The sequence below is a fragment of the Pseudocercospora fijiensis genome (genome assembly GCF_000340215.1).
Source record: "Pseudocercospora fijiensis CIRAD86 unplaced genomic scaffold MYCFIscaffold_2, whole genome shotgun sequence".
Lineage (NCBI taxonomy): Eukaryota > Fungi > Ascomycota > Dothideomycetes > Mycosphaerellales > Mycosphaerellaceae > Pseudocercospora > Pseudocercospora fijiensis.
The window spans coordinates 2,509,118-2,640,681 of NW_006921533.1; the positions used below are offsets into that span (position 1 = coordinate 2,509,118).

Below are 131,564 nucleotides of genomic sequence, written 5' to 3' on the forward strand. Positions count from 1 at the left end.
AGACTACGGCAACCCTTTAAGGAGCAGCCTCGTTCTCTAAGAATTCTCGAGGTCCTACTAGTTAATACCGTCCGCTAACTTAACAAACTCGCGGACGTACTCCTTTAGGTCGTTATCTTCGGTACGCCTCTCTATATAGAGGTTCTTAAGCTACGTACGACTACCTTTAATGCGACGGCTATCGCGATCCCGATACTCCCTTATAAAGGCCTGTTTGAAGACCTCCTAGTCGGTATTAGACTTGTCGTCCTTTTCTAGGTAGCTAACTAGGGTTCTAAGGGTTCGGTAAAGCTTAGTAATAGTAGTCCTCGTAAGGGACCGGACCTTGTACTAGTCCGACTCCTCTTCGAGTCTATACTCGGTTAAGTTGTCCTTAAAGCGTTCTACGTGCGCCGTAGCGTTCTACCCTTCGAACAAAGGGTTTCTACTACTTCTCGGCTCTAGCGGGCGACGCCTGTTCTAACGGAGAAGGTTAGTTTGCCCTTAAATTATCTTTATAACGATATTATAGAGGGCCTCGGGCGTAGAAGGCTTAACAGCCCCTAGTTCGATAGCGCTTATAATAACTAGTCGTCGTCTGATTTCTTCGTTAATAGGGTCCGGTAGGTTATTAGATTCCGAAGATTCCGCTAATTCGTAATGCTCGCTTTCGCTAGAGCTTATTCGATTATTATAAAGTAGTTGAAATAAAATACTATAGGAAAGTGTTTTTAGTATATATTGTAGGTTTGGTTTGTTTCGATATTGCTATGCGAGAAAATAGTATACTAGGCTGTTTTCTTCTAATATTACCCCTAGGGTAGTATTAGAGTTTAGCCTCCTAGGGGTCGCCTATATACCCCTAGGAGCTAAGTTTAGTATTAGACGAAAGCCGCTCGGAGGGAGAGACTACAATCTCTATTTATACCTAGATCCTAGAAACTAGCTCGTATCTCCTTTAGCTAGGCGGGGGGGGGCGGGGACCTTCTTTTTCTAGTAGAAGGCTAAGCACTGTCCGAACGAGGTAGCGAATCCCGAAACAGTCTATCCGGTTAATAGGGGAACTGTCTAGGCATCCGACCTATAATCTAGAAATTGCTATCGTATAGATAGTCTTAGCAAACTAAGCAAGGCCGATAGGTAATTAGTCTATCTCCTTCTTAGGCGGGGCTTATCTCGAGTAAGCGGTACTAAATAGGTCTTCGACCCGGAGCCGAGTCCTTAGAAGCTAGCTATAGTTATAGACTAGGCCCTAAGCTGTAACAGTCCTAAGGGTTTGTAGCTTTTTAGAGTTAAAGCGATGCCCTCGTTAAGAGGTTTCTCTGCTTGTCGTAACGGCCCCTTAAGATACTTCGGTATCGTCCGTATCGTAGGCTCTTATCGTACTCTCGCTTCGGTTATAGCTATTCGTGCCTAGAGACTACTTTTAACATACCCGAACCTGTTAGATATAAAGAGATAGCCCTACCTTCGGCTCTAATAAAGGACGGAAACTAACACTACTACTACTACTCGTAGCAATAGTATAGGCTACCGAGGGTAACATAACCTATAGCAATATAGGCAGCTATGTTTAGTAAGATAGGATAACGAGACTGTCGCTTAGGCTAATAACTAGAGCCCTGCAACATAGGCATTATAGAAGTGTAACATAAACAATGTGCTATACGAGGTTAATAATCTGTCTACTCTATAGAAGGAGGCCTCTTATATAGGCTCAAAACTGGCCTATAGGTGTGGGGCCGGTTACTAGCTAATACTATTAATAACGCGCCGAGGACCTACGTAGAGGTCGTAAAGAAAGAGCTACGACAAATCTATATAATAGCACGACGACAAGAACCTATATATAGAACCCTTTACTAGAGATTCTGTTACGACGACTAATGCTAAATTTATTATTCTACTAAAGTAGAAGTAGGATTCTTCCCTTAGATTAGGCGACTCGTACGAGAAGATGCGAAATCCTAGTTAGAAGAAGAAACGATTAATAAATCTTGCTTAGATGCCGACGATAAAGAAAACCGAGATCCGGAAGCTTCATTCCCTCCTAGAGAGGAGTTAGGAGCTATCCTAGAAGTACCGGAGTCCTCTTAGCAAGAGGAGGAATAGTAAGAAGATTTAGAAGGAAGTCTAGATACCGAGGAAGAAACTACAAATAAAGAAAGTAAAGACGAATTCAGGATTAACGACGATACGATCCTTACGTTGCACCTATAGTAGCGCGAACAATCGCCTTACATCTAGTACGCAAATACGAGGAAATGTTTCTAAAGGTTAACGGATAACAGAAGGTCGATCCTATCTAATTTAATTATTTCTAGATAAGCCTACGGGCAAAATTCTAGAATTACCCCCGGATACCTATAGACTATACGTACTATAACTTTATTACGGAGCGAGTACCGATAGGAAGTATAATTACGCCCTACGGATACGTCCTACCTAACGAAAGGACGATTATTACTTAAGATATGCGTTAGACGGTCTAGCGATTAAATTAGCAATACCGAAAGGCTATAGTAGCGCAGGGACGGGATATATACAACGATACCCTCGAGGAAAAATTATATACCGAAGAAGCACGAACGGCAGGACTACGGATCCGTAACTAGTTAGAACAACGTTAGGCTACTAATTAGTCGGGAAACGGACTAACTCTCTAGATTAGAGCGTTCTAAGAGAGTTCCTTAATACCGAAAGCGCTTAAGCATTAATAGCAGTCTTCCGTATAAAAGTTATCGTTAACGGGCACCCGACGAGTGCATTAATAGATTCCGGAGCGAGCGGGAACTTTGCCTCCGAATTATTCGTTAAACGCCGAGGGATCGCAACCCGAAGTAGAAGAGAAGGAGCGTATAAACTTATAGCAGTAGATAGGTTACCGCTACCTAGTATAGAACGAGAAACGATACCGTTACTACTAGCTATCTAATAGCACTACGAGGAGATTGTCTTAGATATTACTAATATAGCTAGTTATAACATTATATTAGGTATACCTTAGTTGAGAAAGTATAACCTAGTCGTAGACTAGAGAAAAGGAGTACTTACATTTAAGGAATGCGACTGTATAATCGGCATTCAACCTGTATAGCGGCAGCGTTCGCAGGCAGATAAGATTAATAAACGCAGGGCGACTCGTAAGACGTTTGCGTCGACAGGAATTACGGAGAACCGTATTCAACCCGGATCGATACTACCGTTAGGTTAGGAGGGTTATAATAATAATTACGGAAAGGATAGAAGTTATACGCTATCGAAGAATAAAACTAGAATCTCGGACCTAGATATTCCTAAAGAGTATAGTAAGTAGAAGCGACTCTTTAAAGAGGAGAGAGGCAAGGCAGCCTTACCTAAATACTAACTATAGGATTATAAGATACACTTACAGCCTAGGAAAGAGCCTCTATAGGGACCCTTATACGCAATGTCTAAGAAAGAGCTTAAAACCCTAGACAAGTAGCTAAAAGAGAAATTAGAAAAAGGCTAGATACGGAAGTCGATATCCTCGGCAGCCTTACTAGTAATGTTCGTTCCGAAAGCCGGATTAGACGAAGAACGGCTAGTAGTCGATTTTAGACGACTTAACGACATTACAATTAAGAATCGGTACCTACTACCGAACATCGAAGAAATGCAAGACCGATTAACTAGATTAGACTAGTATACGAAGATTGACCTACGCGATGCGTTTTACGTAATACGTATAGTAGCTAGATACGAATAGATGACAGTATTCCGAACAAGATATAGGCTTTACGAATTCTTAGTTATACCTATAGGACTTACAAATGCCCTAGCGTTATGTTAAGACCTTATAAACGAAGTCCTCTAAGACCTTCTAGACGTATACGTTATCGCATATATAGACGATATCTTAGTCTATACTAAGGGAGCTCTCGCGGACTATATACAAATAGTATAGGACGTCTTTAAACGATTTACTTAAGTAGGATTTAAGACTGCACCTAAGAAATGCGAATTCTATAAGAAGGAAGTCAAATTCCTAGGATTTATTATTAGCACTATAGGAATCAGGATCGATCTAGAAAAAACCAAGTTAATATAGGAATAGCTAACGCCTACATGCGTTAAAGACGTACAATTATTCCTAGGATTAGCTAACTATAACAGAAAATTCATCGAGGGCTACTCTAAGATAGCGGTACCTCTTACAGAGCTTATAAAGAAAGACAAGAAATAGAACTAGAGCACGAAGGAAGACGAAGCGTTTAGGCAACTAAAGAAGCAATGCGTTTCTACGCTAACGCTACGATTATTCGATAGGAATAAGGCGGTCTAGATAGAAACAGACGCGTCGGATAGGGCTGTAGGAGCATGCCTTATATAGGAGCATAACGGGAAACGATACCCGGTAGCCTATTACTCGAGAAAGATATTACCTACGGAACAGAACTATAATATCTATAATAAGGAGCTACTTGCAATAGTTGCATTACTGCAATACTAGCGAGTATACGCGGAAGGAGTACTAAGTCTTACGATTCTTTCTAATTATAAGAATCTGACTTACTTTACTACGACTAAAGTACTAACCCGAAGACAGGCCCGCTAGTCGGAGCTACTAGGACAGTACAAGTTCGAAATCCGCTATACCCTAGGACGCGAGAACGGACGAGCCGACGTACTAAGCCGCCGTAGCGACTATATAGAGGGTTACGAACTAGTGCAGTAGCAGATATTAAAGGCAAACCAAGATAGAAGCCTTAGTGCTAATACAAAAGAATTTAACTATATTATACGAGTTCTTTAGGATACAGAAGAACAGTTTCCAATCGAATATAGGAAATACTAAGTACCTAAGGAACGAGTTACGGAGTGTATACGACAACACTACGACGGACTAGAAATTAGACACCCTAGAGTTTCAAAAACAATAGAACTAGTTAAGCGAAGCTTCGGATTCCTATATATACGATAACGAGTTCTAGAATATATTAAGAAATGTCTATAATGTTAGCGTAACAAGGCTAATAGGCACGCTAGATATAGATATATCTAATTTAGGACGCTACTAGATAAACTATAAGACGAAGTTATAATAGACTTTATTACGAAACTACCGAAGTCTAAGGATCCGGTTATAGGACATAGCTACGATATAATACTTGTTATAGTCGATAGGCTTACGAAATATATATACTTCATTCCTACTAACGAAGCAAGTACGGCAGAGCAACTCGGATACCTCGTACTAGATAGACTTATACGATACTACGGATTTCCAAAGACCTATATTACGGATAGAGACAAGCTCTTTATATCAAACTACTAGAAGACGCTTACAGCGACACTTAGAATTAAGCACAAGCTATTAACGGCATACTATCTATAGATAGACGGCTAAACGGAAGTTAAGAATTAGGCCTTAGAAGTATACTTACGGCACTACGTTAATTACGTACAAAACAATTAGGCATCGCTATTGCCTATAGTATAACTTGCACTAAACAACTAACAATCTAAGACTACGAAAGAGATACTATTCTTCGCTAATTTTAGGAAACATCCGTAGCTATTCGGGGAACAGTATTTATAGCATCTATACGCGGATAAAGCGATAGTCGCTTTAGAAGACTTAAAGCAGGTATATAAAGAATTGCAAAGGGCAATTGCCGAGTCTTAAGAAAAGATTACGGGACTATATAATGCTAAACGAAAAATGGCACCTTAGCTAAAAAAGGGGGATAAGGTCTACCTCCTAACAAAGAATCTAAAAACCCGGAGATCGACTAAGAAACTAGACTACGTTAAAGTCGGGCTATTTTTAATTAATAAGCCTAAAGGACTAGTTAATTACCGACTTAAACTACCGGACGACGCGAAAATCTACCTAGTATTCTATATCTCTATACTAGAACCTGCAGACGCCGAAATACCGTATTAAGAAACATTTCACTTCTAACCTAAGGAAGAAATAAGTTTAAAGTCGAGGAAATCCTAGATTAGTAAGGTTAGAAATACCTTATTAAATAGAAAGGATACCTATATTTAGAAAACACCTAGGAACTAAAAGAAAACCTGCAGAACTGTTAGCAGATAATCAAAAAATATCAAAACCGGACAAAAAAGAAATAACTAGTATAGGAATTAAACCTACGACCTCTTAGACCCTATCGATTATAGCGCCTTAGAGTTCTTAACGACCTAGGGTAGTGTAGCTCGAGGAGCGGGGACTCTAATAGCGTACCTAGCAACTATGTCTTTTGTAGCTAAGAATTATACTACTAGACTAACTAGCTAGAAGATAAAATAGATAGGAAACATTAAAAATACATACCTTTAGGACACTAGACTCTCGGCACTCCTACTAGAGATTTTAGAGACAGGCTAGGATGTCCTATCTAGACGACTCTAGTTATAAGGCGACATCTATAATCGGCTATCTAGGGGAAACGGCTCGTTAGTAGGTAACGAGAATATTATCGGCTCTATAGGCGAAGAGCCTAGCTCTCTTTCGAGCTCCTCCGCCTATTAAATAGAGGCTTCCTCTACCTTAAGAGCTTATACCTCCCGATCCTCCTTTATACGTAGCGACTTACGTAAGCGACGGACCTTTGCGCGATGCTCGAAAAGCTTCCGCGTAAGGAGGTCCTCCTCCTCTTCGGCCGCTTTAAGATCTTTAGCTATCTTTAGGCGCGCCTTCCGAATTTTTTTATACTCTATACGAGTAACTTGTATATTATAGGACTAGCCGTATAGGGCGCACTCGGAGCAGCGATCGGAACGAAGATCGACTTTATAGGGTTTACCGGCCTATTCGTAATAAAAGCAGCGGATCGGCATTTCGAGACAGTCGGCGAGGATATTATTTGCGATATTTTCCTTACGCTAGCGAGAAGACAAATCCTTAGATAACTTTAGTATAACAAAGAAGTTAGAATTAGAAAGTCCCGGAATAAGGGACTATTCCGCTTAAGGAGGGGGATAGTATTACGGATCTAATTAGTTAGAGTCCTTATATAATCTTAGAGCGACGCTAAGACTAGTAGGCTAAGCTATCGCTCTATCTTACTAGGAGCGATAGGAGCGGTTAAGAGCGACAGCGTCGCTTACGTCGCTTACGACTATAGACAAGATATCTCCTTTGTATTTAGGAACGCCGGAATGCCCTTATAGCTCGAGGCGTTTAACTTATATTACCTACTTACTAATTAGAATTACCTTTATACTAATTATTCTGTCTCTACCTCCCGCTTATATTAGCCTCTCTAAAGAAGCCTCGGCTTGTACGTAATAAGAAGTTACTTAACGATCTATCGCGAGTAACTGTAACAAAAAGCTCTTAAAGACTTAGATCCTTTCGAGAGAACTATTAATTACGAGCCCCCGCCTATCGCAGCTAAGGACAGTCTAGGTTCTAGCGACGAGGGCGATTCTTACGAAATCGAGCGCTTTCTCGGGCGACGGACCGTCGTCCGAAGAGGCTAGCCTGTTCTCTAATACCTAGTAAAGTAGAAGGGCTATAGGAGCGCCTATAATATATAGTATAATATCGACGACTTAATAGATATAGACAATCTACGCAAAATCTATAATAACATATACCCTCTAGAGGAGATACTACTATCCCGTACCCTCCGTAGAGTAGTAAAGTATAAGAAGGGTATATTAGCAGGTAGATAGGGTAGTAGTAGGAACGAGTAGTATTCGATAAGGATCTAGGAGGAGAGGGAGGAAGGCAGGAGAGTTGGCCTAACGCTAAGCGCTAAGCCCTACCTAAGGCACTAAGACCCTAGCTTTACTCGGCCTAATTACATGCCAATTACGTGTAGCCTCTTTGGCTCTAATATATGCTTCCCTTCTAAAGGCCGCGCCCTCGTAGCCTGTCTATATTCTACGACCCCTATTGCCGCTAACTTAGCAAGTCTAATAAGCTGCTTAGCCCGCGCTAAATTAAACACTTAACTACCTAATTATGTAACTATGTTAAACCTCACCTTCTAATACAATGTCTAACTTCTAACTACGCTATCCCTATATATAATAAACTATAAAGTGATATGTATCTGCAAGAATTAAGGGCCTTCGACTAATTACAATACGAGCGCGTCTTCCCTACTATAATAGGTAGACGTACGAGGTATTATAGCACTGCCTCCGTTCTAAGTGATGTCGTACGAGTTCTTTGCGTCTACTCTAACAGACCTAGAAATGTCCGCTCCGAGGGTTTGTCCGCTTCCGAGGGTTGTTCTTATTGCTACGAGGGCTATTATTTACTATCGTAGTTTCACTAGCCCCAATTAGTTAGGTTTAGCAGCCTTCGAGTGTTAACTAATTATATCTTTTCAAAAAACTTAGTTCTTCTAGTTTCTATAGGTAAAGGCTATTATAAGTGTAGTAGTAGAGGTTCGCCTCGCTTAAAGGGTTAGATAGATCGAGGAGTAACCTATTGTCCGCAAGATCGACCCCGGCTAGCTTAGCTCTATAGTTTTGCCCTTAGTTAGTTAGTCTATTAGTCGCTCAATCTTTTAAGCGGCTTAAAGTTTTAATTAAAGTTTTGATCAAAGTTTTAATTAAAGGTGCCTTAGGCTCGTAGTATAGGTAAGGTTGTATCCGTAGGTATAGTAATAGTAGCAAGTAATATTAATAATAGCGACGCTAGTCGTCTTAGCGCCAACTTTACCTTGCTTTTCGATTTCCTTCTTCGACTAATAATACACTCTGTAATACCGTTACTAATATAGCCGCGTTAGCCGCCGGCGCACTACTAGCTCGTAGCGCGACACTATTACCTTTATTACCGTTATTCGTACGCGCGCGTACGTCGCCCTTGTCGAACGCTTAGGTCTCGAGGCCTCGATAGAATAAAGAATAAAAGGGGGACCTATAGGGCGTATTAGTAAAGAGGTAGAATCCTCGAAAGAGCAGTTGATTGGTTAACAGTTATAGCGCGTTTGTTAACGCTTAGTGCGCATCCGTTATCGTAGTATAGTCTTATTATCCTCTACTAACAATTGCTTGCCTCTAATTAGTTAGCTTAATAGCACCCCGGGGGTAGCATTGTTCCTAGGCCTTAATAATAACATTATAAGCTTTTAGCCTTCTTCTTGTTCTTTACGCTAGTCTAATACTTATCTAACAACTCGGTTATGTCCTTAAAGGAACCTTTAGCTTCCTATAAGTCCTATTTAGGTAAATAGCCTTACTATCTTAATAGGTACTCCTTCTTACCTTTCCTAGTCCGGTGCTATAGGATACGTTCTATAGACTATAGCTCTTCCCTATCCGCTAGTATGTCTTCGTGTTTAGTAGGTGCTTTATCCCCCTCGCGTAGGTAATATAGCTTAAGGAGGGATATATAGAAGGTGTTATAGATAGTGTAATAGGGAGGAAGCTACAACTAATAGGCCTATACGGAGGAGCCCTTAACTTCTCGAATGCGGAATAGGCTAATGTATCTTAGTGCGAGCTTAGGCCTTGTTTTGCCGTTAGGTAATAGGTGTTTGCGGATGCGGAGGTTCTTTATACTAAGTATAACTATATCGCCTTGCTTAAAGGTTATTAGTATATAGCGCTTATCGTAGTAGGTCTTTTAGTACTCTTAAGCCTTTGTCAACTTCTCGGCTATCTTAGTATAGATTTCTCGCATCTTCTAGACACGTTCTATTGCCGCTAGCGTTTCTAGTACTTAACGCGCTTCCCTTTCCTTACGCTCGGCCTCGAGCGACAGTAGGTCTTGTAGCATAGCAGCGTTCTAGCCTATTATAGCTATATAGGGCGAGATCTTAGTTAATAAATGCACACTATTATTGTACACGAATTCTATAGGCTATAGGAGGTTAACCTAATCCTCGGGGTTCTTATTAATATAGCTGCGTAGGTACTGCTATAGGGTAGCATTCTGCCTCTCTGTCTAACCGTTAGTCTATAGATAGAAGGCTATTAATAGCCGATGCTTCAGTCTTAGCTATAAGCAAATCTCGCTCTAATAGTAAGATATAAATGTCGAGCCCCTATCGGAGACTATCCCCTTAGGGGTTCCCTAATAGGTGTAGAAGATGTTACTCTATAGCGCCTCTACTATATTAATAGCAGTCCAATCCTTGCGAGCAGGAATATAGCGAGCACCCTTAGTAAATCGGTCTACAATAACTAGTATAGCGTTAAAGACGTCTTTGCTTCCTCTTCGCTTAGCAGGGGGAAGACCTATAATAAAGTCTATTATAAGCTCTATAAAAGGCTTCTTTAGAATAGGGAGTAAAGACAACTCGCTAAATAGTAAGTGCTTTAGTGCTTTAACTCGCTAGCATACTATATAGGTCTGTATATACTCCTTTATATGCCGCTTACTATTTAGCTAGTAGTATATGCGCGATAGTAACTCGTGCGACCTCTCTATGCTATAGTAACTAGCGAGCTCACTATTATAGTGCCTCTTTAAAAGCTCTTGTCTAATCGATTGTTTAGTAGGGATATAGTATCTGCCCTTAAACTTTAAGTAACCTTTGTCGTCGATCGACTAGTTATTACTCTTACTAGATCGAGTCGCCCGTCTACTTATAAGCTTATTAATGCACTCGACAGCAAAGGCGTCCCTCTACTAAGTACGCAACAGCTTATCTATAAACGATTAACTATCCCTATTTGTAAGGTCGTTTAATAGCACCCGTACTGTCGAACGAGGTACGCATTATATATATCTAATAGCACTAGCAGCCGGAACTACTACAACCTCTTCTACAGTGCTGTCGCTATATAGGCTATTACTGTAGATAGCAATGTCTTTAATCGAGTTATTATAGCTCGAGCGATCTACGTCCTTTCTTTTAACGTATACTAGAAGAACGACAACTCCGCTATAGTATTTGTTGTCGCCGCGGGGTCCGGAAGTCCGCTTATCCTACGCTTACTTATTAATAACACGGGCTATAGCAATCTTATACTACAGGGTTAGAAACAAAGAATTAATGTATTAGGTCTCGCTGTCGTAATTAGGTCGCCTCGATAGGCTATCGGTAGGGTTACTTACGCCTAGCTAGTATAACACATTAAAATCAAACCCGGCGAGGTAGACGGCCTATCTTGCCTGTCGACCTATAACTCTAGTAACCTTCGTGATTCTACGGAGGTTGTTATAGTCCGTATAGACCTAAATGGTATGCTAGGCACTATCGAGATAGTAGCGCTAGTACTTAAAGGCTTTAATAATAGCTAAGAGCTCTTGCTCGTAGGTCTCGTAGCGACGCTTAGCATTAATTATCTTCCTCGAGAAGAAGGCAATCGGGTGCTAGTAGGTGTTATTAGCCTACTATAACATAATAGCTAATATAGCGAACTGTAAAGCGTTAGTCTCAATTCGGATCTGTTTGCTTAGTACGAAATAGTGCAACAAGGGGACATCGGTAAAGCGTTGCTTTAGGCCGTTAAAAGCGGCTTGTACTCTATTAGTCTATTTGAACTCTCTAGTTAGGTTAGCCTTAGTTTTAGTAAGCTTAGTTAGAGGCATTACATGCCGTAAATAGCCCTTAATAAAGCGACGATAGAAATTAGCGAAGCCGAGGAACGACTATAGTTCCTTAATAGACGTAGGACTAGGCTATTTAGTAATAGTTTTAATCCGATTAGGATTAGCCTTAACACCCTTAGTCGACACGAGGAAGCTAAGGAAGGCTACCTCCTTAGCAGCAAAGGTGCATTTAGAAGGTTTGCAATATAGTTTATAGGCTCGTAGGCGGTCGAGGACCTTGCGCACTACGGCCTAGTGTTCTGCAATATTAGGTAAATGTATGTAAACTAGGATGTTATCTAAGTAAACTACACAGAGATAGTCTAATAGGCCTAAAAGGGCTCGATTGATATAGGACTAGAATGTTGCAGAGGCATTAGCTAGGCTAAATAGTATAACTAAGTATTCGAAATAGCTATAGCGAGTACGGAAGGCTGTTTTCTATTCGTCCCCCTTACGAATGCGGATACGATAGTACGCATCCTTAATGTCTAGTATAGTGTAGTAGTAAGCCCTAGAAAGGCGATCGAGGGTCTTATTAATAAGGGGGAGTAGACAGCGGTCTTTAATAGTAACAGTATTAAGCCTACGATAGTCGACATATAGGCGTAGGCTACTATCCTTCTTTAGTACGAACAGGATAGGGGCACTAGCAGGGCTGTTACTATACCGAATGCGGCTATTAGCTAGGTTTTCCTCTAGGTACTTACGCAATATAGTAAGCTCTCGCTTACTAAGGTTGTAGAGGGGGCTAAAAGGAACCTCCTTGCCCTCTATAATGTTAATCTTATAATCCGTCTCCTTGAATATAGGCAGTGTCGATGCTAGGTGATGTTTGAATACATTAATATAGGTCTCTCGAATAGGCTCTAGTATACGAGCAAGCTAATTAGGATTATTAGGGGGCATAGGTTCATCGTTATTACTACCGAGCAAATCGGCAGTCGGATTAGCTAAGGCGGAGGCTAGTATTAGGTTGCTAATAAACAGGACCCTAATATTATTAGGACACTCGCTAACATTAATGTGTTTAATGTCCTCTTTCCTAGCGATTCTAAATCGCTACTTCTAAATCCCTAAGTCTATAGCTACAGCGTAGTACTTAAGAACAGGGTTGCTAATAACAATAGTAGCTCCCCTATACAGGTTGTCTATATCTACTACGTAGGCAGTGAAGTCTAGTAGGCGTTCATTTCCGAGGTCATCCTTTAGAGCTATAGGAACATAGTAGGCCCTATAGGTTAAGTGCCGAGCGTTATTAAACTAAGCAAGGGTTAGTAGGTTAGTCTTCGGCAGTTGTCGAAGGTCTAATTGCTTAGCTAGGCGATGGCTAATAAGGGCACTAACTGAATTTCCTAGATCTAGTATAACCTTAGTTTAGTAGGTAGTGCCCTTCGTATCCTATACAAGGTAGGAGCGTGTTATAGCTAGTACAATGTCGATAGTCTTACGCCGTACAAGGCTAACAGTTAGTGCGGCGCTTACTCTTTTTTCGAAGGTTAGCCTATAGGGGTAGCGTTAGCTACTAAGAGGTGCTTTCGGTGTTTAGCGGAAGTACGATTAATTCGGGCCTAGTCCTTAGGTTTGTCGCATTAGCCTAGTAGATAGCTAGTGCTATTACAATTGAAGCACTTCAATCCGGTTAGTAGACTGCCGTAGCTATTGTTGTTAGTTAAGCGGTTAGTACTATAGGGATACGAGCCCCTTCTACGGCCCCTATCGCGGCCTCCTCTATATAGCCGGCGGCTACGGCCTCTTCTACGGTTATTGTTACTATTCCTATTGTTAGCATTATTGTTATAGTAGGAACCCTAGTTTCCTCCGCGGCTACTACGATTGCCGCGGTTAGTACTAGCTAGTCGGATCCTCGATTCTAGTCGTTATTAGAGCTAAACAGCCCGTTCGGCTGTTTCTACTTCGACTATAAATTAAATGCGTGTTAGATTAGCTTGTTCGAATATACGGCGACGGTCCAATTCGAGGATAAGCTCCTATCTAAGTTTTAGGCGTATCTCGGAGATCTATATAGAATTAGTCTTAGGCGGAAGGTCGTCTTTAAGGGTTTTTAAATAGGCCTCGAATAAGCGGGCCGATTGATTAGTCTTTTATTTAGCTCGAAGATATAGGTCCTAAGTATATTATTGCCTTAGTATAGGGTTTCTAAGGGTGTCTAGTATAATAGTCTTATAGGTTTGCTACTAAACAGCGGTCTAATTAGTAAGGGAGTTAAAGTGGTTATCCTAGGTGCGTTTTAGGTCGCTATTAATGTATTGCATAGCGTAGACGACTAATAAGTAGTTATCTAGCAGCGCTCTTAGTGCATTGCGCTAGTTAAGCTCGCAGTTACGAATGTAATTATTGTATTGCTTCCGACTAGAGCTATTAAACACGGTACAGTCCTTGAGTTTAGCATCCTTCTTTTAGACTAAAACGGGTAGTAAAGAAGGTCCCGCTATTAGTTTAGTTGTCGGGGCTTCCTAAAGGCGACGGAGCTCGAGGAGATTATCCTTTAGCTGTTGTTCTTAACGTAGGGTAGTAAGCCTGTTTTAAGTGGCTTCTTAAAGTCTCCCTAATAGTTAAGGGCTAAAGGCTAGTTAGCTATATCGTCGATTAACAATGTTGTTAAGAATGTCGTTAATAGGCAACTCTAGGTCGTTACCTAGAATTACAGGTTCTTCTTTAGTAGGCTCTTTAGTAGGAGGCACTTTAGTAGGTGCTCTAGTAGGCACTTTAGTAGGCGCTTTAGCAGGCACTATGCTACTAGCATTGTCGTTGCTAGCGCTACTAGCGGTAGTACGGTTGTTGTTTCGTAATAAACCGGCTATTATAAGGGGCGACACTAATAATGTATTATTAGCCCCTAAGATGCGGATATAGCGGAATTAGTAGGTATCGGTCTAGTACGATTGACTTAGTATAATAGGTCGTATAGAAGGCCTTGCTTAATAATTAGTACGGTTGCTTCGATAGAATAGTACGTATAGGTCCCGTTCTTCGGGCGTAATATAGTTAGATTAGTCTTGTTCGTAGCTATACCGCTAAAAGCTTGAAATAAGGACTATCTAGCTACTGCCCTTAAAGGGTAGATCGAATACTATATAAGAAGGGTATATTAGCAGGTAGATAGGGTAGTAGTAGGAACGAGTAGTATTCGATAAGGATCTAAGAGGAGAGGGAGGAAGGTAGGAGAGTTAGCCTAACGCTAAGCGCTAAGCCCTGCCTAAGGCACTAAGACCCTAGCTTTACTTAGCCTAATTACATACTAATTACATATAGCCTCTTTAGCTCTAACATAAAGCGGACGAGAGCTCGCTAGCCTTTTTTAGAGGTTGCTAGCTCCGCCGATAAAGGCGAGGCCGGGCAATCCCTCGCAGTTCGTCGCAAATCGATACGACTCTACGGCGCGACTCCTCCTTCGGAGTCGTAATCCGCCTAGGCGTACCCTTATATCGTTATCGTAACTACGTTACTTAGGCAACCGTTATACGTAGACGCGGGCTATTCCTTATTTAGTATCGATCTTTCCGGTATCCTACGATAAGAGAGCTTTCTATTAATTACCGACGACGAATAGAAACGGCCCTTAAGCGCGATAACTGCGTCCGTCGTAGAGAACGTAAAGCAGTAGCTTTTTAGCAAAAATTTCTATAGCACCGATTATAATATAAGCGCCTAAACGTTATATTATTCGAGGCGGATTTATAACGCGCGTCTCGCCTATACTATAAGGCCGATACGTTCGACCTCCTCTAAGGAACAATAGCTAAGGAATATCGTAGAGGCGAGGATCGAGACCCTTAGGACACCGCGATAGGGAATAGTAAGATTAACGCTCCTCGCGAGGAATCGCTACTATTAGACGGTCTAGGATCGGCCGGATAGTCCTTATTTATTACCGGCTTAACGCCTATGCCTAAGCTAGAGAGTAAGGCAAGCAATAAGGGTATAGTATAGGGCACTACGGTCGGGAATTACACGGCCGCGCCTAAGCTAGAGGACCTAATAGATAAGGCGGATATAGTATTAGATACTACGGTCGAGAGTCGTACGGCCGCGCTAGAGCTAGAGAATATAACGGATAAGGAAGATGCAATATTAGACAAAACGGTCGAGAATCGTATAGCTACGCCGAAGCCTAAGGATGTAATAAGTAGGGAGGATATAGCCTCGGATACCCCGATCGAGATTCCTATAATCGCGGCTAGGGCTAAGGATATAATAAGTAGAGAGGAGGCAGACGTAGACCCTTCGATCGAGGTTCCTATACTCGCGGCTAAGCTTAAGAATATAGCGAATAGAAAGGATATAGCGCCTAGCGCTACGGTCGAGACACGTACGGCTACGCCTAAGCTAGAGGATATAGAAAACTCGACAAAGGATTCGGTAGGTAAAGAAGATATAATAGCGGATTAGATCGGCGAGCATCGTAGAGAGATAGATAACGCCGCGCTCGACCCGTAATAACCGCGGCTAGAGGAAAACGGTACTAACCTAACGTAGACGCTAGAAGGATTTATAATTCTCGCTATAGTAGAAGGCAATATCCGATAGATCTTTCGTAGGGCGCTATAGCTTATTTCTACCGACGGTAGCTTAAGTACTAGCGAGATTTAGATAGTATTAAGCTATACTGCCGAGAATAGGCACGTACGGCCTTTCCTAATATTTACCGAGGACGGATCCGATATAGAGCTATACTACGCATTAACGGACGCCGGCCGACGACTATTATAACGATACGCACCGTTATTCCTAGGTCGTAGTCGCATTAACGAAACGCTAATAGCAAGCTTAGTACCGTTACCCCCGGCTAATAAGGCAGACGAGTCCGATTAGGAATCGCTCGATATAATAGCTCGGCCGCAATCGTAGGGAACGCCGGATAGTAAGTTTAGTATAGCGTAGCGTTAGACTATCGCTAACCTGTCGATAGTGCTTCCGAATCTAGACTATCTACTCTCCGATATTAGACGGTTTTTATTTCTAAAATATTACGTACCGGCGGTTATCGCGGCGGTTAATCTAGACTACGTTTTCGATAGGAAGTCGTTTATATAGGCGGTTATAGCGCTTACTACGAAGAAGAAATAGTTAACGGAATTAGCGAAGGTATTATTAGGCGAGGGCCGATAGACAGGTCGAGTACTCTATAAGGCTATAGCCGACTATTTTATTAATAACGGCGACCCGCCGCCGCACTATTTAGGTAAATAGGAGTTTGTTTAGAAGGGCAAAGCGTTAGAGGTTAGGATTCCGGAGGCCGAGAAGCTATAGGACGCTATGCCTAGCTTCTTTGCCCTCTACCGTAACGCTACGGCCTACGCGTCTAGTAGCCCGGTTAACGGTGCAGAAAGCGGCCCGACTAATCCTATTAGCGCGTAGCCTCTTTATGCGCCTTCGGCTTTAGAATCGGTACTATCCTTAACAATACCCGCAAACCGACCGGCTTCGCTAAAATTACTATCTTTACTAGCGTATACCCTTCCTAATTTACCGCTATTATAGGTACTAGCCTCTCTAACGTAGGCGCCGAGTAACGGCTTGCTATAAGCGCCCGTACTAGCTCCCCCTAAGCTACTTACTACTCCGATCGAGTCGGTATACGAAGAATACCTAGACCCTTCCTCTAAAGAACTTAAGTTCGAGCGATAGCGGCTCTAAGAGTAGCGCTTGCGCTAGACTTTAATTAATAAGCATCTTCTTCGTACTAACGAGACACTCGAATAAGCGACAATCCGGTAGTACGTAGAATACGAGGACTATAATAAGAAAGTCGATATACTAATCGCCGCTAATCCTATAGAGCGTAATAAGGCTAAAGATACACGCTTTATCTAGGCCGCGAAACTCGTATATAACGTATACGCCGAGGACGTAGACGGTCGACTGCCTAACCTCTTTCGCCTACGCCTATATAAGTAACTCGTCGAATACTATCTAGTAAGGCTTTAGTATTACCTATACTATCTATACCTTACTACGGGCGATTAGCGCTTCTAGATTCTACGCGAATTGCATTAGTATATAGGCAAGCTAGTTACCGATTTTAAAAGCCTACTCTTTATATAACTATACTCCTTCCGAATCGTAAACAACGATTACGCCCGTAAATACTCTATCTTTAGGACCGACCTCTACTCGGACGGTTACGATACGTAGTAGGAGATTTACGCGATACGCTTTAGCGAGTACGTAGCGCTTATAACTACGAGCGAATTAAAGGAGCTTCCTAACCTAGCTAACCTCGATACGAATTTTCTACTAACTATTACTTTCTATTATACGAAGTTGTAGTACCGACTCCTAGCAAACATTACCCGCTTACGCGAGAACTTCCTTAGCTTAAGCACTTATACCGGCGACCTACGATTCTAGCTAGCACTGTCTCTAATCCGTAATAGAGCTATCGGTCTTATAGTACGCGCTATCTTATACTTCCTATAGACGGTCGACCTTGTATAAGAGTAGTTCTACCGCTTCGTCTCGAAGGAACATCGGGATAGTATTATAGTAGGCGGTTACCTAGTCCTATATAAGCGTAGCAAGAACGGTAAGGATGTATCCTACCGCGACTATAGTAAGGAATACTAGAAGACAAGTAAGCGACCTATTAGCGAACACGTCGGAGCGACAAAGTATTATAAGATCGACCTAACTACCTATAGCGAAGTCTAGTTCTTATAGATAGTAGCTACCGAACGACTCTCTATAGTGCGCCTACCTCTACTAGACTCCTAGCTTAAGGATTACACTATTTAGCTACTACTAATCGGTATAGAGCTTAGTGCCTAGTCGGCTATATAGCTCTATAAGTAGTACGAGTCCTCCCTTAACTCTAGTAGCCTACCCTACCTATACCGTCGCAACCTAGGTCGCCTAGCTATTACCTAGGACGTCGTCGCTTATACCTAGCGGTATATTACGGTCCGTAACGCCTATACGCTTCGCGGCGAGGGCTATATATCCGCCCTCTATACTAATAAGGCGCTTACGGATACGAAGGCTACTAATACGTCGCGTACGGAATAGTACGCTTAGCTTATAGATAGCGGTCGCTACTAGAACGGTACCTATACCGCTAATAAGGGCAAAGGCATGCCTTTACTACTTCTTAACCGTTAATACCTAGTAGACTTTAGCCTAGTCTACTAGCTAACTTAGATCGATCCGGTATACGCCTTATCTACCTTTACTGCCTATATCTAGACGCTTAAGGACGGTACTATCCCTAATAGATTAGAGCCCGCGCTAACGCTACAGTTCTATAATTTGCCGAAGACAGCCTCTACCGATCTAGTCTTCGATCCTTTAGGCGTCTAGGAGCGTATTATATAGGGTAATACTATTTTTAAGTACGATAAGATAGTAACGAATAAGAATTACTAGTAGTACAATATCGACTATACTTAGGATCCTATAGGTGCATTCCTAGTACTATTACCCGACTACTCGCTTACGCGACGCCCTTCGTAACTGTCGTAATAAGCAAGTATAAAACCGACGTAGTTATTACTAGAGAGATACGATTCTGTACCTAGCATTACTGTTCTAGTATACTGTTTAGGCTTAGCCTTTATACGACGCTATTACGCTCTTTTGCCTTAAACCTTCCTACGGTACGGCCTACTAAGGACCTTTGTTTTAGAATACTATAGACAGTGCCGACCTTTTTTATAGGGGGGGAGGCTATTACGATATAACACTATTGCATATACGATAGCAGGCAGCGGTTACTATCGACCGCTACGGTCGCTATTGCTACTAATAGTAGGACTATTATATAGATAGCTTGCCTCGCGGCACCTTAGAGAATGTATTAACTTTTGTACCGTATAACTGTTACGATACCTTCGTACTGTAACCGTGTGCCTAGCATCTTTAGGTATTATTATATAATAAATCTAACTACTACGTCGTATCTATATACCTATTTAATTACTCCTCTTATAAGTTAGCTAGTTCTATTTAAATTCTATTTAATTCCTATCCGAATCCTTTTTAAATTCTTTCTGAAGTCTTTCTAAATCCTTTCCGAATCCTTTCTAAATCCTATTTCTATTCCTTTTAAGAATCTTTATCCTATAGCAACACTATAAAAATAAAAAAATAAAAAACTACTTATCTCTTATAAAATTTTATTTGAATTCTATTAGAACTATAGTAGGCTTACTTGATAGTTTCGCATTCTAATTAGACCAAGCCTCGGCTAGCCCCTTGTGATTTAAGGTTCCTAACCACCGCGGTAGTCAGACCGGCGATTTCGGTGGTCAGACCGGCGCAGCGCTGCGGCCACGTCCACCAATTCCGTGGACTGGCTCACATACCCAACAAGATATGCCATCAATACGCCGCCTCTTATGATGTGTCCTTCCAGTGCTCGTCGTCCCAATGCTCTGCAGCTAGCTTCAGACACTTCTTGTTGAAACAACCTCGCTGATGTACGGCGTTCGGATCAAAGTCCATAGTCAGTCTTTGCTCATAAGTTGGTGCATCGCCTCCACCAAATACTGCATTCTGCATTTCTGGATTCCTCCAGTTCGCTCTTTGCCAATCGATATTCTCCTGCGCGCACGACTGACGCAACCTTGGCCAGCTCTGGCCTCGTGGAAGGGCCACCTGCTTCTCGGCCTCGGCCAGGATGCACCAACAGGCGGCGTTGATGAGGACGGCCTCAAGCGAGCCGAACGCTTTGAAGCGATGCCTCAATAGGGCTGTGATCCGATGAAGACCGCGATGTTCCATTTCTGAGGCGAATCGGAATTCCTCGTCATCAGCCGGACGACGAACATCAAGGCAGAACCTGGTAGCTGGTTCATATGTGCCCTGGGAACAGTTGGGAAGCTCTGCTTCGCGAACAGCCACAGCCCATTCGGTGTAAAGTGTTTCAATTGTCTCCCGGCTGCGCTTCTCGACTTCATGAAGGACTCGATAGTTTTGATGCACCGGCTGGACGACTTCCCAATCCCCATCCGAGATCAACGATCGATAGAGCCGGATTGTGATGTTGAGTGTTGAGTCTTCGCAGCATTGTGCTGGAAGGGCTGAGAGCTTTTCCTTGAGAGTGTGTTTACCTTGGTGCCGGTGGATTTAGTTATATAGCGCAATCCACCGGATTTTCTACCGGTTACAATCCACTACCTATTCTACCTCTTTGTTTACCTTGTTTTCCGGTAGATACTATCGGTGGATTGTAATTAATTACTATAGCGCCGTCCGAGTGCGGTATGCTATATTTAGTAGGTATATACGTCTACCGAAAACGCACTTTTAAACCGCGTTTTCGGTAGATTCGCGCTATACGCGTTCCTTGCCTAGAAACACTATCTCTTTGCCTATATTCTTATTATTACTATCTCTTACTATTACTATAGATTCTTCGAGAGCGCGTAATTAACGGATCGGTATATTGCTTTATATAATAGCTAGCTACTAGAATTCGATACTCGTTACCCTTCTATAGCGGAAATAGCGTAGGAAATAGTATAAACTAGCGGGCGTAGTGCAGACGCTTACGTAGGCGAAGAAAGGTCGATATAAGGTATTTCGAGTACTATATAGTCCGCCGAAGGAGAGTTATAATATAATAGGTTTAAGGCAGCCGGTACTAAAGAGTTTAATTAAAGAGTTAGACGAGAAGGCGCTTATTCGATATCGTAGAAGGAAGAACGATATAACGGTCGCTAAGAAGGTAATAATTTATATAGACTTCGTATACTATAACCGCTCGATATTAGACCTAAGAAGGCTCTATTAGCACTCGATACGGACGTTTAATCGGGTATTAAAAGAAGTTAGTATTACGCTCTATTACCTTGCCGACGAATATATACGACTACCGGACGACCTATCGCCTTATAAGAAGCTAATTAGTAGCCGCGATGCTAGCAAATTTAAGTACTTCGCGGACGTTATAGGAGCGATAGATAGCACCCTTATTCCGGTAAGTGTGCTATAGTCTTAGCAAGGCCCTTATCGCTATAGGAAGAACTATATCGCATAGAATATAATAGCGGCTTATAGCTTAGATATAGTAGTCTATTATACTCTTATCGGTTACGAGGGCGCTAGAAATAATAGTTAGGTATTAAAGAAGGCGTATTCGAAGGACTTTATCGTTCCTACTAGTAAGAAGTACTTAGTAGATAGCGGCTATTCCTTTAAGGATAAGAGGCTTCTCGTACTATATAAAAGGACTAGATACTACCTTCGAGAACAGGCCGCTACTAGCAGGCGTCTAGTTAATAAGGAAGAGCTATATAACCTCTGTTACGCTTAGCTAGACCCCGCAGTAGTCCGGGTTAGTTTGGTTTGGTTTGCTAAGCCGAAATTCTAGTTTAGTTTAGTTTAGTTTACTAAGAAACCGGTGCACGGACCGGTTTGCCGGCTACGTGCCGGCTACGGACAAAAACCTATCCTAAAACACGTCCAAATAGCCCGAAACATAGATGCAATCGTATAGCGTGTACAATATAGGGCCCCCGTCGCGTCCCGGACTCGTTCCGAGGTCGTCGTATGTCGTCGCAGTTTGCTTAGAAACTAGCTTAGACTAGCGGGGCAAAAAACCAAACCGGAACTAAACCGGAGGGATACCGCTAAGAAACTAAACTATATACATTTAGTAGTTCGGAAACCGAACTACTACGGGGTCTACGCTTAGCTTCGTAATATAGTTAAGCGATTGTTTAGTATAATATAGAAGCGCTTCTATATTATTAAACAAGGCCCTTACGAGCGGTATTCGATACGCTCGTAGTCTAGGTTTATTATATCCTACTTCGTGCTCTATAACTTTATCCTTCGCTATAGACAATAGCCTTTATCTAGTAAGCCTAAAGTTACTATAGTCTACCCTTCGGAGGTTAATAAGGACGACGAATTAGCAGGCGTTACCGCCGATAATAAGGATCTATATTAGCGCTATCGTAAAGCCTTTACGTAGAATATATAGGACGATTACAGGCAATACCTAGAAGACTATAGTTTAGACGAGAGGGAGGTTTAGGAGGCCGAGTTTTAGTTATAGAGAATCGCAGAAGTCGTAGAATAGTTTACTAATATAGTAGCGAATAGGCAGGAATCGGATTATATAAGGAACTTAGTAAGATTTGTTCGTATTCGTTGCTTTTCGGTTTAAACCGACATATTTAACTATTGCTAGCGATTTGCTTATTCTCCTTCGATATTCGAGTGCGTCTAGCTATCTAGATTCTTAGTATTATAAGGCTAGAATTGAAGTTCGAGTCGTTAGGATATCCTTTCGCTATAAATATAGACCTCGTACGTAACGACGATTTTGCTAGCAAAAAGTAATAATACCTTTATATAAATTAATAGTATAGACCCTAAGCTACATTTCCGACGAAAAAGCATCCTAACCTATAGAACTCTCTACCGAAAACCGGGCCTCGATAGGCTTAAAATATGTTTCTTCCGCGATTACAATCTATCCCTTCTATAATAATACTACTAGCTACTACCGACCGTATCTATACGGAATATAAAAGCTCGACGGCGACGGATACTTAGTATAATAGTAGTTATTTATACTAGGAATTAGCTACGGTCTAGGTTTAATATCCTATAGTACCTAGCGGAAATACTAATCTAAATGCTCCCTTTTCTTCTTATTACGTACCTACTTCCTTATAATAGCGATATGCCCTATATTAGGCTTACCTACTTCTATTGTAAGAAGAGCGCAGTCTGCCTTACTAACGCTCTATAGAATATCCTTATCTATAAGGCGATTAGCAACGTCTCTAGTATTAATATCGTACCTGTATTCGATACGCTTCTTCTTAGCCTCTACCTTCTTAGTAGTACGCTCTTCGCGCTCTCGCTCTTACTTAGTAATAGCGTCTTCTCGAGCTGCTTTAGCGTCGTTACGAGAAGCCTTTAGGAAGGTAGAGAAGGTCTATTATAGTAGAATCTAGCTTTTCTTAATAATAGTAAGTAGGGCGTCTTTATCCTTCTTACCCTTTCTAGCTATATCTAACTCCGCCTATTTCTTCGCCGCTGCCTTCTTCGTAATATTAGCCTTCGTATAGCGCGTAGTAACAAGTACCTAGACTTCTATTTCTAATATTATAGATAGGTCTAATTTACCGTTAATATCGGCTTTAAGGAGCGCTACTCGATCGGCCTCTATTATGCCTTCTAGTAGCGGCACTTCGTTACCTTTACCCTCTTCCGCTATCTTTACTTCCTTATCTTCGCTATCGTCGTCTGCCGCTATATCCTTATTACTATCTAACGCTAGGTTAGCGCCGACACCTGCCTCGTAGCCGCTCGCAATATTAAGCTTAATAATCTTAAAGAGCTCTTCCGTATACTCTAATGCCTCGTCGCGCTATTGCTTATACTTTAGATACTTCTAGAAGTGCTTATTTGTAACCTCTTTATTACTAGGCTTCGGTAGATGTCTATTCTAGCTGCTTATATGCTTTAAATAAGCAGTATACGGATAATACTTCTCTTTAAACGTCCGCTACCGAGCCTTCGAGCCTTCCTACTTAAAATAGAGCTTAAAGTTTATACTTATTTGCGCCGCAATTCTATAGTAGTATTTAAAATAGAAGCTATTGCTATAGTTTAATAGTTACTTATCCTTTAGCTTCTTTACCTCCTTTAAGAAATACACCTTATACTCCGGTTACTAGCGTACAATCTCTAGAAATTCGCTACCTATATCCTTATCCTTATTCGAGTCCTTTAGTACTAACTTTCTCTTCTTTATAGGCGTCTTAGTAACCGCCGCCTTCTGCTTAGAAGGCGTTGTTATTGTCTTCTTCGAAGCGGTTATTGTAGCCTTCTTCGGCGCTATTATTCTCGAGCAATTGCTATATAATAACGACCTTTATTTAGCGCCTAATTATAGTACGTCGAATACGAGATAGACACGTATTACTAAGGCGGCTACTTCCGATGCACGGTCTTTCTAATCTACCGGATTATTTACCTTAAAAAGAGGTGGATTGGAAAATAACGCACCGGTGGATTAATCTACGGTATCTACAATCCACCGATCTACCGACGCTAAAGTAAACACACTCTAAGCTCAGCTAGGCTGCTTGCATCGATAGCGTAGCTTGTTATGGTTCTAGCCTCTTAACCTGGACTGTATTTCAGTCGGATGTAGATAATGGACATAGCAGTTATTATGCCATGAGAGAGGTGGTAGTGTTCAAAGGAAGTGATTGCTGCCTAGTTCTATGTGAGTACTTGTGTCATGTACCCGACTCAATTGAGTACGCGGCAAACACGGCAAACACTAGCTATTCTAATGCAGGTGTGAAACTCTTCCTCTCTCAAGTACTCTCTTCCCCGACATCCACCTTGTGCTGTTTCAAACACCTTTGAACCAAATCGCCACCATGGCACAGGTACCTCTCAAGAAAGACTCAAAAATCGTGATAATCGGCGCTGGCGTATTTGGTCTCAGCACAACACTGCACCTCCTCAAACGAGGCTATACCAATATCCACATCTTCGACCGACAACCCTTCGACATCAACCAATATGACGAAACCCAAGGAGCAGATGGAGCATCCTGTGATCTCAATAAAATCGTCCGGGCGTCCTACGGCGGCGAACAACTCTATCAAAACCTAGCATTCAAAGCAATGCCCGAATGGGAACGGTGGAATAAAGACCTAGCAGCGACACCAAAATCGCAACTGCCAAAATCCCTCAATCCAAATATCCCACTCTGGCATAACTCGGGCTTCCTCCGTCTTAGCAAAAATGGTCTGGAAGCGAAAGAAATCGAAACACAATCCAACTTCCCATCTTCGATAAACCACACGCAATACCGCATCTCAGACCCCAAACGCAGAGCCGAAGCCATAGATCTCGGAATCCCATCAACAAAACTCGACCCTTTTAGCCGTCTCCCACGCAATCTCCCCGTAGACGGAATTCTAGACACAACAGCCGGTTACGTCCTCGCCTCACGAGCTTGCGCATGGGCACTCCATCTAATCCGAAAGTCTGGCTACGTAACAACACATTTCGGTCCCAATAACGCTCTTCAATCCCTCATGAAAACCAAGAACAAAATCACAGGAATCGTAACGACTGGGATAGAACGACATACCGCGGATTTCGTCCTCGTGGCTTGTGGCGGTTGGACACCGAGTTTAATTCCCGAAACAGAAGAGATTTTAGAAACGACCGCAGGATCAGTCTTGTCGATTCAAATTCCGAAGGAGAGGAAGGATTTGTGGGACAAATTCGACGAAAAGGTTTTCCCGGTGTGGAGTTGGGGCATGGGGTCTTATTCCGCTCACCCAAATGCCTCTGCTTCTGAGAATGAAAATATAGGAGGCCTCTACGGCCTTCCCCTCACACCCGAAGGAATTCTAAAAATCGCGTTCAGAGGTGCGAAATGGACATCTTATACCCGTCGTTCATCAGTCGGGAAACAACTCTCATACCCGCAGACACAAACCGACAAGATTCCTCTCGAAGCAATGCGCGTCATTCGCTCCTTCGTTTCGGAAAACCTCCCGGAACTTTTAGACCTCGATCTCACAAATCTTCGGTTGTGTTGGTATACTGACAGCGTGGACAACTCCTTTCTGATAGATTACGTGCCCGGCGTGGAAGGTCTTGTTGTCGCGAGTGGGGGAAGTGGACACGGATTCAAATTTTTGCCGGTTTTGGGGGAGCATGTTGTGGATGTCATCGAAGGGAAGGACACCGAATATACGAGGTTGTTTAAGTGGAAAGGTGTACCGCAAGGAAGAAAGAATGGATTGGAGGAAGGACCTAGTGGTTGGAGAACGTTGGACAAGCAGAGGATGGTTGGAAATAAGGAATGGAGGGAAGGATTCTCAGATGGTACTGCTGTCACAAGTAAGCTGTGAGAGATATTCATTCAGACGAGCTCTGAGCGAGGCCCTCGAGCTGTTCTTGCTTCGCTTCTTCCTTCTCATTCAAATACTTCTCCCAAGCCTGTTCAACGTTCCTCCTCGCCCATTTAGCCCTCTGCTCAAAGCCTTCGACTTTATTTCTTTCGTCTTCCGCGACTTGAAGGACATCCCAGCATCGATCGTCACCGGCGTTCGCTAAGGCAACGGCAAGATCCTCTAAAGTCCCGAATCTCGGCATCCATCCCAGGGGCTGCATATCCGTGAAGTGTCGGAAAGCCCATTCCAGCATTTGATGGCCTATATCGTACTGCTGTTTGGTGTAGGTAGGATCCGAGGATTCTTTTGCCTTCCGTAGAGCCGTCCTGCCTGCTTCCATAAAGACAAGGATCAGGCGATCATAGGTGATCGAGGTAGGAATGACTCGAAGTGCGAGGAGCTCTGAAACCAGGAATGACGCGCGTTGGGCATCTGCTGGAGTGGAGACTCGACAGCCCTTCAGGAGTAGATTGAAAGTCTCGACGTTGGCAAAAGACTTTTGGGCCCCTTGGGCCATCGGCGCGAAAGTGTGTATGAGCTTGTAGACTTTCATGGCTTCATCAAGATTCTTCTGCTCAACATAGCATTCGATGAGGAGGTTCAGAATTGCTATTGAGATCTTGCGACCTTGCTGGTGCAGCTCTCGCAATGTTAGTAGTGCGTCTTTTACTAGATCGGGCTTGTCTCGCAGATACAGGAACAAAGCTCGTGTCTGTGCAACGGTCGGCTCCAGCTTCTCCATGGGCATGATTGTGAGAATGCTCATAGCTCGGTTGGTATCGGGAGGTTTCGCAGAAAGGTATGCTTGTATGAGAAGCTCGAAATGAATCGGCTTGTATGCGGTCCCTCTCTTGCTGAGGTGCGCGAACACTTCCGTCCCCATCGCAGCGTCTCCCACTTGGGCTGCGGTTGCCAATACGTTCAAACAAACTCCAGAAGAGGGGTTGAGGTATTCCGTATTGACCTGGCTCGTCCAGACAAATGATGTCGCATCGTGATGTCGATATTCGCTGGCTTTATCAAGCAAGAAACTCCATACGTTCCTCCTCAAATTGCGCTCTCCGGTGTCGTAGCGCATGCGCATTATTCGGTATGCCTCCTCTACCTCACCTGCTTCGCACAGCATGAAGACAGCCATATCGTACAGCCACGGTTCCACGTGCAGCTCATCCTGTCTCATCTTGTCCAGTCTGAGGAGGCCTTGCTCAAACAGTGCTTCTCTGAATAGCCCAGCAACCACGTCGTGTGCGCCATCTTCGCTGAGCTGATACCACTTCTTTCCCATATATTCCAGAATATCTGACCTCAAAAGATGGTCCAGATGTATACTCAAGACCTTCAGTACAGCATGACAAGTACCCACATCCGGCTGCAAACCATCAGCTCTCATCTCCTCCAATAGCTCTGATACGCGCCACGCAGCGCCATCCTCGTGATGGACATTTGCCGCAATCAGCGCATTGTAGATTTGCACATTCGGCTTCTCACCGCGCTCTTTCACCAGGTATTCAGCGATGTATCGGCATTGCTTCGCATGCCCCTGTGCAGCTGCAGCTCGAAGTCGGCCGTATATAAAATCGGTTTCGTCTTGCTCCAGTTCTGGAGGCACCGGCCTATATCTTTTCCTAAAACCGCGAGCCCGTTTGTGTGTTCCTAGATGATCAAAGATATGTTTGCCAAGGTATTGAGCTGAGGCATCGTATCGTACTTCAGCGATGGCTTCGGATTGCCTTGTAGACGTGGAGAATCGCAAAAATTGCCGCTGTCGAATCGGGCGCTGCGTCCGTTGCAGGAACCGCGCAGCGGAAACAAGTGATGCTGGCGTCCATGAAGGACATAGACATTGCCAGAGCGGGTCAATGGCGACTTTGACGGCGGTCATGTCATGTTGGTGCTGCACTGCTGATGCGATATAGGTAGAAATGGAAAATTGACGATTCGGGGTTCACGTTTAATGTGGGTCAGTCACGTGAAAGCGGCCAATGCCTGAGCTTAAGTGGCATAGGCCGAAGATCGCTTTGCTTTTAAAACCTAGCATTGATCACTGCAGAGTGCAGACTAGTGGTTACGTATCTTCTCTACCACAGAAATACTTCTCTCGCCCTCATGACAGCAAGCAATTCTCGCAAAGCAGGAGCTCGGGAGTCTCCGAGTCCAATTTCCTGTCTCGCTCGCTTAAATACCCCCTCTAGATCTTCTATCATGCCACTATATGCCCCTTCCATCTCATGTTTCCAATGTCTATCGACCTTGAGCTTGAAGGTCCCTAGATCGAACTCACCCAGCCAGCGCCCAGAATGCAAGATGAATCCAAGCAGTACGACGATACGGATATTCTCGTGCAGAGCCTGGTATCCTTTTGTCCGAACGAGAAAGGTCTCAACTTCACAATCGCCGTCCTCGTTGAATCCTTGAAGATGGAAGCGACATCTTCGATAGAAGAGAGGTAGGATCTCTGCTCGAAGCTGGGCGTTCACGAGGGCGAGAGGCGGCTGCCAATAACTGCGACCAGAGTATATATTGTGATATTGTTCCAGCGTGACAAGTGTCGGAACTGTATCCAGATAGTGTTGTAGGACCAGTAAACGCAATTCTTTCGGTAGTTTGAGCAAGAGACATTCGCCCTTAGAATGCGAAACATCCGAGCTGGATGACGAGCCATCGTTGCTGGATGACTCACGTTCCAATTTCGAGACACCCGGACACTGCAGACCCGCAATCGATGCTCTCAATGCTGCCTTGAAGGTATATGCATCGGCCATATTTGCCTACTCCGGCTTGGTCACCCCAAGCACCTCTACAAGACGACGTAAGGTGTCGACTATGAGACGATCAGAACGCTCGGCTTGTCTGGCGTCGTCCACGATGTCCTCGATCTGCTTGATGTAGATCGGAGGGATACTGTTGTACCAAAGATGTGGCCCAAGAATGCTGAAAGACTTGAAGTCGAAATCAATAGTTCCTCGAAAGTCCAGAATGCCGAATCTATGCTTGATGGTAATCTTCCACAGATTACTTGCGATGTCTCTACTCTGCTCAGCAATATCCAAGAATTTTGAAACCTCAATCCGCGCTCTTCGATAATGCAGGGCGAGTAAGAAGCGATTTTGTCGATAAAACAATGCCAATGTCTCCTTCCGTAGCTGCCGAGAGACTTGTGTAATTGCTGGCTGTTGGGCCTGAGTGAGTTTCACATCACCACCAAAAATCGCTGGCGGGACAGAAAATTGCAGGAAAGAAGGGCTGTAGCAGCCACCAACAGTCGGTGATCCTTGGTTCTGGAAGAGATGCTCGAAGATCTCTAGCCTTAGCTCTGTTGGCAGCTCTAGCAAGCCTGAACGCGCCATGCAGCTCTCGACGGAGAGTGGACCATTGAGTCGATGTTAAATGACTGGGAGGAGCAGTAATGACTTCGATGGCGGCGCATGTGCCACGGAGAACAAAGGTGTGCTCACCGCACATCGGAGCAAAACGACGCTAGCACCGATCGGGAGTTGAGGTGGAGCCGTGACATTAATTACAGTCTCTAAGCATGCCGTGATGGCTGCGAGGTTTGGAAGGAACCAGATGTGTGAATGTGAGAGTTCATTATGATAGCATCATCCAGACAAGACAAGAAAGGGACCACGACAGCCAAACGCCATTCCGGACGCCGATAGCACCATGTCAATGTCGTTGCCATTCGGAGGTATGATACATGATTCGAAAGACTTCAAAGTAAAGCTGGGTATCTGTATACCCATGCAAGCGATCGTTCGCCATGCTCTCACAGCTCAGCATTCGAGATTCTCGTAGAGGGTAGATCATCTCGGTCAGTAAACGATTAATGCTGTCACCTAATCGGTTCACATCGTCGCGTTCCTCCAAAGCTGTGCATCCGAGGGCATCCTCGATCACCCGAAGTAGAGGCAGTGGCTTGTCGTTCACGGGATGAACGAACTCTTGCCTGTTCAGCACAACCCATTCATGACAGTCCACGAGAAGTGATGTCGATCGATGAGCAGTCTCCAAGTAGCGGATCGATATGGTCGTAATGTGTTTGTGGATGGAAGGATGGTGGGAGAGTTCGCGATTTCATTGCCGTATCTGGCTCCTACTTTCTCGATACCGCAGGAGTAGTATGATTGGCCTGTCTTGGTAAAGCTTCGATAGTGCCTCATGGCGTATGAGACTGCATACTTGTAGAAGACCCGGGTGATATGGCTCAGGTCGGCAGTTCCATGGCCACTTGGGTGGTTTGCCCACGAGTATGCACCCGCCTTGGTCCTTGAACTCGAGATCGAAGGCGTAGTCCCAGATCAGAAGCCGGAGTTCCTTGGGAAGATCAAATATGCTCGTAGGGCTCATAACGTTTTGCATTGAAAGCTCAAGCTATCATCAGCAAGCGATCTTGAGGTTGTACAACATCAGGAGGTCGCGAGGAGAGTCGTCGCCGAGAATCGGCTACTAATTATTGGGGGATACAAGATTCACCAGAGCCACAGCGACGATGCTGCTGATGAGCGTTGCCAGATTGTAGTTGAGAACGTGTTGTGATGCAAGAGATTAGGGAATCTCAACCTCAGGCATGCCGGGCCAGCCCGCTAGCGCTGCCAAGACCAGCGTGCGGGAGCTGCCACCCACTTGAAATTCCCTTTGGACATCACGACCACGATCACTGTCGCCGTTAAGCTATCGCCAGCGACATCTTCACCCAACGACCGCAAAGATGTCTCTCGTTTCCGGCGAGAAGTCGAACTTCCAGTTCATCCTGCGTCTCCTCAACACCAACGTGCGTACCCCCGAACACCACCATGCGAGAATGCGACGAACATTCGGTCACGAGAGGCGCGGAAAAGAGACAGGTTGCGACAGAGACTGACGGGAAGCATACAGGTCGATGGCAAGCAAAAGGTCATGTACGCTATGACCAAGATTAAGGGTGTCGGTCGCCGATACTCTAACTTGGTCTGCAAGAAGGCCGATGTTGATCTCAACAAGCGGTACGCCTCCACGAAAACCTGAATCCGAAACCCCACACGACAGGATTCCATTAATGCGTAATGGCCTCGTACTAACACTGCATCCAAAGCGCCGGCGAGCTTACCTCCGAAGAACTTGAGCGTATCGTCACCATTCTCCAGAACCCAACCCAATACAAGATCCCAACATGGTTCCTCAACAGACAGCGCGACATCGTGGACGGCAAGGACGGCCAGGTGCTCGCCAACGGCGTGGACAGCAAGCTCCGTGATGACTTGGAGCGCCTGAAGAAGATCCGCGCCCACCGTGGTCTCCGTCACTACTGGGGTCTCCGTGTCCGTGGTCAGCACTCCAAGACCACCGGTCGTCGTGGTAGGACCGTCGGTGTCAGCAAGAAGAAGGGATAGTGGTCTGCGAGATGTTTTCTGTGCTATGATGGTGTGGTGGGAATGGCGTCTATACTCGGCACATTGCTTTGGGCGTGCTATTATGCATTGATGGATGCACGGGTGGTCTGTGACAGCGGCAGAGACGCAAAAGTAGCATGACCAGAATCCAATCATCAAGTTCAGCGCTCGAATGTACGATGTTCATGATCTGCATACTTGTCAAGTGGAAGGCCACAATAGGTCTGATGGGTAGAACAAGCCGCGCGATGAGAAATCGGGATGTCCCGTTCGTGATGTGCGAAGACTTCGATTTTCGGAACAACGCCGATCCCTTTGCTTTGCCATCGACAGATGCTACGTAGGTCATGTATTCTTTGGACGGATATGAGCAGCGACTATGTCTTGGATGATTGGTATGCTAATCATGGAACCAGAACGGACAACAGGTTACAGCACTTCTTCAACTCACTCTCAGAAGCCTCATCGATTTTCTGAGTTCTCTCCTCGACTTCGCCATACTCCATCTCACCCTTCTGCTCCTCTGGCACCCTAGCTTTATGAAGCCTCACAAACTCCCGCAGTTCATCGACACTCATCCAACCTTTTCCACAACGAAGAATCTCACGGAACTTCTCGTCGACTCATTCCCGATCTTTATCCGCCTTTCCCTCGTCTTCGATCCTCTTCTCCTGCTCTTGGCGGACCTCTTCAGCCTGCTCTGGACCTAGACTTGATTTCACCTTGTCATACTTGGTTTGACTACCTTCTTGCCGGGTAACAGCATCAAGCATGGGATACCAGAGGAGACAGGGGGTCAGAAGAGATGAAATTGAGAAAACTGTGAGGAACTCTAGTACTGCCACGAGATAGCAGCCAAGTCTGCAATACATTGGACTCTTTCCAATAATTGACACGCTATCATACTAAGCTGCAGAAATCTAGGATCACGAGTGGTGCACAGAAGTGATCGGAGCACCTAGCGTCGGGAGCTTTCAGGCACACAATGTTTCTCATGGAACGAGGCAAAGAACCATATTACAAGCATTCGAGGCTCTGCTAAGGGGATGTTCAGGTAATGTATTTACATGCACGCAGTCCATCAGCAACGCGATTCGGAACAGTTGGCATTCGCCACAAACTCGACTCGACCTTCCGAATACCGTAGCCCTCGCAACAATCTGTTCCACGATTTGTAATAGATCAAATCCTTCTGCAGCTGTCGACTATGGCACGAGATTCCACAGCATAGGAACACACTCCCGCAACTCGTCCTCGCTGAGATCCTCCTCCTTCATCAAATCTTCATCCCTGGCCCGTTCCTTTCGCCTGGGCTTGTTGAACTCCACCCTTTCTGCAGGCTTCAGGATCATCCGCTGATACAACTTGTCCAGCTCTTTCCAATTGCCATAGTCCTGATTCTTCCGATCGTCCGGCACCCGAGCGACTTGATCCTTGATGAATCCTTGCATCTCCTTTACCTGCTCCTCACCCCGTGGAAATCCGTGGCCCATTCTGCCCTCAATGTCACGGAATCTCTGATCATTACGATCAAGATCAGGTTGCGATCCCGTCTTGGCCTGGGCTTCTTGCCGTCGCTCTTTCAGCATTCTGTCGGCGGCTGGTCCCATCTGTTTGTATTGCTCCCGCTCATACATAGCCCGCTCCGCAGCACCATATTGCATTGCCTGCTGGAGTGCGGGAGCCTGATGCAAACGTCAGTGAATTCTTGCAACCATAGATTGTGAGAGACATACGTTGGCCTGGGACCATGCCTTGAAGGGCTCTGTGGTCATCCCTGTCGACAATTGATCCTTCCAATCCCTCCTCGCTCTTTCTAATTCACGAGCTTCCATTGTTAGAATTTCTGAACTCATACGAGAGTGAGGGTCGCTTTTATAGCCATCTCGCAAACTCGGCTTCGTATCCATATGGTCAGACACCGCCCATATCGGGTAGATCAGGCCATACCTCGATCTCTGACCTCGGTGCCATTCTATCAGGCCCCAAAGAGCTTCCAGACTGTGCCACATGCAAGCCATAAGCCACGAAGAGGAGATGGGTTGAAAATTGTGCAAATCTCAGCTGACAGGTTCTGCAAAGTATCTGCTTGACACGAGATATGACAGAGTCGATCTCTTTTGAGGGGACCAATGAACAGCGGAAGTTGGGAGTGCGGTCAAGAAGATCCGAATTCCAAACAAGCCCAGTAAGTGTTGTACATCAAGGTAGTTGCGTGTGAGAAAAGACTCGAGTGTCATAATCGCCTATCGATAGGGTTCTTGCTTCGCGACGCTACACTACTTAGTTGTTCCTTCACGACCTCAGTCGTACCATGCACCCGAATATCTTTTCTTGGCTTGGCTCCCATTTCATGTCACGGCTCGGTGGTATTGGAAAAGAACTTGAACTTCAAATGCAATTCATGGTATCGAGCTCACCGTCAGTCCAAAACATCCTTCACTCTCCAAATCCGGAACGCCTTGCCATTCATCAACATTATATCTTGTACACCATTCCTCCGCTCAGCATGATCTTATTGCGATCATTCAGCTCCTGAAGTGCTTTCTGGGCTTCCTCATCCTCAAATCGAGTCTCGCCACCTCGTAGTCTGCCGTTGACAGCTGCGATTAGTGGCTCGACATCTGCAACATCATGAATAAACAGTGGACCGTCAATCAGCTGGCCAAGTGCGGTCTGGAACGTTTGGAGACGAGCCGCTGATATCGGTTCAGGTTCATCGTGCGCCTCTTCTTGTGGTTCATTCTCCTGCGATTCGTCCTGCAGGAGTTGAGAAGCTGGAAGAGAGGACGCCATGCTTGCTTGCGAGCCGTTAACGCCATTCGTCTGAGTCGTGCGCTGCGTGCGTTGCGTTCGTGCTGGGGTCGAGTTGTAAAGATCCTCCTCATTCTGGTCATCATCTTCAGCGCCTGCTCCAGCATTGTTTGAGGAAGCATGGCTGTTGGCACCATTCGTTCTGTTCGTGGCCCTCGTACTTCGACCAGGGGTGCGAGTCGCTCGCCTACCATTCGCTCCTCGATAAGCAACATCCCCACCGTCATCATCATCGCTGCTATCAGATTCGGAATCTGTGTCCATTGCTTCAGGAGAGTGCCTCGCTCTCTTTCGTCTTCTCTTCTCATCTTCAACGACCTCTTTGAAGAGAGCAAACCGAAGTATGCCTTCTGCAATTTCAGCGTCCTTCTCATCAACGCGATTTGACAATCGCGACTTTGCGTGGGCAGTGGCAAGACGAATGAGAGTCTCGAGCGTACGGGCAGTCATAGGTGAAGTCTTTCGCTGATTGCCTTCCATCTCGTCGTTCCTCAGTGCACTGTACGCAGCCACAATATGGTCTGCAGCACCCTTTGTCAAGATGGGCTTTATCCGTGACTTCACGTACTGAATGTACTTTTTGATGAAAGGTATGCTGAGAACTTCTCGGCGCTGGTTCGCTCCTCGACCTCTGGTGATTGTCACGCCCGTGTGCAGCATGGCATCGTACTTTTCGTATGGCTCGGTGGTCTTGTTGGAGTTGTCTCCTTCCTCTTCCAGACCCACGCCGAGAGTCTGGTTGGCCTGCTCGCGAACGGGAGCTCCTTCTTCGGTTCCTGGCTGGCGGTAACGGTGCATTCGAAGAACATGCTCCGAGACTTGTCGATCTCTCATATCTTCGATATCGTCTGTGACAACGAAGAGCAGATCGAAACGTGACAGCAGCGAGTCGGGAAGTGCGATGTTCTTGTGCGGATCTTTGTGGGTGTCGTATTGGCCGTAGATAGGGTTGGCCGCAGCAATGACTGAGCATCGTGCGTTCAGAGAAGTGTGAATTCCGGCCTTGGCGATGGTGACGGTCTGCTGCTCCATGACTTCGTGAATGGCCACTCTGTCCACATCAGACATCTTGTCGAACTCATCGATACAGACGACACCTCGATCACCAAGAACCATAGCTCCGGCTTCCAGACGCCTCTCGCCAGTCTCTTTGTCAGATGTGACAGCTGCTGTGAGACCAACACCGGAAGATCCACGACCAGTCGTGGCAATCGCCAAAGGCGCCGTATTGAGGACAAATCGCAACAATTGTGACTTTGCAGTGGATGGATCACCAACCATGAGAATGTTGATGTCACCACGAAGATGCGTGCCGTTGTCAAGATTCTTCTCCATTCCACCTAGTAGCATGAGCAATATGGCCTTCTTGATGTAGTCGTGTCCATAAATGCTGGGCGCAAGTGATTGGGAGAGCAGATCAAAGACTTTTCGTTGCTTTGAAATTTTGTTGATGTTTCTGATGTCGCCATCGGTGATGACTTGCTGAGCGATGCCTCCCCCGGACTTTGACGAAAGCAGAATCACGTTGTTCGCCAAAAGAATCGTCTTGAAAGTTGAACTGCCCTGACCAGCGTTGCGGTTTCCTAGAGATCGGTAAATTCCAACAAGTTGTATCCGGTCACCAGGCTTCACCCTGTCCACCATATCGTCGTCCATGATCACATCTACACCGCGGGGCAGCTGACCAGCAGGCGCTCGCTCTGGCATCTCTTGTATCGAGACCGTTTGATGGTCCCTATACGTGCAGTATCCGTATTCTGTAACGAGAGGGTTTCCTTCGCCATCTTCTGTAGGATATACACTTGTGCTTGCTGCCCCATTCGCAGTCATCGTTTGATCTCGATATTCCCTGAAGTGAAAGGTGGATTTTCGCTCGTTCCAATGCACACTCTTCACCACCTTAGGTCGCACCAGGGAGCACTTTGTGACAATGCCCTCCAGGGCAACCATGTGATTCAGAAATTGCGAGGATAATGTGCGCGGATTGCAGGCATACTCGCCGAAGCTGCCGACAAATGCGCAGTAGTACATGGTCTCTTCGTCGACTTGCTGTGTGGCTCGATTCCGTAATGTCTGGACGATGTTGAACAGGGCTCTGTCGAATGCTTGCGTCCAGTCGAATGGTTGATTCAGAAGGCCATCGGCCATCTCTCGGTTGTGTTGTCGGACTTCATCGATGCTGACTGTCAATCTCCGCAGCCCGCGATTGAGCATGAGCAAGATCTCAGCCTGGTAGCTTCGCGCTCGCTGATCCTCTGTATGCTGTTAGACGTCTCCTCTTCTCCTATCCAACACCGGCGACACGTACGAGGATCGAGAAACTCCTCTGCAGCACGAATGCGATCTCTGACCGCCTCATCTCGAAGTTGTATGCCGTCCATTGTGTATTTGATGTGTCAATGCAGATGTGGTGGTGCAGAGGAGAAAGGTTGAAAGAGAAACGCCCGCAGTGCGGTTCAAAAGACGCGCCTTCCCAGAAAACGCGAACAATCGCGCTAGTGGCTCTAGCGCGTAACCCCCGTAAGTCCACCACCGCACACCTTCAAATTTCACCTACATCGACCCTGAGACACAGCATTGCTGCAAGAACAGCAATGACGGGAGCAAGGGAAGTAAAGGTAGCGCTATCGAAAGTATCAGTCCGTCCAGTTACAGAGAGCGAGTATCAGAACACGCAAGGTCAAGTCCTACAAGGGGATTCTCCGTTCCCGCTGAACGTAGTAGGAAGCGAAGACACAGTCCATTATCCTAGACGACGTGTGGGCGATGAAGTTCGTATTTGCCAGTCCGAGCATGATGAAGTCAAACTTGGATCCAAAGACAAGTGCCAGAAGCATGACTCCGGTCGAACAATTCTGCCAGGCAGCATAGGGTCGATTCTTAGTCTATTGATTCTGTTAAAGGTAAAACAGATTGCAACTTGTAAGGAGCAGAAAATGACAATGGCGGCGATATGAACAAGCACTTTCACAATCTCGTGTCCAACTTTCACAGTTCTAAAAAGAAGTTGACAAAAAAGGAGGACTGTCACAGGTGTATTCCCAGCGTTATAGGAACCTGTGGACGTCAATATAGTGTCCGATGAGAGCAGGATTTGAACCTACGCCTCCGAAGAGAATAGATTACAACCAATGGTTCTAGTCTATCGCTTTAGACCGCTCAGCCATCTCACCTTACCGTGTTGACTGGGCGGTGAAAGGATTTTCAATGTGAATATGTTGGAATTTCTGACTCACGGTGCGTCGGCTAGCCGCTGCGCCCATGTCTATGCGCCTGAGACCTTGAAGCGAGCTACCAGGTTGTCTTGCATGTCAGGAAATTTAGCGTACCACTGTTGTAAACAGTGGTTTACTTCCGGAGGGCGTTATCTATTGACTCGGTATAGTTTGCCTAGTATTTGACGGTGCTTTTCCTCTTCTAGTACCGTAATAACCTTCTCGGTTATACTTCTAGTTCTAACCTTATCTCTATAGCTCTTTCTTATATATAGATCTAGCTCTTTCTATAATAGCGCAAATAGCACCTTCTTGTTGCTATTATTCTTATCGCTATACTACCTATCTTGTCTAAACTAGTGCCGCCGTTTAGGCCGGATCGCATACTATATAATATAATCGATATTTAAGAATAGCTATTTAATATACTAGAGTATAGATTAACGTACGATCCGGACCGTTTCGAGGTATTAAAGGCCTACGTAAGCAATATATATAAGGAGTCGAGGTCGGCGAGAACGAAGGATAGCTTAGAGTAGCAGTCGTACTAGTATTGTCGTTATAGGCGCGATTAGTAGCGAAACAGGGTACTTCTAGATAGTATTCGCAAGGCTAAATACAATAAAGAGCCTTATAATACCGTAGTAGTCGTTATATCGCATTATCGGAAGGGGGCTACTAAACTATACGAAATTAGTGTCTGCCGCTATCGAGTCGACCCTTCTATAGTTAGTAAGGACCTATATTGCTATAACCTAAGATATATAGATATTAGGTCGTTAAGCAACGCTCTAAGGGTGTTTCTCGAGGAGCTAATAGAATAGCGCAAATTTAATATAGCCGAGGTGCTAGATTTCGTTAGAAATAGTCCTTCGAAGGACGAGTTTAGTAAGATAGGTAGGTAGTATATAAAGGCAGGTACTATTACGTAGTCGAAGGTTAGGCCTAATTTAAGGAAGGTGCGTAGTAACGACCGTAGAAATGCGAGTATCTAGCTAGACGACCTTCCTATCGCCCTCTAAGGCCTCTATAACGACCTAGATAGCAGGCCGCTCTAGTATTAGATAATAGAGAAGAAAATAAAGGGCAAGGTAGAGCGTAGTATTGTCTTCTAGACTAAGTAGCAGCGACAGTTGTTAAATACCGAGGCAGGGGATGTAAGTGCAGGTATTATTGTTATTGTTACTATAGAAGGCGTATAACTAAGCTTCTAAGGCTTACGTTCTATAGTTCCTATAACTAACTTTAAAAATTCAAAACATTACTAACTTATATACTATATAGTTGTTCTTGCTAGACGCAACTTATAAGACTACCGACCTTAGCTAGAACCTTTTTACTATCTATGTTCGTAACTAGTTAGGGTGTTAGTTGCTAGTAGGACACTTATTGCTAGAATCTTAGAAAGCTAAGCTAGTAGAAGCCGGTCTTCGAGTTATTAAGAATTGGTTACTATACTAGAATACTATAGCCGCTATAATCGACGACTCGGCCTCTAAGCAGGCGGCAATTAACCTATCCTAGAAGGAGAAACAGGTGCTTATTTACCTCTGCTAGCGGCACGTTAAAGAGACCTTCCTTCGCTTATTTCTAGAGGCCTAATTTCTAGAGATTGTTAAGCGCTTTTACTACTCGATCTACTATGCTCGAAGCTCCGCCGACGTCGGTAACGATATAGTATAGATATAGGACTAGTTAAAAGAGAATAAGCCTATAGACTAGCAAAGCAAGGTAGAATATATATAGCACAATTAGGCTAGTTATACGTTACGGAAATAGGCTACTTAGGCAAGGCTTTATAGCCTATTATTAATGCAAATAAGGACTACTTCGCCTCTCGAGGGTTATTACTACGCTATTAAGTTTAAGCGTAAGCGTAGCCTCGTACGCTACAACCTCTATAGCACTATCCTCGAGGTTCTTAAGGTAGACGACAGGTAGGCTTACAAGGCACAACTAGCTAGCTATAGGATCGGCAAACGTATATAATATTAGTACAAAAAGGGACTTCTAGGCTTCGAGAGTCTGCAGCTACTAGCGGCTTAAGATCGCCTTCGAGAATAGGTAGATATTGCTATTAAGATAGAGGCTAAGGTAGCACCTATATATAAGGGCACACTATATAGTTATAACGGTATAACACCTTCTCGTTGTAACTGCCTCGCCTAGTTTCAAACACGCCTTCCTTGCTACTATATTCTTCGTAACTACCTATTTAATAGACTAGAAATTAGTAATATATAATAGCGATAATATGTCTAGCTATTTGCAGGCCTTAACGTTGTCTTAGCTTACGAATACTAGCGCGCTCTCGATACTTAACAACTCGTTATCGAAGGCTATTAAGAAGACGCTGTTACCTTAGCACAAACACTATAATTAAGAGACCTTCGAGGCCACTTTAAGGAAGCGGTAGAAACACTAAATTTGAAGTATTAGCGGATAGTAGATAATCCTTCTATTAACCCTTCTATTAAGGACTCATTCTATGCCTTCTACGTACGGAAGGTTAAGGACTTCTCGGATAGTTGTTACGTACTAAATATTAACTATTTTATCGCTAATCTATAGGAGGTCCAATTTATAGGCGAGACCGAGCGCTAATAGACGACTTAACTACCTTCTAAACCTACTATACTAACTCGATTGCTACCGCTAGGCACGCCGGAAACTTATTACGTCTATACTAATATAACCCTCCGACCGTTACTATTAAAACGGCGCGTTTAATCGTTACCTATTCGCTAACCTGTGTTCTTATTACCTCCGCCGCTAGGTAACCTTACTCCGAGGCTAATTCCGCGCCTTCTACGCCGCGAGATAGTACTAGAAACATAGTCCTTATAACCGCTTAATTTAGATAATATAGAAGAGGTAGATTTAATAGGAGATATAATACCGCTAGTACGAGGTCTACCTACGCTGCTAGGTACTTACTATTTAACTAACTACTAGCATTAGGGTAAGCTATTATAGGTCTTTATATACGGTATTCGCGAGATTAATAGCATTGCTATAGACGACCGTTGCTTTACCGATTCCGGCCTCTCGTCCTTTAAGGAGCTTCTTATCTTCTATAACGTAGACTAGGACACTATAGATACGATAATAAGCTATATAAGAGACGAGGATTACGAACGAGCGGCTAGGCGACTAACTAGCTAGACAATAGACGACTTAGAAGACAACGCCGTTAATAACTTACCTAGTAACGAGCGAATTAGACGAGAATTAAGAGGCGTAAGGATATATAGTAACCGCTAGTTAACCGCTAGTAGTAGTAAGTTAATAACAACTTGTAGACTACGTACTAAGTAATAATAATAACGAGGTCGAAGAGATAGTAATTAGTAAGAGTAAGCCTTCCGCTATAGTCGTAGAAGGCGGTAATTCTATAGCAATTCTATAACAACAACTCTTAGTCTATATAATAGTCTCTTCTACTGCAAAATTGCCGCTTCTATAATAGTTAAATTGCCGCTTCTACGATAGTTAACCGATAGGCTCGAGAGAGGCGCCCTTCTTAACCTAAATCGTTACTACGCCGAGTAGTTCTAAACGCTACTAAACCAGAGGGCTGCGGGTGGCTTATTGCCTAGTAATCACTAGTAAAAGGCTGTGTCTATAACTCCGCTTTAGGTTCAGCTAAAACACCTGACATCCAGGATAAATCGAGCTACCTGCTCAGCATTTCACGGATCAGATTGATAATTGTATCGTGCAGAACGGCTGGTCATGTCCTTGTTGCAAGACCTGACGACGCAAATTCTCGACATACTGTAATCATCTCGTCTCCATAGCCCGTATATCGACGATGCTCTTGACACTCTCACAGCAGCTCTTCCTACACAGCTTCCCCTATACTGGTTTGGGTGTCCGCATTCGAGTTTGGTAACTCGGCTCTTGTTCAAGTCCGAAGGATGCTCGGAAGCTGTCAACGCGGCATGGTTGCCCATGTCTTGAGCTGAGCAGTGTCAACATCTCGTCGGTCCCGAGCGCACTGCCTCAAGGTCGTTTTCATGCTGAGTTCTAGCAGTACAGCATGAAGTCTGCTTCGCACATCAATGTGATGAATGGGAACCAAGACACAGCCGGATCGCATTCGGACGTGTGAATATCAACGTCAGGTCATCGTCCGGAGCCTGTTGAGGAGAGCCGAAGCCAGTGCGTACTTTAAGAGTCCACCACGCCCCCTAGAATATCAGCCTCCAAGCTGCACGGAACTTGAGACACCACGCAGCACGAAAGCCGCCATGCCATCCTGCCTGCAGACGCCGCAGTGCAAGCCGCTTTGTCCGGGCTACCTCGTTCTGCTCCTCCTTCACGCCCAGCACCACGCAGGCATTCGCTTGACGCTGACGGAACGTTCTGTCGGGACCGAGACCAATTGCGGCACCGAATCAGAACTCGCACCAGATCTGAGATGACACGAGCAAACACAGTCGCAGCACGAAACCGTGCTTCTTTTCGCGACACGTGATGTACTGTACTGTACTGTAAGCTCCCGCTCAGGCTGACAGGCTCCGCCGTGGGCCGTGGGTGGCGTGCGATTCCTGGTAGGCAAATCCGGAAGTCATTGTGTCTGCTGTAATAAAATAAAACCAAGACGCAGGCTCTCCTCCTTCCCGCCCCGTTGTCGCTTTCTGCACGTTGCTTGCTGCTTGCCACTGACCAAGATGGAACCTTTGGAGACACTGCCGGCCCGGCTGGCGCACATGACAAGACAAGCGATGGAGCTCCGACCACACCTTCACATTCACACATGCGCGAGCTCCTACCAATGCATATCGGCAGTGGCCCTCTGCGGCGCGATGCTTGCAGTTCTCACCGCGTATGTGATCTATCAGCTTCACTTCCATCCACTCGCCAAGTATCCTGGCCCGCTCCTCGGAAAGCTCACTCAATGGTATGATGTGTACCACGCATATGTGGGAGACAAGCACATCCTCTTCTACCACCTCCACCAGAAATATGGAACCGTAGTCCGCTTCTCCCCCAACTCGCTCTCGATCAATGATCCGGCGGCCCTCAAAGTCATCTATGCTCATGGCGCAAACGTGCAGAAATCCGTGTTCTACAAGTGCTTTCGAGCGGCTCCTACCGCAATCAGCACTCTGCTTGCTACCGAGAAAGGCCACCATGCGCGAAAGCGAAGAATTATGGGCCAAGCATTCTCGGATTCGGCCCTAAAGGGATTCGAGGAATATGTGGTTGCACTTACCGACAACCTCGTAACCCGTCTTCAGGCTGCCATTACCAGATCAGATGGCGAGAAGACGCGGTGGAGTGCGCCTCTGGACATGGCGGCATGGTGTAACTGGCTGGTCTTCGACATTATGGGCGAGCTAGTGTTCGGACGTTCTTTTGGCACGCTTGGAGAGAAGCCAGAGAACAGGCGAGGCATATTCCTGCTTGGACGAGCGGCGAGGAGAAATTATGTCGTTGCTGCGATGCCAGCGTTGCTGTATACCGGTCTGGAGAAATGGCTACCACTTCTCCGCGGCCTGTTCCTCGACCGCTGCCAGTATCTCGCCTTCGGCAAGAAACAAGTGATGGAGCGAACCAAGGAGCAAAGCTTTGGTCAACCTGGTTCTCCTTCACGCGATACCGGACGTAGAGACATCTTCTCCTTCCTAATGACTGCCAAAGATCCCGAAACAGGCGAAGGCATGCCAATGCCAGAATTATGGATGGAAGGTAACACCTTAATCGTCGCCGGATCCGACACTACATCAACGTAAGATCCCACACCCATCCGCTCTTATCCATCCGCAGCCACTAACGCATCTCCCCATAGCACCCTCTCAGCAGTCCTCTACTACCTCCTTCACAACCCTCACACCCTCCAAAAACTTCAACGCGAAATCCTCACAACCTTTGAGTCTTCCTCGGAAATCCGTATGGGTCCCAAGCTGCAATCCTGCACTTACCTCCGCGCTTGCATCGACGAGACCATGCGCATGACACCAGCAGTAGGAGGACTCCTACCACGAGAAGTTCTACCGGGAGGACTAGAAATCCCCTCCTTAAACCTCGCCTTGCCAGCAGGAATCGATGTTGGAGTCCCCATCTACGCTATCCACCATCATCAGGATTACATCGCATCTCCCTTCCTTTTCGATCCATCCCGCTGGCTTCCCTCGGATGGCAAGCCGCATGCGCAAAGTAAGGAAGCTTTACTGGCAGTTTATAACCCCTTCTCAATCGGGCATAGAGCTTGTTTGGGCAAGCCGCTTGTGTATATGGAATTGATGATTTCGATTGCAAAAATTGTTTGGGAGTTTGAGATGAGGTTGGCTGAGGAGCAGTTTGTTAGTCGGGAGATCAGAAAAGAGGTGAGGAGTGGGAAGAGGCAGAGGTATGAGTATCAATTACAGGATTGGTTTATGAGTCGGAATGAGGGACCGTGGGTTGAATTTAAGGTGAGGGAAGGGGCCTCTTAGTCTATGTTGTTGAGCTGAAATCTGATACCATTCGATATGAAATATCAAACTAGGCACTTGAGCTCTATGGCCTATCGCGAGAGCAATGGGTTGGGAAATAAACGCTGACACTTGTGCATACTGTCGTCTTTGAGACTATCTAACAATTAATCATACATTTACAAACCTGGCTCGCAAATGCCAGTACTTCTGCCCCGAGCCGAGAGACGCAATGGTTTGCCGACAGTCATGCTCATATGCGGAAGATAATGATGACGACGAGCGTCGATGCTGCTTTAGGAGGAAAATATACAGCTGCAGTCTCGAGTTCGTCTCGCAAATTTTTGGTCCACCGAAATCAAAGCGCCCGGAATTCCCATGAGTGTGCTCACATGCATCCTATAGGAGGCATGCCCATACCCATACCCATTCCCATTCCGTGCATTCCCATCCCCATTCCGTGCATTCCCATCGTTGGTGGCATCATGATGGACATGTCGAACATGCCGCAGCCTGTACATTCGACAGCATTAGCATTGTCTCAACGCCAACCCCACGTCGGTCTCCAGCTATCATCACGACGTCTCCAGCCAAGACCGCAATGGAAGTTCAGGAAGCAGCCTGATGGGAGAGAGGAAAAGACACTCAGCAAGGGAGTAGTCGGTGTACAATAGTCGAGGGGATGAGACTCACCTTTATGTCTTCTTTTCGCCCTCCTGTTAGCTCGGTAAAAGATGTCAAAAGGCCCAGAAAAGGTTTCCACATCGTCGTCTCCATCCCATACGCCACTGTCGTCCGAGTCATCCAGTTCGTCAAGTAAAGTTGGTGCGCCGCCAAAACCTCCCATCCCGGACATCGGGAATGGAGGATAGCTGTTCATGCCTGCACCACGCATTGAGCTGCCGAAGGGCGAGGGCATGAAGCTGTCCATTCCTCCATCTCCCATCATGTACGGACCCATGGACATTGGCATCATGGGTGCGGCGGTGTAGCCAAGTGGGAATGGGGCTCGAGGATGAGGGTAGGCCCCGGCACCGAAGGGTGTGTTGTACATTCCATGTCGACCCATGCCGCCCATGAGGAAGTTCATTTGATGTACCGGGACTGCTCCCCCTGGTCCAAATGGCGATGCTCCTGTTTCTCAGTCAGATGTGTGCTGGGAGTGATTGAGGTCGTAGATTTGGAAAGAAGATCGGGTTGCATTGATTGTTGAAGTCAGTGCAGGTCTTGGGGTTGAAAGTAAATACCGAAGCCTTTTGCTCTCCTCCCCAAAGTGGGCATGCCCGTGCTAGACATGATTGAGTCTTGCATAAAGGGATTCATAGTGGCGGGCGTGTTGTGTGTTCGCCTGACACCAAAGCAAACAGCAATTGACCTTTTATGCTGGTATGCCGTCAGAGCAAGAAGCCTTGGCGAATTGCTGGAAGGTGATACTGCGTGGCAAGGCGCCCAAACATCGGGTTAGAGTGTGGTGTCAGAATGAAGGCAGACCATTGCGGAGCTTTTAAAGTGGCGATCGCTTCGCAGCACATACATAGTGACGAAACGCTGCGGAGTCGGGACTGAACGCTGACGTCTGTCAAGCAACTTGTGCTACTTTATGTGCACCATTGTGACTGCTAGTCCAGTGAGCAGCTCGGGACTGCGATGCGGTGTTGCCTGTCTCTGCGCGGATTGGCCACGAAAAACAGAGCGCATCGTCACAAGCGTCGCGAGGAGCAAACAATTTGGCGCGACCACCCGGCAGGATGTAGACGAATCGCTGTGCAATTCTCGTGCTCGGCGTTCCACGTACGCGTAAAGCATGTGTCTTCGCGCTTCAATCCATTCAATCAGCCAGAAGCGTGTATAGAGCGGCACGGTCGGGCAGGCTGTGAGTGCGCATCAACGACAATGTCTGCTGGAGGCGTACCGGTGCTCATGGTCCGGCCGTAATAACTTACCAGGTGCACAAGATATAGACCATATGGCTTCCAGTGGAGGTCAGAAAGCGTATGGCCTGCTGTTCGCATTCTCCGGACACTCCTTCTCGTCGGCAGGAAGATTTTCTGTGATATGACCACGACTTGTCGGCCGTGTGCTCTCCTGAACGGCTGAACGATGATGTGCACTGTGAGGATATGTCTCGGCAGGCCGCTTTTGCTCCGTGATGCCGCTGCCGACAACCTTTTCCACGCGTTGCCTCCAATGCCAAGCGTGTTTCGAGGTCTTCAAGCGCGCCGTCGGCATGCAAAATGCGCATTGTGGTGAGGCAGGGCAGGGCGGGGCATACCATGATGCTGTACGTGTGGTGGTGAAGGTCTTATGCAGGAACCGAACGCGAATACTCTGGAATACGGAGAGGCCCGAGCCGAGCTTTTCGACGGGCCATGCCATGTTGCCATGGCCTTGCCTTTTCGACACTCGAGTTCGCGCGAGCATTGCAAGGCCACCAACACGCCCACCCGCACAACCACACCGTCGCATCATAATCGTATTCCTCCATCTCCGCGGTCCCGTATCCATCAGGGACTGTTTGCGCATCGAGGCTCGCATTTCCACCGCAACGAAGAAGCAGACCACGTCGTCCTGCCTCCAACCTCCTCCTTCTTCTTGCACCTCGTCTCCCTCCAATGGCTCCCTCTACATTCGCCTCGGCTGCTGCCGGCAACAGTAACAGCAATTCGCAAGGTCCTACACGTGACGCTGCCAGCGACTGGTGAGTAGTGTCGGAGATGGAGCTCATGCAGCAGGAGGCGCTGGGAGGCGCAAAAGTGCTGGAAGCATGGAATATGCGCCATGGGGGATCTGTATTGTGCACAATGGGGCCTAGGCTAATATATGCATGTGAAAAGGTCACGTAGAATGAACGGCGCGACACAGACATTCCGTAGACCATCTGGCGCAACCGCCACTCCCTCCACTGTCCAGCAGCACGACGGCCCTCCTGCTCCCCGCTATGTCCCGCCACATCGGAACGGCACCCTTCCTGACACGCGATATAACAAAGATCAGCTCTTCGAATCGTTCAGAGTCCAGCAGTCGCTAGACGGAGGCCTGTCTGACGGGCTGTCAGAGCTGTTTGTGGGTGGCTTCAATCCAGACATGGCAAATGGGGGCTCAGCGAGCTGGGGCCGGAACGAGTACACTCGAGACCCTCCGCCTGGTCCGGACGTCTGCTGGGACAGAGATACTTCTCATGAGCCTCTTGGAATGCAAGAAATGGACGACGAGGAAAGAGAGGTAAGTTTGGAACACTCGAGATTCTACGCCTCGGTATCAGGGCATGCCACTGACACGCGCTCAAGTACTTTACAACTTCTGTCAACACGCCCATAAAGCCTGCAAGTAAGGAAAATCATTCAAACGGCATGCCTGGACGTAAGATTAGTATCTCGAACAGTGCGACGACTCCTGGAGCTTTTGGACCTCTGTCGCCAAATGTGTCTCGTGGTGGCGCGCGACGTCGGGACACCAGTGATTCGTATCCATTTCCGCAGAACAATGTTTCTTCTCCTGGTGGCTTCCACCGCGACGATGGACGCGCTACTTCGCCCCCACCCTCGCTCCTCCGCAGGCGCACCGACCTGAACAAGCCTGAAGACAAGGACGGCGAGGAGAAAGGGTCAGCAGGGACACCTTTCGGGACGCTAAAACGGCACCAGATTGGCCCTCTTTCTGCCCAATTCCCTGCACCGGCTTCGCCGTGGACATCTGGCCCACAAAGCGCTGGCTTGTCACCCATGGGCTCATTTGGCAACTTCGGTCTGGGAAGCAACATTGGACAGCCTGGAACACCCACTGACAAGAGGCCTGGACTTGGCAGTGGGAGGTCTGAGAGCAGGTTCAAGAATGTCATGAGTAAAGACGGGGAGGAAAGCGGGATGAAGACTGTCGAAAGGAAGACGAGTATGTCTAGTCTGGCAAGAGTCAATGAGAATGAGTCGTGGCGGCCTGGAGATCGCATGGACCCGGCCAACGACTTTTTGGACGAAACTGAGGAGGACTTGCCTACTGGAAGTGCTGCACTTGCTGCTGATGCGGATATAAGCCCTCCACACCAACGACAAGGGTATCGCGGCTACGGGACCCCTAGTCGCCAAGGCACACATGACGATTTCGGATTCGGCGCCTTTGGCATGACTTCCGACAGCACCCACGCGTTCGGACAAGGATTCCATCCTGCCAGGGAAGCATTTCACCAGACTCCTGCACATCAGCGTGTTGGTCTGCAGCCAGAGGGAGCCAATGATCCCATGAGTCCGACCACCACCAATCCATACCAGTCACCAGAACAACATGGCATCGATCGTTCGACCGAAGATACCGGAAGCGAGGGCAATGACTTGCAGAACAGCCACTTGCCCGGTCTTGGGCAATTCAACGTAGACCCAGGTCAGCAACTTGGAGGTCTGGGAGGAATCACCGCGCTTCCGAATCTTGGTCGTGCTCACGTTCAAGGCCCAGCCAGCGACCGCAGCCAGACCTCTAGCGTTGGTCCTCATCGCGCTTTTTCCGGCCTTGGAGGACTCAGTGGTCTCGGTAGCATTCCCAACATGCCAGGATCAGCGGGATGGCCTGTGTCGCAAGGTGGTCTTGGGACGCCAAGCAGACAAACTGCTGGTCTGTCTAACGCTTTTGGAGGAGGCATCTTTTCCAATCAGATGTTGGATTTGCAGTCACCGGGACTTGCTGGACTTGGTGGTGCTGGATTGATGAGTCCGCAAGGTGGATCATTCGGTGGCAGCAGAATGGCCAGCATGTTTCCGCCTCAAATGCAGGAGCAGATGCAGCATCAAAATCGAGATGGAAGCAACGAAAAAGCTGCGCAACCTTTCGGTGGGCTGGGCGAATTTGGTCGCTCGACTGAAAGTCCCTTCGCAAATCAAGGCTTCAATGATCTTGCAGCAAAGGGTCAACATGATCCAAACGAGCTTCAGCGTCAGCAGGAGCAGCCTCAAACGACCGGCCAAAATCAGCCCCCTGGCAGTTCTGCGTCGAATCTCCCTCCTGCGCCACAGCAAAAGACGATGGTCATGCCAGATCGTATGCGATGGATCTACAAGGACCCTCAAGGCCAGACCCAAGGTCCATGGTCTGGCTTAGAGATGCATGACTGGTACAAGGCAGGATTCTTCTCCCCAGAACTTCTGGTGAAGAAGTACGAGGATCTCGATTACGAGCCTCTCGCGCAGCTTATTAGGAGAATTGGGAACTCTCGTGAGCCTTTCCTTGTCCCGCAGATTGGCATTCCGCACGGACAGACTGCTCCAAGTGGCCCTGGTGCATGGCCTGGTTCGATTGGATCTTCTGGCTCTGCACAACCACCTTTCGCATCCAGCTTCCCAAGCTTCGGCACCACCTTGACTGCGGATCAGCAGAATGCCCTCGAGCGTAGGAAGCAAGAGGAGCAGTATCTGATGGCTCGTCAGAAAGAGCATCTCGCCCAAGCTCAGATTGCGCAGCGAATGCAGATGCAAAGCGGAGGTCACCCTGGCATGGTTCCTGGTGGTCAGCTGCATCACCATAGCAGCGCTCATAGTCTGCAGTCTCAGCCAAGCTTTGGAAGCATCACAAGTCCAGCTGCTGGCTACCAACCAAGCCCCATCCAAGGACCAACCTCAGCCGGACAAGGTCAGCAGCCGCAGGGATTCTTTGATAATTCCTTCCGTCAGCCTCAAGGAAGCGCCTTGGGCGCGGTCGGGGCGCCATCACTTGGTCACATTCGCGAGGAAGAGATTCCAAGCATGATGGACCGTATGGATCTAGGTACTCGACAGCAGACAGGTCAATTCGGTGCTCCAGGCCAGCCATTCCCGGGCCAACAAGGCCAGCAGCAGCCACAGCTGGATGCGCATGAAGGCAAGGTTCAGCAGATGCTGCATGACCGTAATCGCTTGCAACAGGAGCAAGCCGAACATGACGCACGACAAGAATCGAACGACCAGCAAGATGCTCAAGCTTCAGCGGAGCGACTTCAGCACTTCCACCAGCTGCAAAACGAAGCGTTGCAACAGGCTCAACATCAGATACAGGAAAAGTCAATCATCTCTCCCGCTCAACACGATACATCTGCGACTGAAAGCAGCGTTGGCTCTCCAGTACCATCGGCGCACGCAGAGCAGCAACGTGCGCAAGAACCGCTGTCTTTGACCGAGCAGGTTCAGAAGGCTGCTTCCGCTAAGCATTCTCCAGCTCCACAACAGCCTGGCTTCCCTCTGCCATTCCCACCTCCAGCACTATCTCAATCACCACTGCCAGCGCCTTCCGCTCAGCGCACTGGTAGAGCATCCGTTGCAGATCAGCTGCAAACTGATGCACGTGATGCCTCCCAAACACCTTCGCTAGACACTCCAAGTGCTACAATTGCTCCCTGGGCCAAGGAACCAGCTGAAGCTCCCAAAGGTCCATCTCTCAAGGAGATTCAGGAGGCTGAGGCGAAGAAAGCTGCCGAGCAGGAAAAGATGGCTCTTGCTGCCAAGCGTGCTCAGCTTCAGCACGAGCGAGAACTGGAAGCACAAGCGCAGGCTGTTCCAATCCAGCCAGGTATTCCTGCGTCCGCGACCTGGGGTGCGCCATCTCCAGCTACTCCCACCGGCTCCGGACCAGCTGCCTGGGCAAAGACCGCGCCAAAGTCGACTGGCACAACATCATCCAAGACGTTGGCACAGATTCAAAAGGAGGAAGAGGCTCGGAAGCGAAAACAGGCCGCTGCTGCCGCTTTGCAGGCACACGCCAATGCTATGAACGTTGTGTCTAGCCCTGCAGGCGGCAAGAGCTATGCCAATCTCGCAGGCAAAGTCTCTGCTACAACAGTCCAAGCCAGTGCTGGGGGCAGTGCATGGACTACTGTTGGCGCAAGTGGGAAGACCAAGACTCCTGCGCCTGCGCCTCCAGCAAGCCGGGCAGTAAGCTCAGGAGTTGTGCCTACTGTTGCAGCTCCAACCGCGCGTAAGATGACATCTCGCAGCACGACCTTGGGTACGCCTGGCGCCGTAAATGCACAAGAAGAATTCAAGAAGTGGGCTGTCAACGAGCTCCGGCCAGACCTCAAGAAGAGCTTCAATGGTAAGTCAAACAATATCGCTTCTCGTCGATGCCCTTCGCTAACTTTGTAAACAGCTGAGGCCTTTGTCGCCGAGCTTCTTCAGTACCCTCTCGAGATGGACCTGCTCGTTGATGCTGTTCACCAATCCTCGGAGACTATCGACACCCGCCACTTCGCCGAAGAATGGATTCGCCGCAAGCGCCTGGCCGACAAAGGTCTCGTCGATAACAGTATGCCAAAGACATCAAGCCCGGCGAATGCTAGTTCTAGTGCTGGTGGATGGAGCGAGGTCGCCAAGAAGGGTCCTTCGAAAGAACAGGCTAAGGAGGAAGCCAATGGCATGTTTAGAGTTGTTGCCGCTAAGAAGCGTGGTGGCAAGAGATGAGATCATTTTTACAAGCTCAAGATGTCTCTCGTTGGTGGTATGTCTGATGATGCAGAGCGAAGCACGGCATGTACAAAGATTCTTGGCGGAGCATTATGCTCAAACACATTGTTCGGAAAAACATTCATTGTAGTGTAGGATAGACGAGGACTCAATCAACAAAGTCCTGTGCTGTGGTACACTGACTCTGCTCTTAGGGAAGCTATGGGACTATCCGAGATGCAATCCTGTCGACAAACTCGGCGGTACATCTTCCTCCCTCGTACCCCAACTACTCTCCTTATCCCCTAACACCAATTCCAGCGTGCCCCCGTTCAGGAAGAAATTATGATCAATCCAATTCTTCGTATACCTCTTCCCATTCAACTTCGCGCTCTGAATATACATCCTCTGATACGTCGGATCGAAATTCACATTCCGAATCCTCGCAACCTTGCCCGTCTGCGGATTCTTCACGGAAATCTCGGGGAAATACGGAGGGATGATGAAATATACGTTTTGTCCCGCGTTGGGAAATGCTCCTAACATGCTCCACAGAACGAATGTTCCCATCGCTCCGCTATCGTCGTTTCCCGGAATTCCGTTAATGGTGCTGTTGAACATGGAGGGGATGTATTCGTGGGTTTTTGCCGAGGAAAGGGCGGGGCGGCCGGCGTAGTGGTAGAGGAAGGCGGTGAGGAAGGCTTGTTCGTCGCCCATGTATAGGACACCCGAGTTGTGGAGTTTGTTTAGCCGGGATAGGAAGGCTGAGCGGCCGCCGAGGAGGGTTATGAGGGATGCCATGTCGCCTGGGGTGAAGAAGAGGTAGAGCCATGGGGAGCCTTCGTATGTTTCGTGGCCTGTGGGGTTGAGGTAGCAGCCGTCGGGGTTGTTGAGTGGGCTGCAGAGGGTTGCGTTTTGGAAGGCGAATTTGCCGTTGGAGTAGCGTGGTTGAGGGAAGCCTTTGAATCCCATTGATTCGAGATCCGGGTTGAAGACGTTTTGCCAGTTGGATGCTCGGGAAGAGTATTTTTCGAAGTCCTCCTTTCGGTCGGTAGCGTTGCTCATCTGGGCGATGCAGAAGTCGTTGTAGGCGTATTCGACGGTTCGTGAGATGGAGCGTGTGTTCATGCCGCCGGAATCGGAGTCTTGGAATGGTATGTAGCCTTTTTCTTTCCAGCTTGAGAGGCTGCCTCGGCCTTCGACGTCCCAGTTCTTAGGTTGTACTTCGGCGTCTTTGATCAGGGCTTCGTAGGCGTGGTTCCAGTCTACGCCTTTGAGCTTTTTCACGAACGAGTCGACAATGACTACGTCGGCGTTTGAGCCACCTTGCGTTAGGCCTTTGCAGAAGGACATGCGACAGTCTGGCATCCAGCCCAAGTTCTTATATACGTCGAGTAGTGATCTGACCATGCGTGATTGGGAGACTGTATCGATGAGCATGTAGAGAGGGTGGACGCCGCGAAATGTGTCCCAAATACAATACCACGAATCGTAGTATGGTTCGGTGGAATTCCACCCCAGTTGGTTTTCGCCAGTGTAGTCTTGTGGACTCAAAAACGCTCGATACACACCAGACCAGAAGTTTCGCAAATGGCTTCTGTCCACGCCAGTCGAGTCGATTGTGATGGGTTTCAGTTTCGCTCTCCAAGCCTTTTGAGCTTGTTCCAAAATGCGGTTGAAGCTCCAGTCGGGGATCTCTCTTTCGGCATTTTCGCAAGCACGTTCGACGCTGAGCCATGACAACCCGACTCTTACGTAGATATGATCTTTGCTGTCAACATCTGCAAGTCTTGCATAGATGCCTTGCTGTGGTGCGGCATATTGAGGAATAGACTCCGACGTGGTCGTGTTCGTGTATCCAGGCAGCACACTCGTGTTGAAGACTCCATAATCTTGGAGCTTGCCACCCCTGAAATCCACACATTGATAGGCTTTGTACGTGCCTTGGCCGAAAGATGGATTGAACTGGCCTTCTGCAGTGATTCGTCCGGTCTCAGGATCGATAGCCACGGATCTCTCACCAACCGATGAAGGCAGATCAGATGCATCCAGGGTCAGTACTGGATTCGTGGTCGATGTGGTTTCGTTGAAGGAGAAACGGAAGATGGATACTCGCTCTCCTGCGGTCATCTCTGCTCTGATGCCATTTTCGAGAGTGATGGTGAAGTAGCCAGGGGACGCGTAGACACACGTCGGGTCGTATGCCTTTGCCCTGTCCCATCGGCTCATGTAACACTCCGTGATATTTGGACAAGATGGATGCAGCCAAATGGGGAAATTGCCCATGCTGGGACTCCCTCCCGTTCCAGAATCGTGTAAAGACGAGAATCCCGCGACGGGCGACTGATCGAAAGCGAATCCTCCCATCTTCTCGGTGCCAGTGACATCGGCAACGGGCTTTGCCATGCCAAAAGGTAAGCTTGCTCCTGCAAATACATGGCCGCCGGGACCTGTTCCAATTAGGGGATCAATATACTGTAGAATGTCTTCGGGGGCGTTTCCAGCCAGACTTCCATGAATCCAGAAGGCAATGATGATGATCAATAGCATTAGGCAGAGGAGGATGGCCCAGGACAGCGGTTCCAGAAAGATACTTAACGGCGGTCGTCTAGGCGTGCGATCCCCAATGGGAAGGTATGCTTGCATTCGTCGGCGCATGATGGAGTGTGAACGGCGTGCAGCGCTTCGGTCACCAGCACTGTCATCATTTAACTCAATAGAATAGCGTCTTCGAAAGGCGCCTGTGTCAAAGGCTCAAAGCCAAGCGCATGGATCAAGGTACTTTCAGGGACAAGGAACACAAAATTGGCAAGTCTGGATAGAATATTCTAGTGCCAAGACGTGGTAGGGAGAGAGTGCAGTAGTGTCCTCTGCATCGCCTGTTCGTCTGCTTCGAGGGTGGCTTCGGATTCAACCGACGGCATAATCGACATCACCACTGCAGACTCACGGTGTTTTTAATTTCCGGACTTATAAACACCGTGTACACTATATAGACATACACGAGGTGCGGATTGGTTAGCAGGTAGGGCAGTTATTATAGCGTATTCTAGCTAGTAGATAGGGCAGTTAATATAGCGTATTCTATACAAATTACCTAGACAAAGAAAATAAGAGATATAGAGCGTAAATAGTAATGTTCTAGGTATATAAAGTAGGCCCTACTAGCTATTACTATCGATAGTAAGGCTAATAGTATTACTATTACTATCGCTATAGCCTCGAGTAGACTCTAAGTCGCTTTATAGCTTAAAGACCTCTTATAGTATATCCTATAGGTCTATATAACTATCGTCTATAGGCTTATTACTATCTAGTCGATACTTAATTCTTAGGTTCTAGTAGACGAAGACTAACTTCTTAAGTATATTACAGCTTAACCTAGTACGCTTAAGTAACTAAATAGGGCTATAAGTAGACTAGTTACGCTTAGTAGTACTAGCTACTAGATATAGAGACAACGCTAGTATATAGAGACTAGTAAGCTTACAATACGAGTCTTAGAAGCTACTAGACTACTATAATAATAGTATTAGACTCTTTCTAGCTACCTATATAGTAGGGCTACTAAATAGACCTTATCGGCTATAGAGTATAAAGATATTATTTAGAAGTTGTCTAGCGCGTATATAGACCTTATTAGCCGACTCTTTATAGTCCGGATAGATAGCGGATATAAGTTATTAGCTACTATAGTACTCGACGAGGAAAGGAGTAAAGGATCGGACTTCTAAGATCCTCGTTAGTAGTAATAAGGAACTATTTATCGGGATCGGAGCGCTCGGATATATTAGCGAGATAGGTAATTAGTATAATAGGCTAATAACTAAAGGCATTACTAGTCCGCTAGAGTATTCTATATAGTGCCCTATACTTATAGCTTCTCCTAGTATATTTCGATATAGACCTCTTTTTCCTTATTTAAGACGAGGTTTAGCGCTTTATTAACTACTATATTTATTAGCTAGCGCTAGTTGCTATATATATATAGTAGCTTAGGTCTATCGAACTCGAGTACGATAGCAACTCTAAGGGATAGCTCTATAAGGTCGGAGTAGCTAAGGAAGGAAGAAGTTAGCTATAAGAGGTTAAATTTAGGCTTTAGTACTTACTCTTTTAAATTACGCTAAAACTAGTCCTCTTCGTATACCTCGTATATCTCTAACTATATCTGCCGCTACGTAGAGCTCGCTCCTACTAGTAGGCGGTACTCGTAGTACGCTTAGAGTTCTTCTATCTAGTATTTACTAATAAGGACGCTTTTATAGTAATATAGGTCGGCTTACTAGTAGATATCTCTAGGAACCTAAAATGCCGCACTTTACCCTTAGAAATGTCCTATAGTATCTTAAAGGCAAGATTAGTATATTTAGAGCACTCTATAGTAGGTTTAGTATTAGAAACAATACGTTAGATAGTAGTTATACTAGTATTAAAGCAGTATAGGTTAGAAACTAGAAGCTAAGTATAGTAGGCGGTATATCCTATTCTAACTAGGTTAAACTAGCCCTAGATACTACCGGACGTACTAAGTCTTATTAGCGCTTCTTAGCTAGCTAGTTAGCGCGATCCGTAAGAGGCAAGCCTAATCTCTAGCTTTCGAAATATACCTCTTTAGTCGCCGCCTTTATTACTAGCGTATTATTAGTAACTATACTAACTGTCTTGCCTACCGGAAAGCGCTTAATAACGTCTATAAGGCCTTTAGCGTAGTACTAAGTATTACTCCTAATAGCGCCGGTAAGCCTAGACTATATAAACTACGCCGCTCGAGGCGTAACTACGAGATAATTAATAACTAAGCGATAAGCGGGATTAGACTAGCTATTAGTTACGATATAGAGCTACGTAATTTTATTAACCTTTACTATTATCTCCTTGTTTAGTCGCTTACAAATTGTGAGAAGGGTTATGTTAGTAGGTAGATAGGGTAGTAGTTAATTAGTATAGTATTCGATAGAGATCTAAGAGGAGAGGGAGGAAGGTAGGCTAGTTGGCCTAACGCTAAGCGCCAAGCCCTGCCTAAGGCATTAGGACCCTAGCTTTACTCGGCCTAGTCACATGCCAATTACGTATAGCCTCTAACATACGCTTCCCTTCTAAAGGCCGCGCCCTCGTAGCCTGTCTATGTCCTACGACCTCTATTGCCGCTAACTTAGCAAGTCTAATAAGCTGCTTAGCCCGCGCTAAATTGAACACTTAACTACCTAATTATGTAACTATATTAAACCTTACCTTCTAATACAATGTCTAACTCTAACTACGCTATCCTTGTATATAATAAAGTAAAGGGATATAAGGCTACAAGAATTGAGGGCCCTCGACTAATTATAATACGAGCGCGCCTTCCCTACTATAATAGGTAGGCGTACGAGGTATTGTAGCACTGCCTCCGTTCTAAGTAATGTCGTTCCGAGTTCTCTACGTCTACTCTAAAAGACCTAGAAATGTCCGCTCCGAGGGTTTGTCCGTTCCGAGGGTTGTTCTTATTGTTATAAGGACTATTATTTACTATCGTAGTTTCACTAGCCTAAATTAGTTAGGTTTAGCAGCCTTTAAGTGTTAACTAATTATATCTTTTTAAAAAACTCAGTTCTTCTAGTTTCTATAGGTAAAGGCTATTATAAGTATAGTAGTAGAGGTTCGCCTCGCTTAAAGGGTTAGATAGATCGAGGAGTAACCTATTGTCCGCAAGATCGACCCCGGCTAGCTTAGCTCTATAGTTTTTGCCCTTAGTTAGTCTATTAGTCGCTTAATCTTTTAGGCGGCTTAAAGTTTTAACTTAGCCTTAAAGTTTTAATCAAACCTTTAATAGGTTCAATCTTTTAACTTAGTTAGTATAGTAGTTTAGGCTCGTAGTGTAGGTAAGGTTGACAATAGCAGCGAGCAGGTAATGTTAATAACGGCGGCGCTAGTCGTCTTAGCGCTAACTTTACCTTGCTTCTAATTTCCTTCTTTAACTAACAATAACTCGGTAATACTGTTACTAATATAGCTGTGCCCTTCCTTTTTTAAATAGCAATACACTCCGCAACACTGTTACTAATATAGCCGCGCCGGCCGCCGGTATACTACTAGCTCGTAGCGCGACACTATTATCTTCGATAGGATAAAGAAATAAGAGGGGGACCTAATACTAGGAGGAGGCCCTATAGGGCGCATTAGTAAAGAGGTAGAGCCCTTGAAAGAGCATGCGATTAGTTAACGCGTTATAGCGCGCTTATTAATACTCGGTGCGCGTTTACTATAGTAGTGTAGTCTTATTGTCCTAGTTTGCCGGCCTCTAATTAGCTAGCTAATAGCACCCCGGGGGTAGTATTATTCCTAAGCCTTAGTAACATTACGAGCTTTTAGCCTTCTTCTTGTTCTTTACGCTAGTCTAATACTCGTTTAATAACTTAGCTATATCCTTAAAGGAATCTTTAGCCTCCTACGAGTCCTATTTAGGTAAATAGCCTTGCTATCTTAATAGGTATTCCTTTTTGCCCTACCTAGTTCGGTGCTTTAGGATACGTTCTATAGACTACAGTTCTTTACCGTTAGCTAGTATCTCTTTATGTTTAGTAGGGGCTTCTTTATTAGAGTCTCCGCGGTAGTAGTACAGTTTAAGGAAGGAGATATAGAAGGTGTTATAGATAGTGTAGTATAGTGGGAGCTATAACTAATAGGCCTAGCTATTGCCCTTCGGTTCTCGGATTCGGAATAGGCCAATGTATCTTAGTGTAAGCTTAGGCCTTATTTTGCTATTAGGTAATAGGTGTTTGCGGATACGGAGGTTCTTAGTGCTTAGTATAACTATATCGCCTTGCTTGAAAGTTATTAGCGTATAGTGTTTGTTATAGTAGGCCTTCTAATATGCCTAGGCCTTTGCTAGTTTGTTAGCTAACTTAGCGTAAACCTCTCGTATCTTTTGAACCCTCTTAATAGCCGCTAGCGTCTTAGGTATTAGTACTTAACGCGCTTCCCTTTCCTTGCGCTCGGCCTCGAGCGAGGTAAATAGATCTTATAGTAAGGCGGCGTTCTAGCCTATTATAGCTATATATAGTAAAACCTTGGTAGATAAGTATACACTATTGTTGTATACGAATTCTATAGGCTATAGGAGGTTGACCTAGTCGTTAGGGTTCTCGTTAATATAACTACGTAGGTACTGCTATAGGGTAGCATTTTGCCTCTCGGTCTAACTATCTATTTATAGATAGAATGCTATAGACAAGCGATGCTTGAGTCTTAGCTATAGGCAAATCTCACTCTAATAGTAAGATGTGAATGTTGAGCCTCGGTTAGAGACTATCCCCTTAGGGGTTCCCTAATAGCTATAGAAGATGTTATTCTATAGTAATTTAGCTAAGTTAATAGCTATCCAATCCTTCCTAGCAGGGATATAACGAGCGCCCTTAGTGAATCGGTCTACGACAACTAGGATAGCATTATATACATCCTTGCTACTCCTACGCTTAGCAGGCGGGAGGCCTATAATAAAATCTATTATAAGCTTAGCAAATGGCTTCTTTAGAATAGGGAGTAAAGACAACTCGCTAAATAGTAAGTGCTTTAGTGCTTTAACTCGTTAACATACGGCACACGTATTTACGTAGTCCTTTATATCCCGCTTACTATTTAGCTAGTAGTATATACGCGATAGTAACTCGTACGACCTCTTTATACTATAGTAACCGGCAAGCTTACTATTATAGTGTCGCTTAAGAAGCTCTTATCGGATCGAATGCTCGGTAGGGATATAGAGCCTGTCCTTATAGCGTAAATAGCTATTAGCATTAATCGACCAATTCTTACTAGATCTAGTCTTGCGGCTACTTCTAAGCTAATCTATACGAGCCGTAGCAAAGGCGTCCCTCTGCTAAGTACGCAACAGCTTATCTATAAATGCTCGGCTATTACCGTCTGCAAGTTCGCTTAATAGTACCCTCGCTGTCTTACGTAGTACGTACTATATGCATCTAGTAGTACTAGCAGCCGGATTAACTGCATTAGTGCTATCGCTGTTACTGTATATAGCGATGTCGACTAGGGAGTTATTATAACTTCTCCTATCTATATCCTTAACACGCACTATTAATATAGCAAGAGCATTAATATGCTTTAAGCCGTCGCGGAGTCCGGTAAGCCGCTTATCCTACGCCTACCTTACTACGAGGTCTATAGCAATCTTGTGCTATAGAGTTAGAAATAACGAATTAATAGATTGGGTTTCGCCGTTATAATTAGGTCGCCTCGATAGGCTATTAGCAGGGTTGCTTACGCCTAGCCGATATAATATATCAAAATCAAACCTAGCGAGGTAGACGGCCTATCTAGCCTATCGACCTATAACCCTAGTAACCTTCGTAATTCTACAGAGGTTGTTATAGTCTGTATAGACCTAAATAGTGTACTAGGCACTATCGAGATAGTAGCGCTAGTACTTAAAGGCCTCGATAATAGCTAAGAGCTCTTGCTCGTAGGTCTCGTAGCGACGTTCTATATTAATTATCTTCCTTAAGAAGAAGGCAATCGGGTGCTAATAATAGTCTTTGTTAGACTGCTAAGACATAATAGCTAAAACAGCAAACTGCGAAGCGTTAGTCTTAATGCGAATTAGTTTACTTAGTACGAAATAGTGCAGTAAGGGGACTTTAGTAAAGCGTTGCTTTAGACCGTTAAAAGCGGCTTATGCTCTGTTAGTCTATTTAAACTCTCTAGATAGGTTAGCCTTGGTTTTAGTGAGTTTAGTTAGAGGCATTACATGCCGTAAATAGCCCTTAATAAAGCGACGATAGAAATTAGCGAAGCCGAGGAATAACTATAGCTCCTTAATTAACGTAGGAATAGGCTATTTAGTAATGGTTTTGATCCGATTAGGATTAGCCTTAACACTCTTAGTTAATACGAGGAAGCTAAGGAATAATACCTCTTTAGTAGCAAAGGTGCATTTAGAAGGTTTATAATATAGTCTATAGGCTCGTAGGCGGTCGAGGACCTTACGGACTGTAGCCTAGTACTCCGCAATATTAGGGGAGTATATATAAACTAGGATGTTATCTAGGTAAACTATATAGAGGTAATCTAATAGGCCTAATAGGGCCCGATTGATATAGGACTAGAATGTAGTAGGGGTATTAGCTAGCCTAAATAGTATAACTAAGTACTCGAAATAGCTATAGCGAGTACGAAAGGCTGTCTTCTATTTATCGCCCTTGCGAATACAGATGCGGTAATAGGCGTCCTTAATGTCTAATATAGTGTAGTAGTAGGTACTAGAAAGGCGATCGAGGGTCTTATTAATAAGAGGAAGTAGATAGCGATCTTTAATAGTAATAGTATTAAGCCTACGATAATCGATATAGAGACGTAGGCTACTATCCTTCTTTAGTACGAACAGGATAGGGGCATTAGCAGGGCTATTACTATATCGAATGCGACTATTAGCTAGGTTTTCCTCTAGGTACTTACGCAATATAGCTAGCTCTCGTTTACTAAGGTTATAGAGGGGACTAAAAGGAACCTCTTTGCCCTCTATAATGTTAATCTTATAATCCGTCTCTTTAAATATAGGCAATGTCGATACTAGGTAGTGTTTAAACACCTCGATATAGGTCTCCCTAATAGTCTAGGGTATACGAGCGAGCTAATTAGGGTCTATACTATTAGGAGGTACAGGTTCATCGTTATTACTACCGAGTAGGTCGGTAGTAGGATTAGCTAAGGCGGAGGTAGGTATTAAGTTGCTAATAAACAGGACCCTAATATTATTAGGACACTCGCTAATGTCGATATATTTAATGTCCTCTTTCCTAGCGATTCTAAATCGCTACTATTGAAGGCCTAGGTCTATAACTATAGCGTAGTACTTAAGAACAGGGTTGCTAATAACAATATCGGAGGAGAGGCTATCTATGTCTACCGCGTAGGTAGTAAAGTTTAGTAGGCGCTTATTGCCGAGGTCGTCCTTTAGGGCTATATAAATATAGTAGGCTCTATAGGTTAAGTGCCGAGCGTTATTAAACTAAGTAAGGGTTAGTAGGTTAGTCCTAGGCAGTTGTCGAAGGTCTAATTGCTTAGCTAGGCGATAGCTAATAAGGGCACTAACTGAATTTCCTAGATCTAGTATAACCTTAGTCTTATAATTAGTTCTATACGTATCCGATACGAGATAGGTGCGTATAATAGCTAGCACAATGTCGATAGTCTTACGCCGTATAAGGCTAATAGTTAGTGCGGCGCTTATTCTTTTTTCGACTAATAAGAAGGTTAGCCTATAGGGGTAGCGTTAGCTGCTAAAAGGTGCTTTCGGTATTTAGCGGCAGTACGGTCGATTCGGGCCTAATCCTTAGGTTTGTCGTATTAGCCTAGTAGATAGCTAGTGCTATTACAATTGAAGCACTTCAATCTAGTTAGAATACTGCCGTAGCTATTGTTGTTAGTTAAGCGGTTAGCGTTATAAGGATACGAGCCCCTTCTACGGCCCCTATTACGGCCTCCTCTATATAGCCGTCGGCTACGGCCTCTTCTACGGTCGTTACTGTTCCTATTATTAGCACTATTGTTTTAGGTAGAACCTTGGTTTCCTCCGCGGGCACTACGGTTGCCGCGGTTAGTACTAGCTAGTCGGATCCTCGATTCTAGTCGCTATTAGAGTTAAACAGCCCGTTCGGCTATTTCCACTTCGACTATAAATTAAATGCGTATTAGGTTAGCCTGTTTAAACACACGGCGGCGGTCCAATTTAAGGACCAATTCCTATCGCAATTTAGGGCGTATTTCGGAAATCTAGATAGAGTCGGTTTTAGGTAGCAAATCGTCCTTAAGGGTCTTTAGATAGGCCTCGAAGGATCGAGAGGTTTAGTCGGCCTTTTGTTTAGCACGTAGGTATTAGTCTTAGGCGTGTTGTTGCCTTAGTATAGGGTTTCTAAGGGTGTCTAGCATAATAGTCTTATAGGTTTTCTACTAAATAGCGGTCTAGTCGTTAAGGGAGTCGAAATGGTTATCCTACGTACGCTTTAGGTTACTATTAATATACTACATAGTATAGACAACTAAGGAATAGTTATCTAGTAGCGCCCTCGGTGCATTGCGCTAGTTGAGCTTATAGTTACGAATATAGTTATTGTATTGCTTCCGACTAGAGCTATTAAATACAGTGTAGTCCTTAAGTTTAGTATCCTTCTTCTAGACTAGGACTAATAGTAAGGAAGGGCCTGCTATCGGCTTAGTATTAGTTGTTAGGGCCTCCTAAAGGCGGCGGATTTCAAGGAGGTTCTCCTTTAGCTGTTGTTCTTAGCGTAGAGTAGCGAGCCTATTCTAGGTAGCTTCTTAGAGTCTCGCTACTAGCTAGGGGCTAAAGGCTAGTTAGCTATATCGTCGATTAACAATGTTGTTAAGAATGTCGTTAATAGGCAATTCTAGATTATCGCCTAGAACTATAGGTTCTTCGGCAGGCCTAGTAGCAGGCTCTTTAGCAGGAGGCACTTTAGTAGGTGCTTTAGTAGGCACTTTAGTAGGCACTTTAGCAGGTACTGTACTACTAGCGTTGTCGTTACTAGCGCTGCTAGCGGCAGCACGGTTGTTGTTGCTTCGTAATAAACCGGCTATTATAATAAGGGGTAATACTAATAATATATTATAGGCCCCTAAGATACGGATATAGCGGAATTAGTAGGTATCGGTCTAGTATGCTTAACTTGGTGTAATAGGCCGTATAGAAGGCCTTGCTTAATAATTAGTACGGTTGTTTCGATAGAATAGTACGTATAGGTCCCGTTCTTCGGGCGTAATATAGTTAAATCGATAGTTTTCGTAGCTATACCGCTAAAAGCTTGAAATAAGGACTATCTAGCTGCTACCTTTAAAGGGTAGATCGAATACTATATAAGAAGGGTTATGTTAGCAGGTAGATAGGGTAGTAGTTAATTAGTGTAGTATTCGATAGAGATCTAAGAGGAGAGGGAGGAAGGTAGGCTAGTTAGCCTAACGCTAAGCGCCAAGCCCTGCCTAAGGCATTAGGACCCTAGCTTCACTCGGCCTAGTTACATACTAATCACGTATAGCCTCTAACACAAATACGTAGTAGGTATATATATCTAGGCTACTAGCGAGTCGGTAGCTTAAAAGCTAGTCGTAACCTCTTTAGTATTTACTTATTTTTAGAAGGTAGGGCATTTAGTAGCTACTAGAAGCAAATGCCTATTTAGTAACTAACTCGTAGAGCTTCTCGTACGTATTAGTAGTTATTTCGTAGATAAAACCTAACCTTATAAGTAGTATTTCCTTATATAGAATACAGGCGATTTCCTCTATATCCCTATTACTTAAAGAAGGCTCTTCGGCCTCTTCTACTAGTAATCTAGTATCTACTACCTCTAGTAGCAACTAACGTTAATAGGTTAGCTATAATCTCTCTAGTAGGAAGTTATACTTCGTTAAGTAATTAATAATTTAAGCGCGCTTATTTAATATCTATTTATTGCTATAGTAAGTATACTTAACGATAGTATAGACCTTACTGTTAGAACGGTCTCCTATTGCCTTATACTAATATCTACCTTCTATACGCTTCTACTTACTAAGGTTATAGTAAGCTAGTAATAGAGTTATTAGATTACTAGGGTAGTAGATAGCGATTAGCGCCAATTACTAGCTTAAAGAGGCGTTATTAGATATAGTAATAGTAGAAACGATAGAGTATTTAGTAGTAGATTAAAGCTAAAGTAATAAATAGAAGAGGAGGAAACGGATAGTCTATCTATACGTATTCTACTATAAAATCGCCTATTTTATATACCTACTAGTATAGTCTCCTTTGTCTATAGTCGCGGTAATCTTACTATTAAGTTCTTATTAGTATTTATAGTCTCCCTATAGTAGACTAGGCCTATATCTAATATACTCTATTACCTTTCTATAACTATTGCTTTTATATATAGCATTACTTATAGACGCTATTATAACGCGAAAAGTCGCGAATAGGCGCGGCGGTAATAATTAATATAATAAAGGCTAGGATATAATAAATCTCTATAGCGCCGGCATATCGACTAGAGGTACTAGCTAGCTACTAAGTACTAAACTAGCTATTCTACGCGATTATTGCTAGTCCCGTTATTTACCTAAGTGTTTGTATAATACTAGCTAAAATTTACGTATCTATAGTATTGTTTTCGTATTTACCGGGCTTATACTATTATGTCTAGTATTACTATATAGACGGCTTCTCTAGCAGACGGCACGGCCGATTGCGTATCTAGTTATCTTAGTAATCGCGGCTAGCGTTGATGTCTGTCACTCTAATAAGAACATGCAGTGGTGTGGTGCATGTTTTGTGCGAGCATTATGTCAGCGACCCCTGGTTGTTTCCCCCCGGTCACCGTTTGAGGTCTTCCATTAGCCTACCATTTAATTGCGAGGACAGGGCAGTTGCAGGGTGCCCGCGAGCTAGCAACATCCACATGCGTGAAGAACGGTAGCGTTGACCAGGCCTCTCATCCTTCAAGGAATTGAGTTCGCACAGCCAGAAGTTGCCGCTGCACACTTGCGAATCAACGAGGCCACTTTGAGAAGCTTTGAATCTTGCCGGCCCTTGAAGGAGCGGAATCGCTGCATCTATGCCTGGCCTGGCAGGGTCTTGGATGGTTCTCTATTCTCGACTCCGAGAATAATACTACTACTCTGACCGAAAAGGATGATTGCGAGTCAATGCCTCCGTCTGAACTTGTATGTCAAAGTCTGGAGTGACGAGAGAAGGCAGACTGGGATATTCTAAGTCTTCCTTCACACCTGCATCAAACTTCAGCAGCGGTCCAGCTTCTGCAGCTGCTAAGCAGTAGTCAAGCTTGATCGTGCTGCAGACTGGTGGAAAGACAGCTTCAACGTGAAGAAGTGCAGCATTGCAGTATTCTTTATCTCACGAACATTGATAGGCGAAGAAGATTCGGAGCGTCATATATTTGATCAGATACCCTTCTGCGAACCTGGTAAGTTCGCGCTTGCAGAGTTGCCATTGAACGAGACTGATCGCAATATCACTCAAAGCTGGCCAGTCAAGCAGGATAGAACAAGTTATTCGATACAATCGGCACGAAAAATGGGTATCGAGCGCAGAAAGTATCCTGCTCAATCCGTCAACCAATCACCACCAGCTCATGATCCGACTCTTGTCTTCGATGGAGCTGTTAGACGTCGAAGCACCCGAGCGAAGTCGAATGCCCATCCTGTCTACCGTCGTGGAATGACGCTCCGGGACCAGTCTGATGCCGAAACGCCTGACGAGGAACCACGACGAAGGCACTCGGCAACAGTTCATACCGGAGAGACTGAGGACGAGCTTGATGAAGACGCAGACAACGAGAACAATAATGAAGAGAGCACTGCTCAGTTTAGCGGTCCATCCGAGACTTTCGAAGAGGAAACCCATATGTCGGTAAAGAACCGAGACTTGGAAAGAGAGCACAAAAGCTCCAATCGCGCAACTCAGCGCGAAAGGCCGGGGAGGAATGGTCAAGCCGTGGCTGGAAGAAGGGATGTCCAGCAGCGAAGCTCATCAAGCTTACTGGTCCTAAACATTCCGAGGAGCAAGAAACGCAAAGGAGATATTGGGGTTCTGGCCGACGAAGAGGAGCGAGCCATCAAGCGGGAGCGCAGTGAGCATGTCAACAGCATACCACCTGCAAGTTCAGGGTTGGCGAATTACGAAGACGACGACGAAATCATGGCTATCGACCTCGAGGCTTTACAGCTGAGAAGGAGGATGCGGATGAAAAAGCTTCGACAAGAGGGGGAACTTCGCCAGGCCGGTAGATCGGTGGATTAGGTCGGAATATGTCGGGAGATGACTTGAAGTTGGATGCAAGATATCCAGACTTTCGGCACATTCATTCATACAAATACAGTCGTTTGATGCGGGAACAAGTCTCTGAAAGAGCTCATATTGGCTTTTCGAAGCAGGAATACCATCTCTTTTCACTTTCGTTCGCTTCGTCTCATATCGGCGATCGCTCCGATTGACAATGATTGCGAGTTCCAATTGCGAGCCCATCTGCTTAGAACAGGCGGGGAGATGATATAGGTCCCCGAGACATGCCGGCGCTTTTCGGTATTGGAAACAGCGAAAAACTGCGGATATAACCGACGAGACCACAGAGAAACACGGGAACCCTGCGAAAGCCGTGATCTTGGAGTTCGGATTGATGAAAGACTTGGAGTGTGTGTCCAGGTGTCAGGGTCCATCACGTGCCTGATGCCTGAGGCTGCAACTGCTGCACTTCATCTTCGGACTTCTACATAGATTAGTCCTTCTTCCAATACATTAGTTACATCAAGTTTCTACATAGATTAGTCCTTCTTCTAATACATTAGTTATATTAAGTAGTTATAAGCCCCCTGCGTTTCTAACGCATTCTATACGTATTCTAATAGTTACTCCGACTACTACGTAGCTAGCGCTTATAACTAAAAATTGCGCCGACACTAATACCGTCGCCGCCGCCGCCCTCGAGTATTCTAGTAGGTACTAGACTTAAGTCGGTTACTATTAGTATTAGCTATCCGCTATACCGGTTCCTAATAATAGTATTAGCTATCCGCTATACTAATATAATATAGGCGCGTCTATCGGCGGCCTCGTTATACCCTCGAGATAAGTCTATAGTCTCTATCTATATCATCGCCGTCGCTGTCCGCAATAGCTCCCCCTATAACCTCTAGCGCTTATATAAGCAATATTCCTAAGCTAAAGAATAAGGAGAATTACCTATTATAGTCGTATACCGCTAAAGGCGCCCTTAAAGGTATATCGGTCTAGCGCTATATGTAAGGCACCCGCTAGCGACCCCTTTCTAAGGCCTCTAGTAAGTCTTCTAAGGAGTTTAAAGACCGCTAAGATAAATAGGACTCTAAAGATTAAATAGTACGTACCTAGATCTTTGCTAATTATATTAGTAACATTTAATAGTTACTGCTTAGTCTATCTATATTCTAGGAAGTATAGGACTTCCTTAAGAAGAAATATACTAGTAAAGGTAGGTCTACTAAATTTATACTCTACTAGGAATATATTACCCTTCGCTATAATAGTAAGGACGTTAAGAAGTTCTGCAATAAGTACAAGAAGAAGCTCGGTACCTTAAAGGATACTAAATTAGCTATTAGCTAGTATTAGGCTGTCTATATGTTTATTATATAGATCTCTCTATTCTACGAGGCTTTTATACAAATGCGCCGAGAGTAGATACGCGCCTCCGAATATACTATTAATAACAATACCCTTAACAATATTATTAGCGCGTTGCTTAATAAGAATGTAGCTTAATTAAACTAGGCCTAGTATAATAGCTTCTTCGGCCTTTAGCGCTAGCAACTACAAGGTAATAGTAATAGCAATAGTCGAGGCGACTCGAACCGTAGCGGTCGTAGTAGCCGCGGAAACAATAATAATACTAACGGTCGAGGCCGCGGTAGAAGCAACTAGAATAGTTATTAGTCTAACCGTAAGAAGTGCGCCTATTATTAGGGGTTACACTCTTCTAACCGCTGCTATACTAAGTACCCTTACCTAAAGGAGGAAGACCGACTATATCGTAAATAGTAGAAGGCTAAGAAGAAGGGGGTGCAGCAATAGTAGCAGCGTAGACTAACTGCTTAGCAACAGAAGCAGCCGCTATCTAGTTAGAATAGTGCTTAGAGGCTATATACGGCTAATGCTACCCCGGGGGTGTTATTAGGCCTAAGCGACAATTACGCCTTTACTACAAACACTATAGTTACTATTAGCGACTAGGTTTCTACGGCTCTTACTACTAGCACTCGTACTACTAATTAGGTTGTCGACTTAGGTACTAGTATATATATAGTTAACGACCCTTTATTGCTTATTAAATATAAAGGCTATTACATTCCTATTCGGTTTAGTAGCAACACGAAGCACGCTACGATAGTTAGTATAGCTTAGATAGAGGTTGTTAATAAGCGTAGTATAAGCAATATAAAGTTGTCTAATATACTATATATGCCTAGTCTAGCAGCTAACCTTCTATCTACTAAGAAGCTTGCCGATAAGGGTTGTTTCTACCGTAATAACAAGCGTATACTGTTTACGATAGTAGAGGGCAATAAGGTTACTGTCGCTTAGATATACCGTAAGAATAGTCTCCCCTACCTCTATATACTAACCTCTAGTCTAGATAGTAAGGTAGTTGCCCTTTTGTTAAAGAAGGGGGTGCCTATAGGCACTATAAATGAATAGCATCTGCGATATAGCTATATTCATTACCGCAAGCTACTAAGAATAGAATCTAAGGGTCAAATCGTTATTACTAGTGCTAAGAAGGACTTCCGCAACTGCGTTGCCTGTCGCATAGCCACATTATACAAGGAATATAATCGGCTGCTACGCGTACGACTATCTACGATCTATTACATTGTCTGTATTAATATAGTTACTATTACTAATCCTAGTCTATTATAGGAGCGCTATTTCACACTGTTTATATGCGCTAAGTTAGGCTATCGATACGAATATGCTAGCACGCTTAAGTTAGGGGCTATAGCAGCTATTAAGGACTATCGTATATATATCCGTATATAGACTAGTTACTTAATCCCAATCTACCGCCTCGATAGAGAGGGTAAATACGGCGGAAATTAGCTATTAAATTAGGCTCGAGACGAGGGCATTGTACTACAAGTTACTATACCTCATTCTTTAACTTAGAATAGCCTTGCTAAGGTTAGCAATTACATCGTATATACGACTGCGAGAAAGATAATGCTATAGGCTAACCTTCTAAAGTCTCTGTAGCTATATGCTATTGCCTCCGCTATATAGGTCCTTAATATTACGCTAACCGCTAACGGAGGAAGCCTATATACTATTATCGCTAAGGAGCTTAATTAGTTACGAATATAGCCGCGTCTTTAGCACCTTCGAGCGTATAGCTGTACGTTAATTGCCTACGATTATAGTATTACTCGTAGAAAGAAGATAGATAGTAGAGGTCTTATTAGCAAGCTAGTTGGCTATACTAAGGGCTCTGTAGACTCTAGAAAGTATATAATCTACCTACCTAATCAATATAAGGTTATCGCTTCTAAGGATGTTCAGTTTATTAAGTCAGATAGTAACCTTCTGCTTCTAAATAGCATAGATCTATATACTAATCCTAATAACCCTTCTAAGAGCGAGTTTATTAACATTAAGTCTATTATACCGGCTCTATTCAATTCTATAAGCAACGAGGCTCCGTTACTAGCCGACGCCGCTAGTATAGTCTAGCAGCTTCTAGCCTAGTAAGAAGAGCCTCCGGACGAACCTGCTTAGCAAATGCCTAATAAGGTCGCTAGTCCGCTACCGCTCGATAACGACCTTCTAGACGTTTAACTACTAGCTTTAAGTAATAAAGATAGCTTTTAGTTAGCCGAGGAAGAGCTAGTATATAATTCAAACGCTAAGAAGGGCGAGCTAGGCTAGTTGCCTAAGTTTAAGCGACTAGCTGAAGCTATTAGTAATCGTTCTACGCGCAAGATACGGAGCAACAAGTCGGCTCGTAACCTGTTACGTAGCTATCTAGCTAATTGTAGTGTTAAGCGGTTAACTCGACGCATAATAGCTAATATGCCGATAGCCTATATAAAGGGCTTTATAGCTTCCTGCTACGTTGCTAAACAGTTAGATAGAGACACTATTCCTATTCCGAAGAGCTACAAGGAGGCGACTTAGTTACTATATTAGCTGCAATAGAAGGAGGCCTATAAGGCTAAATATAAGTTACTAATTAACAATTATATATAGGTTTATATAACTCGACTAGAGGTGCCTAAAGGTCGCAAGGTTGTCCGTAGCCGATAGGTCTTTACTATCAAGCGAGACGCTAATAGCAATATAAGCCGTTTTAAGGCGCGCTAGGTTGTCCGTAGCTTTACATAGGTCGAAGGACAGGATTATAATAAGACCTATACGGCTGTTACTAAGCCTTGCACGCTTCGAGCCCTATTTGGCCTAATTACTTATTACGACCTAGAGGCTAAGCAATACGATATTCTAACAGCCTTCCTTAATGCCCTAATTAGCGATAAGTATAAGATCTACATTAAATAGCTATACGGCTTTAAAGAGCGTAGTAGTAAGGGCATAGTTTGCCTATTGCTAAAGGCACTATATAGTCTAAAGCAGTTACTAATGCTATAGTATAAAGAGCTTCGGAAGTACTTAAAGAGCCTAAACTTTATACTAATAATAACTAACGTGTGTATGTTTAAACACATTGTTAGCGGCTTAATTATCGTTATTTACGTCGACGATATAATTATTATCGCCTATAGCCTATTAGTACTAGAGGCCGTTGCTTAGTTGCTAAAGGACCGCTTTAATATGCGAGAACTAGGCGACCTTTACTACTATCTCGGTATGCGCATTATCCGCGACCGTAATAAGCGCACTATCTACGTCGTTTAGGACGCCTACTTAAATAGGCTCTACGAGAAGTATAGTATACATAGACGTATTAGTCTAGCTACTCTAATAGCGCCTCGTTACGTTAAGACATCTATTTAACGCGCATCTAAAGGCTATATAGCTAGTGCTGCCTTTAAGACTTAGTATTAAGAAGGTGTTAGTAAGGCGCTATAGCTAGCTATAGTTACACGACCTAATGCTTGCTATACTATAGGCCTGTTATTACGATTTATCTCTAATCCGACCGAGGAATACTATACCGCGCTTCTTTAGCTAATTAAGTACCTAGTTAGTACTCTAAGCCGTAGTATACGCTTCTAAGGCAATTAGAACGAGGCTAACGACCTTAAGTTTGCTAGATACTATAATGCCTTATAGGCTAATAATCCGGTTACTCGCCGCTCTATAGGTAGCTTCTACTTTACTATTATAGGCGGACCTCTATTATATAAGTCCGGCCGCTAGACGCTTATTATACTATCGTTAACTAAAGCTAAGTATATCTAACTTACTACAGGCGCTAAGGAGGCAGTTGCCTTAGCTCGTTTGTTAAAGGAAGTCGGCTACAAGGGCTACATTCTTCTAGTTACGCTATATAAGGACAATTAGTCCGCTATCGCTATTACTAAGTCGACTAGCATTAATAGCTATACGAAGTATATAGATGCTCGTATCTACTATATCCGAGAGAAGATTGCTAATAGCTCTATTATCGTTTAATAGGTTAGTATACACGATTAGATTACTAATAGCTTTACTAAGCTACTTAATAAGATTAAGTATAGCCGCTTTATTAAACAACTAAACCTAGTAGATTGTAAGGCCGCTATTAAGAACGCTACGAAGCTAGCTGCTAAATACTAAGGAGGGCCTTTAGTTGCTTTGTCTATTTAACCTAAGAGTAGTCTAGTTTGTTTATCTATTTCTGCTTACCTAATACCCCTGTTTGCTTTGCTAACTAAATAGCTATTATATTTGGTTTGCTTTATTCTATGGCGATATGCACGTACTAAGGGGGTGACTTGGAGTGTGTGTCTAGGTGTCAGGGTCCATTACGTGCCTAATGCCTAAGGCTGCAACTGCTGCACTTCATCTTCGGACTTCTATATAGATTAGTCCTTCTTCCAATACATCAGTTACATCAAGTGAAAGTCCATGATTATCGCGAACGATCAGAGGATGCTAATGAAGCCGGCTTGACTGATCTCCTGTGGATTTGGCGTGACGCCTCAAAGCATCAAATTCATTGAGTGAGATGGAAATGGACATTTATGCGGGAGCACTGCCCAGCGATCACGCTCAGCCTTTGAGATTTGATGGATGTTTGACTTCAGTCTCAAGCCGATGAAAGAAATCGTATCCTTCCCTAGCTTCTTCTCATCTTGCTGCTTTGCGGCTATGGACTACTTTTCAGCATAGCTTCGGCCCAACTGTGGATCTTCGGCCAGACCGACAGAGATTTTGCAGCTAAATACGCACCGAGCTGAAGGTCTAATATCTCAAGAAGCACCAATCAGATGCATTCAATTCTGTGAGTACCACCATCGGTATAGCCTCAGAACAACAACTGATTGTTCAAAAAGCATTAGTCTAGTGGTTATGATAGCCGCTTGTCACGCGGCTGGCCGGGGTTCGATTCCCCGATGGGAAGCACGTCCTTTTGCGCCATCTAGGTGTTTTCCTGTTGTCCAAGAGTCCATTGTGGGAGCCTCAAAGTTGATTGGACACGTGAAAGCAGGCACGTGAAAATTTTTTGGATCTTGGCGACGGTGATATTGGCCCGAGCTTAGCCAAGCATCAAGTAGGCATGTAGGTGCCGAAGACAGTCGCTCTTTGCGAGGTCGTCGTTACACCTGGATGTTCCAACCTCTACTCAGGAATTTTTGGAGGTGATGTGAAAATAGCCTTTGTACTCGAGCGTCTGCGATTGGCTTGCGATATTGAAGAGGCAGTCCCGTCTATGTTTTCGGTTCTTCGTCATTTGTTATTTGACAACAGGAATTGTGGTTGTTATGCAAGGAACGTCGGAGTTATTGAGAGAGGCCACCATCGCCAAAGCGCGATACGATGCGAATTAATCGAAGATTGTGGGCGTCGTCAACGTGGATAGCACAACTATCAGATTATTTCTCTCATGATTGACACCAGTGCCAAGGCTATGCAACAAATTCCTGCACATCGATGTCGGGGAGGTGGAGTTGATACAGTCAAGAGCATCGTGCCTCGACACATCAGTAACCGACCATGCCATCCACAAAGCTCGTCAGCACCCAGCTGTACTCCAGATACTCAAGCACCTCGAGAAGTCTCTCTGTCTGTCGTTCCGCTTCATTGTACTCTTCCATATTCGGCAGAGGTACGCGAGTGATATTCTTGCCATCCTTGGGTGCCCAGTAATTTTTGATATGGCCACGAGCAAACAGGACCAAGATCAGGAGCGCAGGAGACGTGGTCATACGCATTACCTTCGGCAGAGTGTGCGGAAGCACGGCCAAAGAGAAAGAAGCTATGAATGATGCCAGAACCTGTAATGTGCATTAGCAAGCGCTCGGGTGGGATCCCACCACGTCGCAATATGTACCGCAAGGGCCCCAGTAGCCTGAGTAGTCCTCGTCTTCCACAGATGATTCTCGGCTTCTTTGGACCATTCTGCCAGCTTCTTCGCAGTCGCTTCATATTTCCGGAGCTTTGTGATGGCTACATATGACAGAGAAGCGCCCCAGAGGGAAAGCAGCAGCTGGCAGGCATGCTGTCCTCTGATGAGAAAGTCCCTGCCTGTGAAAGTGCTCATGTCGAAATGATCGATGGAAGAAGCCATCAGAAATGTGTTGACGGGAAGCAGAGATGGAACTGGAGACGATGCTTGGATAGTTTATGGAGGCTGGATCCTGGACCCTGGTCGGAATGCCAAGACTCCAGCTCAAGGATGCGACGTTCGAGGCGATAGGGTGTCTGGAACTCTCACAGGTTCAAGTCACACGCAGCTTGAACACAGCACTAGACGGGGGCATCGGTCGCCTACGTAGCTATTCGCTTAGCTGCGCGACACCAAAATCATGACGGCGACGCTCCAGCCCAACGGCAGCGAAAGTCGCCCAAGCACCCAACGAATGTCCACCGCACCCTCGAGAATGAACGGCGAGTTCGCGGGCAGAGGCGACAACTTGGCTGCTGCCGACTTCGAGCACGGCATCCAGATAATCGACGAGGACAAGACATTCAATCCCAATCTCCCTCAGTATCTCCAGGTCCAAAATGTCACCAAAGCAGGCTTCAACTACCATCTCATCTCCGTGTTCGGAAGCCAGAGCACAGGCAAGAGCACACTGCTCAACTATCTCTTCGGAACGCGCTTCGGTGTCATGAACGAGCAAGAAAGACGGCAGACGACCAAAGGAATATGGATGTCCAAGAACAAGAAGGAGCAATCCAACATGGCTGCTAATATCTTGGTCATGGATGTGGAGGGCACAGATGGACGTGAAAGAGGTGAAGACCAGGACTTTGAGCGCAAAAGTGCTCTGTTCGCACTGGCAACTAGTGAGGTACTGATCGTGAACATCTGGGAGCACCAAGTCGGTCTGTACCAGGGCGCGAACATGGGTCTCCTGAAGACTGTCTTCGAGGTCAACTTGCAGCTCTTCTTGAAGGGTGCCAAAAGTGTGCCGCGGAGTCTATTGTTCTTCGTGATCAGAGACCACCTTGGCCACACACCTTTGGAGAACCTCAAGAACACTCTATTGCAGGACTTGTCTAGGATATGGCAATCATTGTCCAAACCACAGGGCCTCGAGAAGAGCAGGATTGAGGACTACTTCGACTTTGCCTTCGTGGCACTTCCACACAAGATCTTGATGCCTGAGAAGTTCGAACAAGAGGTCGCAAGACTGGGCACAAGGTTCCGCGAAGGCTACAAAGATCCCAAACGAGCCGGACTTGTCGACGATGAGCCAGTACTCCTGCCTGAGTACCATAGACGCATTCCGGCAGATGGGTTCCCTATGTATGCACAGGGCATTTGGGAGCAGATTGACAGCAACAAAGACTTAGACCTTCCAACCCAGCAGGAGCTACTGGCGCAATTCCGCTGCGACGAGATCTCGAAGGAAGTGTTGATCCCGTTCGACGAAGTCATTGCGCCTCTAGAAGAGATCCAGGCCAAAGGTGTGGCTGTTGGAAAGCCGCTCGTGATCGCTGAGCTTGGCGGAAAGATGATTGCTGCGAGGAAGGTCGTTCTCGGAAGTTTCGAGGAGGAAGCCAGTAGATACCACAAGGGCGTTTTTAAGCGGAAGCAGGCGGAGTTGGAGACAAAGGTGGACGGACGACTCAAGGCGCTCTTCCATGGTCAACTGAGTGCAGCTCATAAGAGTGGTGTCCACGACTTCTCTGAAGCTGTCTCCACGGCTGTAAAGGCAGGCCAGAAGAAGGGGTCAAACTATGACTTTCATCAAATTGTGTCAAGCGAAAAACAGAAAGCGCTGCAGAGGTTCGATGCTGAAGCAAGATCCTCCCTCATTGAAGGCACAACATGGAGTGACTACAAGCAGCAATTGAATCTCTATCAGAAGGACCTCGATGAAGTCAGCGCACGGTTGAGACAAGATGAGATGAGACGATTGGCAACAAGAAGCGAGAGATGGGTCAGAAGCAAGCTTGGTGAAAGTGTGGGTGTCGAATTCAACAAACTGGGATCTGGTCGTGCTGGTTCTGGAGCACCTGCGGAAGGTGAGAAGCCTACCGAGAAGGAGCTCTGGGATCGCATCTGGAATGTTTTCACCGACACCGTGTCGCATGCTGAGACTCGCTTTACCGAAAGAGCTCGCAGTTTTGATGCTAGTCCGGACGAGGTCGAAGTCGGTCTGTGGCGTCTGAGGCGCAAATCCTGGGGTGCATTACGAGACAAAATCGACGAGGAACTGATGGAGGGTAATTTGCTGCTCAAACTACGCGAGAACTTCGAAGACAAGTTCCGATATGACGAGGAAGGCGTACCCAGGATATGGCGGCCAACCGATGATATTGAAGGCCTTTATACAAAAGCTCGGGAGAGCACTTTGACACTGATTCCTCTTCTTGCGAAATTCCGGCTTTCTAGAACATCGGCACCACCACCTTTGGATGCTTGGATCGGTGAGCCTCCTGCTACAGTATCATCTGCCGATGAGGAGGATTTGACACCGATTGGCGGTGTAGATGAGGAAGAAGGCAAGTCGCTGGAAGAGGAGATGACAGTCATCTCCGATGCCAGACAACAAGATCTCCAAACACGATTCAAGAAGACGGCAGATGGCGTGTACGTCGAAGCCAAGCGTAGTGCAATTGGTGGCATGACGCAAGTCCCATTATACTTCTACGGCCTGCTTTTAGCACTTGGCTGGAACGAAATTGTCGCCGGTAAGTCTTCACATTTTGAAATAGAAATGCCCTCACTAACACATGACAGTCCTCCGCAACCCCGTGTACTTCATCTTCCTGATCCTCCTCGCTGCCGGCGCCTACGTCACTTACACCCTCAATCTCTGGGGTCCAATGCTTCGCATGACCAATGCCGCCACCTCACAAGGTTTGGAAATCTTCAAAGAAAAGCTGCGAGAATTTTTAGAGTCTTCTGAGACCGGACGACAAGCCATCGGCATGAGTGCTCAAGCTGGCAATGCTTTCAAAATGGATACCCTCAATTCTAATGGTACCACGAAAGCCAAGGCGAGCAAGGATGATGAGGTTGATGAGATATAAAGAGTTGTCGGCGGCTTGGTTTACCTATTCTTGTGCATGCAGGACTTTTACTTTTGCATAGCGGTGGATAAAGAGATAAGATGCTTTGAATAGTACACTTTGTTTGAAACGAATTTCAAGAAGTGTGAATACCTTATTGGTCGGGACAAAGATTATGGATCTTACCCAGGAATGCCTTGGCTCAGTACTTCACAGGGTTTGATCCAAATGCATCTATATTTCCACAAGCCCAAGCAATGCTCAATTAAATCTACCCTTTCCTCTTCCTCGCCCCACCCGCGTTTTCCTTTCCGCTTGCTTTCGAAGCCTGATCCAAAGCCTCCTTGAGCTTGCCATCAGCGTCAGCCTTACTTCCCTCCATACTAGTCAGTGGCTTAGCAGCTTTCTTGCTCTCCTCTTCTTCCTCATCTCCACCCTGTCCGAACTCATTGACACGAGTGTAGTCGACTTTGTAGGCCCAGGCTTGATATAAGTATACGAAGAATATCACGTCGTCGCGTAGTGTGGCGAGACGGTGTAAAATTGGCATTTTGATGGTGAAGGCGAAGAGGTCGTCGATGAAGGTGTTGAGGAATTTGTACATCATTGCTTTGGCGGGCATGTGAGCGACGGACCTGAGGCGGTAGTTGATGTAGAGGGATGGGACCTGAGATGGTGATGTTAGTAATATTTGTAGGATGAAGATATTGATGACGTGATTTACCATCATGAGGAAACCGTAGGCGTAGACACTGCCGACGAGGGTTGTGATGATGAAGCTGTACCAGCTCTTGTGAGTTTCGTAGATGAGGGAGTATGTGGCGTAGGCCAAAAGCAATGGGACAGCGAGAATGCCCATGTACTTGAATGCAATCTTGTCGTATTCTTCGGTCTGCTCTTCTGTCTCACTGAGCTTGTGCTTGTCCTCGAGTACGACGGTGTATGGGAGGCCGAGCTTGTGGGCGTATGTGCCAGCCGCTGGTTCTCGAACGCGAACGTTGACCGTCTTCGTGATTTTCCAGGCTTCGATGGCAATGCCCATGCCTTGACCGAAGAGAATCATCCAGCTGGTGTTTTCATTGTTGTCCATGAGATATAGGAAGATGATTGACTGCATGACCACGTTCGAGAGGATGGTGCGGAACGAGACACCAACATTGTCCTTCTTCTTGCGCCAATGACCAACATCGCTCTTGAAGGCGAGAAGCTCAAAGATCATATGTAGGACACTGACAATTGCGGTGGTGCCAAGGAGCCAAGGGTTTGTGTCGAGGAGTGTCTCCTTGATCAGCTCCATTTCAGATCCGTCGCCGCCACCCGGAGTACTTTCGCCGTGTGCAGCTTTTCGTGCCGTCTCCTTCATACCCTCATCCATACTAGCCATGATACTAAATTGCCAGCTCGCGAGAGTGCTGACATCGACATTGATGGGGAGTGTTGCCATAGGGATTGTAGCGTTCAGTTCGGTCATCTGCGACTTCAGCTGCCAGAAGGTGTTAAGGTAGAGGACTGGATAGTACCAGCCGTTCTTGCCAGTTTCGTCGCGAGCACCAGTAGCCTCCAGAGTATAGAACTGGCGCATGGCAGGATGAAGGGATGCCCATGCAGCGTTTCCGGTATCCGGGACGAAAGACAAAGTGAAATTAGGGTGGTAGTAAGATGCAATCCTGGGTCCCGTTGATTCATCTTCAGGCTCTTCGACCTCGGTCTCATTCTGCGCGCCCAAAAGGCTCCTGGTCTTGCGGACTTTCTTCTTGGCCAGATACGATGTCAAAGGCCTCAGCATCCTATACGCCTTCGCTGTATCATATGAGGGAGAAGCAGGATCGAGCTCGGCACCAGCTTGAGCCACGAAGATGTGAGCCCATAGCGTGCCATTATCCTGTACTGTCTTGGGCACAGAAAAGCTGGTGTGCACCTCTCTGTAATCCTTCTTCGACCGGTCTAGCGAAAAGGCCTTCTCGTTGACAATCAGGCTCTCTGGTGGCATAGCACTGAAAGCCGGCATGACGACGCTCGGTGAAATGAACATGTTGATGTCTACTGTCGAATTCGAGGGCCACAGTGGGAGTACTGCCTGGGGGATGGCGCGGTATTCGTATTCAGCAGACAACGAAGCTGCGCCGGATGTGCCTGGGGGAGCTGGAGTAGCTGCCTTTTGTTGTCCGCCGCCCATGAACTGTCGCATCAAGAATTGTATGCCGATGAACATGGCAACATTCTTCCCAACGCTCCATGCCTTGTCATACCACTCGTTATTCTGGCCCTGTACGGCGTTGCCGGCCTGCGCTGTGTCCGGCATGTCGGCCTGTTGCTCTCAGCGCGACTGTTGTCGGCCTGTTCCTCTCAGCGCGACTGTTGTCGGCTGTTGATTGTATGCTCGGTCTCTTCTATACCGCCATGTGTGGGTGTTCTGGACACGACATCTGGACTCTCACGCGAATCACGCTAACACGTGCAGGGGACGGAGCGGAGCGGAGCGGAGCGGAGCGAGGAGCTTGGCTTCTCGGCGAGACAAAGGGCCGGAGGAGAATGACGAGCTTGACACTGCGGAGGGTCGAGTTGATTGTCCCAACACCTGTGACTCTTTCACTGTGCCACCATCGTAATGCTCATCAGCATCAGCAGCAACGGCACCGGCACCGGCACCGGCAACGGGAACCGACGGTGGCTAATCCTCAGGCAAATGCTTCGCGCCCGCAAGGTTGAAGCTAGCGTCCAAGTCCGCTATTCAGGCGAGATCTCTAGTGACGCCGCTTTGGTATCACATGCGCGCGAAGCAACTGCTGCACACCTCTCACCGGACTTACACCTGCACACTCCACGCATCGCCCTCCAACCAAACCTACCTTTCTCCTCCGCCCTGTGAAGCACTTCATCACTCTCATCACATCTCTTGCATCTTCTCATAGCATCGCCATCGCCATCGCCATCGCCATACCGCGGTAGGACTCCGCATCCGGCGACGAGGGTGCGACATAGGCGGCTCGCGTGCCGCATGCTGTGAGGCACTCGACACTTGCGAACGCTCGTACTCGTGTCCTTACACTCGCCAACATGTTCTCGGAGTAGGTAGAATGCGTAGCGATGCCTTTGTCCACCGTGCGATTGCAAGCTAATCGAGGCCTCCTCCCAGATACGCCAGCCGCTTCTTGCAACAGTCAAACGCCCGCCTCAGCTTCACTCAAGATGACCACCGAAGTCGATCGCGAAATCCCCTCGACCGACGACGTCTTCCCGCCTCTCACTCTCGCTACGTCCAAAGACCCGGCATGACCGCGCATCCATACCACAACCCCGCTGCATCGCAATCACGCTTTCCCTTTGCTTCGCGCTTATCTCGACAGGAACATCAGGCACCACTCTTCCACAGCGCGATGGACGACTTCGAGGAACAGGACGCGGGCGAGGAGTATGAGCGCGAGGTGGCAGACATGCATGCGCTGCAACGGAGCAGGCAGCACTTTGGTCCGAGCAACTTGACCGAGAGCTCAGAGCTGGAAGATGATGGCATCGAAAAGCTAGACGACACGCAGAAGGGCCAGAATCACGACAGAGATGAAAGTTTACCCAGAGGAAGGATACGCGGCCCACCACAAGCGGAAAGCGCTCCAGACTCGGAACCCAGCTCGAGAGGCAAAGGCCGACTGGTTGATATCAACCTCAACAGCACCATCGACGAAGAGCCCCCGGAGTCGCTCGCCCAACTGTCTCCCTCCGTAGACTTGGATGATCCGCCAGCACCATTTCACCCTTTCAAATCAACCACAAAAGCGAGCAGGCTAAGCTCTTTCATGCCACTGGATACAGACGACGATACGAACCCGAGACCGATTTCTCCCGACCGAGAGAGCGTTCCACCGACAGTCATTTTACCAGCTCAGGAACCTCCAAAGCACGACGGCTTTTGGTCCAATCTTTTCACTACATCTCTATGCGCCATGTTTGCTGCGTTTGTGCTGACGTGGTTCCAAACGTCGACACCAAAGAGTCCTCTCGGCGACACCATCTACACTGCTCTCCGGAGCAGCACAAGCATGCTCCTATGGGACAGCTTCATTGCAGTCGTGGCCGCCTTGATCTGGCTCAACCTGATGCGAAACAACCCACGCGTCACGGTATTTGCTATGATTGTGGCAGTGCCCGTCGTCTTGTTTGCCTTCACTCTGTACCCTTTGATTAGCAGTTTCAAAGGTTCATACCACGGAAACTCGATCCAGGATAAGCTGATGCGCTGGGGTTCTTTCATTCCTGCAATCATGGCTGTCTTCTTCACGTGGAGCGTCATCAGGAACCGCCACAGTCTCAACAAGTCGGTGCAGATTCTCGAGTTCAGCACGAAAGTCCTTGCTGCATCGCCGTATCTGCTCATTCAGGGCTTCATCACGCTCGGGGTTGTCGTCTGCTTCTCGTGGATCTGGATGCTCATGTTCGAGCGAGTCTTCCTTACTGGGACATTGAGCGCCGCAAAGAAGTACATCCTCTATGCAAACAGCTGGTGGCTTGGAGCCTTCTTCGTGCTGCAATATCTCTGGACCCTTGGCGTGATCGCAGGCGTGCAGAGAGCAACTACTGCAGCGACCGTGTCTCAATGGTACTTTCACCGTCTGGCAGTGCCACAGCCGACGAGTCAAGAAGTTGTTAAGGCTAGCTTCCAGCACGCTATTGGAGCTCTTTTCGGAACGGTGTGTCTCAGCACCTTTTTGAGCTTGCTTGTCCGTCTTCCACTCATCATTCTTCCGGGACGACTGTCGGGCGTTCTCAGCATGGCCTTTCACTGGATCATGCCTGCCAGCGTGGTCACATTAACCAACCCTCTGACACTCACCCATGCCGCCATTCACAGTCAGCCACTTGGGATCTCCGCACGTGAAATGAATCGACTCAATTTCACCTCGCGGACCAACCCCAGCAACACACTGGGGCCACGCAATTTCAATCCTGGTGGACAAAACGGGAGTGCGCTACTGCCATATCGCCTTTCCAAGCTCCTGCTGCAAGCCACTCGCTGGATAATGTCCTTCGCTTTAGGGTTTGGCGGCTGGGTCCGGGCTGCGCATAGCATCAAGCTGGACGGTCCGGGGGGAGGCATCCGTGGCAGCCTGTACGCCTACATCATCGCGCTCATCGCCGGAACTATTGGCTTCGCGGTCTTGGGAGCTGTCGAGAATGTGGTGGGTGCCGTGGTCGATGCGACTGTCATTTGCTGGGCAAGTGAGAGCATGGGTGGCAGAGCCGAAGCGAGGTTCTGTCGCGAGGCTGGTGAGCTTTTCGGCGAGGAGGGCAGATTGAACCTCGATGATCGCAGAGGTATGGTTTGAGTGCATTGCGTTAATGGTATAGAATTGGTTTGGCGTTCGGGTCATCAATAATGATCAAGCGAGTGAGCATGGAGATCGGGTCGTTCTAGATTTGGAGTAAGAGATGGGAGTTTGAATTTGAATACCCACGATGTCGATGAGTACGGCACAAGACGCCAGGGAATGTCTAGAGTTAGGTAGCATTGCCATGATAAGAGCGAGGCGGATATGCTGAGCTATCAATCCTACCCGGTCCCTCGACCGTTCTTCTGGACGTTGTAAGTACGAAGATTGAGGTGTGGCCATAAGCCATTGCAAGCATTCCCGCGCGCTTAATGTGGAATCCAGGTTTGCATTCCAAGCATATTTACACCTGCGATTCTAGCCCGTGTAACCAAGCCCTCCGCAAACAGACGACCTACGCTGCCTGCTACTTCGTCAGGTGCGGCGAACTCATCACAGCAGCTCTAAGTATCGCGACGTACGGAGATACGGCCTCGATATGAAGCAGAACAGACAAAATGCCTGGCTGCTGACCTTGCTGCCCGCCGCTCTGGCGCAGCAAGTCATCATCACAGTTGGCATCCCGTACTGCTCAACGAATTCAGATCCCTTCAGCTATGGATCTATGACCTCGTCCAGCACGATAAATATTCCGAGCAGTAGTGAAACAGCCGTCTCGCCTTCTTCGGGACTGCCATCGAGCTATGAAGGTTCTTCGGCAATCAGTGTATCGCCATCGACTGGTCCACAGTCTTCATTACCACAATCATCTGGACTACAGACGTCGGGTGCGCTTCCGTACACAGAGACTTTTTCGACGCAAGCGATATCCAGTGCAGCGAGTTCGACATTCAACAGTACACCATCACCTTCGGCGAGCACATATGTTGATATATATGGCGAAGTCTACTCAGTACAATCAGACACTGGCCTTTCGGGAAACACAATCGATGCAGCACCAGTCTACGGCTCTGGGATCAAGAGGAGGCAAGAAGCAGCATCGAGCGAGCAGAATTTCGAAGATTGTGTTGCGAATTGTACTCTGACACCAGCTTGTGTGGCTGCCGCTACGATGGGTACCACATGCCAGCTTTATTCATCCGTGAGCGGGACGTTGGCACTCTCTGGCGGTCAGGTGGCATTCAATGAGGAGCGATTCCAGGGCTTTACAGACGAGCCTCCTCCAAATACGTCTGGGTTCCCATCAAGCTATATTGGAGTTTCTCCCTCATCAAGCGCTGTGGGGGCTTCTTCTGGCGGAGTCGCAACTTCGATGGGCAGCTCGGACACAATTTTTGTGCCATCATCCTCTGCTACGGGTGCGACAACTGCTGCAGCGAGCTCTTCTGCAGCCTCCACGGGCTCGGCAATCCAACACACTACTACGACACTTTCGGCATCTGGCACTCCCTCATGGTGGAGCTCAGCGCCGCCTTCGACAGCATCCAAGTCTTTCTTCACTCCGGATGTAAGCACTGGCATTCAGAGTCCATCCGGTTCAGTTCCTGAGTCGAGCATGCCGACCGGCGCAAGCTCTTCATTGCTTGGCTCTCCAAGTCCAGGGGCGTCCTCGATATCCTCCTCGTCAACCGCTTCATCTCCTGCTGTGCCGACATCAAGCATCGGTGCAACGAGCAGCTCAATCGCCCTCTCTTCTGGCAGCGATGTGTCATCCGCTGGCATATCCACCGTCATTGTCACGCCTGTGCCAAGCTCGGAAGGCATGCCATCTTCATCGCCTAGCTCAGATCAGCCTTCTAGCTCCCAAGAATCGTCGTTTCCGCTCTCAACACTTTTGCCATCATCGTCTTTTGCCGAGATTTCTCGCACCAGCAGCTCAATCGCGAGTCCTCCGACATGGAGACCAGACATCATGTGCCCGGAGCAGAACGGCACGACGGTCACAGATGTCGGTGGCATTCAGTATTATCTCATGTGCGAATCTGACACGGGCGGTGACGTCCTCGGCCTTGCAGAAGCTGCAGTCTCCTTCAACGACTGCTTTGACTTCTGCGATGCTGCAGGTGGCTGCACAGGCTTCACGTACGCCGGCGCTGAGAATGGAGAGGGCTCTGGTAGTTGCTACATGAAGCAAGGAACTCTATACTTGGTCGCTAGCGATGCTTTCCACATCGCAGCTATCCGCATTTCGCCATTTGTCTCACCGACACCATCGAACACTCCAGCCAGCAGTTCTAGCCCAGAGGTTCAGTCAAGCACCATCGTCGCGACGATCTCCAATAGCGCAATCACATCTAGCGCAATGTCAATCTCGAAGTCCGAGGCAATGTCGCCAAGTATGATTATGAGCACTGCTTCATCCCCTTCAGCATCACCAACTTCAAGCTCAGCAATGGTTGCAAGTTCGATTATTTCGGCCAGTATGGCCAGTATGCCAAGCTTGGCAACTTCTTGGAGTTCGAGTTCCTCTTCGGCGGCTGCTAGTGCTTCTAGCCTTTCCAGCGCATTAAGCTCAAGCTCTTCCAGCCTAGCTGTACTCTATTCGACCACATCGACATCTACGACGCGAACAACTACATCGACAACTTCAACATCCCGCAGCTCCTCCCTCTCTACCTCCTCATCTACAAGCGCAATCGCAACCGGACCAACGCCAGTCGTCAACGACGGCAAACGAGGTCTCGCCTATACCAACGCCTCTCTCACCCTCCCCTTCTCCCTCTCCGGCCAAAACTCCCGCGTCTCCTGGGGCTACAACTGGTACAATTCCCGCTACACCGACTCAGCCAACACCTCCAACCCCGCCATCCGTTTCATTCCCCTCCTCTTCAACGACGACCCCGTATTAACCTCCCAATGGCCCTCGCGAGCCCAAGCCGCAATCAACGACGGCGCAGACGCCTTGATGTCCTTCAACGAACCCGACCTCTGTGGTGACGGAACCGGAGCCGCGTGCATGTCGATTCAACGCTGCGTCACCGCATACCAAAACTACATGATGCCTTTCAACAACACTCCCGGGGTCCGCCTCGGTGCTCCCGCCGTCACGGACAACGGAGGTTTGAATTGGTTGCAAGACTTCATGGGAAATTGCACCGATTGCCACTACGATTTCATCAATCTGCATTGGTATTCCAACGCTTATGCTTTTAGCTATCTGCAGTATTATGTGCGACTGGCGTATTCCATGTTTGGAATGCCGATTTGGATTACCGAGTAAGTTTCCATATCAAAAAATCCTCCACATTTCGGCTTTCTTCTTCGGCTAAACGGTCAATTCGTTCCCTAGATTCGGAATGACAAGCGAATCCTACAATACCGACATTGCAACGCAGAATTTCTTGAAGAATGCCACGGCGTTTTTGGATGCGGTGCCGTATGTGGAGCGATATTCTTGGTTCTATGATGCTCCGGGATATTTGATCAATGCGAATGGGAAAGGGTTGAGTGCTCAAGGAGTGATTTATAATTCTTATACCGCTCCTTGTCCTGCTTGGGCGACGGGTGATGGGTCTTGTTATTAGTCTTGACGCGTTCAAAGTTTCTGGATCTTGAGAGGGAGAGAAATAGAGAGAGAGTAAAACTTGATTCTTTTCTTTTTTTGAAACCGGTAGTACATTGAACAAATTTCGTTATCGTGATCGACATTATTTAGATAGGGTTCTTTTATATTGCACGTGGAGGTGGTTGCAATGAGAACCTTCCCTCGGGATTTCTTACGACGATGTAATTCGGTGTGCCCGGCGCGTCTCTTCGATCGTCACAAGCTGGGAATCCAAAATCCCTGGGCTGATTGCCGGAGAATTGACTGTACGGCGTAGGTGCCATCGGACGTTCTCCCAAAGCCAGCGAGTCCTGTCGTTCTACTTCGCTGTAATCACTCCTCGCACTCTTCTTCTTCTTCATCGACGGCGCAGCAACGATTCTGCCAGTCTTCTCGTCTACAATAAAAAGCTCACTTCCATCATCTTCCGCCATTTCTCGCTCCCATCGACTCCATTCGTTCCTGATACGGCTTCGTTGGCGGCGTTTCGTGCGGTCGAGATTGGAGAGCTCGGCAATTGAAACCTTTCCTCTAGGTTTCTGTTTGTCGCGATCACGATTGCCATTTCCGCCTGAGGATTCTCCTATCAGACGAGGTGCGACGTGTCGGAAGAAGAGACGGAGGATGGGAAGACAGCCGCAGATTATGACGAGGTTCGCTTCGATGCAGATCCAAATTGCAGGCGTGGAGATGGCCCAGGTTACGTCTGTTGCAGAGACCATTGGAGGAAGGAGGGCGAGGCGGACGAGCGATGTAATGAGCGTTCTGTGGCAGAAAATAATTGTCAGTGGATGGAATGCAGAGGCAGAGCGCAGGGCGTTGGCTTACAAAGATCCAATCGTGAACATAGCTAAAAGTCCGATCTTCTGCCTGACTGGTACGTGCAGCTTCAAGACCATTGGAATAGGCATGACGAGGAGGATGACGTCGGTAGCAGCGTTGAAGCCGGCGGTGGAGAGATACATCTTGCCCTTGTTCGCGCAATGTCCGTCTGTGATTGTGATATCCCAGTTCATTTTCAGAGGTGTACAGGCGAAGAGCAGGCCGAAGAAGAGCGCAACGCTGTATCCGATGACGAAAACCATAGTACCGTATACTGCCCAGCGGAACCATGTGTCCATGGAGAGACGTCGGTAGAAGAATAGGAGGGAGAATTTGGCAAGAGCCACTGAAACGGATGAGCCATGTCTCGAATGAAACAGGAGTTGTTCGACATACTGAGTGGGATGTACAAGATCGAGCACACTGAGATGAGCAATACTGCTTTATTGACCACTGGCAGGTATGCCTCGAACATGTGGATGCCGATTGATGGTATCGACCACAGATATACAACCATGATTTGCAGGCCGATAGAGAGGAGCTGTTGACATATATATATATAAATCAGTGTCGATTCGCCCAAGAATGAGGGTTTCTTGTGCTCACCCAAGCGAGCACCATGGCAATATCATCGATGCCAAACGTGGAAGTGGAAGCCAGAAAGGTTTTGGTGTATACGCGGAGCAGTATGAACAGAGTCGACAAGACCATTCCTAGGATCGATATGATGATTCCCGCGCCATTATGCTTCGTCTTCGGATTGTTGAAGTCGACATCATATCCCGCGGGTGCTGTTGCGGCCGGTACATGGCTCATGTCCGTGGGCATATCGAAAGCTCGTCACTCTCGCCCCGCGAGAGTTGAGTAGAGATAGCTCATAGACTCATGGCATCAGAAGACGCAAAGCACATTCCCCTTCACAAAGCAGCGAGATCGCAGCAAGTCTACTGGGACAATGGAAAATCCGCGGTGCCAGTGCCCTTGCCATGGATATCGGTCCCAACCTGAGGTCCAGACATGTGCCAAGCGAGGCAGAATAGATTGTCAATGCCGCGTCATGCCTGCATCGTGATCCTGTACCTGCGCCGGCGTGTGAAGGCGTCAATGTGCCTGCAGATGTCGTCTGGAGAAGCGGCGGGAAAGGAAACGGATGGCTTCGTCACAGATCCTTCGGTCTCGTGGGAACGGGCGTCCATGCCGGATGCAGTTTGGCAGGTAGTGTTCGCTTGCTCGAGCACTGTTGGAGCTCCACTTCCAACCAGCAGGGCCTTGGCTCGGGCTAGGATATTTGACTCTTGGATGTGATGGATGACATGGAGCACGATAGTTGCGCGTCAAGCCTGACTTCATCCGTCTGCGAATTGTTCAACCAAGCGTCTGTCCACGATAGGACCAAAATGACCTTGTTCAATGAGAAGCGAAGTCGAAGAAATCCTCGTGGAGCACTGTGCCGCAGCAATTTTGGCAAATCGAACCCCGGTCAGTTATATAGGCGAATTGTGGTGGCGAGACTCCGGCCTTGTATCAAAGAACCAAGACGACTGACTCGCTGGATAATTCGACGGCGAACATAGTGTCGCCAAACTACACTGTTTAGCGTACAGTGGTATCGCTGTTGGGACAGTTGATGATGAGTGTCAATCCTCTTGGCGAATTCCCAGGTTAAGTCCGACTCACTTTCACGTCACTCCGAGGTGTAAGTAGAGACGCTGTGCTGCGATCAGATTATTACATACTACTCCTGCTATGCAAGAGACCAAAAGCTTTGATCAGCAGTTTGGACGACAACAGGAGCACAGTCTTGGTTCTAACACAGGCGTGCTCTTTCGCACATTGTTAGTCCCCAGGTAGCGAACAGGTCGAGTCTTCGACAGACGGCTGTTTTTGAATAATCATGAGGTTGTTCGCCGTAGCATTCTGGACGGCCTTTGCTGCAGCAAGCAGAGACGAAGACGGCTCATTTTGCGTATATACACCATCCATTGCTTGCAGATTGACAGTTGATCAACGCTGACCATCATCTAGTGCAGCGCTCTGAGCGCCGTTGGTCTGCACGAACGCCTCGCGTATCCAGGTATCGAGACTTTCAGCTTGTCTCTGAACAGGTACTTCTCGCAAAGCGCTCGACTTGAGCCCCAATGTTTCCTGCGACCTCATAACACCGCGGAAGTTGCACTTGCAGTCAAGACTCTCGTCAAAGCAAATCAAACGGCACCATGCAAGTTCGCAGTCCGCAGTGGCGGTCACACACATTTTGCGGGCGCGGCTGGCATCTCAGGTGGCGTCACTGTCGATCTCAGCCTGATGAATGGTGTATTGTATCACCCGGAGAACGAAACCGTTTCTGCTGGTTCGGGAGCGACGTGGCTGGACGTTTACTCATATGTCGACAAGATAGGAAAGATGGTTGTCGGGGGCAGATCTGCGTCCGTGGGTCTGGGAGGTTTGATTCTCGGCGGCGGCAATTCCTATCATGCTGCACGGAAGGGCATGGTGTGCGACAATGTCGCGAATTTCGAAGTGGTCCTGGCAGATGGAAGCATCGTCAATGCCAACAAGAACGAGAATCAGGATCTTTTCCAGGTCCTGAAGGGCGGCTCGAATAACTTCGGCATCGTAACGCGATTTGATCTGGAGGCCTTCGAAGGTGGAAATATCTTCGGCGGCTTGGTCCTTTATCCAGAGCAAACGGCCGAGCAGCAATTCCACGCGATCCTGAATTTTGGCGACAAAATCGAACAAGATCCATACGGATCTGCCCTTGTGATAGGTGTCTATCTGCCAGCTGTTGCTCCAGTGCCAATGTTCATGAATGTAGGCTTTGGAAAATTCGCACAAGCCAATGCTTGGCTGATGGCATACGACAGGCTTATGAATACACCTCGCCGGTGGAGCGACCGGCAGTCTTCGAGGAGTTCTTCTCGATCTCTGGAAATCTCTCCGATACAACAGGCATCCGCAACATGACCTCTCTAGCGCTTGAGCTGGAAGAGCCAAAGACGCATCGTATCTCTTTCAGCACTCTGACCTTCAAGAGTGATATTAGAGTACTACACAAAGCACACGCCGCTTTCAAGACGGTGATAGAAAGACTCAGTGCTCAGGCGACCGGTGACTGGGCGATCTTGACTCTGTACCAGCCGCTTCCTGTACTTTTTGCACAACACAGCGGCAAGAAAGGTAGGAGGCGCCAGGATCGACGAGCGCGCGCGATTGTTGTTGCTGACGCGACATAGGTGGAAATGTGCTCGGCTTGGATCGATTCAACGAGAATCTCATTCTCTACGAGCCATATCTCAAATGGTCATCGTCTGAAGATGACGTCCTTTTCGAGTCTCAGGCCCAGTGGCTACGAGAGGAGATTGAAAGCTACGCCAAAGAACTTGGCGCGGATAATGAATTCGTGTACCTCGACTATGCTGATAAGAACCAAAAGCCGCTCGAAAGTTATGGTCGTGAGAATGTGGCGAAGATGCGAAAGGCGGCGGCAAAGTACGATCCGGAAGGCGTATTCCAATATATGTTGCCGGGTGGGTTCAAAGTGTCCGAGGTATGCCAGATATGCTTTTCCAGGATGATACGTGCTGACTAGGTTGCAGATAAGGCCAGAGTTTGGAAAACTGCCTGAAGGCCATACGGAGCTGTGATTGCACTGAGCTTTGCGAGGTTGACCCCGACCTTGGAGGTGAATGCCCTTATTTCCAGTTTAGATGGGACGAGAAGACACAGCCGCAAGAAGAAATGTATACAAATATAGGCTAATCTGTGCTGGTAAAGAAGTCAGGAACCTAACGCTCGTAATCATGATATGACTGCGTCTCAAACTCTCCATATGCACATGTCCAGATTTCCCTTTCAACTCCGCGCGTGTAAATGCTCACAATATACTATCGCCGTCGCGCCATTTCGTATGCACCCTTAGGAGATTGATGCCCTTCTTAAGCATAGAGACTGCGTGTCAAGCATGCGCCGGGACCACTGAATGCGACCTGTTGATTGCCAATGCTAATTGTTCTTCTGTAAATGGCTGATGGTCACGCGCTGTGATGGTCTTAGAAATGGCATTCATGTGTGGAAGCACAAGATCGGTGGGTCCGTCTGCTGTTCGCGGGCGAGAAACGACAGGATGGTTGCGATCTTTTGAAGCCACGCGAGACATTCCAACTATGCACATGTTAGCAGCGTCTGTTCAAGCGGGTTCAGACAACCGAACTCACCATTGTTGACATCATCGTCACCCTCGCTGTTTTCTGCTTCTGTCCATAATTTGGGCGGCTGCGCTACGCCCATGTGCTCTCTCTGTCGTACGTTGCTCTTTTCAGTGTCCGCACTGGTGAAGCTGTTGGTGCGGCCATCGCTGCTCTTTCTGCCGAGACTGATCCAACTGCTTCGCCTGCTTGGCTGTCGTGTACTGTTGTTTCTGCTGGGAGCTCGCGTGCCCATGGGACTATATTGAGACTGGAAACTCTTCCTCCTCCAGGCTTCTGTGAAACTGAATGCCTCGAGCCTCTCCTTGTGTTCCTTCTTCGGAGGCGCGCGGTACTTTGGGCGCGGCATGGGCTCTCCCGGTTTGTAGACGTTGCTTGGCCATCTCTCCCTGTCTGAGGCTTGGGTTGAAGTCTTGGAGAGTTGCGAATCGCGATCTGATTGGGACTTGCTTTTGAACAAGCCTTTGACCTTTTCGCGGACTGCCATGGTGGAGAAATGGTGTGTATAGAATGAAATATGCAGAGGGTGAAGGGTTAGATGTTGAGCATGCCAGTGGGTCGTCGGTGTATGTCGGCAGTGGTTAGATAGGCGTGGTAGAGATAGAGATGGCGGTATGTGGATAGAAAGTGGGTCAGAGGGAGGGCTGGAGGAAGTAAAAGGATAAGCGGGTAGATGAGGAGCAGTGGTATGCACGCACGCACGCACGCGAGAAGGATGGTGGTGCAGGCCACTCCATTACGTCCGTTTCGTTTTGGCGCGTGGCGGTGGCGGCAAAGATGGTCGACGACCCTTTTTGCTTACCCCAGAAGAAGCAAGTCGTCCGGGCGGGATGGAGAGAAAGTAGGCCCGAGAATTGGGCCGCGGAACAGCGTTCATAAGGATGCAATGCTTCCGAACACGACGCACAATGCAATGGGAGTAATTATTAGTACATCTGTCGATAGATCGACGAGTGAGGCATGTGTCGTCGCGGTCGCGTGGCAAGGCAAGACACGAGGTCGAGCTGGCCAACGTTGTCGTCGCTCGAAATGGACTTCAAGTGCATGCCGAGAAGACCAGGAAGGTGACGAATGAGGGCCGCTTGACTCGCCGACAAAGCTTGTTTCTGCCATGCTGGTCGATGCCCAGACATTGATAATGCTTCGCTTCTCACAACCAACGACATGCTTCACGATCACGCCTTGTTCACGGAGGTATCAATCAACGGTGCAAACCCATCTCTTTATTACCATCATCAGCGCCAGCGCGTCCGGAAGCTGCTTTGGACGCCAAGTAGCGCGCGTCACAGCCGAGTGGACTGACGTGACCTGACCAGGCTAACCGCTTTGGATAGCTCGCGCGACTTTGCCTTAGCTTCACAGGGGGGATGGCAACAATCGATGCCTACCGAGATCCGCTCCATGCTAAGTACAGGACGATTAAGCGAGATGGCAGACGGGGGTAATCCCTAGAAACGGGATCTAACTGGTCAAAGCTAGCGTACTGCTTAAAGAAATTATCCGCACCTTCAAAAAGTTCACGTCTAACGCTTTCAAGCTAGCTGCCGCTTAAGGGAGCCACCCCCGTCCGCCATCTCGCTCAATCGTCCTGTATATGTGGGGCACGGCTGCCTGCCTATCCGTATGCTTATCTCTGCTGCTCGGAAAGCCGTTATGCCACACACATCCACCGTCACATTGCATCTGGGCCAGGCCACATATCGATAGCAAGCCAAGCCATACTGCGACATGCACCGTGCCTTGCGATCTCCTCCCAGCCATCTGGCATTGTATCTACCCTGTCTTCCACACCGCTTGCCCATCGCCTAACAAGCTCGTGCACATCTCCGATTCAACATCCATTGTGCACCTACGTGTGCTGCGCCACTACCTGGAAGTTGGCATTCATGCCGCTCATCAACGTCATGCCAGGTGCCCCGCTTGCCTTGCCTTGCGAACACCAGACGTAGCTTCGTCGTGTTTGTATGTTTAAGAGCCATCGACTTCCCTTGATGAGTCAAGCATAATTTGATCCTCACACGCTCCCTTAGAGCCTCATTGTCTTGACTCCTGCTACGCATTTCTTTCCGCTACTTTGTCGAGGCAGCAAGCATGGACAAGCTTGAAAAAGTATGGTCAGTTTTTCGCCATCGGAAGGAAGGTACGCCTGGCTCATCAATTGCAGCTCTCCTGGCGCCCCCAAGGACGATGAGGTGCTGCATGGAGACCCGGAGGCCACGCGTGCGAGCGCAGGCAAGCAAACAGACTCTGACCGGCCGGACCATTCCATCATGAGGCAATTGGTCAACCCTGCAGGCGACAAGTAAACAGCTCACCTTTCTCCTCACTTTGCCGTATGATCGCTAAATTTGGGTAGGTATGATGAGCAAGCATTTGGGACCACTGCTGCCACCGCTGCTGACCGCAAGAGCTCTGTGCCGATCACCACTACAGAAGGCACCATCGATCCGAACGAAAAGCTGGAGACAGACAAGGGTCAGAAGGGGCACAGCATCCTTCGACAAATCATTAACCCGCATGGCAAGAAGTATGATAGTGAGGGATACGGAACGACAGCTCACGAGGCTGGCCAGAGCAGTTCCCACCAGGCAGCCGTTGCAGCTGAGGAGGACTCAAGTGAACCTCTTCCTTGGATGCGGCCAGACCACAATCTAGTCGCAGACAAGCAGGTTGAATCACCAAGGACAGAGCCAACACAGTCTCAAACGTAGCTTCCCGCCTGAACTCACTTCTAAGCACCTGATTCTAACCCAGCCGCAGTCAATCTAGTCTCGGACGAGACGCCGCCATTGCTGGTGGAGCATCAGCGCTTGGCGGACGTGCGGCTTATGCTGCCCCCCGAGACAGAGACGAATCGAGTCCATCGAATACCACTTCCGGAGGTACTTCATCAGTGCAGAACACAACTGGCCGTGAATTTGGCTACGACCAATCCGCTCAGACGGCGTCTGCTACCGCGCCTGCGCTTTCATCAACGACTGGACAGCCAGCCGCCCTCTCTGCGATCGGCCGCGACAATCAGACCGCTCCTCAGACCTCCGATTCTTCACATCTTGGTCGTGATGCCGCCATTGCTGGCGGCGTAGGTGCAGTAGGCGCCGGAGGTGCTTATGCTGCTACGCCAGACCGCGATCACAATCCCACCAGCTCTGCCACGACATCTTCTACCATAGGCGCCAGTGGACAGACCGATGGCCTTGCTGACGGACGAAGCGCCGAGAGGGCTGCAAACGAGCAATCGGGCCAGCACAACTATGGGAGAGATGCCACATTGGCGTCTGGTGTAGCAGCAGGTGGTACTCTCGGACCACATGAGGCCGACAAGCACCGTGAACAGCAGGGAGATAACTTGATTGTTGCGACTGGCACCGCACCAATTAGCAGACCTCTAGACGGAGACAGCAACATCGCTACTGGGAGGACTGTAGAGGCGTCCGGCACATCGGATCTGCCAAATGAAGCTTCCAGACTTGAATCTGGTGCAGGATCTGGTATTAATCCGACCGAAGCCCCAGAAGCCGCATATGCAGGAGCAAGACATCTAGGCTCGAACGGTACCACAGAAGGGAGTGGCTCCACTGAGCAGAGCGGAGCTGGATCGACCGGCCTTGGCTCGTCAGCAACTGCTGGCGGAATCCAGTATTCGAATGCCCCAGGCCACGGACATATCAACCCTGTCGGTGCTCCAGAAGAAAGCCTGGCTGGAGCTCATCACCATGCTGTCCTCGGAGCTGGTGTACATAATGACACAGGCCCTGATCAGTTGAACCAGGCGCCTGCCGATGTGCAAGCCGCAACATGTGAGTAGCTTTAACCAGAAGCATTAGTACCATACTGACACTTCCTGTGCAGACACGTACAGTTCGCAGCCGGTTGGATCCACGTAAGGATGAATAGATCTTCGCCAATCGATTCGTACTAAAATGAAAACGTCTATAGATTCGGGCCGCATGTTCCTGGAGAATTTCCCACAGAGGTTTGTCACTGCGCTGTGAGCTGAGTGCGATCCCATAACTTACTGAAATAATATTAGACCGGCCAAGACCCTCATGAAACGTCAATATCTTACGGCGCCACTGCTGGAGGCTCTCAATTAGCACCACTGGCAGGCACAAGCGCAACATCTGGAACGGGGACTGTTACCGGTCTAGCGACAAGAGCTGCCGCTGGAAGCGCTCTCGGTGCTAGTGATACTCCAAGCAAAATCAGTGCGCCTCAGCAGAGCAGCAGCATTCCTGTGGACGGTTCGGCGGCTTCGACACAGCCAGCTACTCAGGACTACCCCATCCCGTCTGCAACAGACCCGACAGCTCCTAAATCTGCCGAATCGCAGCAACACAATTATGGCAGAGACGCTGGTATCGCTGTGAGCTGCCACTCAGTCCTTGAAGATGCAGCGTCAGTGCTAACTTATATTTTAGGGAGGCGCTCTAGGTGTTGGTGCCCTCGGAGCAGGCGTTGCTCACGAAGCAACTCAAGGCCGTGATCATGCTGCTGCGTCAGCGCAAGCTCCTCTTTCTTCGACCACACAGTCTACCTCGCAGCCTGGCATCCAACTACCCCCGCCACGACATGAGAATCATCCATCGACTCACGAAACCACCACGACCACCACTCAACCCACTACTCAACAAAGCATTTATCAGGACACTCCTGTGCAAAAGGAGGAGAGTGGCCGTGGAAGAGATGCTGCTTTGGCTGGTGGTGCCGGGGCTGCGGGTGCAGGTGCAGCATATGCTGCCACTCGTGATCGAAACGACACTGGCCCAGCACCAAACACGATTGGTCCCCATGATTCTGATGTCAAGAACATACTCGATCCACGCGTCAAGCCAGACACAGCGGTCCAAGGATCCCAGAAAAATCAAGATCCTGCCATCGCTGCTGCGCAGAAAGCTGCGAAAGACCATCGATATGAGACTCGCGATGCTGCTCTAGCTACTGGTGCGGGAGGTGCGGGAGCCGCAGCTGCCGCGGCCTACGGAACTACACATGATGTATACGGCGAAGAAGACCCAAACAAGCACAACAAGCTTCACAAGCCGACACCAGATGAAAAGAAGCACGACAAGGAGCTTGAGAAGGAGCAGAAGAAGTACGAGAAGGAGGCGGAGAAAGAGCAAAAGAAGGCGGAGAAAGAGGCGGAGAAGGAGCAGAAGAAGGCCGAAAAGGAAGCGGAGAAGGAGCAAAAGAAGGCTAAGAAAGAAGCTGGGAAAGAGAAGAAGCCTAGCCTTCTTAACAGAATCTTGCACCCTGGCCGACACGATAGCAAAGAGACCGAGGATGTTTCCAATGAAAAGACTGGTCACAACAAGGGTGATCTCGACCACCCCCTTGTCGCCGCAGCAGAAGTCGAGCAAGCCGAACGCCAAGCTCAGAATCTGCCTCCGACCAGCAGTGCAGCGGGGGGTACTGTCATCGAACCCCACACCGGCTTGCCAATGAATGTCGACAAGTTTGGTGATGGTCATGGTGGGACTGATGGAACTCCTCAAATCGAAGGATATCACGAGACTGATCCTGCGCTGCGAAATGCTAGTATTGGAACTGGGCAGGGAGCAGGTACCAAGGCTGGACATGCTCAACCTGGACAGGAAGGCGTTGCTGGGCCTGATTGGGATGCCATTAAGAAGGCTAATACTCCATACTAGGTAATATGTGGACGGACGAGTGTTACGATTGTTACTTGTTGGCGTACGTTGACTTTTGAAGCACATGTGCTATGAGGGTGGATTTCTGTTTGCGTCTGGAGTATGTACCCTACGATAGTCATTTTTTTGGGGGGAAGATATGTTTGAGAGTATACAAGAGTCATCATGTTGAGTTCAGCTTGGATTGTCAGCCTACTTGTCATGCATGACGGGTGAGACTGCGAGTATACTCTGCATTTCCGCGTTGCCGCATAGGGCTCACCTTCAAGGCATAGTGTCGTCCGTTCCAGCTCGTCTCACAATCACTGGCTCAGATTGTGATTATGTGGGCACGAAATTCCAGTGACGAGGTTGCGAGAGCTCTTCTTCAATCCATTCATTCGGTTTCTTTTCCATGCGTGCGGAGGTCAGGTCCCATGAATTCATATGCCAGAAAGCGAGGACTTCATAAAGAATCATCTTTACTCGTCGTCATCGTCAGCTTGCACGAATGGATTCGCGATTTCCTCGCTGCCGTCTACGGGCGATATGAGTACGAGCAGAGTTCCTCTAGCCACGAGAAGTCCAAGATTGCGAGTACTGGTGTTGCCGTCTTCGTCTACTGCATTGTCAGTGGCAGTTTCGGAGTGAGGGAAATGTGTGATTTGAAATGTATACCTCTTGTTGTTTCCTTCACGTTGTCAAGCACCAGGTTCATGAGTTGGTCATAGCCCTTGAGAGTACCGGTAACTGTGGCGCAGAAAGAACGTCAGCAAATGTCAAGTCGGCATAGTAGATTGGGAGTGCTCTTGCCTTCTCTTCCTCCATTGAATTTCACGGTGATGTCCTTGTCCATGTACTTGGCGAGATCAAGAATATTCTCTTTCTTCCTGTCGGCGCCTTGAGCGTGTCCGCCGCCACGACCGCCACGATCGCCTCGTCGCCCACCGCGGCCTCCGCGGAAATTGCCACGCTCCGACATTTCGTTGTCTCAATCTGCTGTTTTCTCGAGTGGAGCTTGGAGAGGTATAACGTAATGCTGGGATGTCGAGTCACGTGGTCAAGAGACGTCGCGTCGGCTCGGAAGTGACAATGCGTGGGGTGTGGCTTCTGCGTGCTAAAAGTGTCGACGACTACCTCAAGCGAGGAGGTCACCCATTCACTTCATTCCGCATTCGATGCAGACGATACACACTCTCGCCTTGGGCGCTTGAGTGTGGTGGTGTGGTGTCGGGTGACTTTCTGCGGCCGAGCTGAAGGCGAAGGCGAAAGCCAAAGGCGAAATGCGAAAGGCCTCTAGGCGGTGGAGGCGTTGATAGTTGCATGGGGCAGGACAGCGGCACAGCGGGATTCCGCCGTAGATTCCGCCGTAGACAGGCTGGCGGGTAAAACGCAGCACATCTAGTACTGTTCATCCGGACACTCATACGCAAGATGCCCGTCCTTTTCGCACAACGCGCACCATTTCTCCTCGTTCCGCTCTAACGCTCGCATGGAGCACGCCAACACCGCCGCCGACTCTGCTGCTGCTGCGACGAAGCGCCAACGTAGCCCGTCGCTCTCCGCACCTGCGCCCAAGGCCGCAAAAACGAGCCATCAGCTGTCCATCAACTACCTTGCCCGCCAGTCGCCCGAAGACCTGCCGCTCATCAACAAAGACGACACCCTTCCCAACCTGATCCACCTGCTGTCTGCCTACAGTAATATTCTCGACCGTCACGAGTCATTGGCTTCCAATCTGGGTGCCACGCCCCTCGGACCCATCCTGATCAAGCGTTTTGAGCGCTGCTTCGACGCGCCGCCCAAAGTTGTTGCCTCACACCACAAGAATGCGTCGGGCAACCCAGACGAATCCCACCACATCACCTGGCTCGAGGTCATCGAGTTCGCCCGCTCGCATCCCACCCAATTCACCTTGAGCACCTTTTCCGAGGGCAGAAGGGTCTGCCAGTTCTACTATCCGCAAAAGCAATTGCGAGTCCAGATCAGCGAAGAGGACTTCCTGTTCATTAATAGTGGACGATGTCAGGAACTCATCCCGCCGCTTCCCATATGGGAGGATGAGGAGAAAGAGGTGGCCACGTGTGATGTGCTGGAAGCGAAGCTCAAGGAGCTCACCAATGTCGCCGACATGGTCGCAGCACGAACGAGACAACTCAGTCATCGCTTGAAGGGTCGCAGAGCTGCCATTCTGGAGCGACGGGCAGAAGGTGGCAGCGGAACACCAGCGAAGGCACCCTCCTCCCTGACCACTACCATCGCATCTTCCAGTGCCGCCTCTACGTCTACTTCAGGTGCAGGCGCAGGCTTCGTTGCCGTCAATGCCAGCGCAAATCTGCCACCCAGTCGACCATCCGCTGAGAGTGCGGAGCCCAGCCTAGGCTCGTCCGCTGCAGTGCGCAATGAGCTCCTGCGCCATTTTGAAAGCCTGCCGCACAACCAAGGTCAAGGTCAGGGGAGGGCTCAAACACGACACCACGGCGCTTCTGGAAGCATAGATGCCTCGTCTTCGTCACACAAAGTGTCGAACGTGGACACTGCCCATGAGGGAGCGACCTCGAATACTTCCTCCCTCTCGCCCGTGCCTACAAGTCTCTTTGCCAATGAACACCTACCATACGGCTCAGTGGACAGCGCTCGCACCACCACTCTACACAGACCGTCGTCCAGCACTGGCAATCCTTACACAACTACCCACGCTCCGCTGAAACACAACTTCAGCCGACCACTGCCGCCAGCGCTTGAGAGCAGCCAGCCATTCCGACCATTATGTCAAGCGCAGATGGATAGCTTACCACGTGGTCACCGTGTCCTACCTCCTTGCGATCGATGCAGACGCCTTCGTATGGATTGTGTAAAGAACTTGACTTCTTGCGCCGGCTGCACCAGGAAGCACGCTCGTTGTCACTGGCGTGACGTGTCACGAGACGAGCTGGGTGCGCTGGACCATCTCATGGATGCAACCTTCTCTGGGACTGCGGCATCGTATTCGCCGAGCCATGCAGATTCTGCGCGAGCCAATGGCTATGCCAATGGAGGTAGTGACGTCGGAGATCATCATGACGACAGCGACGACGACGACAGCAACCCATTGGAGGACCTAGAGGCGCTGGGTGAGCAGGAAGAGCAAGAATATCAACAGATTCGTGAGGATGAAGAAGGTCTTCGGAACGCAAAAGAACTGGCCCGGCAGGGCTATGAAGACAGTCTGCGGTCGGTTCCGAACCCAGCGACTGACCACCTTGTATCCGAGACCATCTCTGCGAATGTAGAGGAGCCTCAACAGACTGCGGACGCCTTAGGGCAACCTGAAGCGGTGCCTAGTTGTGGATACGATCCAGTAACCGATACTCCACATCGCCGGTTGCCAAGTGACGATGAAATCCAAGTTCGACATCCCGGCATGACTGCTGAACCGCCGTCCAAAGTGGTCCAAGCTGGTGACATGCCAGTATCACACGGAAGCTTCCGGGCAGTCAATGGTTCTGCAATTGATAGTGGCACCGTGCTCAACGGCACAGGCTGGCGCGCGGTATGATGTGCCTTACTGCTGGCCAACGCCAGAATAGGCACTCGACTTTATCGCTTCGCTGATTCATGTAGATGCTAGAAAGGAACAAAGACGATACCAACGTTGATACTCGTCAGAGCATTCCATAGAATCTTGACCATCTCAACAATCGAAAGCGAAACTCTCGGCTGTGAATGGTCTGGCCAAACTTCCTGGCCCCATACGCCGTGCTTGCCCCTTCAAAAGTCTATTTGCCAAGGTGGCTGGAGCGCTTCTGGCTCTCCACGGCCGCTGTCTGTGACACCATCGGTATCAAGACCGGCATCGTCCTAGAGCTTCGACTCGGCCTCGGTGTGGCTGTTGACCGTGTGGGCAGATATCTGAATGGACGGCATTCGTTACATCGATGTGGATTGGTGTAACCCTCCCACCAGTCCAATCAATGATCGGCACGGCGCATCATGCAAGACATAAATGCCTACTCCTCAGCTGCAGAGCGGAAGTGGATCTCTGTCAGAGCGTGTCTGAGTCGGTAAGAACATGGATACTGGCAATTCTCCAGACGGCGCGTTTGGTCTGGCGTGTAAATGCGGGTATCCGACTGCATGACCGGGATCCTGCGCTTCTTGAAACATTTACGAGTACAAGAGAGTGTTGTCAAGACGGCACGGTATGGAGATCAGGAACGCGCAGCGCTAGCGCCATCATGGACTGCTGCTCTCCGGTCGGGATTCTGGGACCTCAGAACTGGGCCTCTTTACACGCTCGGAAGGAGGGAGCGCGGCTGTTTGCATGAACTACCGTTGGCCGATGATCATGCTAAACAATTACCTTCAAGAAATGGCTGCATGTGAATCACTACTTCTGCAACCGGGCACTGTATGTCCTGGACTTTTCCAATATTCTCCGATGTCACCCAAGATTCCTTCAACAAATCCCCAGAGAACATGCGCATACCTAGACGCTGATCACACACCGCTGGGGCACATATCTGAGTGGACCTGCTCGCTTGCACTTGACCAAGCGTTTTCTCGAACCCCGTATCCGACCACGGTATTCCCTGTACGACGGCCGCTTGTGCGACGTCACGGACACTCCTTCGACACCAGCAACTCGGTGTCCAAGTTGCATCAACTCACTCACGATCATAAATGTGGACCAAAAACAGCGAGCTCAAGATTACACAAAATGATGTTGGACAAGCCATGGGGAAATCGCGGGTCCTGGCATTGACATCTGCCACCGTTCGACAAGATACCGCGTGTTTGAGTGGGTGGCTGCTGTTCAGATCGCAGCATCGGGTTGGACTTCAGTGCACGGCAGAGATCCACACATGCGCCACTACAACTCTTGCGACGCCCAAAACGGCAGCAGTGTGCATGCCTATACAAAGTGCAGCCGTAGAATCACGAAAAATCCACTTACCGAGCTGCACAGCCAGCAATGAAGGAATGAATCTCTTCCTGTGTTGCGCAACATTCGCACTATGCAAGACCCTGTAGGAGATCCACGATTGCGATCCGCAAGAGGATCGATGCCAACGACAGACGCCTCAACCACTTGGATATGCTAAAGGGTCCAATCGCTGCTCGATCAGTCTCTGAAACAAGTCCGTGCGTGCTTACCAAAAAGCAGGCACAGCGTAGCATTTGCAGACCGCCTCGACTTGCGGATCAACATGACGATGGGATTTGCGAGAGAATTGGATTGTCTGCGGCCACCAAGACCTGTCATATCTCGGCGGGCGAGCGATCAGGAGGCCAAAGCTATCATCGAGCCGGCTGGGACTTGCCGATGCTGTTGCATTCCTGAGCTGAGGCGTTCCTAATGGCTGACGTTGCAATGGCCGACCACCTTCAGGCAGACTCTCTACTACCTGGTCCGATCTGGCGGTACCCCAACGCTGTACAAGAGGCTTGCCTGCAAGGCCATATTCTGTGAGATTCGGACATCTGGCTGCGGGAATACTTATTCTCAGCAAGGTCCGTTTGTCTGCTGTCGCAGACTTGTTCCCTCACACCATCTCATTCTTCAAGATCGTCCCAAGCGTTCGTCGTCCCTGATTCTATACCACTATAGGAGAGGTCGGGACATCCCTTGCTGGTTTTACAACAATCCAGATCACTTATTGGAAATTACCCGCCTACTCTTGCTGGATAGCCTCAGTAAGTCGGCCAAATTTGAGGTCGGGCACGGTTGTGCCTGGCATTTGCATCTGCATCCAGACTGACCTTGGTCCAGTAGAATCGTCGGAAGCGCCACCCATCCTCTCACCCTGACATAAGGTTTGCGTTGCGTGCGACACGAGCACACTCAGACAGCCGAAAGATGCTGGTGTACAATGGTCAGTATCTCGAGCCTTTTAAGCCTCCCAGACAGATTTGTCTACGCCACCATTAAAAGGCATATACTTCTCCGATCACACGATCACACCTGCGACAATCTTGATTCTCCCCTTTGTCGATTAAGTCATCTGTACTCACGGTCTTGGTCGCAATCTGTCTTGTGTGTCGTCTCAAACATACAATGCACCTGTCAGGTGTCGATGCGACATGTGCTAACATCTCTTTCAGTTCACGATATGTCAAATACAACAACACCTACGCATCCCGGGCGCGGTATGCCTGTGCCCGGGATCGATACAAAACAAGCTGCGTCGCTCTCATTCAGCGGTTGGCCCTTGACGCCACCGCAGTCGGCCAACGAGTCGAGAAGACCATCGCTGGCATTCTCTTCGTTATCAGATGCCTCTGCATCAGGCCCGTCTTCGATAGCGGACTTCTCGCAACCCTCAACGCCTGTGCACAGCATGGTTCAGGAAAGCTTTGCTCAGCATTGGAACGAAGGCGCTGAGGTGCAAGGAAGACCTATGAACAGCTTCAGCGATGGATGTGCACTCGGTCAAATGCCGCCGATGTTTCAGCCATTATACCATCAATCAGCGATGGGCAGTGCTCCGTCATTGGAGGCGCCTGTATACGCGCACCAGCACAACTTCAACGCTCAACAGTCACCGCTTCGACACGAAGCCTGGTCGAGCTCGAATCAATCTTCTCTGGGCATCAACACGAACGCTCCGGGTCTTAGAACGACCCTATTCCAGAACAGTACTGGCCTGAACCAAGAGCGTGTGTCCGCTTCAATGTACAACAATCCATCGCCTACCGCTCCGAGTCTTGGACAATCTGTGTTTCCTAACTATGACCACGGAGGGCCAGTCGTCTCTCCCTCGATGTTTCGCGCTCCTCACACGGTTGTCCCGTCCCAACTCAGTCCTCAAGAGGACTACCCTATGGACTCGTACGTTCCATGCAAAGTCGAGACCATGGGCCAGGACTTCGGGTCCAGTTTCGATTCAGCCGGTACAGAGTACAGTGGCTGGGAAGCTGTCGGGCAACAATCTCCTCATGACCAATACTTTGCTCACTCAGATGAAGACGACTACGTCATCGTCAAGCATGAATCGCTGGTCACTCCTTCTCGGACCCCATACCGATCGCATCGGTATATGCAGCAAACTTCCAGCCCAGACCGCGTACGGCCACGCTCTTCAAAGCGTACCAGCAAGGGTCATGCCGCCGGCAAAGTCTGGGCCGAGTACGAAGGGACCTACTGTTCCGTCCGCTGCGAAGGCAAGCCCTTCGAATTCGATGTAGATGGCCGTATTGTCACTCAGCCAACTATCGAACGCAAGCCCCATCACTGTCAAGTGGTAGTGAATGGCAAAGCTTGCGGTGCCAGCTTCGAGAGAAGCGAACACCTCAAGCGCCATATGGGCAAGCACACAAACAAGCGCGACTACCCGTGTCCGCTGGACTCCTGCAACAAGGCCATCGGCAGGCCAGACAACGCTTCTGACCACTTCAAGACCCACCTCAAGCCTCCTGGCAAGGGCAAACGCAACAAGCACTGTGACTGGGAGACTCTCGAGACTGCCATCTTGGAGCAGTACCCCGAGAAGAAGTCCACCAAGCTTCTCGCGAATTTGAGAAAATGGATGGAGGCTGAGAACGAGAAAGCTTTCGATGAGCAGCAGGAGCTTATGCGACGTTGATTAGTGAGAGGGCGGGACTCTGTACGGACGACTTTAAACGGCTTTTGGTATGGGATGGGACGGGCACAGGATTCATTCGGTAATGAAGAAATGGTAACGGCAGGCATGCAGTGCGGCGCTTTTGTGGGCTTTTTTTTTACGATCTCGGATATACCCCCAACGGCGGGCAACTAACTTTGTGGCGATTTTTTTTTTCTGGCGCTGGACATCTATTCTTAGCAAGCAAAACAGGAGAAAAGGAGAGGTAAACCTTTTTTTTCGGTCATGGGCAATGAGAAATGTGTAACGTTAGGATGTAAGGTAGTAGTAGTAGTGATGGGGACAAGGCGGCATGGTCGATCCTTTTCGACACATTCGGGTAGGCTCTTTCTCTTTGACAGCGATGAATATAAGCAGAGGATCTGTACATGTTACAGCAAGACTTGGTTCCAATCTTCATATTCTGTAATGGGCTTTGAGATTTCGAAGTGTGACTTTGCTAACGTGAATCATCTACAGCCTTTGGTTTGTGGTATGATTGTATTTCAGGAGCTTTTGAAGCTTCTTCATGATCTCGTCTCATGGTCCTCTAATGCTTTTTTGGGTATCTTACATTGTCGATAATGTTTCTCTGTATTTTGCGTGGCCTTGATCTTGCCTCACATGTATGATGCCAAAGTGTCCATGTCCATGTCAATGCATCATTCATGAATTTTGGCGTTCACTTCTTGCCAGCAGCCTTGGCCAGATCCGCAAGGGCCTCACGGCGCTTGAACTTGGCGTCCTGGATGACACCTGCTTTCATGTCAATCATGTCTGCTCGGATAGTGGTGGAGGAAAGACATACCAGCATCAGCATCAGAAGAGAAGTTCCCAGTCCACTCGACAAACGTCGAGCCCTCGTGCTCGCCGGATGTGACTGGGTAGCAGCGAATGGTGCTGAGGACGGAGGAGTAGCTCAACTCGGGCTGGGACGAGATGATGCTGTAGGTGATGTAGTGGTTGATGGACTGTTTGCACAAAGAACATCAGTGTCTGCCACTGCCACTCAATTGCGTGTTGGTCAAACCTTACCGAGTGCTCCTCTTGCTTGACCTCCAGGACTGTGCCGTCCTTGAACGTCCACTTGACGATGTCGGTGTCGGGCGATGCTCCCTTCACGAAGTCGGACTGCTTGATGGCTGACCACCAGTGGCTGAAGGACTCCAGCTTGATCTCGTGCCAGACCTTGGCCAACGGGGCTTTGATGACGGCCGATTCGACGACGGCGGTGGAAGTTGGGATTGCTCCGGACATGGTGGGTGGTTGGTGTTTGGCTGTTGTGGTGGGTGCTTTCTGGTGGTGTGTTGGAGGTTGAGAAACAGTTTCTGAAGATTTCTACCTGCCTTGTACGCAGCAGGCAGAGCTGCCCTGAGCTCGTCCTGGCCTGGTCCTGCAGGCAGCTGCAGCTTCTGCGTTCGTTGTCCGTCAACGTCATACCATGGAGTGAATGCTTGGCATCGCTTCCAGAATGGCATTGACACCGTTCGTTGCGGCGTTGTGAAGACGGGAGTGCCTGCAGAATTTAGCAGTTGTAGCCCGGTGCCATTGCCATCTGATCACCGTCAATGCTATACGTCGCGTCGGGTATGTCTTCAGTCCATTTCTTGGCTCCAGGCGAGGCTAGGTCGATGAGCTGATCTCATTGGCCAGAATTCTAAACGGAGTTCGCTGCGGAATTGCCAAGAAAGTTATTCTCCAAGTGAAGCTTGGGCATTGGACTGGGAATGACATCTCACACTCGAGCCTCAGGCGGCGACTACCACATAAACAGCTCAGATTCCGCTCGACAACCTGCGCTGACTAATTGAGAACACAATGTCTGATGAAAGCGACGCAGTTTCGCGCCAGAATGCCCAGGAACGCGCCGTAGGCATATCAGTCTTTGTGAAGCCTGAAGTTCCTGGCTTCCAGTGTGTCGTTAAACAGCGCTATACCGATTTCCTCGTCAACGAAGTCCTGCCGAACGGAGAAGTCTTACACCTTACCGATGTGTCTCACGACCAGAATCACAAGAGAAAGCGCGAGCCCGAGGATGAGTCGCAGAAGAAGAAGAAGAAGCTGAAGGAGAATGGCCACGCAGATGCCACTGTTGAAGCAAATGAGATGCAGAAAGACTCCAGTGGAGATGCTGTACATGCAGATGCTCTTCAGAATGGCTCTGAGGCCCAAGTTGAGGCAGACGCTGAAGCATCTGCAGAGGACATCAAAGTTGCCAAAGCTCAAGCTATCGCGAGCATAGCCGATGCGGACAAGGCCGTGTTGAAGGATGTCTTCGGTGATGATACCACATTCGCTATTCTTGGTCTTTATGCCAATGTTATCGCTTATCCAGAGCGCAAAGCGAGAAACTTTCAGCCTGTGAACTCCAGTCCGATTGCCGAGAAATCGAAGCGTACTGAAGCCCATCTGTGCATTCGCCGCATCTTCAGTTCGAAGCTGGAAACGCTCACAGTTCAAGACCAAGAACACAAGTCTGGGGCGGGCACTGTCATTGAGATCAAGGCGGCGCCACCTAAAGCACCGTCTAGCGTACACGCCGAAGGCCGAAAGAATGACCAGCAGCGAGGTAAGCAGAATTGGTCTGATCTTGGAGGGGAATACCTGCACTTCACGCTCTACAAGGAAAACAAGGACACCATGGAAGTGCTCTACTTCCTTGCTTCTCAGCTGAAAATGCATATGAAGCATTTCGGGTTCGCGGGCACAAAGGATCGCCGAGGAGTGACTGTCCAGAGAGTCTCCATCCACCGTGTCAGACGAGAACGCTTGGAGCAACTCAACAAGCACGCCAGAGGGTTCCGTGTTGGCGGTCCTTGGGAGTATAGAACTGAAGGCCTTGATCTTGGCATGGCCAAAGGCAATGAGTTTATGATCACTCTCCGTGATGCTCGTTTTGAGGGCATTACCGAATCCGCTTCAATGGATCAAAAGCTTCAGCATGCTCAGGGCATAGCAAAAGCAGCGGCGTCAAATCTGGCCGCGTCTGGCTTCCTTAACTACTATGGCTTGCAGCGCTTTGGCACCCACAGCAATGGGACTCATGCCATCGGCATGAAAATGCTGCAAGGTGACTTGAAAGGCGCTATCGACTCTATCTTGTCTTATGATCCAACGCTTCTGGAAGAAGACGAGTCTGCACAGTCAAACGGCGACAATGCACCCCGAAGAATGGTTCCACAAGAGGATGTGTACCGCGCAAGAGCTATACATGCATTTCGCAAATCCGGAACTTCTGGCGAGGCCTTGTCGCATCTTCCTGGCAACCGCTTTTCTGCCGAAAAAGGCCTGATAACTCATCTTGGCAAACGAGATCGGAAGACGGGGCGACTTCCCAATGAGAACGACTATCAAGGCGCCTTGATGATGATTCAGCGGAATTTGCGACTCATGTACGTTCATGCATATCAGAGCTTCGTATGGAACACTGTCGCAGGCAAACGCTGGGAGCGATCTGGTGACAAGGTCGTAGAAGGTGATCTGGTTGTAGTTGGCGAAAAGGATACTGGGTCTGATCCCAGTAATAGCATCAAGGCACCAGCTCAAGAAGTAGACGATCATGGCGAGCCTGTCGTTCATCCAAATGCTCCTGGCGACAAGGGAAATGATGGCGGCGAAGCTGAAGATCCTTTTGTTCGTGCCCGTCCTCTTAGCAAAGATGAGGCAGAGAGCGGGCGTTTTGATATCTTTGACCTGGTCTTGCCGCTTCCAGGATTCGACGTTGTCTATCCGAAGAACGAGGTCGGCAAGTTCTATGAGGATTTTATGGCTTCTGAAGAGGGAGGCAAACTCGACCCGCACAACATGCGGCGCTCCTGGAAAGATATTTCGTTATCTGGGGGATATCGCAAGATGTTTGCGCGACCTCTTGGCGAGGTCGAGGTTGATGTGAAGGCATATAGCGGCCTAGAAGAACAAATGGTCGAAACTGACCTCGAGAGATTGTCCAAAGACAGCGAGTCGGAGGCGGAGGCGCGCGTCGAAAAAGCTTCCTCGGGGGAGAAGGACAAGCTTGCGATTTTACTCAAGCTCAAGCTTGGTAGCAGTCAATATGCTACGATGGCATTACGAGAGCTCAGCAAGGGTGGAGCCATTGCATTTACACCAAGCTACTCCGTCACAAATCGATAGATCGAAGGCGGAGCTGTCCTGTGTCGAAGCGGCAAATTCAGTTCGGGAAGCCGAAGCCAGAAGCCAATCAAGCTCAGCATGAAAGCAGAAAACAAATATGCCATGCGACCAGCAGCCTCAATGCACATTTATCCCCAAGACATGTACTCGCCATGCGACAAACACGCTCGCCAGCATGGAAATGTTTTCGCGGAGACAAGACCTGGCATGGCAAACATGGCTCATGGAAGCCAGAGCAAGACCCTCAAGGACTCGATTGACGTTTTCTGCGAGCTACTACGGTATGGTGGTCAGCAGCCGCTAACGACGCGCCGTCGACTTTACGGCCACCACTCGTGGGCATTGAACTCGTGTCCATTGCGGCCTCAGAGTGCACTGTGCGGCATACCGAAAGCCGTGATCGCAAATCAGTAGGTATCGTAATCGTGATTTCCAGTCCATATTCGCACCATTTCGTCTCGTCTGCTTTTGGTAACGGTGGTGCAACATTGTGCGCCGTGCCTGGTGTCAGGTGCATCGGCGCCGGTGGAGGGAGGAACGCAGTGGTGAGTGCCAAGTGGACATATATAAACTTTGAGCGGGCAAGGCTCCGCTCCAGCCTTCTCTTTCCCTAGATTCATCGGCGCTGCTTCTGCGAAGTCGAGAGCTCAGTAAGGCTCCTGCAACACAGCTCTTCACGTGGACAGGTCGGTCGCTCAAGACGAAATACACCATCTCTACAGGGCATCCTGCACTGTCACGCCCAAGATTCCCCGCGGCTTGTTGCCCACGAAGCCACGGTCGTCGACACGCAATATACCCTCGGCCGACGCTCGTCGCAATTTGCTCTGGCCGATCGGCTTACAACGAAACGTACGCACAGTAACAATCCGTCCTGCGCACCGCCCATACCGTGCTATTCCATTCAGTGGCTTGACGCACCAGTCGAACTTCGAAACAAGCGGCTACCCTCTGTGTCGACCACATCCTGTCTGACTGTTTTTACACGCTGTCAACGGAGTGAACACGGCAAGCCGAAGACAATCAACGAAACCTCTTCTCCGCATTCAGAGCTCTCAATACTCACTATGTCATACACATCGCAGACAGTCGGCCAAGTCCCAAAGGACGCAACGCCTGAGTCCAGAAACTCCAGCGCGCCACACGGAAACAATAGGAAGAAATATGAGTGGTACTGTATACACTGCTCACGAGACAAAGATGCGCGCGAGCTCACTTTCGATAACGCCCATGTATTACGAGTCCACATGGTTAGAGTACACAACCTTCCTCCAGAACCATGGATTCAAGCAGGTGAAGTTTCAAATTGCCCCATCTGCGATAAGTGGTTCCTATTGAAGAGCAATCAATATGGCAGTGAAATCCCACATCCGAAACACGCCACGCCGACCGACAAATCACGCTGGATAACCAAAAACCTCTCGAAGAAGGACAAGGCTGACACGTGGGCGTTGGAGCGTTTCTATGGGTACCCTTCTTCCCGAACGAAGGGCATAGCTGTGGAAAGTCGAGCTGGTCCTGATGAGTATCATCAATGGCAGAAGAAACAGGATGAATGTTGTGGCTACTTACCTGCGGAATGGAAGGCACTGCAAGAGGAACTGAAGGCTCTGTCGGGTCAGATGAATCCCCGTAAACGCCAGAACAGGATCTCTAAAAAGACGAATCGTCGCCATGCAGCTCCTGGCAAAAATATCAGGCCAGCCTACGCACGAACAAGCAGCGTGACCGAAATGTCTGAAGCAGAGGACCTTAGCCCAGCAGCGTCAAGTAAGGCTTCGTGGACCGATCATGCAGTCTTCGGAGTGGTGGCACACTCAGACCTTATTCCCGATTCGATGCTTACCACAGCGGGATCCAGTAATATGCCTCAGTATGCGACTGACCACTTTGCATATACTATACCACCTCTCGAAGGTATGGAGGCGAAGATGCCTGCTTCAGAGGCAGGAGCAGTCGAAGGAAACAGCTTCTGGAGATTCCAAGATTTGGAATGCGAGAGAAAACGAGACTATGATGGAGACCCAGGCTTGGACTCTGACGAGCTGAGGGCACAAATAGTCTTGCAAGAGGCACATTCTGAGTCGAGATACTTCGCTGCAGACGATGTGCACTACTATCAAGGCATGCTATCGAGAGGTGTCTCAACACCTCTTTGCCAAATTGGTAAAGATGTCTTACTAAACATTCGACTCGTGCCTCATTTGGCGGGAGGCCTGGCCCCGAGAAGCTCCGATGCAACAATCAGAGAAGCGATTTTAGAAATGGGGAAGAGGCAACGATATGTAAGTCCTCAAGAGTGGTCGACTCGTTGGGACACGCGCCTTTCGGTTGAAGTCCGCCATCAATACGGCCATAACAATTACCCGCCTCTCGAATGGGACACATCGCAGGGGCGAGAGGTGAGACCTTCCTGGCCTGAGCACAGCATAGACTCTTCCATGCTCCAGGAAACACGCTTCGCAAACACAACAGCACCTTTCACACAATCGGCCTCGTTCTCTGCTGCTCAAAGCCAACTAATTCATCCCGAGATGAGCCGGGCTTTTCGATCACCCATCCAGCCCAACTTCTTTAGGCAACTCATACCTCCACCAAGCGTCACGCTACGCAATCCATTGCTTTATCAACAACCGCTACACCCTTGGGATGCTTGGAACATAGGGTCAAATCAGTAGAAACAGAATCCGGTCGATCAATTGATCAAGTCAACGACTTTTTTCGGCCAAGTGAGCTTATAGGACCACCAAAGTGCTCGGCGGAGGAGACACACTGGAAATAATACGCGAATTACGTCTCAACGAGACCTCTCCACGATGCCTAGCGTGCCCAGCGGTGCCCATAGATTGACGGAAAATAAGCTCGGGAGATTGTATCGGCCGCAAAGTCGCCATTCGACTGCACCAGTGCAGTCGCATCCATCGGCATACACCGAAAGTCCTCAAGCACAGAGGATATAATTCTCTGGCTTCAATACTGCACTTTTTGACGGATTCTGGCGCTGTACCAGATGCCGCTCGGCCTCGCGACGCTGATCAAGCGATGTTTCAGACGTCGAATGCCGCTCGGCCTCGCGACGCTGATCAAGCGATGTTTCAGACGTCGAATGCTCTCCCGGACATCTCAGGAGCACAAGCACCACGTAACATGGTTTTACACGACATGGTTCTACACAAGGGTTCGTGTTAGGCTGCCAACGTGATGCAAGAACAGGATTGACGAGGTGACATGCTTAGGCCACTCGTCTTGTCAAAAGATCTCGCTGTCGTCTAGAGGGTCTAGCTCCTCTGCTAAAGGAAAGATCTCGCTGTCGTCTAGAGGGTCTAGCTCCTCTGCTAAAGGTTTCCGCTTCTCTCGGAACGTGTCGTCCAGCGCACCCTCCTCCGCTGTATCCTCAGTCTCGACGTCCATATCTACCAACTCCGTGTAAGACGGCGCAGTCTTGGGTGGCAACGGCTTTCGACCAGAGAGCACTTCAAATAATGAGTCTTCACTGGCACCCTCTTCGAATGCAGCGTTTCCGGATTGCTCGTGCAACTGTGGAGTACCTTGGTCCTCATCTTGACCATCTGGATAAAGTAGCCGGAACTGAGACTTTTGTGTGACCATTATGATTGGCCGGTCATTGGAAGCTGTGAGGATCCAGCTCAGTCGCGCGCTCGCGGCGGCACTAGTATGATGGGCCACTGGAGGTTCTGATGATGTGACGTCGAAAATGTGCGCAATGCCTTCTCCGCAGTCTACAAGCAGGGTTTCTGCTCGAGTTGGGTGCCATGTCAATTTGCGAATGTTGCTATGTTGGAGTAATACTGAATGTGCTGCGAGCGTAGCAGTATTCCAGATCCAGACTGTGTTCAGCATTCGACAGTCACGAGTCGCAAGATAATTGCCGTCACAGCTGAAGCAAAGCTCGGCGACTCCGAGTTCGACGGGTTCTGAAGTTGGCTTCGATCTCGATAGTGGCGGGCAGACAGGTTGCGGAGCGAAAGTGTAGCTGCGCTCATTCGCGGATGAAACCCTCTCCTGCCAGACTGGTGCTTGCTCGGATAGCGGTAATGAGCTTTGGGCGATAGTTGTGTGGTGCTCGATGGTTGCGAGCTGCGAGAATGTTCTTGCATTCAGAAGTTCCACGCGACCATCATGGCAGGCTAATGCGAGAACACGGCCATCGGGAGACCACTCGATGTTCTTTGCTCCCAGTTCAGCGTCGACGTTCTTCTTTGACAGCCATGATCTGAAGAGGTGCCCATCTGGCGTGTAAATATGCAGATTTGGGCTCACAGATGGCGTATCCAATATCGCAAGCCACCTTCCATCTGGAGACCAAGATATCGATTGCGCATCTGTAGTTGCCAGCTTGATGCCTAACGGCATTTGATCAAGCGTTGGAAATTGAAGAACAAGCTGATCCTCCGCTCCGTTCCTGCAAAGCAATGCCAAAAGCGCTGGTCTCTTATAACCTGGTCGATTCTGCCACACAGGTCCTTCGCATGTTGTCTTAATATCTGGTAGGTCGCAAGCTCTGCCGGTTTTCAGATGCCACAATCTCGCTTTTCCGAACTCCCATATCACCAGCAGGCGGTCATTTCCAACAAAGTCTGCAGATGCAATCTTTCCAAGACCACCGCTGCCATTTCCGACAACCGCCAGGTCCTCAAAATCTTCGAAATCTAGCACCTTGACGCCCTTGCTAGAAGCCACCAAGACCTGGTAGGCATTGGGTGCCCATTTGATCGAGTTGATGTCACGCTCCTCGAAAGTCTTGCGGCCGCCAGTAATTGCGGGTCCGCGTCTTCTTGTGCTTTGTCGACATATGAGTGAGTTCTGTACAAATGCGATGTGGTCGCCGTTTGGCGATGCTGTCGAGCAGATCTGCATGTTGGAAGTTCATGTCGCGTCCGATGGTTGGAAGCAGGTCAACATGCAGGTGTTGGTGGGGTGATCGAAAGCCCGAAGGAAGCTCGGTCTCCACTTCGGCTGAACGGCCGAGGTCCATGGTTCCCTTGATCGACGAGGGTGTCGGCTGGCTTGAGTCGCCTCTGTGTTCCTTCACGATACACTCTGCTTGCTTGCGAATCTGCCTCCGTAACTCCGTACTTCTAGTCCTATTTCACCAATGTCTGAACCTGCTAGTCAGCCAGGAGCGCCAACAGACGGCGCACAGAACATCCCAGCAGCCAGCGAGAAGTCCATAGCTACAGAGATGGAGAAGAAGGTGCCCGCAAAAGTCACCAGTGCTCTGGCGACTCCAGATCGCATTCTCCTGCGATTGAACAAGTACGGAACACATCGGGAAGCTACGAATAGTCCTAATGTCCACATAGACTGCTCGCTGCTCCTGGCGGCTTAAGCGCCTTCCTCTCTACCTTCAACTACACCCTCTACCTCCTTGCACATCTCGATGCGAAAGCAGCTCCTCTTAAGACGAAGCTGTATATGTTCTTGAACCGAAATGCAGCTCTTCCGAAAGCCACACCACCAGTGCCAACTGAGCCGTCCCCGATCGCAGCTCTTGGGGGCCTCCTCTCAGCTACCCGAACAACCCTTCGATTGTTTGGACTTCTGCCGATGTATGCGTGGGCGCGACAGCTAGCTCAGGGACCTAAGCCAGGCCAGGATCAAGTGCTGTATGCGACTGCTGTAACGCAATGCGCCCTGTACATTGCTTTCCAGGGCCTTGAGAACATTGCTCTCTTGACCGACAGTAAGATCCTCCCGGCTTCGCTGACAACGAGGTGGACAGAGAAGCATGGCGGAAAAGCGACAGCATTGTACACCGCTGCGTATCGGGCGTGGTTCTTCGGCTTCTGCTGTGACTTTGTCAGACTCTTTAGGGAAGCGCAGCTGGAGAGAAACAAGCGAGCTGAGCGCAGCTCGTCGGAGAAGAGCGATGTCTCGATCAAGAAAGAGGACGAAAAGAATGACCAGAGGTGGTGGGCGGAGATGGTTGTGCCTTTGATGTGGTTCCCAGTCGGCTTCCAATTCGCCGCCTTGAACGACACTGGCTTCCCTGGCTTCAATTTAGGTCTCATGGGAGCATGTGGTGCGATTGCAGGTCTCGGTAAAACGAAGGCTCTCTGGGACGCAACTGCGGATGCTTAGTGGGAGGATGAGCCAGGAGAAGAGTTAGGTCGAGGATGGAGACAGGTGGAACTCGCGGCTTGTCCTGCACGTGGACAGACAGATTGACAGTCATGGTATATGGAGTTGTCTGCGCATGGTCGGAAGCAAGAAAGCAATCTTTCGTTGATAGCATTGTAGTCTGCGCAGCGTTTTAATGGGTTCGTTCGCAAGAGAAAGGCTTCATCATGTCGATTCAGTGATGGCATGGATTATTGTAACGTGCTGAGAACTGGGAGTAGAAATCTTAGCGCGATGAAACATGGTTGCGTGAAGGTGAAGGCGAAACTCAGCTTGCTTGTTGTCTACAGCGACTCATGGCTGATTACAGATTCCTTTCCTCCACCTCCACCTCCGCCTCCGCCCCCTTAGATCCTTGCGATGCTCAATGGCGAGAGTCCGTCCTGTCCACGCGATCACTCTCCTACGTCTCCAACGCCGGCAGCATAATCTACCCGCACAGCCTTGCACCAAGTGCTCAAATTAGGCCGACGAGCTTGTCCAGCCTCCGAACACTATCGCGCAAGAATACGGCAGACACGATGCATTCGTCGGAAGAAAGTGACTTGGAAATGGTAGATACGAGAAGAGCAGCTTCGGTCGGCCTGCCTGAGATATCTGAGCTGCCGGAAAGCGTTGCCAACTCCCTGCTATATTCGCTGCCTAGAGAGATTCGCGATCGCATATATGCCTTCGTACTGTCGCCACAGGATGGAGTGCCCGTAGAGTGGCCGAGGCCAACACAATTCCGCCTAAACAGTCTATACCACCTACAACCTCAGCTTCTGAGGACCTGCAAAATCGTCTACGATGAGGCAGCGCCGCTGCTTTATACTATAAGTAGCTTAACATTTCACCATCCGTCAGACGCTAACGTGTTCGTTCGCGCGTTTGCTTCGCCTATCTACGGACGCTATATCATAAACCTGTCCCTCCACATCAAAGCCCAAGACTCTAGGACTTGGATGCCTTATCTCACCTCTACAGATGAGGTCAGAAGCCTTAAAGCAGATTTTCCGAACCTCAGAGAACTTGGTATACGCTTCCGGAGCAATAAATGGCACTATCAACATACGCCTGAACAGAATATGAGGGCATGGTACGATGACAGCCGTCTAGATGAGCTTATAGACGGCCTGCGATATGTCTTCTTGCCTAGTGAGCAACCAGAGCAGGAGGTGAGGGGGAGAGAATTTCAAGCATTCTTAACGCCAAACCCGGCTGCCTTCCGCGGCGGAGATCCAGACCACCAGCTCAGAGACCGCCTGCTCAAGATACACAAAGCCAGGCTCGATCGCACTAGCTCTACGACACATAGGACTAAGGCGCCGACCATCCGGGTCTGCTGTGCTTGCAGAGTACACTCGATACACTTCAATGCCCTGACCACGAGAGCAACAGAGCCGCTACAGGAACAAGCTGCTGCTGCGCAGAACGATGATGCGACGCACCTACCACGTGAGCCTGTAAGAGAGGGCGAGCCATTTCGAGGATTCACTGCTGTTGACCTTCAGAACGGCGTGAAGCAGCTTCATGATCCAGAGCTGGGCTCTGCCAATGTCGCACGCACTCCTTATACCTCGAAGAACGGCATCCTGCTTTCGCTGGAAATCCACTGCTTAGATCCTAAGAGAGATGCAGCTGATAGAGCTGCATAACTAGATGGATCGTTGGACTTGCTATTTGAAGGATGCGAAGTATGTGGTCGCGTCTACTCGTACTGCTTGAGAAAGCGACGCTAGCTCCATGGGAAGAGCAGGACCCAAGGCTGACAATGCCGATGATGAAACCCACACAAATGAAGGAAGTCAAGATTACACTGGAAGATGCAGAAGCTTCTATCATCATAACATCACCAGAGACATCAAGTGGTGCGGGACACAAAAATAGCTTGGGTATGGTGGACCTCTTCCCTGTGGATGAACGCGTTGATGCTCCGCCATCCTTCTCTATGGATGTTTTCGATGCTGCCTACAAGGAGGTGGAAAGAGACTGCTTTCAAAACACTTACACGGACTACGTGAAGTCGGGCGAGTACAAGAAGGCGATTCATGCTCCGATGAGTGATGTTTGATGATGAAACTTGGACTTATTGCCGATGAATCTTAATGATTTAGCGTGGCGTTGGTAGAGAGGATGACAAGTTGGTTCGAGACGAATGTTACACAACATTCCTCAGGACGTAATATACGACAACAAGATTTCGTTTCTTTCGCTCAATAGTGCTGCAGGCCTGCTGTCAACAGTAGTTCACCTGCATTTATTATACAGAGCGTTCGTCGAGGCGAACACTGGCAGATTTTCTCATTGCGCTCAATTCACATACTTCTCGCCTTGGAGGCACGAGCACAACAGTCTGAAGAACACTGTGTTCTACATACTCGGCAGCCTTGGTGATCACCCGTGGATCGACGCTCTTGGTTGGGACGTTCTCTTTTCCATCGTCGGTCTCTGCGCGTGGTCTGCGGCGAGCAGGGCCGATACGAGAGGGATGCTGCAATGCATCATAGCACCGCGGCTGGAGGGTGTCAACGACACCGTCAAGCAACTGGTTGAGTTGCCAAAAGATGGGGTAGAGGGAGAAATGGCTCATGGTGTACCCCGAACGCCGGCCAAGCAGCTGAGCATAGGTCAGTAACACTTGAAGGACTGGCAACAAATCGTCGCGGGAGGGATGGAAGTTGTACAAGGAAGCTATGCTGCCCGAGGACGACTCTGACGAAGTGACAGAGCACTCATCATCAGACGAGGCTCCTTCTAAAGCAGTGCGAAGTACGAGAGCCTTGCGCTCACAAAGTCGTCAAATGAATGCCACGCAGCCTGCCCGGCGCAGCACGAACGGCTATGGAGACAGAGGGCGTGAAAACAACTTAACAAGGAGTCTTCGACGGGCGTTTCACGAAGACCATCTGGAAGCAGGTCCGCCCCACGGACGAGGAGTGCACGTGCAGAGTCAAGGAAGAATCTTCCCTAATCAGCCTTGATGATGATGGCAATCTTAAAAGCCGAGCGGAGTAAGCGGGTGCGGCATGGTGTTTGTATGTGGTTGGAGGACTCAGATTGGCGTCTGCTGCGGTCTATGGGTGATGTCAGACGTGCTGCCCTGGCCCTGACCTGAGACTGCTTCAAGTTGTGTTTTGAGTTCGAGACCTCTTTCCAATGACTTCCCTGTCAGCCATGACATGTATTCTCCTTGGAGCGTGCTTGTAGCGTGCGTACGTATGTAGGCGTTTCATGTTTGGCCGGCAGAGGTGGACAGCCACAGAGACCGCAAGACTTGTTGCCGTGCCGAGAAGAAATCATGCACGTCGGACGTTGGCGCCACACACGGTGGCTCTTGGACCCTTTGTAGCGCGATCTTGGTGCATTCACTGCATTGTTCCCCTCGACTGGAGTCTCGTAATGACTCTCGTAATGTTCCTAGTATAGTAGCAGTCGCCGTCTAGGTCTTCGGGACCACTCGAGAGGAGATGAAGATGGTTCTGACGCCGGACAGAACTCGGAGAAGGGCGGTTTTGCTGCGAGAAGATGTGAGCGCAACAGAGCAGAGCAGGCGCACGGTGAATGCGATGCCATTGTCAGTGATACTGTAGAATGACACGGCGTTATGTTCGATGCATGAGGCAGCCGAAAAGTTGGCAGACGCCGAGCAGAGAACGACGGGAGCCAAAATTGGCAGAACGGAGGTCGGCAAAGCGGGCCCGGTGGCAGCTTGCTGTGATTGGCGCCGGGCTCGTTTGGCGAGTTTGGCATGGCGTACCTGCACAGGCAAAAGCTATTTTGTAGGTACCTCCATGCTATTTTGCAGGTACCCACCCTGATGTAGACAAGTGCGTGCACGGACGATTTATAGTGTAATTCGACCTAATTTAGTATATCTAAGCATTACACTGCCTACTAATTCGAACAACTAGTAGTATAGCTGTCTATAGTAACGCTTAGGGTTAAGAAGGAGGCATTTCCGGAGGCTATAGATATATAAGACTTCTAGAACTAATTGCTATAACCTACATACTAATAACTACGAGGGTATAGTACCGGCTGCTGCCACTATAGACCTTGCTACTGCTACTATAGACCTCCGCGGAGTAGAGCTATAGACGGTAGAGCTATAGAACCTAGTATATGCTATTGCTAAGTAAATACCTGTTAGTTTGATAGTAGCGGAGCGGCACTAAATATAGTAGATTGAGTCGCTGCTAGTAGACCTATAGCCTGCGGTAGTATAGGTTAACTACTATAGAACTAGACAAACTATCGCTCCGAGTAAGGTACTGCTAGCGGTGCTAGCGCTATTAGACGTTGTCGATTAAGTGCTATAGCGGCTCTTTAAATACTAGCTGGATCGTTGCTAACAAAGCCGTAGCGCTTAGTAGGCGTATAGACTAGCGGAGCTAAAGGTCGTAGTTATTGTATTACCGTACGACGAGGTTGTTAAGTAGATGCCCTCGTACGCCGTCTACGGCCTCTTTAAGAAGCCGGGTTTAACTGATCTACGTATTCGAAGCTAGAAGCCTCTCGTTAATTAGTACGGACGTGTCTCCTAGTCGTTCTACCTCTTCTACGGCGGTTATTTAGCAATACTAATAGCTCTTGAACCGGTCTCTTAAGCTCAATAATAGCCCTTACTAGCGCCGCGGCTTTATCGATATGCTAGTGCCTATCGAAGTGCGTATAGGGGTCGAATTCGAAGGACCTAGTTAACTTAATAGTATCGATTATTGTGTGCTTGCAAACGACACCCTATAACTTCCGAAAGCAGCCTAAGTATTAAGAGCGCTGTTTGCCTAGTTGCTTAGTAAGCTCAGCTATCTCTTCGTACGCTAATCTAAGCTGATTAAGGCCCTTCTATAAGGCCTTCCTATATAGCTTTGTATTGACATTAGCAAACTCCGGTCGGCGCAGTGCTATAGGCATACCCTTCCGCTCTCGGCCTATTCGTGCCTTAATCTCCGAGTACCTAATTATCTACTATAGCTTTAGCTTAAGGAAGAGTATAAGGATGTTATACCGCCTACTAGTAAGCTACCTCTTTATAGTTAAGTAAGCGCCTTTAGCTCTAGAAGTAACTGACTGCCCGTAGAAAGGGAATTTGCGCTGCTAGAAGCAGTATACTAGCTTGTACTTATAAGGCTAGTATTTACGCTAAATATAGTCTCGAAGGGCTACGAAGTAAGGGTTCTTATAGTTGCTAAGGAAGGCATCTTTAGAGTTGAATTCTTCTACTATTTTAGCGTAGACGTAGGTCCGGAAGTTGTCTACGAAGGCAGCGCAGTCGGGGTCGTCTTGCTACTTATTCTTGCCTGTCTTTTTATTAAGTACCTGTTTCTAAGGTATTAGCTTCCGTGCCTACGCCTGCACGTTCTTAAACATATGCTAGGCGCAAATAAGAGCCGGAGTGCGTAGATAGGTCTTGTCGAGGGCATTTATATAGCTACGGTCTCGATCAGTAACCTATAGACTAGGCTATAGTAGATCGTGCTCCTAGCAAATAGACTAGAAGTTCTTAGCAAACTACGTAAAGGCAGCTTCATCCTTATTACCTATAATATAGTACCTAAGAGGGATTGTATCTCTAGCTCTAGTACTAGACACGATATTAAGCAATAGCCGATTGTACTTGTTTGTCTTATAGGTGTTATTAATAATAATGTAGTCCGGATATAGCTTATACAACTCGGCTATTTGAGGGTTAATTACGAGCAATTTGTCGAGTTTCCCGTTCCTTGGGTCTACCTGCTTTCTAAAGTAGAAACCTAGCTTAGTTAGCTGCTTGAATAGGGCCTTAGGGGCAGTCAAATTACCCTGTATAGCCTTCCGTGCCTAGAGCCTAACATTCTAAAGGTCCTTAACGATTTGAATGCCTATAGATAGTATATTGTAAGTAAGAGGGTTGAGTTAAGAAGGGAAGAAGTAACTAAATATCAACCGGCCGAGACTCGGCCGGTTAACTTCGAAGAATTCAACTTATAATCGTTGCTTTCTATAAACCTATACAACGTCGTATATACACTCGCATTAGCATTTAGATCGTCGACAATAGCCTTCCGTATAGCCTTATTGCGCTGCCGCCGACGGTGACTCGCGAAGTCGCGCGCAGAATCCGCTAGACCGTAGTTATGCGAGCTAACCTACCTCTTAACTTGCTATCGACTATCCGGCTTTATAGAATCTATAGCCTTAATAGTAAGGCGTACTGGACACCTATAGCGCTTAGAGGTCGCTCCTTTTCTCTTCGTCTTAGCACTCTTATTAGTCGGTTTACTAGCTCTTATACACTATATCTAGCGACTAATAATCTTGCTACGAAGCTATAGGTTAAGCGCTCGCGATTTAGTCGTAGACTTGACGTAGAGGTTATAACGCGCCTTCGCGGTATATGCGTAAACCTTACGCTTATATACCGCTATCGAATAATGGGTATCTACTAGCACTAGCGCTAGTAGCGCTACGGACTTATTATCTTCTTCCTCGACCTCGATTTCCTTATTCTTAACCTAAGAGGCTAATTGCTAAGCAGTCCGTACTACTCTATTACTATTACTATTACTACTACTACTAGCAGCCTTACGATCCTCGTCTTCTTTCCGCGCCTGCCTTTCCAATTCGTACTTACGACGCTCCTTATTATTTAGATTATTTAAATCTACCTCTTCGTCTTTATCCTTACTAAAACTACTATCTCTAATAGGACTATTACTACTAGGTCTTAGATCTCCGAGGTCTTTAGTATCCTAGAAGAAATCGCTGGGTTCTAGTACGGACGACTCGTAAAGAGCTTGAGAAGCGGATATAGGTATATTAAGTAGTAAACAACACCTTAGAATCGCTATACCGTTGAATTATAAAGAACATAAGAATTTACGAAGTGGAACACGCGACGCGTCGAGCGCCTAGCACGCTATACTATTCTTAGCCAGTTTATACTATCAAGCGTACTATACCTAGTACGGATACTGCCTCCCCGATTCGGGTGGGTACCTACAAAATAGCATGGAGGTACCTGCAAAATAGCTTTTGCCACCTGCACAGCCGCACTCGCAACGCCCAGGCCACGCTCTCCCATCATCTCTCTCCTCCCTCTCAACACGCTCACGACTGCCTCTCACTCCACCGCAACCACCACCACCACCACCACCATTTCACCTCTGACACCGCTCCCATCGCCATCTACACACTCGCCACTGCCGCAATACCAGGAAATAGGCAGCGAAAAGCGGCGTTTGCGCCCGTCACGTCGATATCAGCAGGCCGCGTCAGCACCAAAAGCTGCCTGCTAGCTGAGGGGAAACACTTGTCGAAAGGTCGAAACACACGCAGCCTGATAAGGCATCCACAAACTCCCCGTCACACACTCTGCTATGGGAAGCAGACCCACGCCGCAATTGAAGACCGAGCAGCTCGACATGGACTCGTTCTTCGACTTCAACCAGGGCAACACCCAGCCATCCCCCGTCACGGCTTCCTCATCGCGGACAGACGCCATGTCGCCATTCGTCAAAGAAGAGCAACAACAACACTTCAATGGACCAAGCCACGACTATGGACAATTCAAGCAACAGGTCGGTCTTCCAGTAGGCAGCCTGGCCAACATGCCACAGAACGGCATGTTTGACGGCTTCAACTCGGGCATCGGAGACATGGAATTCAACTCGGGTTTTGCTTGGAACTCAGGCATTGATGTTGACGCTGACATGGGCGTGGACTTCAACAACTCGCAGCCCATGCCGGCAATGTTCTTCCCATCAAATGAGGCGTCATCCGATAACTTCGTGAACCCCAACAGCGTCGGCGGACAGGAAGAGCCACCCAGCCATGTTGGACGTCTTTGGCCAGGCATGCACTCGCAGCAGGCGCAGCAAGCTGCCATGCAAAAGGCTGCTCAGGCTCAGGCCGTTCAGCAACGCCAGATGAAACTGCAGGCCCAGCAAGCCCAGTACCGCCAAGCTGCCAATTCTGCCCAGTCTCAGTCTAGCCAAGGCTCGTCGCAGGCATCGCATGGCAATGGCAAGCGTGCCTCCCACACTGCCGAGCCTCACGTCGAGGAGTCTATCTCACGTCTCCTGAACCAAATGCGTCAGAACAATGCGCTTCCCTCAGAAGACGATGCCGAGTCACCCTCCGGCAACCCGCCGCACATTGCCCGTATGAAGAAGGACGAGGAGGAGATGGACGAGGATGAGCGTCTACTCGCCTCCGAAGAGGGCAAGAAGCTCTCTAGCAAAGAGCGAAGACAACTGAGAAACAAGGTGTCTGCCCGTGCTTTCCGTTCCCGAAGAAAGGGTAAGCAAGTCTGTGCCTTATCATGTTCTTTCATATGCTAACATCCTTGCAGAATATATTGGCCAGCTCGAAGGTGAAGTCGCAATTAAGACACAAGAAAGCAACAGCCTACGTCAAGAGAACCAGGCACTTCTCGCAGAAAATGAACGCTACCGCGGTCTGATCGAAACACTCCTCCGTCACCCAGCCTTCACACCATTCATCAATGACATCAGCAAAGACCCATCTGTCTTGATGCCACCTCAACACCAGCCACACCGTCAACAACAACCATCTATGCACCCGACCCCAAACCCGCAGCCGGCCCAACCCCACCAGCAACAGGCTCAGCAGGACATGAAGCCTGAATTTCTGAACTTTGATGCCTCTCAGCTTCAGCTACCACAATCGCAACCCGAGCAGCAGCAACAGCAGCAGGTCAACTTGGCCATGATTCCAGAGGAGAATTTCAGCAAGCTGAATCTCAGCGGCTACCAGCGACCGGTGAACTTCAACAACTACGGCGTCAATGCCTACGTGGTAACTTCCTTGCCATCAGGCCCTGACCCTGTTGACCTGCTCATCGAATCGCCTGCTCGCCTGCCTCTGTCTGCTTCCGCCAACATCTCGAATGTCTCCTCTATTGCCTGCTCGACCTCCGCCGACTCTGGACTTTCTGTACTGCTTGCGAAGCTCGACAATGCGGCACGCAATACCATCGCTGACCATCTGGTCTAACGGCTACTTTGATAGCACCACGAGATACCCAACATCCCTCTGCAACAATGGTCACTTGACTATCGCCTTGTCACCGAAGACAGGCTGTCTGTTTGCCGCGCTCTAGGCTATTTCTGTCATTCAGCGTGGGTGGGAAGTGAGCGTTTCTGCTAAGATAGAAAACCAGCAGTTATCGTGATAATCAAAACAACTGAAAGAATACATCATCTCTTCCTACCCTTCAAAGTGTCCACATCGCCTGCGCCACAGATTAGATCAGGTACCCGAACGACCAACCGGCATGGATGTCCACTGACGAGCTGAATTTATTATTAGGCAGTTCATGCACAATCCTGATTCGGCTCTCCAACTTCCATCCATCTTACTCATCGGATGTCGCTTATTCAGTTGGGTCCAAGGGAAATTCTCAGTCACCGAGGACCCGAAACCTGCATGTTCCATCAAGGCCGAAAGAGGCCCGTCTGGCAACGATCTTGGCAGAGGCGATACAAGTCTGCCATACATATTTTGCAGCCGCTCCGTACGGAATGCGTGTTTCTGAACTTTAACGCAACCGAAACAGCGAGCGAGCGAGCGTAGCTTCATCAGAGCAAGCTGCACAGTGAGAATGAGAATGTCGTACATTCGAGCAGCATTCGTCACGGAACACATCTACGGCCACCAGCCTATTTGCAGAAACATTCCTCCATGCCAAAAAGGCGAATCACCTTAGCAATCTGATATTCTATGCTGCCTTCATTACATCCGCTATAATAAGCCGCCTTAAAACCAACTATACATATACCAACTTGCAAACGCCACAGCCCTCGTCCTCATCATCACATTCACTACAGCATAGACGCCGATGTCATGGCCTTTGAGGCCGCATTCTCTTTCATAGAATTGTTGAAGAGAAGCCGAGAATCCGATCAGGCCTAGACCTAATCTTTCTGAGGATATTGCTTGCTCGGAAAATTCGTACGTTGTGTCCCAAGCTCCAAGCACCGCTAGCAAGTCCGGTCTGAAACAGTAAATGATATGGAAGGCTCGACATTGTCAAAAGTCGTAATCAGTAAAAGCGCATGTCTATATGGAATGCGCCAATGACTGTCGAAGTTGGTGGTGTGGCTGAATTTGAGCCATCAGCTCCCGCTAGATGACTACAATGTCCAGCGACGAGGAAAGTGATATGTCTTCGGTCGACATGGGACAGAAACTCAATTTCTCAGCCTGGCTGTTTCCTGCTGATCTTCAGATTAGTGCTCAATGAAGGAATTAGGTACACAATATAAATTGACTCTTGAAGAGAGAACATGTTGGCGTGGAAAGCATTGCATTGGACTCGCTTGCCGAAAATGTCGCAAGTCGCATATACCAGGTAGCCCTATGCTAACCCGATGCCACACTTTCCAGCTCCCCAGCAGAGCTTCACAAGCACCTAGTGCTGTGCCTGGAGATAAAATGAGAGGTTGAACGTACTTTGATACCGTGACCTCCAGCAAAAGTACTTCAACTCAAATGTTCGCAGCCAGACTGGCTTGTGATACTGCTCTGCCATCTGCCGACGATCCATCGCACCAAGAAGGAAGACAGCTTTCTGAGTCGATGTCCATGCGGCACCGATTTTCTAAGCTCCACCTTCACCATATCTCCACTTGCCAGCAGCCTCAATGATTTGGACTCCCAAGCGTCCTGGACTGCGAACCTCCATCATCGCGACATCGCGTTCTTCTAAACAATCAGGATTCTGGCCAGGGGGCGCGCGGGAACCCACCCGATGTATAGTGGTGCTTCGTTGTGGCGAGCGAGGCTCACTGAAGTCGGTCGTGCGAGACGTGTCGGCGCCGCGTTCGTGCGCATGTCGCTGTTCGGGGCGACGACGATCGCGTGAGCCACCTGGACCACCTGAAAGGCTACGCGCACCTCTTGCTCTGTCGGCATCGTAGAGGAAGGGTCGAGTGTATTGTTCTTTCGCATGCCAATCTTGTTCGAATTCTCGCGGCGCTCGGCTTGCAGCATATGGATCTGCGTGGGGATTGAGATAAGCCGCAGTAAGCTCTGCAGTACTGACGTAGCGAGCAGTGTTAGGCACAACTTCGTAGTGGTAGTCCTTTGCACTGACACTCTCTGGGCCGTCGTAGTGGATGAGCGGGCAGTTTCGGTCGGCACAAGTGCATCCTCCCAGATTGCTGACTTGGTCATGAAGCTGCGGTCTCGGGACCGGTGTCATGTCGAACGCAAAAGATGCTGCTGGTCTTACCTCAGTCGCATAGAGCCTTATGGGATTGAAATGTCGCCTATTGTCATTCTCCTGTTGCGCGTAGAGATGACTGGACTGAAATGGCTGCGAGTCGTGATTCCGCGCAGCCACAAGATCATTCTGCGACTGCTCACAGTCCATCATATTTGACTCTGTGCCCATCTCATCATCAGGCCGCCAAGCAGAAGGCGAGGCTTGATACGGTGGAGGACCACACCCGTGTATTCTAACGTTGGCCCTGCCACTGCTCGTTGGTGCTGGAATTTGTGATGTGTGTGATGCGCGCTGACTCGGTGAAGTGTGCTGTTGAGAGGCTGGCATACTGCCGGCGCTGCCGAGATATTGAACGCGCTGAGTTGGAGGCGAGCTCAATTGTTGCTGGGCGTTTCTCTGCGTGTGTTGTGCTGATAGCGATGCGCTCTGGTCACTATCATAGACAGCGCGAATGGTCTGATCTCGCGAGCTGGGAGAGCGGCGAAGTTTGCGGCCGGATGAGGTAAGGGAGCAACCGTCGTTCGCCATCATGCGGTGTCCTCGCGATGGAATCCGACGAGGTACGTATGGGGGAGGTCTCGATGAGTCTCCAAGATGCGCGTCTTGTCTTTGCAAGGATTTTCAGTGCTCCTGCCGTTTATTGGAGGCGTTGCCTGGGTGATGCGCTCCAGCTCATTCACTCACGAACCACGCCGCAGCTTTCACAATTGACCCATTATGGCCTTTTTGCTTCTCACACATTCGAAGAGTTCTCCTGGGATGATAGCGACTCGTCTCGAATGATCGCACTCTTTCAAGATCAGTCTAACGCCTGGTCCATTGACAACATCGGTTTACACCAGCATCTCGGGCCGGTAGAGACGCCTGCTTGCCTCAGATCTTCCCTGACTCCCCGTCGAGAGTACTCTCGCGTGTACTGGCTGCAAAAATGTTTTGACAGCATTTTGCAGGTTTTACATATGCGTATTAATGTTCACTTCTCAGCGCCATCGGATGCCACCGTTTCGTTGCCACTCTCACTTTGCTCCTTCTTGATAGCGGCAATCTTGTCCTCGAGAATGGAGATCTCGACGTCGAGCCTGAGCTGCTTCTCCTTCAGCATAGTGGCGTATTCCTCATTGCTGAGCACTCTAAACGGTGTCCAGCTCTTCTCGCTCATGCGTTGCCAGAAGCCGGGCCCTTGAGGTCCTATTTGTCTCGGTACAGTCCAAAGATTGTAAGAGTACTGTCCTGCAGCACCAAAGATCGACCACATGAGCATTCCTGGAAGAATGTTCTTGCGGCCACGAAAGAGAGCACCCATAGCGCCACCTGAGAAGCCGCCGGCTATGGCAGTTGCTTTGATCAAATCGCTAGATGTGGGCGGACGCTGTTCGGTAGTCCAAGCATGAATGATACTCAAGCGAGTCCATGTGAACGCGGTTCCAAGTCCAAAGGTCTGCACGCCCGTTGCTGTTGCAGCAAAGAAGACAGGAAGGCCACGAAGAATACCAACGGCTCCACCAAACAGAAACCCAACGCTTCCTGGAATGGTGTTAGAATGGCTTTTATAAGATATCTTGCACGAGCCTGGGAAGCATCGGTAACACAGGAGCTCCTGCTCAGGAATACCAGAAAGCTACACACAACGCCAAAAGACGCCCCTGCCCAGGCCAGAGCTAACGCCGTCTACAGCGACATATGTCTTGAATACGGGAACGACGTAGGTAAGAGGACAAATACACATGGAGAGTTCCACTTACCACATGCCACTCCCATCTTCATGGCAGTCTCGATGGAATCTGCTGTGAAGTCGCTTACCGGCGACCGCTGCCCTGTCTCCTCCATTGCCGGCAGCGGAATGCTGATGGAGGACAGCCCAGAAGCAGAAGCAGAGATGATTGTGAGGACACTGAGGACTGAGGACGTGGGAAAGTGGAAGCGTGAATAAATTGCGCGAAAGACTCGGAGCCATATTAAGCTTTACCCCGACAGCACAGACCATTTCCTGGACGCTGGGAAATATTCGACTTTCCACGACGACATCGAACCCTTCACCACCAGAGCGCCTCTTCCGAGCGCTTCAACTCACATCAACCCAACTTTACGGACAAAGCGAAATCTACCATAGGACTCTGAAGTGCGTCGCCGGCAACCATCGTACGCGACCGCAATCATGGGTATGCGCATTTTCCCAACAGCTTTGTGCGTGCGTTCGACATTGTTCGAGGGGCGCCGCGCGGGCCACAAAATCATGGATCATATGCTGACATGGCGACTTCGCAGCTCCGAAAAAGAAACAGGAGAAGATGGCCCTAGGCGACTTCCTGACGAACCAGTGTACGCATAATTCTTCCCAGCCAAATTGATTGCTCGCAACGGAGGGCGCCAAGCATGGGTGGGCACACATATACTGACACGGGCAATAGCGTTGGGATCATGGGCCGACGAGATGGACTCGCAGCCACTGCCATCCATGGCCTCTACTTCCTCGTACGGCGGAGCACGCGACCGCGATCGTGGCGACGGACTGGGCGAGCGACGCGCCTTCACTCAGCCATCGTGGGAGCGTGGCACTGGCGGTGGAGTTGGCGGTGGTATGGGAGGTGATCGCATGGGCGGAAGCATGGGAGGACGAGGTCCGAGCCACGGTAGGGAGCGCACACAGTGGAACATATAGGTGATGGGCATACACTGACGACTACAGACCGCCCGCGGTTCGAACGCGAGGCTGTTCCCTTCCCAGCCAAGCCACCGTACACTGCTCATCTTGGAAACCTTGACTACAATGTCACCTCCGCCGATATCGAAGACTTCTTGGCCGATTGTGAAGTTACTACGGTGCGAATCATGGAGGACAAGGTCGACCGCAAGCCAAAGGGTTTCGGATACGTCGAATTTGGGTCGGCAGATGGTCTGCGCAAGGCTCTCGACAAGACCGAGGCCAGCTTCATGGGTCGCAACATCAAAATCAGCGTAGCTGATCCACGTACGTTCTGCTGCGTGTTTTGAACGACACCCAGGCACTAACATATCCTAGCGAGAAACGATGCTGGCTCCAATCGCGATTTCTCAGACTGGAGCCGCAAAGGCCCACTACCAGATCTGCCCCAGCAGGGTCGTCAGCCCTCACGAGGCTTCAACCGAAACTTCGACAATATGTCCGATGCAGGCAGCGAGCGTGGCGGCCCAGGCGGTCGCAAGCCCGGATTCTTCGAAGGTGACGGCAAGGTCCGTGACTTTGGTAATTGGGAACGCAAAGGTCCACTCTCTCCAGTTCCAGGACAAGCAGCACCGATGGGACGTGATGGAGGGAGACAGCGTGAAGGAGGCCCACCTCGAGACCGAAGGCCCAGCCCATCCTGGGGTGAGGGCCGATCAGATGCCGGTTCGAGACCACCACGTAAAGAGTACGAACGACCACAAGTCGACCGCGTACCAACCGCAGCAGAGCAGGACAGTCAGTGGCGCTCAAAGATGCGACCAGATCCATCTCCAGCTGCCACGCCTGATGTTTCCACACCAACATCACCAGCACAGCCAGAGGCGCCAAAGGAGCGACCAAGGCTTAACTTGACGAAGCGCACGGTGTCGACAGCGGAACCGGGAGCAGCAAGCAGCACTCCATCCGACTCGAAGGCATCACCGTTCGGCGCTGCACGCCCTATTGATACTGCAGCTCGCGAGCGTGAGGTTGAAGAGAAGCGACAAATTGCGATCAGAGAGAAGGCAGAGGCCGACGCCAAGGCCAAAGAAGAGAAAGCACAGCGTGATACTGAACAACGAGCAGCACGCGCAGAACGAGCAGACCGAGGACAGGCAGAGCAAGAAGGCGAGAAGGTCAAGTCGCCCACTGAGCCACGTGCAAACTGGCGTGATGGTGGTAACCGCCGTCCATCTCGACAACAGAATGGTCCCAAAGGCCAGCCTAAGGAGAAGGAGAATGGCGAGACTGCGCAAGCCCAGCGGCCCAAATTCAACATCCTCCAGCATGAGGAAGATGGCGAGGGCCAGAGCCTTGATACACCTGACGCACCGGCCAACGGCACAATTGTCGCCGATAAGGAGGTCAAGCCACAGGAGCCAGTCGTCCCAGCCGGACAGGCAGCCGAGACTTCGGCTGAGGCTCTGGAAGACGATGGCTGGAGTACTGTTCCTGCCAAGTCTAAGACTAACCGCCGCGGTGGTGGCAGAGCTATTGCGTCTTAGAAAGACTCAGTGATGAAAATTCTGCCGCGCCCCTCAGTCAAGAGTGGGATTTGAGGATGCAAGATACCTGCATAGCGACATTGGAGCGCAAAAGCATGATCACCAGTCATTTGCAGCCAGAGCTCCTTCTAAGCGCTGCACTTGAGCTTTGACCTATTACCTGGCATTGATGGAGGAAGCCTGCCACTTCTTGACGTCTTCTGTATAGATATTCTGCGGGCCACTGTTAATCACATCTCAGCTTGTTCAAGCGACCTGCACACGATTCTCTTGGTCAAATTGGTAGTGCTGGGAGTAGGCGTTGCGAGCGATGGCGGAGGTAGGTTCACGAAAATGGGGAATATCAAGGCCGAACACATGATGAGGGCTAGACGCTCTGCTTTATACGATGGCGATGTGAAAGAATGATTTTCAAGTTCAAATAATACCTGCCCTCATCTCCTCGTCTGCACCGCGTCTTCTCTTCTGCAATCTCGATGGCGTCTTCTTCGCAGCAACCAACAACTGACAACATGGCAGGAGCAGGAGCAGACTGCGCTTGCCGTGACAAAGACTCTGAAACTCCAGGCCATCCGAAATAGCTGTCCAACCTACCAAGCATTTCTCATAGCACAATGTGATGATCTTCGTCATCCCGCTCATCAATGTCGCGACTAGAGCTCATGTGGTACAATCAGCACACGTGAGCTTTCCCCATGTTGTTGGTCATTATTTCCTGGTATAAAAATCGCGCAACACCTTGAGCGATTTACGCAAGAGCTACGGTGAGATCTACACAGTAGTAGTAAGGAGAAAAGATAAATACCGCGGAGATTTCTCTCTTTTCTTGATTTCATTGTTGTGGCATTGCTGCTGGGGTTCGTTCTACCAATAATTCTTCTACTTCTTCTTCTTCTTCAGCTCTGAAGCTGTAGTACAGAACATCTTCCTGCGATGTCTACTTGTTTATCCAATGCAGCCATTCCTTTCATCATTTCATCATAATGCGTTACGCTCGAACGCTTCAACTAAATCACACACACACACACACATCAGAACCAAAATTGTGGCTGCGCTTTTCTACGCACTCTCACCGACCCATCGTGGTGGAACGCGGCCAGGTTGAGTGGTCGCTGCACTGGCCTGTCTCGGAGGAAGCCAGATTTTGGCTCGGCCTTGCTCAAGCTTGCCTTCTCTCCGCATGTTCATCTCCAGGACTACAACACGCAGGAAATCCGAATTTTCGCGCACTTCTCTTTGTCGCACTCCAGCAGCACCGAGTAAGGCCCTTCCAGCTTCGGAATTGGGATTTGGACCTGAGCAGCGCTTGCCGTTCGCTCTCCGACGACCGCGAGTGTAAGTTTGCAGCTGGATCGTCGGAGCGTCGTCGGAGCTCTCGGCGAGAAATGGAGCGTGCAAGGCCTCTTGGAATGGCGCTTCTTGTTCCTCGAAGGTCAGAGGCATGGGGTTGAGATACCTGCGCTCTGCTGATGAGGGCGTGCCATCCGTGGCGGGCCGAACTTCAGAGCTAAATCGTGGGAACAGGAATGGATGCGACCAGAGCATGTCATCGATTGGTGCTCCAGCATGTCGGGGATATGCTGACAAGGTAGGTCCAGACCGTGCGAAAGATGATATGGAGTTGACAGCGGCCTCTTTTAAAGACTGCAAAGATGCAGTGAGATTGGATTTAAAGGACGACTTTTGTTTTGCGACCGGCGGCGTCTTCTTTGCGATTGGCCAAAGAAGATCATCTTCATCCTCAGGGTCCGAGCGAGGCAGAAGGGGATGATCAAACGCGCAACTCTCGGAGGCAGGCAACGACCTTGACTTCTCCTTCTTCAGGTTCGTATATGATCTGCTGCTGCACAGAGACTCCGGCGTGGAAGGACATCTGAGTGACAGGATAGAGCGGTCATCAGAGTCCAGCGACGGCATGGATTCGCTGGACGCGGAGCGCGCATTGAGGTAGTTTGGTTCATTGTCCTTGCGGCTTTGTTCTTCAGCATCGTCGGCATCTTCAAGCAGAAGACTGAGTGCTTGGCTGCCAGAACTGCCGTAGCTTGTCTTGAACGACTCGTCGCTCTTCCACTCGCTGACCAATTCCTCGATCGAGATACGCCGATGG

The 131,564-nt window shown here is 48.4% G+C and overlaps 38 protein-coding genes and 1 non-coding gene across 39 annotated transcripts in view; 20 read left to right on the forward strand and 19 right to left on the reverse strand.

Annotated features, from left to right (window-relative positions):
- Window positions 1-19,638: 19,638 nt before the first annotated feature.
- On the reverse strand, window positions 19,639-21,895 carry MYCFIDRAFT_171677 (uncharacterized protein; the record flags this gene model as incomplete). The annotated part of the gene is made up of 6 exons (XM_007925104.1): window positions 19,639-19,658; window positions 19,691-19,855; window positions 19,882-20,523; window positions 20,562-20,569; window positions 21,822-21,836; window positions 21,876-21,895. The coding sequence occupies 6 exons, from the start codon at window positions 21,893-21,895 to the stop codon at window positions 19,639-19,641; spliced, it is 870 nt and encodes a 289-aa protein (XP_007923295.1).
- A 2,930-nt stretch (window positions 21,896-24,825) lies between these two features.
- Window positions 24,826-26,319, forward strand: MYCFIDRAFT_40622 (uncharacterized protein; the record flags this gene model as incomplete). Its single annotated transcript, XM_007924240.1, has 1 exon — window positions 24,826-26,319. One exon carries the CDS (start codon window positions 24,826-24,828, stop codon window positions 26,317-26,319), a length of 1,494 nt encoding a protein of 497 aa, XP_007922431.1.
- On the reverse strand, window positions 26,304-28,243 carry MYCFIDRAFT_150859 (uncharacterized protein; the record flags this gene model as incomplete). The annotated part of the gene is made up of 1 exon (XM_007925105.1): window positions 26,304-28,243. The coding sequence occupies one exon, from the start codon at window positions 28,241-28,243 to the stop codon at window positions 26,327-26,329; it is 1,917 nt and encodes a 638-aa protein (XP_007923296.1). The 3' UTR covers window positions 26,304-26,326.
- Window positions 28,244-31,029: 2,786 nt separating this feature from the next.
- On the forward strand, window positions 31,030-31,901 carry MYCFIDRAFT_59626 (uncharacterized protein). The gene is made up of 3 exons (XM_007924449.1): window positions 31,030-31,132; window positions 31,237-31,343; window positions 31,433-31,901. The coding sequence occupies exons 1-3, from the start codon at window positions 31,070-31,072 to the stop codon at window positions 31,728-31,730; spliced, it is 468 nt and encodes a 155-aa protein (XP_007922640.1). The 5' UTR covers window positions 31,030-31,069; the 3' UTR covers window positions 31,731-31,901.
- Window positions 31,902-32,935: 1,034 nt separating this feature from the next.
- Window positions 32,936-33,565, reverse strand: MYCFIDRAFT_186279 (uncharacterized protein; the record flags this gene model as incomplete). The annotated part of the gene is made up of 2 exons (XM_007925106.1): window positions 32,936-33,415; window positions 33,467-33,565. The coding sequence occupies 2 exons, from the start codon at window positions 33,563-33,565 to the stop codon at window positions 32,936-32,938; spliced, it is 579 nt and encodes a 192-aa protein (XP_007923297.1).
- Window positions 33,566-33,965: 400 nt separating this feature from the next.
- MYCFIDRAFT_59621 (uncharacterized protein) lies at window positions 33,966-36,949 on the reverse strand. Its single transcript, XM_007924448.1, has 2 exons — window positions 36,853-36,949; window positions 33,966-36,799 (listed from the first exon to the last, which is right to left on the reverse strand). Exons 1-2 carry the CDS (start codon window positions 36,923-36,925, stop codon window positions 34,209-34,211), a joined length of 2,664 nt encoding a protein of 887 aa, XP_007922639.1. The 5' UTR covers window positions 36,926-36,949; the 3' UTR covers window positions 33,966-34,208.
- MYCFIDRAFT_171680 (uncharacterized protein) lies at window positions 36,950-37,884 on the forward strand (the record flags this gene model as incomplete). The annotated part of the gene is made up of 5 exons (XM_007925107.1): window positions 36,950-37,427; window positions 37,472-37,590; window positions 37,620-37,678; window positions 37,744-37,842; window positions 37,869-37,884. The coding sequence occupies 5 exons, from the start codon at window positions 36,950-36,952 to the stop codon at window positions 37,882-37,884; spliced, it is 771 nt and encodes a 256-aa protein (XP_007923298.1).
- Window positions 37,885-41,451: 3,567 nt separating this feature from the next.
- MYCFIDRAFT_171681 (uncharacterized protein) lies at window positions 41,452-42,545 on the reverse strand (the record flags this gene model as incomplete). The annotated part of the gene is made up of 11 exons (XM_007925108.1): window positions 41,452-41,488; window positions 41,518-41,576; window positions 41,610-41,659; window positions 41,699-41,811; window positions 41,849-41,952; window positions 41,979-42,024; window positions 42,085-42,177; window positions 42,211-42,312; window positions 42,368-42,398; window positions 42,428-42,507; window positions 42,538-42,545. 11 exons carry the CDS (start codon window positions 42,543-42,545, stop codon window positions 41,452-41,454), a joined length of 723 nt encoding a protein of 240 aa, XP_007923299.1.
- A 10-nt stretch (window positions 42,546-42,555) lies between these two features.
- Window positions 42,556-44,327, forward strand: MYCFIDRAFT_52785 (uncharacterized protein). Its single transcript, XM_007924374.1, has 2 exons — window positions 42,556-43,496; window positions 43,557-44,327. Exons 1-2 carry the CDS (start codon window positions 42,571-42,573, stop codon window positions 44,200-44,202), a joined length of 1,572 nt encoding a protein of 523 aa, XP_007922565.1. The 5' UTR covers window positions 42,556-42,570; the 3' UTR covers window positions 44,203-44,327.
- A 25-nt stretch (window positions 44,328-44,352) lies between these two features.
- MYCFIDRAFT_171683 (uncharacterized protein) lies at window positions 44,353-46,423 on the reverse strand (the record flags this gene model as incomplete). Its single annotated transcript, XM_007925109.1, has 11 exons — window positions 44,353-44,496; window positions 44,535-44,694; window positions 44,739-45,321; window positions 45,429-45,529; window positions 45,557-45,589; window positions 45,616-45,700; window positions 45,724-45,757; window positions 45,790-45,823; window positions 45,864-45,998; window positions 46,042-46,336; window positions 46,357-46,423. 11 exons carry the CDS (start codon window positions 46,421-46,423, stop codon window positions 44,353-44,355), a joined length of 1,671 nt encoding a protein of 556 aa, XP_007923300.1.
- Window positions 46,424-46,630: 207 nt separating this feature from the next.
- On the forward strand, window positions 46,631-51,771 carry MYCFIDRAFT_202277 (uncharacterized protein). The gene is made up of 4 exons (XM_007925110.1): window positions 46,631-46,879; window positions 47,016-47,403; window positions 47,469-51,228; window positions 51,283-51,771. Exons 1-4 carry the CDS (start codon window positions 46,794-46,796, stop codon window positions 51,591-51,593), a joined length of 4,545 nt encoding a protein of 1,514 aa, XP_007923301.1. The 5' UTR covers window positions 46,631-46,793; the 3' UTR covers window positions 51,594-51,771.
- A 32-nt stretch (window positions 51,772-51,803) lies between these two features.
- MYCFIDRAFT_206624 (glycoside hydrolase family 92 protein) lies at window positions 51,804-56,663 on the reverse strand (the record flags this gene model as incomplete). Its single annotated transcript, XM_007925111.1, has 4 exons — window positions 51,804-54,328; window positions 54,377-54,477; window positions 54,507-54,520; window positions 56,637-56,663. The coding sequence occupies 4 exons, from the start codon at window positions 56,661-56,663 to the stop codon at window positions 51,804-51,806; spliced, it is 2,667 nt and encodes an 888-aa protein (XP_007923302.1).
- Window positions 56,664-64,846: 8,183 nt separating this feature from the next.
- MYCFIDRAFT_171686 (uncharacterized protein) lies at window positions 64,847-66,575 on the forward strand (the record flags this gene model as incomplete). Its single annotated transcript, XM_007925112.1, has 8 exons — window positions 64,847-64,874; window positions 64,901-64,940; window positions 64,984-64,995; window positions 65,031-65,203; window positions 65,265-65,275; window positions 65,297-65,369; window positions 65,399-66,372; window positions 66,411-66,575. The coding sequence occupies 8 exons, from the start codon at window positions 64,847-64,849 to the stop codon at window positions 66,573-66,575; spliced, it is 1,476 nt and encodes a 491-aa protein (XP_007923303.1).
- A 6,023-nt stretch (window positions 66,576-72,598) lies between these two features.
- On the forward strand, window positions 72,599-72,670 carry MYCFIDRAFT_t18. The gene has a single exon. It is a non-coding gene; the product is annotated as a tRNA-Asp (tRNA).
- Window positions 72,671-73,256: 586 nt separating this feature from the next.
- On the reverse strand, window positions 73,257-73,750 carry MYCFIDRAFT_122987 (uncharacterized protein; the record flags this gene model as incomplete). The annotated part of the gene is made up of 2 exons (XM_007925113.1): window positions 73,257-73,544; window positions 73,601-73,750. Coding segments are annotated over 2 exons (438 nt in total), but the record flags the coding sequence as incomplete, so codon positions are not given.
- A 325-nt stretch (window positions 73,751-74,075) lies between these two features.
- On the forward strand, window positions 74,076-77,538 carry MYCFIDRAFT_59614 (uncharacterized protein; the record flags this gene model as incomplete). The annotated part of the gene is made up of 3 exons (XM_007924447.1): window positions 74,076-76,413; window positions 76,463-77,401; window positions 77,459-77,538. The coding sequence occupies 2 exons, from the start codon at window positions 74,076-74,078 to the stop codon at window positions 76,753-76,755; spliced, it is 2,631 nt and encodes an 876-aa protein (XP_007922638.1). The 3' UTR covers window positions 76,756-77,401; window positions 77,459-77,538.
- On the reverse strand, window positions 76,076-79,117 carry MYCFIDRAFT_161463 (uncharacterized protein). Its single transcript, XM_007925114.1, has 3 exons — window positions 77,459-79,117; window positions 76,463-77,401; window positions 76,076-76,413 (listed from the first exon to the last, which is right to left on the reverse strand). The coding sequence occupies exons 1-2, from the start codon at window positions 79,034-79,036 to the stop codon at window positions 77,006-77,008; spliced, it is 1,974 nt and encodes a 657-aa protein (XP_007923305.1). The 5' UTR covers window positions 79,037-79,117; the 3' UTR covers window positions 76,076-76,413; window positions 76,463-77,005.
- A 754-nt stretch (window positions 79,118-79,871) lies between these two features.
- MYCFIDRAFT_130111 (uncharacterized protein) lies at window positions 79,872-82,055 on the forward strand (the record flags this gene model as incomplete). The annotated part of the gene is made up of 2 exons (XM_007925115.1): window positions 79,872-80,453; window positions 80,619-82,055. Coding segments are annotated over 2 exons (2,019 nt in total), but the record flags the coding sequence as incomplete, so codon positions are not given.
- Window positions 82,056-84,826: 2,771 nt separating this feature from the next.
- MYCFIDRAFT_210333 (uncharacterized protein) lies at window positions 84,827-85,642 on the forward strand. The gene is made up of 2 exons (XM_007925116.1): window positions 84,827-85,214; window positions 85,288-85,642. Exons 1-2 carry the CDS (start codon window positions 84,904-84,906, stop codon window positions 85,520-85,522), a joined length of 546 nt encoding a protein of 181 aa, XP_007923307.1. The 5' UTR covers window positions 84,827-84,903; the 3' UTR covers window positions 85,523-85,642.
- A 472-nt stretch (window positions 85,643-86,114) lies between these two features.
- MYCFIDRAFT_99394 (uncharacterized protein) lies at window positions 86,115-87,165 on the reverse strand (the record flags this gene model as incomplete). Its single annotated transcript, XM_007925117.1, has 4 exons — window positions 86,115-86,307; window positions 86,371-86,710; window positions 86,761-86,905; window positions 86,971-87,165. Coding segments are annotated over 4 exons (873 nt in total), but the record flags the coding sequence as incomplete, so codon positions are not given.
- Window positions 87,166-87,761: 596 nt separating this feature from the next.
- On the forward strand, window positions 87,762-90,011 carry MYCFIDRAFT_186290 (uncharacterized protein; the record flags this gene model as incomplete). Its single annotated transcript, XM_007925118.1, has 6 exons — window positions 87,762-87,843; window positions 87,969-87,970; window positions 88,390-89,178; window positions 89,232-89,544; window positions 89,601-89,914; window positions 89,964-90,011. 6 exons carry the CDS (start codon window positions 87,762-87,764, stop codon window positions 90,009-90,011), a joined length of 1,548 nt encoding a protein of 515 aa, XP_007923309.1.
- An 82-nt stretch (window positions 90,012-90,093) lies between these two features.
- MYCFIDRAFT_88431 (uncharacterized protein) lies at window positions 90,094-91,266 on the reverse strand. Its single transcript, XM_007925119.1, has 2 exons — window positions 90,582-91,266; window positions 90,094-90,528 (listed from the first exon to the last, which is right to left on the reverse strand). The coding sequence occupies exons 1-2, from the start codon at window positions 91,057-91,059 to the stop codon at window positions 90,323-90,325; spliced, it is 684 nt and encodes a 227-aa protein (XP_007923310.1). The 5' UTR covers window positions 91,060-91,266; the 3' UTR covers window positions 90,094-90,322.
- A 1,397-nt stretch (window positions 91,267-92,663) lies between these two features.
- MYCFIDRAFT_206627 (uncharacterized protein) lies at window positions 92,664-96,474 on the forward strand (the record flags this gene model as incomplete). Its single annotated transcript, XM_007925120.1, has 11 exons — window positions 92,664-92,686; window positions 92,737-92,854; window positions 92,883-92,905; window positions 92,929-93,188; window positions 93,216-93,279; window positions 93,327-94,372; window positions 94,425-94,455; window positions 94,512-94,548; window positions 94,606-94,938; window positions 94,964-94,970; window positions 95,025-96,474. 11 exons carry the CDS (start codon window positions 92,664-92,666, stop codon window positions 96,221-96,223), a joined length of 3,141 nt encoding a protein of 1,046 aa, XP_007923311.1. The 3' UTR covers window positions 96,224-96,474.
- MYCFIDRAFT_181789 (uncharacterized protein) lies at window positions 95,828-97,190 on the reverse strand. The gene is made up of 3 exons (XM_007925121.1): window positions 97,016-97,190; window positions 96,881-96,952; window positions 95,828-96,821 (listed from the first exon to the last, which is right to left on the reverse strand). Exons 1-3 carry the CDS (start codon window positions 97,182-97,184, stop codon window positions 96,685-96,687), a joined length of 378 nt encoding a protein of 125 aa, XP_007923312.1. The 5' UTR covers window positions 97,185-97,190; the 3' UTR covers window positions 95,828-96,684.
- A 618-nt stretch (window positions 97,191-97,808) lies between these two features.
- Window positions 97,809-99,146, forward strand: MYCFIDRAFT_3878 (uncharacterized protein; the record flags this gene model as incomplete). The annotated part of the gene is made up of 2 exons (XM_007924104.1): window positions 97,809-98,565; window positions 98,830-99,146. Coding segments are annotated over 2 exons (1,074 nt in total), but the record flags the coding sequence as incomplete, so codon positions are not given.
- Window positions 99,147-101,540: 2,394 nt separating this feature from the next.
- Window positions 101,541-103,767, forward strand: MYCFIDRAFT_82450 (uncharacterized protein; the record flags this gene model as incomplete). The annotated part of the gene is made up of 3 exons (XM_007924655.1): window positions 101,541-101,650; window positions 101,686-101,690; window positions 102,287-103,767. 3 exons carry the CDS (start codon window positions 101,541-101,543, stop codon window positions 103,765-103,767), a joined length of 1,596 nt encoding a protein of 531 aa, XP_007922846.1.
- Window positions 103,768-104,473: 706 nt separating this feature from the next.
- Window positions 104,474-105,042, reverse strand: MYCFIDRAFT_112771 (uncharacterized protein; the record flags this gene model as incomplete). Its single annotated transcript, XM_007925122.1, has 3 exons — window positions 104,474-104,544; window positions 104,594-104,756; window positions 104,821-105,042. Coding segments are annotated over 3 exons (456 nt in total), but the record flags the coding sequence as incomplete, so codon positions are not given.
- A 517-nt stretch (window positions 105,043-105,559) lies between these two features.
- Window positions 105,560-108,002, forward strand: MYCFIDRAFT_214017 (uncharacterized protein). Its single transcript, XM_007925123.1, has one exon. It carries the CDS (start codon window positions 105,604-105,606, stop codon window positions 107,914-107,916), a length of 2,313 nt encoding a protein of 770 aa, XP_007923314.1. The 5' UTR covers window positions 105,560-105,603; the 3' UTR covers window positions 107,917-108,002.
- Window positions 108,003-108,132: 130 nt separating this feature from the next.
- On the forward strand, window positions 108,133-110,594 carry MYCFIDRAFT_194047 (uncharacterized protein; the record flags this gene model as incomplete). The annotated part of the gene is made up of 6 exons (XM_007925124.1): window positions 108,133-108,197; window positions 108,353-108,461; window positions 108,639-108,768; window positions 109,192-109,833; window positions 109,945-110,201; window positions 110,367-110,594. The coding sequence occupies 6 exons, from the start codon at window positions 108,133-108,135 to the stop codon at window positions 110,592-110,594; spliced, it is 1,431 nt and encodes a 476-aa protein (XP_007923315.1).
- A 471-nt stretch (window positions 110,595-111,065) lies between these two features.
- Window positions 111,066-111,809, reverse strand: MYCFIDRAFT_181791 (uncharacterized protein). Its single transcript, XM_007925125.1, has 2 exons — window positions 111,218-111,809; window positions 111,066-111,172 (listed from the first exon to the last, which is right to left on the reverse strand). Exons 1-2 carry the CDS (start codon window positions 111,523-111,525, stop codon window positions 111,166-111,168), a joined length of 315 nt encoding a protein of 104 aa, XP_007923316.1. The 5' UTR covers window positions 111,526-111,809; the 3' UTR covers window positions 111,066-111,165.
- Window positions 111,658-112,536, reverse strand: MYCFIDRAFT_97710 (uncharacterized protein; the record flags this gene model as incomplete). Its single annotated transcript, XM_007925126.1, has 1 exon — window positions 111,658-112,536. A coding segment is annotated over one exon (879 nt), but the record flags the coding sequence as incomplete, so codon positions are not given.
- A 469-nt stretch (window positions 112,537-113,005) lies between these two features.
- On the forward strand, window positions 113,006-114,341 carry MYCFIDRAFT_88426 (uncharacterized protein). Its single transcript, XM_007925127.1, has 2 exons — window positions 113,006-113,193; window positions 113,241-114,341. Exons 1-2 carry the CDS (start codon window positions 113,033-113,035, stop codon window positions 114,016-114,018), a joined length of 939 nt encoding a protein of 312 aa, XP_007923318.1. The 5' UTR covers window positions 113,006-113,032; the 3' UTR covers window positions 114,019-114,341.
- A 1,385-nt stretch (window positions 114,342-115,726) lies between these two features.
- On the forward strand, window positions 115,727-116,110 carry MYCFIDRAFT_171701 (uncharacterized protein; the record flags this gene model as incomplete). The annotated part of the gene is made up of 1 exon (XM_007925128.1): window positions 115,727-116,110. The coding sequence occupies one exon, from the start codon at window positions 115,727-115,729 to the stop codon at window positions 116,108-116,110; it is 384 nt and encodes a 127-aa protein (XP_007923319.1).
- Window positions 116,111-116,141: 31 nt separating this feature from the next.
- MYCFIDRAFT_171702 (uncharacterized protein) lies at window positions 116,142-121,369 on the reverse strand (the record flags this gene model as incomplete). Its single annotated transcript, XM_007925129.1, has 16 exons — window positions 116,142-116,210; window positions 116,234-116,261; window positions 116,291-116,327; window positions 116,359-116,824; window positions 116,852-116,878; window positions 116,937-117,113; window positions 117,151-117,159; window positions 117,201-117,312; window positions 117,344-117,444; window positions 117,497-117,796; window positions 117,827-117,853; window positions 120,994-121,017; window positions 121,061-121,118; window positions 121,146-121,206; window positions 121,233-121,316; window positions 121,351-121,369. The coding sequence occupies 16 exons, from the start codon at window positions 121,367-121,369 to the stop codon at window positions 116,142-116,144; spliced, it is 1,599 nt and encodes a 532-aa protein (XP_007923320.1).
- On the forward strand, window positions 121,159-123,233 carry MYCFIDRAFT_150893 (uncharacterized protein). Its single transcript, XM_007925130.1, has 2 exons — window positions 121,159-122,319; window positions 122,372-123,233. Exons 1-2 carry the CDS (start codon window positions 121,398-121,400, stop codon window positions 123,034-123,036), a joined length of 1,587 nt encoding a protein of 528 aa, XP_007923321.1. The 5' UTR covers window positions 121,159-121,397; the 3' UTR covers window positions 123,037-123,233.
- A 1,022-nt stretch (window positions 123,234-124,255) lies between these two features.
- Window positions 124,256-125,797, reverse strand: MYCFIDRAFT_214021 (uncharacterized protein; the record flags this gene model as incomplete). Its single annotated transcript, XM_007925131.1, has 1 exon — window positions 124,256-125,797. The coding sequence occupies one exon, from the start codon at window positions 125,795-125,797 to the stop codon at window positions 124,643-124,645; it is 1,155 nt and encodes a 384-aa protein (XP_007923322.1). The 3' UTR covers window positions 124,256-124,642.
- A 343-nt stretch (window positions 125,798-126,140) lies between these two features.
- On the reverse strand, window positions 126,141-127,140 carry MYCFIDRAFT_72314 (uncharacterized protein). The gene is made up of 2 exons (XM_007924539.1): window positions 127,012-127,140; window positions 126,141-126,793 (listed from the first exon to the last, which is right to left on the reverse strand). The coding sequence occupies exons 1-2, from the start codon at window positions 127,094-127,096 to the stop codon at window positions 126,243-126,245; spliced, it is 636 nt and encodes a 211-aa protein (XP_007922730.1). The 5' UTR covers window positions 127,097-127,140; the 3' UTR covers window positions 126,141-126,242.
- Window positions 127,141-127,300: 160 nt separating this feature from the next.
- On the forward strand, window positions 127,301-129,888 carry MYCFIDRAFT_202293 (uncharacterized protein). Its single transcript, XM_007925132.1, has 6 exons — window positions 127,301-127,428; window positions 127,535-127,588; window positions 127,678-127,899; window positions 127,956-128,237; window positions 128,289-129,088; window positions 129,176-129,888. Exons 1-6 carry the CDS (start codon window positions 127,425-127,427, stop codon window positions 129,455-129,457), a joined length of 1,644 nt encoding a protein of 547 aa, XP_007923323.1. The 5' UTR covers window positions 127,301-127,424; the 3' UTR covers window positions 129,458-129,888.
- Window positions 129,889-130,273: 385 nt separating this feature from the next.
- Window positions 130,274-131,564, reverse strand: part of MYCFIDRAFT_210341 (uncharacterized protein) — a 1,993-nt gene continuing 702 nt past the window's right edge. Inside the window, exon 1 of the mRNA XM_007925133.1 lies at window positions 130,274-131,564. This exon is cut by the window's right edge and continues 702 nt beyond it. Coding sequence (XP_007923324.1) covers window positions 130,517-131,564 — 1,048 coding nt within the window. The 3' untranslated portion in view covers window positions 130,274-130,516.

Coding starts and splice junctions, on each gene's coding strand:
- MYCFIDRAFT_59626 (XM_007924449.1), top strand. CDS start 31,070: ATGTCTCTCGTTTCCGGCGAGAAGTCGAACTTCCAGTTCATCCTGCGT. Junction 31,133..31,236: donor TGCGTCTCCTCAACACCAAC/GTGCGTACCCCC, acceptor GGAAGCATACAG/GTCGATGGCAAGCAAAAGGT. Junction 31,344..31,432: donor GATGTTGATCTCAACAAGCG/GTACGCCTCCAC, acceptor CTGCATCCAAAG/CGCCGGCGAGCTTACCTCCG.
- MYCFIDRAFT_59621 (XM_007924448.1), bottom strand. CDS start 36,925: ATGGACGGCATACAACTTCGAGATGAGGCGGTCAGAGATCGCATTCGT. Junction 36,800..36,852: donor AGAGGAGTTTCTCGATCCTC/GTACGTGTCGCC, acceptor AACAGCATACAG/AGGATCAGCGAGCGCGAAGC.
- MYCFIDRAFT_52785 (XM_007924374.1), top strand. CDS start 42,571: ATGCTTGCAGTTCTCACCGCGTATGTGATCTATCAGCTTCACTTCCAT. Junction 43,497..43,556: donor GGATCCGACACTACATCAAC/GTAAGATCCCAC, acceptor ATCTCCCCATAG/CACCCTCTCAGCAGTCCTCT.
- MYCFIDRAFT_202277 (XM_007925110.1), top strand. CDS start 46,794: ATGGCTCCCTCTACATTCGCCTCGGCTGCTGCCGGCAACAGTAACAGC. Junction 47,404..47,468: donor TGGACGACGAGGAAAGAGAG/GTAAGTTTGGAA, acceptor CACGCGCTCAAG/TACTTTACAACTTCTGTCAA. Junction 51,229..51,282: donor CCTCAAGAAGAGCTTCAATG/GTAAGTCAAACA, acceptor CTTTGTAAACAG/CTGAGGCCTTTGTCGCCGAG.
- MYCFIDRAFT_161463 (XM_007925114.1), bottom strand. CDS start 79,036: ATGCCGGACACAGCGCAGGCCGGCAACGCCGTACAGGGCCAGAATAAC. Junction 77,402..77,458: donor CCTACGGTTTCCTCATGATG/GTAAATCACGTC, acceptor TCACCATCTCAG/GTCCCATCCCTCTACATCAA.
- MYCFIDRAFT_210333 (XM_007925116.1), top strand. CDS start 84,904: ATGTCCTTCAACGAACCCGACCTCTGTGGTGACGGAACCGGAGCCGCG. Junction 85,215..85,287: donor ATGCCGATTTGGATTACCGA/GTAAGTTTCCAT, acceptor TTCGTTCCCTAG/ATTCGGAATGACAAGCGAAT.
- MYCFIDRAFT_88431 (XM_007925119.1), bottom strand. CDS start 91,059: ATGGCAGTCCGCGAAAAGGTCAAAGGCTTGTTCAAAAGCAAGTCCCAA. Junction 90,529..90,581: donor TGACGATGATGTCAACAATG/GTGAGTTCGGTT, acceptor ACATGTGCATAG/TTGGAATGTCTCGCGTGGCT.
- MYCFIDRAFT_181789 (XM_007925121.1), bottom strand. CDS start 97,184: ATGTCGGAGCGTGGCAATTTCCGCGGAGGCCGCGGTGGGCGACGAGGC. Junction 96,953..97,015: donor ATTCAATGGAGGAAGAGAAG/GCAAGAGCACTC, acceptor TCTGCGCCACAG/TTACCGGTACTCTCAAGGGC. Junction 96,822..96,880: donor CGTGAAGGAAACAACAAGAG/GTATACATTTCA, acceptor ACAATGCAGTAG/ACGAAGACGGCAACACCAGT.
- MYCFIDRAFT_214017 (XM_007925123.1), top strand. CDS start 105,604: ATGTCTGATGAAAGCGACGCAGTTTCGCGCCAGAATGCCCAGGAACGC.
- MYCFIDRAFT_181791 (XM_007925125.1), bottom strand. CDS start 111,525: ATGGTCACACAAAAGTCTCAGTTCCGGCTACTTTATCCAGATGGTCAA.
- MYCFIDRAFT_88426 (XM_007925127.1), top strand. CDS start 113,033: ATGTCTGAACCTGCTAGTCAGCCAGGAGCGCCAACAGACGGCGCACAG. Junction 113,194..113,240: donor ATTCTCCTGCGATTGAACAA/GTACGGAACACA, acceptor ATGTCCACATAG/ACTGCTCGCTGCTCCTGGCG.
- MYCFIDRAFT_150893 (XM_007925130.1), top strand. CDS start 121,398: ATGGGAAGCAGACCCACGCCGCAATTGAAGACCGAGCAGCTCGACATG. Junction 122,320..122,371: donor TTTCCGTTCCCGAAGAAAGG/GTAAGCAAGTCT, acceptor ACATCCTTGCAG/AATATATTGGCCAGCTCGAA.
- MYCFIDRAFT_72314 (XM_007924539.1), bottom strand. CDS start 127,096: ATGGAGGAGACAGGGCAGCGGTCGCCGGTAAGCGACTTCACAGCAGAT. Junction 126,794..127,011: donor GAAGATGGGAGTGGCATGTG/GTAAGTGGAACT, acceptor ACACCATTCCAG/GAAGCGTTGGGTTTCTGTTT.
- MYCFIDRAFT_202293 (XM_007925132.1), top strand. Junction 127,589..127,677: donor CGACTTCCTGACGAACCAGT/GTACGCATAATT, acceptor CACGGGCAATAG/CGTTGGGATCATGGGCCGAC. Junction 127,900..127,955: donor AGGACGAGGTCCGAGCCACG/GTAGGGAGCGCA, acceptor TGACGACTACAG/ACCGCCCGCGGTTCGAACGC.